Genomic DNA, 144179 nt, shown 5'->3' with positions numbered 1-144179 from the left:
TCCTGCATTACTGCAGCAACAGCAATATTGCATTAGCCTTCCAATAGGTCTCCCCTCTTTCCTTGGCCACTTTATCATTCCGTAATACAGCAACCAAAACAGTCCATGTAAAATTCAAATTCATCAACCTGTTACTTATTTTCCTAAAAAAAAAAAAAAAAAAAAAAAAAAACCCCAAAAAAGCAGACAAGCAAGCAAGCAAGCAAACAAACAAACAAAAACAACCTATAATGGTCTTTCATTTCTATCACAATAACAACTGTATTTTTTTAATCTAATCTGGCCCACCCACCCTCATTTCTGACTTTTCTATTCTTATTGAACTTCAGCCATAGTGGCTTCTTTGCTACTTTTGGTCCCAACAAATGATCAAAGCTTAGAGCCTTTGCACTAGCTGTCATCTAACACTTGCTTTACCTCAGATATCCTCATGATTAACTTCTCTTTTGATCCTCTTTTTATTAGTCATCTTTCTGAGTGAGCTCTACCCTGACCAAGATAATTAGAAGTCCAACTCCAATATACTTTGTCTGTTTTGAAACAGGGTTTCCTGTAGAAGAGATTGGCTTTAGACTTATTAGGTAGTCAAGGATGACCTAGAATTCCTGATCCCCTTGCCTAACTATTGGGTAAGCATGTGTTACTACATCTAGATTTGCCTTGCTGTTTTATTACCTTCTAATTACTATATAGTTCATATATTCTATTTGTATTTACCTACTTTCTCTTAACAGGTATGTCCAACCCATGGTCCATGGGCCACGTGTTCCCTGGGGTAGCTGGGAATACAGCTCAAACACAAAATCATAAACTCACTTAAAAGCTGTACAGATTTCTCATGTACAGATTCTAGCTTCAAATTTTTAGATGTCTGTGTTTAAGTTGGAGTTTTGTAGAGATCAGGATGTAAGAAAGGAGACATGAGACAGAAGTGAAAATGAGGCCATAGGAGGGTGGATAGTAAAACACATGTGTAGCTGGAGATCTTCTCTCCGGGTGCCACCAAGCCCCCGCGGTCCCACAATCCATGTATAAAATAATCACTCAGACATTTATATTACTTAAACTGCTTAGCCATTAGCTCATGCCTACCATTGTCTAGCTCTTACTCTTATATTTAGCCCATTTCTATTAATCTATACTTTGCCACGTGGCTCATGGCTTACCAGTACCTTACATCTTTCTTGTCATGGCGGCTGGCAGTGTCTCCCCCTCTGCCTTCCTGTTCCCCGAATTCTCTTCTTCCTTGTCCCGCCTACCCTATCTTTCCTGCCTGGCTACTGGCCAATCAGCACTTTGTTTATTTTACCCAATCAGAGCAACACATTTGATATATAGAACATCCCATAGCACTTCCCCTTTTCTTTTTTTTAAAGCAAGGTTTTAACTTTAATATAGTAAAATTTTAGATAACAAAACAATTATCAAGCAAGAATTATAGTTACAATATTAAAGAAGATATCCTATCTATCTTATATTTGTGAGTCTAAGGTTTTATATCTAACTTATCTTTTATCATAACTGAGGAAATTATAACTATTTAGTCTTCAACCACATCAAAAACCTCAGAAGGATATAATATTACCTGAGAACCAGGAGAAGGATGCAAGCAACTTTCAGGAGTCTTGCAGGGTAGACAGAGACAGCTGGCAGCCTGGATAGTCACCTAATGTTCCTTTGTAAACTTGGGGCATCTGTCTTTAGCCCCCAGGGCTAGAGTCTCTCAGTTACTTCTCTCAGTGTCCTGTAGAATGTCTGGCAGTTTCCTCTGTGAGGCAGGAACCTGAAGGATCATTTTGCCAAGCAAAGTTCAGTGGTGACCTTTTCATGGGTCCTGCATGTCCAGTTTATCGAGCACTCCAGGCAAGAACAGTTTCCTGCCCAAATGGCTATTTTTGCCAAGGTGAAGATAAACTCCATATGAAGTGTCTTCAGTGCCCATCCTCCTCTCTGAAGTAAATTGGTGCTGCCAGGAGCAGACATGTCTCACTGTCCAGAAAGTCTAAATTTTTAAAAAATATTTTAAATTCCATATTCTGTAGGTCTTTGAAGTGTTTGAAGATTACCTGTGTATCTGAAATATATCTATGTATACCTAGAAAACTTAACATGACTATAAGTTTGACTATCACAGAAGACTAATTGATCTGTATTTCTGTTAGTCTATAAGCTGCCACGTGGCTTGTGGCTTAGCAGTACCTTACATCTTCCTTGTCATGGTGGCAGCTGGCCATATCTCTCTACCCAGCCTTCCATTTCCCACAGTTTTCCTCCTCTTTGTCCCGCCTACCCTATCTTTCCTTCCTGGCTACTGGCCAATTAGCACTTTATTTATTTTAACCAATCAGAGCAACACATTTGACATACAGAACATCCCATTGCACACATATGATACTAAAGTAGAGGAGAGAAAATACTAGGCATGGAAAGGTTTTAATGCTGTGGTTAAAATCAGAGTGTGATGGATGGTTAACTAAAACTAAGGATGAATGGAAAAGTCATAGCAAAAAGCTGACTATAAAGAATAATTTCAAAACAAAGTTGAACAGAAGTACCCTGCATGAGTGGATAATGCTACTCCCGGAAGCCATAGTTATTAATGAAAATTCCAGAGTCAGGTACAAGATGCTCCCTGGTTTGTTATTGGCCAATGGCCCCCAACAACACCCCAAACAATACAGGCTATTGTCCCTCTTGATTACCAACTAGAACTAGATTATTTAAAAAAAAAAACAATGTTGCTGAAGAAACCATACACTTGATTATAGGACATAAATAAATCTGGAACTGAGCTGGATGCTTCCATCCTACTGAGTAGCTTTCATAGTGACAGAAGATGCTATTAGAGCTGCTGAGGGAAATAGTTAACAGTTTTACCCAGATGAGGACACTGCATTTTATAATACAGACCTGCTAGACAATAATTTTCCATTGGTACAATAGTAACATAATGATGATGGGGACAATCAACTGCTTTCTGAGTGGGGTTGAGACCTTCTCCACAGAAGGGAATACATGTCTGGTACTGTAAACTTAGTCAAAATCCTGTTGCTGGGGAAGTCATAAGCCCTAGGGAGAATCTACCACAAATGTTTTACTAATTGAATGTGTTCTGAAACTGCCTTCTGTGTACTTAGATTTATACCCATAGATACGTGTTGCTCTCAGTCTGTGTCAAATCAGCTTATTTTGTTACTGGGTGACAGCTAATGCAGAGACTCATAATCAAAGTGCTGAGAACAATTGATTATCGGATATTCAGCCCTAAACAAGACATTTATATCATCCCCAAACTCCAGAGAACATCATGTAAGAGGAGGCAAAAAGATTGTAAAAGTCAAAGGATGGAAAGAAATGATATGAAACACTGTCTTCTGGATATCATGTTGCCATTGCAATCATAAAAACATAGTAGTCATAGATATTTGAATAAGATATGTACCAAGAAAAGAAAAAGACATGAAAGTAGGATAACTAGTTGAGATGAAAGAATTCAGCAGGAGTGGGCAAGGAAAGAATGATATGGTATGAATTTGATAATAGTACATTGATGAGATCGTTATGAATTATTTTCAATTTTTTGTAATATAATTGCATGGTTCTCAGGAATAAAGTTTATAGATGGCTAAGAAAGCAAGAGTTTATTTCTGTTTTATTCACTGATATATAGCAAGTGTTGGATGGAAACAGTGCTGGATACTATTTATGTACCTAATAAGTTAAATTAATTTTATATATTTATTTTTAAATTAAATTCACTTTCAATTATACATAAAAATACAAAATAGTACATTATTTAGTGGAGTACTATGTGCTATTTAAGTACATATTGATATTGTATAATCAACTTAGTGAAGAATATTTCCTCAAATAATTAGTTAATGAGAGTGTTAGGGAAGGTTTGTCAGTAAATTGATGTTTAATCTGAAACCTGGAGGATATGTAGAAAGAAGGAAGATATGTAGAAAGAAGGAGAGAGCAAGATAAGTACAGTAAAAAATATATATGATAGTCTTGAGATGGGCCGAACTATGTGAACTCTTCAGTGCCATTGAAAAGGGATAAGCCAAACCTTGTGTCCTCTCTCAAGGATCTCACTGAAAATGGCAAGAGAAAATTTTGCGAATTATTGTTGAATAAGTTGAAAGTTCAGTAATAAGTGTATGAACAGAAAGGCCTGTAAAGACACTGAGTGGGCAGTTACTTTTCCTAAGAGAGCTGGGAATATGTTTTAAATACAGTAACATCTAAGCTAGTTCTTAGGCAGGAGAGTGACATGATAGAAGTGTTTTAAGAAGATTAATCTGGGGCTGGAGAGATGGCTCAGTGGTTAAGAGCACCGACTGTTCTTCCAGAGGTTCTGAGTTCAATTCCCAGCAACCACATAGTGGCTCACAACCACTTGTAATGAGATCTGGTGCCCTCTTCTGGCCTTCAGGCAGGGAAACATGCAGGCAGAACACTGTATACATAATAAATTAATAAATCTTTAAATAAAAAAAGCTTAATCTGGCAATTATATAGAAAATGGATTGGAATGTGGATGGACTGGAGGCAGAAAAACTATCTAGTCTATGGCAGTAGTCCAGGTATGAGGTGATGAAGGTATCTATAGAAATGGAAAGAGAAGGGCAAATCTGAAAGACATTTGGAAGAAAAAAATTGACAGGAGTTAAATGGTTTCTTGGCTTCATGCCTTTCAGGAAATAATGGTTCTTCCTTCATAATAACCATGAAAAGATCCAGATTGACCTATTATGTAATTGCCTACTCTGACTAGAATTTCTAGCTATGGCTATTTTCCAAAAACTTCTGTTATTGTGATTGATATTTGTTGGACCTTAATTTACATTAATATGATTTTAGTCCCCCAAAGTTAAGATGCTCTCAAAAATAATTTGGAATATGAAATAGAAAATCATTCCATTAAAATAAAAAAATACAATTATAGGATTGAGTAGGAGGTTTATAATAATCTCATAGTTCCATGTCTGTGTGCATGTGTGCGTGTGTGCGTGTGTGCGTGCGTGCATGTGTGTGTGTGTGTGCATGTGTGTGTGTGTGTGTGTGTGTGTGTGTGTGTGTGTGTGAAAACAAAAGAATGTAAAATAAGGATAAATATAAGTGACATGTACCCAAATGATTAGTATTTGGAAGAATAAAATTCCAAATTACCTCATGACTATAAAAATACAGATTTTAAGACAGCAGGAAATATTCTATGATCTTAGAAAAATTACTAGTATATTTACATGGGTAACTTTTAACTCATATGATGCTATTAAACTACTCCCATTGAGCAAAGGAATTAAGTAAATGAAGAAATGTGCCGCATGGCTGGATTTTTGTAAACATATTACCAAATCTAACAAAAAGTATGAATCTTCAGTTTGCTAACCAAGTGAGCTGAATATCACCTGATTTAAATTTTAGAACATATTTTCAAGTAAAAATTACAAGGGTATTGACAAAGTCATTCAATATAAACCCTATTTTTATTTGTAACAAGTTTACTACAGATTGTTTATGGAAATGTGGATATATATATATACACACATATGTATATATAATGAATAAATAAATAGAATTTCTTTAACATGTCTTTCATGATAACCCTCTAGGCAACAGAATATAGATTATATAATTGATATAATTGTGTGTTAATTAGATTGTGCTAATTAGCAGCCTATAGGCAAAAGAAGAGTTTGTTGATGACCTGTTGGAAACCTTACCTTGGGTTGACCAGTAAGTATTTTTATCACTTTTTAAGGTAAAGATTAGTGCAAACAGCCTATCAGTTTTAAAGAGACCATGAAGCGAGAAGAAGAGTAATTCAGTCCAATTCCCATAAACATATTAATTACTAGGAACCATGTTACGTGTTTGAGTACAGAAATGAATGAGGTGCTGGGTAAATGGATCAGTAAATAAAGTGCTTGCTGTACAAGCATGAGAACCTGAATTCAATCCCCAGTATGTGTGTTAAAGGTTAGGTACAGTGACACATATCTGTAACCCCAGTGCTGTCTATCTGTAATCCCAGTGCCGCATATCTGTAACCCCAATGTTGAGGAGACAGAAACTGGAGGATTTACAAGAACTCACTGGCCAGCCATTCTAGACAGTCAATGAGCTCCAGATTAGTGAGTGGGAGACCTAGTCTCAAAAAATAATGTAGAGAGTGGCTGAGGAATACACCCAGCATCCACACAGGCTTTGATTGTAGCAGGGATTGGGATACTTGGGAGAGGTTAGAGGGAGAAAAGCAGAAAGGAAATGATATAATTATAATTGCAAAAAATTATTTTTAAAAGAAAGGCTATAATGTATCTTGGGATAGGTAAAAAGGTATAATGAGATAATTAGAAAGATGTGAGCCTTATAGATAGCCCTGGCTATGTAGTAGATGGTACTAAAAAATATAAGAACATTGGATCTTATCCTAAAAGGCCTAGGGATCCATTCAGAGGGATCTATTTTATTTTAGTTTACAATTCCTACATGCATCTGTTCAAATATATCTATTTTAGCTTAGTTTATACTTCCTATATACACTATACAAAATAAGAAGGAAAGAGTGGGTGATAGATCAGTTTCAGCCTTTTGGGGTGAGAAATAATGATGATTCTGGACTAGTATTATGACAAGTAGTGATATAAAGCAGTATCAGGCTTGAGAATCATTCAATGGGTAAAAGTTCTCATGATTGGATAATTGGCTTTACAGAAGAAATTTTTAAAAAGAATGTGCCAGGTTTGAAGAATTGATTTCTGACTTATATGGCTGATTGAACTGAATTATAATTTACTTGAGGAAGAATTCTGTGATGATGCTAGTTTATATGTAGAGGAGATCATTAAAAGTTATTTCATTAATATATGTATATTTGTTTTACTAACTGATGTAGTTCCAGTAGCTGTAATGGTTCCTAGCAACCAGTATGTCTAAAGTTCTGATATATTTGTAATAGATGGCTAGAATTGACAGGAGAGAAAATGGTATAGAAACAATTACTTGAAGAGGTAAGTGACTGCATTATCAAGATATTTCCAAGGATTCAAGCATACAGGATTACTCATTACATTAACATTTAAAAATCAGTTCAGTGCACCAATTCATGTGAAAAGGAAACATGTACCTCGTGTTCTGAATTTTATTTCAAGTATTTTATTAATTGCTTTCAGCCTTAATTTCTTTGATTCTGATGAATTCCTACTGTGAATTCTGTACCAAAAAGACTAGAATGTAGGGGATGAAGTCTCCATACAGGCATGAGCTCAACCTCTGTATGTTCAATTATTTGTGTGGATGTTGTCCTTAGTAATAGGGCCCTGAAGTCAGTTCTTGGAGAGTGATGCTCTGTCTTAGCATCAGCCTGGGTTGTTTAGGTATCTCTTTGGGACCCTCTTGGCCAACAGTTCAACCAAATGAAATCCAAGGCTGCCACTGGAAGCCTTGCTTTTCCATAAAAATGGACAGTTCAGATTCTGTATCCTCTATTACTAGGAGTCTTCACTGGGATCACCCTCATAGATTACTAACTTCATATCTAATAGAGGTCCAATATCAAAAATATATAAAGAACTCAAGAAACTAGATATCAAAAAATAATCCAACTTTAAAAATGGGGTACAAATCTAAACAGAGAAGTCTCAATTGAGGAGTCTCAAGTGGCTGAGAAACAAAGAAATGTTCAATACCCCTAGCCATTATGGAAATGAAAATCAATACTACACAGATTCCATCTTAACACCTGTCAGAATGACTAAGATCAATAACACAAGTGACAGCTCAAGCTGATGAAGATGTGGAGTAAGGGTAAGGAGAACACTCCTCCACTGCTGGTGGGAGTACAAACTTGTACCGCTACTTTGGAAATCAATATGGCAGTTTCTTAGAAAATTTGGAATCAATCTACCTCAAGACCCAGCTATACCACTCTTGGGCATATACCCAAAGGATGCTTAATCATACCACAAGGACACTTGCTCGACTATGTTCATTGCAGCTTTATTCATAATAGCCAGAAATGGGAAACAATCTATATGTTCATCTTTCTTCCTTAAAGTAAACTATGCCGTATACATGACCTTATTATGCAAGTGAAATCTTGTATTTACAGTCCATCTCACATTTCAGGGGTAAGTATTATACAACAGTAAGGGTCACTAGAAGTCATCTTTGAATTCTACCTATCATAAATATGAAATCATAAATTCAAAAAATTCTATAACACAAAGCAGAATAAATGTAAAGAAAACTTCATCTGGTTGTATATTAATAAAATTTCTGGAAAATAAAAAAAAATAAAAGCAGTTAGAGTCTCAGAACCATGCACCAACCTTGCTGCAAGGTAGTACCCTTTCCTTTCTATTCCTGGCCTTCCCAAGACCTCATATGCCTCCCTCAAGATCCCAGAACAAACATCATGTATTTCAGAGAAAGGCTAGTAAGAGGGACATTGATTGGGATGGGAAAGAGATTAGAAAGAATAAAGGGAAGAATAATCAAATGCATTATATGCATATATGAAATTGTCAAAGAACAAACAATAAAAAAGCAATTAGAAAAGAAAAGATGGGTTGGGGATTTAGCTCAGTGGTAGAGCCTAGCAAGTGCAAGGACCTGGGTTTGATCCTCAGCTCAAAAAAAAAATACAAAAAAAGAAAGAAAAGATACATTTTTAGAAAGAGTGACAATTAATGGCTTTTTGAGTTCTCAGAATCAATATGAAAGTAATAGAGCAACACTTTTCCGCATATGAAAGTAACTGCAAACCTACAAGTATGCCTGATGAACTTTGTGTAAAGGCTTTAAATACGGATGTAAAATAGATGGTTTTTAGGTAGTCCTTAATCCGTGGAACCTATAACCAAGAACTGAAGAAAATATTAAAGATCCTCAGGCAGAAAAACAAAATAATCCTAAATGAAAACTTAGATATGTAATGGAATGAAATACAGTAGAGAAGTTGCACATTGATATAGACATGAATGCTTAATAATTGTAGAAAGTGTCAGTGTTGGGAACATATGAGGTATATGTATATGTAATTAAAAGAGAGAGATAACATGAAGTTGGGTGAGTAGGGAGTTTGAGAGCATAAAGGAGGAGTCAGGGGAGCTGAAAGAATATGATCAAAATACATTGTATGAAAAAAGCATTTAAATAAAACAAGTCAATAATAGCATTTGAAGAGAGGAGTGTAAATGGAGTTAGTATAAATTTTCTAATTTTCATTACATTTGATTTTTATTAGCACATATAAATATTGTATATAAATGGGATTCACTGTGATATTTCCATATATGCATACAGTTTGAAATGATGAAATCCAACCTTTCCTATTCAACTTCCCCTACATATATACCCTTCTAAACCTTAATTAATCACTATTAGGTATTTAGATCAACTATGTAAGGCCTCCACATATGAGAGAACGTGTGTCTAATTTTACCCATTTTACCCAAAATGACAGAACTTCTTCCTTCTGTTTGGCTAAAAAGGCTAAAAATATTCGTGTGTGTGTGTGTGTGTGTGTGTGTGTGTGTGTGTGTGTAGTAGGAAGGTTTCTCTGGTCCTGCCAGGCTCCCACAGTCCTATGGCCCACTTACAAAATAATCATTTAGAAGCTTATATTTATTATAACTGCTTGGCCATTAGCTCAGGCTTATTGCTGACTAGCTCTTACACTTAAATTAACCCATAATTTTTATCTATGTTTGGGCATGTGGCTTGGTACTATTTCTCAGTTCTGCCTTGACATCTTGCTTCCTCTGTGTCTTTCTGGTGACTCCCAAATCAGCCCTTCCTCTTCACAGAATTCTCCTCATCTGCTTATCCACCTATACTTCCAGCCTGGCTACTGAACAATCAGTGTTTTATTTATCAACTAATCAGAACAACACATATTCACAGCATACAGAATGATACCCAAAGCATGTGTGCATATCTATCTGTCTGTCTGTCTATCTATCTATCTATCTATCTATCTATCTATCTATCTATCATCTATCTGTCTGTCTATCACATTTGCTTTATCTGTTCATCATTTTAGGGCCACACAGTATGATTCAATACCTCAACAGTTTTTAATACTGCAGCAAGGATTGTGGGTATGTAGCTATATATGTATGTTGTGTGCTGACTTTAGTTTGGAGTTTTATTTTTTTTAATCTTCATTTCCATCCATGTTCTCATAAGCAATGTTATATGTAGCTGTGTAGAATTACTTCTGGTCTTTCTATTCTATTCCATTACACTGTCTGTTTTTCCTGTCAGTGCAATGCTGGTTTTTATTACTATGATTCTCTGGTATATACATCTTTGGATGGTATGTAATATTAATATGTTTTTAATTCAGTTTGTATTTTATTGAGTAATTTTCATCTATATTCATCAAGAAAATTGGTTTACAGTTTTCTTTTTGGTTGTATATTTGATTTTTATATCAGGTTAATGATGGGGATGTCCTTTGCTGTACAAAAGCTTCTCAGTTTCAACAGGTCCCATTGATTGATAGTTTCTCTCAGTGTCTGTGCTACTGGTGTTATATTTAGAAAGTGATCTCTGGTGCCAATGCATTCAAGAGTACTTCCTTCTTTCTCTTCTATCAGGTTCAGAGTAACTGGATTTACGTTGAGGTCTTTGATCCACTTGGACTTAAGTTTTGTGCATGGTGATAGATATGGATCTATTTGCAGCCTTCTGCATGTTGACATCCAGTTATGCCAGCACCATTTGTTGAAGATGCTTTCTTTTTTCCATTGTACATTTTTGGCTTCTTTGTCAAAAATTATATGTTCATAGGTGTGCGGGTTAGTGTCAGGGTCTTCAATTCGATTCCATTAGTCCACATGTTGGTTTTAATGCCAGTATCAAGCTGTTTTTATTACTGTAGCTCTATAGTAGAGCTTGAGGTCAGGGATTGTGATGCCTCCAGAGGTTGTTTTATTGTACAGGATTCTTTTGGCTATCCTGGGTTTTTTGTTTTTCCATATGAAGTTGAGTATTATTCTTTCCAGATCTGTGAAGAATTGTGTTGGTAATTTGATGGGGATTGCATTGAATGTGTAGATTGCCTTTGGTAAGATCGCCATTTTTACTATGTTAATCCTGCCTATCCATGAGCATGGGAGGTCTTTCCATTTTCTTACATCTTCAATTTCTTTTTTCAGGGACTTAAAGTTCTTGTCATGTAGGTCCTTCGCATGCTTAGTTAGAGTAACCCCAAGGTATTTTATATCATTCGTGGCTATTGTAAATGGTGATGTATCTCTGATTTCCTTCTCAGCCTGTTTGTCTATTGTATATAGGAGGGCTACTGATTTTTTTGTATCCTGCTATGTTGCTGAAGGTTTTTATTAGCCGTATCAGTTCCTTGGTTGAATTTTTGGGGTCACTCATATATACTATCATGTCATCTGCAAATAGGGAAAGCTTGACTTCTTCCTTTCCAATTTGTATCCCCTTAATCTCCTTATGTTGTCTTATGTCTCTGGTTAGAACTTCAAGTACTATATTGAATAAGTATGGGGAGAGGGGACAGCCTTCCCTTGTTCCTGATTTTAGTGGTATTGCTTTGAGTTTCTCTACATTTAATTTGATGTTGGCTGTTGGCTTGCAGTAAATTGCCTTTATTATGTTTAGGTATGTTCCCTGTATTCCTGATCACTCCAAGACCTTTATCATGAAGGGGTGTTGGATTTTGTCAAATGCCTTTTCTGCATCTAGTGAGATGATCATGTGGTTTTTTTCTTTGAGTTTGTTTATATGGTGTATTACATAGATGGACTTTCGTATGTTGAACCACCCTTGCATCGCTGGGATGAAGCCTACTTGATCATGGTGGATACTTGTTTTGATGTGTTCTTGGAGTCTGTTTGCCAGTATTTTATTGAGTATTTTTGCATCAATGTTCATGAGGGAGATCGGTCTGTAGTTCTCTTTCTTTGTTGCATCTTTGTTTGGTTTAGGAATCAGGGTAATTGTAGTCTCATAGAAGGAGTTTGGTAAGGTTCTTTCTGTTTCCTTTGTGTGGAACAATTTAAAGAGTATTGGTATTAAGTCTTCTTTGAAGATCTGGTAGAATTCTGCACTGAAACCATCTGGTCCAGGGCTTTTTTTGGTTGGGAGACTTTTAATGACTGATTCTATTTCCTTGGGGGTTATTGAACTATTTAAATGCTTTATCTGGTCTTGATTTAACTTAGGTATGTGGTACCTATCCAGAAAATTATCCATTTCTTTTAGATTTTCCGGTTTTGTGGAGTAGAGGTTTTTGAAGTATGCCCTGATGATTCTCTGGATTTCCTCATTGTCTGTTGTTATGTCCCCCTTTTCATTTCTGATTTTGTTAATTTGGATGCTCTCTCTCTGTCTTTTGGTTAGTTTGGATAAGGGCTTGTCTATCTTGTTGATCTTCTCAAAGAACCAAATCTTTTGTTTCATTAATCCTCTGTATTGTTCTCTTTATTTCTATTTTATTGATTTCAGCTCTCAATTTGATAATTTCCTGGCGTCTGTTCTTCCTGGGAGACTTTGCTTCTTCCTGCTCAAGGGCTTTCAGGTTTGCTGTCAAGTCATTAGTATGAGATTTCTCCAGCTTCTTTATGTGGGCATTTAGTGCTATGAATTTCCCTCTTAGCACTGCTTTCATAGTGTCCCATAAGTTTGGGTAAGTGGTGTATTTGTATTCATTGATCTCTAGGAAGTCTTTAATTTCTTTATTTCTTCCTTAGCCCATTGGTGATTCAGTTGAGCATTCTTCAGTTTCCATGAGATTGTAGGATTTCTGTAGCTTTTTTTGTTGTTGTAATTTAACTTTAAACCATGGTTGTCTGATAGAACACAGGAGGTTATTCCAATTGTTTTGTATCTGTTGAGATTTGCTTTGTGGCCAAGTATGTGGTCGATTTTAGAGAAGGTTGCATGGGGTGCTGAGAAGAAGGTATATTCTTTTTTGTTTGGGTGGAATGTTCTGTAGATATCAATTAAGTCCATTTGAGTCATAACATCAGTTAAGTCCATTATGTCTCTGTTAAGTTTCAATTTGGCAGATCTGTCCAGAGGTGAAAGTGGGGTGTTGAAGTCTCCCACTATTAATGTGTGGGGTTTTATATGGGATTTAAGCTTTAGTAATGTTTCTTTTACATATGTGGGTACCCTTTGTTTGGGGCATAAGTGTTCAGAATTGAAACTTCATCTTGGTGGATCTTTCCTGTGATGAGTATGTAATGTCCTTCATCATCTCTTTTGATTGATTTTCGTTTGAAGTGTATTTTGCTGGATATTAGGATAGCTACTCCAGCTTGCTTCTTAAGACCATTTGATTAGAAAGTCTTTTCCCAGCCTTTTATTCTTAGGTAGTGTCTATCTTTGAATTTGAGGTGTGTTTCTTGTATGCAGCAGAAAAATGGGTCCTGTTTTCATATCCATTCTGTTAGTCCGTGTCTTTTTATAGGTGAATTAAGTCCGTTGATATTAAGGGATATTAATGACCAGTGATTGTTCATTCCTGTTATTATTTTTATTTTTTGGTGGTAGTGTGTGTGTACTTCTCTTCATTGGGGTTTACTGCTGTGGTGTTATCTATTGCCTGTGTTTTCATGGGTGTATCTGACTTCCTTAGGTTGGAATTTTCCTTCTAGTGCTTTCTGTAAGGCTGGGTTTGTGAATAAGTATTGTTTAAATCTGGTTTTGTCTTGGAATGTCTTGTTCACTCCATCTATGGTGATTGAAAGTTTTGCTGGGTATATTAGTTTAGGCTGGCATCCATGGTCTCTTAGTGTCTGCATTATATCTCTCCAGGACCTTCTGGCTTTCAAAGTCTCCATTGAGAAATCAGGTGTTATTCTGTTGGGTTTGCCTTTATAAGTCACTTGGCCTTTTTCTTTGCTGTCCTCAATATTCTTTCTTTATTCTGTACGTTTAGTTGTTTAATTATTATGTGGCGAGGGGGCTTTTTTGGGGGGTCTAGTTTGTTTGGTGTTCTATAGGCTTCTTGTATCTTCATAGGCATTTTGTTCTTTAAGGTGGGAAAGTTTTCTATGATCTTGTTAAATATATTTTCTGTGCCTTTGATTTGGTATTCTTCTCCTTCCTCTATCTCTATTATTCATAGGTTTGGTCTTTTCATGGTGTCCCAAATTTCTTGGACATTTTGGGTCATGACTTTGTTGGTTTTAGTGTTTTCTTTGACTGATGAATCTATTTGTACTAACATATCTTCAACACCAGAGATCCTCTCTTCCATCTCTTGCATTCTGTTGGTTATATATATAAAACTGTTGGTTATCTAAAGTTCCTGTTTGTTTACTCAGATTTTCTATTTCCAGCATTCCTTCTGCTAGTGTCTTCATTTTTCTATTTCCCTCTTCAGGTCTTGTATTGTTTCCCTTGCTTTTTCATGATTTTCTTTCAGAGACTTATTGTTTTCTTCTGCTTTAATTGTCCTTTCCTCTAGTTTTATATAACAGTCTTCCCATTTTTTGTTTGTCTGTTCCTCTACTTTATTTTTTATTTCTTCTATATAAGGCTCTAGCCTCTTCATGATGTTACTTATAAGGTCGTCTTCTTCTTCTTCCATTCCATGGTGTTCAGGTCTAGCTGTTGGAGAAGGGCTAGGTTCTGGTGATGCTGTATTGCTCTTTATTTTGTTGTATGTACTTCTGCCTTGGCATCTGCCCATCTCCTTGTGGGTTCGTTCTTTGTCTTATCAGTGTACTTGGTCCAGACAGAGCTGACAGATTTAGGGAGCCTCTGTCTTGTCCAGGTGGAAGCTCTGGGCCGGATGGGAGCTCTGGTCCAGATGATAGTGCTGGCCTGATCGGAGCTGGGGGCTGGACTCTGAGTCTCAAGAAGTCCCTGGGGTCTCCTTATCTTGTCCAGATGGGAGCTCCTCTTTTCCAAATGGGAGTTCCAGGACAGGATGGAAGCTCTGGTGCAGATGGGAGTTCCAGGGCGGATGGGAGCTGGGGGCTTTCTGGTCCAGTTGGGAGACCCAGGGCACGATGGAATGCTGGACACTGGTCTCTAAGTCTCTGGAAGTGGCTGTGTTCTCCAGCAGATGGGTGTGGGGGCAAGGTGTTTAGGTTGTAGTGTCCACCAGAGGGTCTCTCTCTTGTCCAGATGGGAGTTCCTGGGCGGATGAGAGCTGGGGGCTTGTCTCTGAGTCCCAGGAAGTGGCTGGGGTTTCGGGCAAGTGGGTGTGGGGGCAGGGTGTGGAGACTATAGGGTCTGCCTGCAGTCTTGGGAAAGTGCATCCTTCCCACAGGGCCAGCTGATTGGCCGGAAACTGGGGCCAAGTTGGGCAGGTCTTCCCAGGATGGTGCCCCTGGGGTGGGACCCAGGGGCGGTTGCCTCTCTGACTATAACCCCAGGCACTCACCTCTGGTCCAGATGGGAGTTCCAGGGTGGATGGGAGCTGGGGGCTGGTCTCTGAGTCTCAAGAAGTGGCTGCAGTCTCAGGCAAATGGGCAAGTGGGGGCAGGGTGTGGAGACTGCAGTTTCTGCCTGCAGTCTTGGGAAAGGGGAGCCTTCCCACAGGGTCAAGTTGGGCAGGTCCTCCCAGGATGGTGCCCAGGGGTGGGACCCAGGGGAGGTTCCATTTTCCAGATTTTTAATAACAAATACAGGAGAATTCCAAGGGCTGGTTGATTCTTCAATATGCTGAACATTTTAGCACTTTCTGTACCAGCTGTTCTAAGGCCTGTAATTTCTCTGGTGTTAAAGTCCATTATTCTACCCATATAGGTTTGTCCATCAACCATTTTAATGGTAGAGCTATTGGTGCCTTTGAAAGATCAGCAGCTATTGTGTCCTGTTCTTGTACAACCTGAATAGTTGGTGACTGTTCTTTATAATACCTTCTAATAATTTTCTCAGAAACATATGTTAATTTATTATTTGTTTCTGAGATTGGAGAAATGTTAATCTGGTTAATCCATTGCTGTAACAAAACAAGTCCTCATGAGTTCATTGCTATATTAGCAATATAGCCTTTAATTTTCTCCTCTGTCCTTCTGGCCCTATATATTTGACCCATCTCACACTCTGTTTTACATGAGATAACGTTCTAGTCCCTGACAGCTGAATCTATACCTTCTGAAGAGGCCAAGATTCTGGTGTAATTATTGTTACATGCACACCTGTGTCTACAAGACCTTCAGTAACAATATCATTTATTTGTATTTTTAAATTTGCACTTTGTTCACTTTGTAAAAGTTTGCCAAAATACTTGCTTTATGGTTTTGCCTGAACTATTTTTGTTCTCTCTTTTGTAGCTGTGCTAGCATCCAGAGCAGTATGGTTTCTTACATAGGAATTAGGTTCTTTAATAGCTCTGGGAAGGAGTTTCCTCCACCAGGACAGGAAAGGACTGAATGGAATTTGACATGGGGACATGCCAGAGTCTCCCCAAGGCATTTCCTGATTAACAAAGGGTTACCTTGTCTGCCCCTTGTTGATCTACACTCATTAGTTCAATGCCTGCCTTTGCTACACTTTCTGCATAGTCCAGAAGGAAGGGGCATTCTGTTGAGATTATTCTTAGAAAAAAACTTTATTTCCAGGAGTGCCCTGCTTACAATCCTTTCTTAGGTGACCTTGTTTACCATATTGAAACACTTGACATTTCCATTTTTCTTCAAACCTCTGGAAATCACCTCTCCTATTTAAGCATCATCATAATCATGAGATTCAAAATCAATTGTATCTCAGATCCATCCCTCCAAGGGTGCTGATCCTGTCTTTAACAGCCTAATTACTCTTTTGTATAGTTATATTTTATTTGTATATTAATAAAGTTGCCTTGGGGTCAGAGCAAGCCGTAGCAGAAGCTGGGTGGTGGTGGTGCACACCTTTAATCTCAGCACTTGGGAGGCAGAGCTAGGCAGGATCTCTATGTGTTCAAAGATACAGCCAGCATGGCAACACATGCCCTTAATCTCAATACCAACCATAGAAGCCCTGGAGGTCTGTACAGACAGGCAGTGATGAGGAGGTCATGTGGCTGGGTTTACAACCAATGAGAAGGCATAACAGAAAGTCTATATGAAAGACAGGACACAGGAAGTAGCTTTCTTGCAGAGAGGAAAGACAGAGCAGCAGTGAAGGGTAAGGTTTTCAGCTCTCAGCTATTGCTCTGACCTCTTGGCTTTTAACTCTGCAATTGGCTCTGTGTTTCTTATTTAACAAGATGGTTACATCTGCACTTTTGCATTGGATATTTGCATGTTCAAAAGCCACAGATTCAATTATTATTTGTCTAGCTTTTGAATTTGGTATCATTCTGTTTACTACTGAAGTCAATCTTTGTAAGAAATCAGTGAAGGTTTCTTTTGGGCCCTGTATAACTGTAGTAAATGATTCATTTTTCTTCCCTACTTCTTCAATTCCATCCCAAGAATTCAAGGCCTAAAGCCAGGTTATGATCATCATATAGAGACTGCCTTTCTACATTAGCAAAATCTTCCTGTACAGGAAGTTGGTCTTGGGAGATTTCCATACCTCTGTCCCTACTTCATTGTTCATTGATCTTAGCCTCATCTTTCAACCAGGTTCTCCATTGTAATTGAGGACCAGCCTCCAAGACTTCTGTAACCAAATCTCTCTAGTCTTGAGGGATAATTCTATTACAAGTTGACCAGAGTTTAACATTTGCTTCACAAAAGGTAAATGCATGCCCTATGAGACTGTAGCTTCCTTGAATCTCCTCAAATCTACCATTTGCACAGGAATCCATTCAGCTCTTACATAGGCTTGAGGTATGTAAGATTTGGTAGTTCCTATAAGGTTACTGGATAAATTAATGTTGGCTGTTTGAAAGCCTTAGGCTGTTTCTCTGTAACCTTATAATGTAATGCTGAGATTGGTTCTCCTTTAAATTCCTCTGTCTGGGTCTGATATCTCTATGATCTATTTTAACAAGGTTTTCTAAAGCTTTTATCTCAGTACTCATATTAACCTACTTTTTAATGATAAAACAAAAATGATCAAACAGATATTTATAATTGACATTACATAAATTCCATCTAAATTAATTATCCTCTCATTTAATTGCTCCATTTTCAAACTGTATAGTGTATTATCAAACAGAGACCCAACTCTATTGTAATAACGTTTCCCATTTTTTAATGTGGAAAAAATCTCTCTCTTGTCTTTTTTAAACTATTTCCCCCCTTTAAGAAATTCAAATTGACTCACCAAATTGACTCATCTGCTGACAATAATGATTCAGATAATGGTGAAGTGAGACAGCTACCTAGTGTGTCAGCTGCCCTAGAAGGAGGTCCAGTGAAAGCCCACAAGCAACCAGGAAAGGGAACTCACTGTCTGAAAACCACTGGCAGGGTAGTGACTCTGGCAGAGTGTAGCTCTGGCCTGTGCCAATGGCTGCAAAGCCACAGGCAAGCTGCTTTTTCATGAATTCATGCCCCAAAAGTTGGACACCAGATGTAGCATGAATCCTAATTGATCTTAATAAAAACCTGGAGCCAGATATCAGATTAAAAGCTGAAATATCAAGAGACAAAGGAACGAGTCATAGCCATCTTTCACCGCACCAACTCTTCACCTGAAAAGACTGAGCTCCTGTCTCCTCCCACCTTATATTCCTTTTTCTGCCCAGCCATATCACTTCCTGTCTCAACCTCACTAGTTCTAGGATTCAAGATGTGTGTGCCTCCCAAGTACTGGGAGCAAAGGCATGAGATCCCAAGTGCTGAGATTAAAGGTGTGTGCCACTACTGCCTTGCCTCTATAGGTAGCTAATGGCTGGCCTTGCCTTCTGATCTTCAGGAAAGTTTTATTTGTTAGAGCATATACAAAATATCACCAAAGAGTTTGACTTGTTTTTTTTTCTGAAATCTTGAGATGCATCATTAAATTTTTTTTGAGATTCTCTGATTTTTAATGAAATCACTCATAAGCTTTCCTATTAGAAATGCTTTTGTTATATCAACAAGGTTCTGCTAAGTTGTGCTTTCAGTTTTATTTGAATTTAGGAATTTCTTTGAAATTTCCATAGAATATTCAATAGAATATTCCATGTTCTACTGAGAAGAATGTATATTCTGTTTCTTTGGATAGAATACACAGTATACATGTGTTAGGCTCATTTGAACTATGTTGGCTTTTGGTTTGTATGACCTATTTGTAAATAAGAATGGAGTGTAAAATTACTATTATTTTACAGTATCTCTGAGATTTTATATTCATTAATATTTTTATGAAGTTGTAAACCCCAACATTTAGTCCATATACTTATGATTGTTCTATATTCTTGATTGCTTTCTTTATAAATATGGTTTCTTTATCTCGCTGACTAATTTTTGTTTGAAACCTAGTTTTTTCTGATATCATAGTGGCTACAATAGCTTGTTTTCAGCTTCTATTTACTTAACAGATTGATTTCTATCTTTTCATTATCATTCTGTATCTTTCCCAGTGAGGGATATTCTCAGAGACAATAGATAGATGGATCCTGTTTTTTAATCCAGTCAGCTAGTCTTTATCTTTCATTGAGTTAAAATCATTTACATTTTTATTTTGAGTTTTGATAATTTCTATGTTTGAGGGATTGGTTTTCTGGTTGCTTGAATTATTTTTTGTTATTTTCTTTCTCCCCTATTAATATTAAAGGTTTGTTGGATTACTGTTTGTCAAATAATCTTTTTGTACACTGTGAATATGTGTCTTTGCCAAGGCACATTCTGATTGGTATAATAAAGAGCTGAATGACCAATAGCCGGGCAGGAAGAGGTTAGGCTGGACTTCCAGGCAGAAAGAGACAAGAAAAGGAGCTAAATCTAGGCATGGGAGAGACACCAAAGTACCCGAAGAAGAAACAGGTGGTGCAAGATAGAAAAAAGGTAAAAAAGCCATGAGGCAAAATATGTATTAATATAAATGGCTTAATTTAAGTTATAAGAGCTAGTGGGACAAGCCTAAACTATAGACTGAGCTTTCATAATTAATAATAAGTCTCCATGTCATTATTTGGGAGCTGGCAGTACAGAGAAAGACTTGCTACAGTACTGTGTTGGACACTGTGGTAGTTTGAACATAATTGACCCCTCTAATCTCTTAGGGAGTGGAATTATTAGGAGATGTGGTTGTTGGAGTGGGTATGGCCTTGTTGGAGAAAGTGTGTCACTGTGACACAGGCTTTGAGGTTTCCTATGATCAGGATACTTCCCAGTGTTTCAGTCGACTTACTATTGCCTACTCCAGCACCACATCTGCCTGCATGCTGCCATGTTCCTCATCATGATGGTAATGGACTGAACCTCTGATACTGTAAGTGAGCCACCCTAATTAAATGTTTTCTTCATAAGAGTTGCTGTGGTCATGGTGTCTCTTCACAGTAATGAGAACCCTAACTAAGACAGACATAATGGATTCTTAGCTAGTAATTCATCTACTCCCATCATAAAATTTATTATTTTGTGCCCTTGTGATTGGGACTGTCTTTTATGCTTGAGAGTCCTTTACACACTACTGTTTGCTGATCATAAATTGCTTTAGGTTATTCTTGTCTGGAAATACCTGTATTTCTCTATTTTAAAAGTAGATTTATGAAGAGAATCAACACAGAGGGATATGTACTCGATGCTTCCAAGTGAATTCATGGTCCAGTGAGACCTTTGGCTCATTCTAACAGATGAAGCAACTGATTGTTGTTATCTGTTTTAGAGGCTCCTTTCAAGATAAAATGACTCCTAAGGATAACATTCTCAACAGCCTTGATATCCAAAAAGAAAAAATGGTTAATTTTGGCCATTTTCATGGTCTTAAACACCAAACATGAAATTATAATCAAAGATTAAAATGACTTGTATTTTTTTTAGCAGTTCATGAGATCACAAATCTGTATGAGATGATATTTAGGCAATATTTTCTCATTGAGGATTTTCTTTTTGATAAGGAAGATGCTGCTCAGATATAGAACATTATGACCTTGGCTCAGTTCAACATTGCAGCCAAGAGAGACATACCTACTAGTGTTTTAACTTAAAAGTCAAATGATGGCTAAATCTACCCTCTCTCTCCGTCTCTAGAAGCTACCTAAGAAAGATTTCACACAGATACTAGCCGCTCCAACAGCTATCAAAGTGCCTGAAAACTAATCCTGGGTTTGTCACTCAGAAGTCCAGTCTTGGAGACCAAAGAAAAACTCTTGAGAAGAGTCCTATGTGTAGCATGAATTTTAAAAGGTCTTATTAATAAAATCAAGCCTGGAGCCAGGTATTGGATGGACTGCTGGAAGATTAGAGAAGCAGAACAAGCCACAACTACCTCACCTCGCCAGTTCCTCAGCTGATCCTGTTTCTTCAGACTGGAAGCCTCTGAGTCCTCATCCAGAATGGCTCTCAGCTGAACTGTTGCTCAAAAGCATAAAAGCTTATCCAGCCAAATGCTTCTAGTTTCTGGTCTTCACGCCTTATATATCGTTCTGTTTCTGCCATCACTCCCTGGGATTAAAGGCTCACTTCTTGGGATTAAAGGTGTATGTCACCATGCCTGGCTGTTTCCAATGTGGCCTTGAACTCACAGAGATCCAGAAGGATTTCTGCCTCCCAAGTGATAAGATTAAAGGCGTGTGTGCCACCATTTTCTGGCCTCTATGTCTATCTAGTGGCTGTTCTGTCCTCTGACCCCAGATAAGTTTATTATGGTGCACAATATTTTGGGTAACACAATACCACCACACCTGTAAATAGATGTTTTGAGCCCAACAAGAGATGCTAATGGACTTCAATTCTGACATTTTAAAATGTCCTTTCTTTGGGCCTCTCTTGGTTCTCTGCCTAGGATTTGGAATGCTAATAACCCTGTATTTTTCTTATAAAGGAAAACAGTTAATTGAGGCTGGCTTACAGTTTAGAGTTTTAGTCAATTATCATCATGACAGGAAGCATGGCAGCATGCAGGCAGACATGGTCCTGGAGAGGTAGCTGAGAGTTTTACATATGGATCAGCAGGCAGCAGGAAGAGACACTGAGCCACTAGACTGTGGCTCTCCCTTTTCCTTGCATCCTGTTGGCCACCAGTCCACGAGGACAAGGGGCAGAAGCAATGACAGAAAGCCTTGGGCAGCCTGTGAACACAACAGAGACAGCTCTCTGGGAGACAACTTAGATGAATCTGCTCAGCTTTATCCCAGAGTATAGGGAATATATAGGATTGGAACAGTAACTAGGAAATCACCTAATTTGCATTAAACAGCACACTCCTATCATAAAAGCTCCTAGTACAAGTCTTAGTTATCATATGTGGAAGCACAGTCCTATCCTAATGTTCTTAGCATAATGTCTAATTACCATATAGGCAGCAGGGGGAATCTTCTGCAGGGAACTGCATCCAAGATCACACTATAGATAAGTTAGGCATCCAGGCCTAGAGACAGTCTCCAAATAAGGTCAGGTAGACAACAGGGTGCCTTCCCCCAGGGAATTGGGGGAAGTAGTCCATGTTGCTGAGCTCAGAGAGAGCTGCCAGTCCATGATAAACTACCACCTCTGACCAGCAGGGCCTCCCAGCACTAGGCCAGGCTTGAGGTTTTGAAACCTCAATGCACCCACCCCCTATGCCCCAGTGGCACACTACCTTCAACATGGCCATACCTACTCCATCAAGGACACACCTTCTAATAGTGCCTTTTCTCATGGGCCTATAGGGGCCATTTTTATTCAAACCACCATATTCCACTACCTGGCCTCCATAGGCTTGTAGCCATACCATAATGCAAAATGCATTTAGTACAACTTCAAAAGCCCCTATATGTAGTTGGAGAGCTTCTCTCCAGGTTCCACCAAGCCCCTGCGGTCCCACAACCCACGTATAAAATAATCATACAGACACTTATATTATTTAAACTGCTTGGCCATTAGCTCAGGCCTACCATTGTCTAGCTCTTACTCTTATATTTAGCCCATTTCTGTTAGTCTATACTTTGCCACATGGCTTGTGGCTTACCGGTATCTTTACATGTTGCTTCTCGTGGCAGTGGCTGGCAGTGTCTCCTCCCAGCCTTCCTTCCCAGCCTTCTCCTCTTCCTTGTCTCGCCTACCCTATCCTTCCTTCCTGGCTACTAGCCAATCAGCACTTTATTTATACAGAGTGATATCCACAGCACCTATAGTCTATAACAGTCTCAAATTTGTTTAAAATATGAAGTTCAAAGTATCTTCTGAGATTCATGTAATCTCTTAACTGTAACTCCTGTACAATGAAAATGAAATAACAGATCATATACTTCCAACACATAATGGCACAGTATATATATTACTGTTCCAAAATGGAGGAAAGGAAACATAGTGAGGAAATACTGGACCAAAGCAAGACCAAAAACCAGATGGACAGACTCCAAACTCTGCATCTCTATGTCTGATATCAAAATGCTCTTCAGATATCAGACTCCTTTCAGCTTTGTTGACTGCAACACACTTCTCTCTCTCTCTCTCTCTCTCTCTTGAGCTGGTTCCACTTCCTGTTAGCAGTTTTCCTCAACAGGCATCCCATGGCTCTGGCATCTCCCACAATTCGGGGTCTCCAAGGCAATCCAGGCTTCAACTTCATAGGAATGCTAATAACGCTTGTCTTTACTTTCTTGTATCTTTTTACAGGCAGTCTTTACAGGACATCCTTTCTACCCTACATCTGATAGTTATTCAAATAAAACCACTGATGAACATTCAAGGTTCCTTGGAAAGACCCACTGCAGGAGTACCCCCAACGGCTGCACCTGACAATCCTACTCAGCTTTAAAAGGCCATGTAGATCATGACCCCAATTCCCTAATGGCAGCTGAGGTTACTTCTTTAGAGGAGAGAATGATGAGGACAGGAGATTAAAAACAAACAAACAAACAAAAAACAGGACAGATGGTTTAGGTGTTGGGGCTCCAATTCATGCCCTAGGCCATAAACTAAAATTGTCCTTGGTCCCGTACTACTGGAGGCCAGAATTGCCAAAGTATTTGGGGGCTCTGATCCCTTGTCTGACTCCTAATTGATTTCAGGGTTACTTCTTTATATGAGGAGAATGATTAGAAGAGGAGACAGAAACTGGTCTGGTAGGGTAAGGACCTCAAAGCAGCAGTTCCAAAAATGCCCTTACTGGAGAAATGCCAGAAAAGGGTTCTAGTTCTTGTTTTTGTGTTTTTTTTTTTAATCTCCAAAGTGATTACTTTTGCCTAAAGCCTCTAAGTGACAACATGGCTAAAACTGAGAGGAGGCACCTGAACACCTTGCTGGGACAACTGAGCTAATCAGCTCAATACCCCTCCCCATACATCATCCTAGTTTCTGCCATCAGTCCTTTTAAAAAAGATCCCAGCAGCTTGATAGTATCCTCCTCTTATGCAAGAGCCCTGTTCTCTATAAACAATCTTCCTTCCCTTTTTCCCGCCTTCTTTTACTCCTACTTATGAATCTATAATAAACTTTCTATTTATATGAAACTCAAAAAAAATGTTTTTTCAAGATTGCAATCTTGATTGGTAATTGTTTACTTCTAAGGATTGACTATACCATTCCATGCTTTCCTGGTTTTTAGCATTGCTGATGAGAGGTATACTATTCTAATGTGCTTGCCTTGTAGATGAATAAGTGCTTTTCTTTATTTTCTATTATAGCCTTTAATGTTATAGATTTGCTTTGTATTTTTGACATCTTGACTATAATATGTCCTAGAAAGACCTTTCTCTGGTTATGACTATTTAGGATTCTAAATGCCTCTTGTTTTTGGATGTCCCTTTCATTCGTTAGATTTTTTGTTTTTTCGATTATTTCATTGGATGGATTATTGATGCCTTTGGTTTTTTTTGTTTTTTTTTTTTTTGTTTTGTTTTTGGTTTGTTTGTTTGGTGGTGGCACGCTTTTATTTTTTATTTTTCTTTATTATTATGTGTTTTAAAATTTATACATAAGCCATGGGTTCCCCTGTCCTCCCCCCTCCCACCCCCACCCTACCTTCCCCCTCCATTCCCATGTCCTCCAGAATGAAGGCACCCCTGGGGATTCATTTAAACCTGGTGGATTCATTACCTACAGGTTCTGTCACCTCCTTCCAGACTGAGCAATGTGTCCCTGTGTAAGCCCACAGTTTCAAACAGCCAGCTCATGCACTAAGAACAGACCCTGGTCCCACAGACTGGGTGCCTCCCAAACAGATCAAGCTATTCAATGGTCTCACTTATCCAGAGGGCCTGATCCAGCTGGGGGCTCCACAGCCTTTGGTTCATAATTCATGTGCTTCCATTCGTTTGGCTATTTGTCCCTGTGCTTTTTGCAATCTTGGATTCAACAATTCACGCTCTTACAGTCCCTCCTCTTTCTTGACAATTGCATTCCTGGAGCTCCACCTGGGTCCTGGCCGAGGATCTCTGCATCCACTTCCATCAATTATTGGATGAGAGTTCTAGCACGACAGTTAGGGTGTTTGGCCATCTGATCACCAGACTAGGTCAGATCAGGCTTTCTCTCGACCATTGCCAGCAGTCTACAGTGGATGTATCATTGTGGATTTCTGGGGACCTCTCCAGCACTCTGCCTATTCATGTTCTCATGTGGTCATCATTTATCATGGTCTGTTATTCCTTGTTTTCCCTTTCTGTTCTTGATCCAGCTGGGATCTCCTGCTCCCCTAAGCTTTCTTTCCCTCAAAACTTGCCCTTCATTACCCCCACTGTCATCCAAGTTGTTCATGTAGATCTCATCCATTTCTCTGTCATTGGGCAATCCCTGTGTCTTTCCTAGGGTCCTATATTCTAGGTAGCCTCCTTGGAGTTGTGTAGCAGTCTAATCATCTTTGTTTTACATCTAGTATCCTACTATGAGTGAGTACATACCATGTTCGTCATTCTGAGTCTGGGTTACCTCACTCAGGATGATTTTTTCTAGATCCATCCATTTGTCTGCAATCCTCATGATGTCATTGTTTTTCTCTGCTGAGTAGTACTCCATTGTGTATATGTACCATATTTTCTTTATCCATTCTTCAGTTGAAGGGCATCTAGGTTGTTTCCAGGTTCTGGCTATTACAAACAAAGCTGATATGAACTTAGTTGAGCAAATGCCCTTGGGGTATGATTGAGCATTCCTTGGGTATACGCCCAAGAGTGCTACAGCTGGGTCTTGGGGAAGATGGATTCCCAATTTTCTAAGGAAGCACCATATTGATTTCCAAAGTGGCTGTACAAGCTTGAATTCCCACCAGCAGTGGAGGAGAGTTCTCTGTGCTCCACATCCTCTCAAACATAAGCTGTCTTTTGTGCTTTTGATCTTAGCCATTCTGACAGGTGTAAGGTGGTGTCTCAGAGTCATTTTGATTTGCATTTCCCAGATAATTAGGGATGTTGAGCAATTCCTTAAATGTCTTTCAGCCATTTGAACTTCCTCTGTTGAGAATTCTCTGTTTAGTCCTATAGCCCATTTCTTAATTGGACTGTTGGGCATTTTGATGTCTAATTTCTTGAGTTCTTTATATCTTCTGGATATCAGCCCTCTGTCAGATGTGGGGTTGGTGAAGACCTTTTCCCTCTGTAGGCTGTCGCTTTGTCTTGTTGCCTGTGTCCTTTGCTCTACAAAAGCTTCTCAGTTTCAACAGGTCCCATTGATTGTTTCTCTCAGTGTCTGTTCTACTGGTGTTATATTTAGAAAGTGATCTCTGGTGCCAATACGTTCAAGAGTACTTCCTACTTTCTCTTCTATCAGGTTCAGAGTAGCTGGATTTATGTTGAGGTCTTTGATCCACTTGGATTTAAGTTTTGTGCACGGTGACAGACATGGATCTATTTGCAGCCTTCTACACATTGACATCTAGTTATGCCAGCATAATTTGTTGAAGATGCTTTCTTTTTTCCATTGTACATTTTTGGCTTCTTTGTCAAAAATTATATGTTCATAGGTGTGCGGGTTAGTGTCAGGGTCTTCAATTCAATTCCATTGGGCCACATGTCAGTTTTTATGTCAGTACCAAGCTGTTTTTATTACAGTAGCTCTATAGTAGAGCTTGAAGTCAGGGATTGTGATGCCTCCAAAGGTTGTTTTATTGTACAGGATTCTTTTGGCTATCCTGGGTTTTTGTTTTTCCATATGAAGTTGAGTATTATTGTTTCCAGGACTGTGAAGAATTGTGTTGGGATTTTGATGGGGATTGTGTTGAATCTGTAGATTGCTTTTGGTAAGATTGCCATTTTTACTATGTTAATCCTGCCTATCCATGAGCATGGGAGATCTTTCCATTTTATGACATATTCTTCAATTTCTTTATTCAGGGACTGAAAGTTCTTGTCATATATGTCCTTCACATGCTTAGTTAGAGTAACCCCAAGGTATTTTATATCATTCGTGGCTATTGTAAATGGTGATGTATCTCTGATTTCCTTCTCAGCCTGTTTTTCTATTCTATATAGAGGGCTACTGATATTTTGGAGGTGATCTTGTATCCTGCTATATTGCTAAAAGTGTTTATAAGCTGTATCAGTTCCTTGGTTGAATTTTTGGGGTCACTCATGTATACTGTCATGTCATCTGCAAATAGGGAAATCTTGACTTCTTCCTTTCCAATTTGTATCCTCTTAATCTCCTTATGTTGTCTTATAGCTCTGGCTAGAACTTCAAGTACTATATTGAATAAGTAGGGGGAAAGAGGACAGCCTTGCCTTGTTCCTGATTTTAGTGGTATTGCTTTGAGTTTCTCTCGATTTAATTTGATGTTGGCTGTTGGCTTGCTGTAGATTGCCTTTATTATGTTTAGGTATGTTCCCTTTATTCCTGATCGCTCCAAGACCTTTATCATGAAGGGGTGTTGGATTTTGTCAAATGCCTTTTCTGCATCTAGTGAGATGATCATGTGGTTTTTTTCTTTGAGTTTGTTTATATGGTGTATTACATTGACGGACTTTCGTATGTTGAACCACCCTTGCATCCCTGGGATGAAGCCTACTTGATCATGGTGGATAATTGTTTTGATGTGTTCTTGGAGTCTGTTTGCCAGTATTTTATTGAGTATTTTTGCATCAATGTTCATGAGGGAGATCGGTCTGTAGTTCTCTTTCTTTGTTGCATCTTTGTTTGGTTTAGGAACCAGGGTAATTGTAGCCTCATAGAAGGAGTTTGGTAATATACCTTCTGCTTCTCTTGTGTGGAACAATTTAAGAGTATTGGTATTAAGTCTTCTTTGAAGATCTGGTAGAATTCTGCACTGAAACCATGAGGTCCAGGGCTTTTTTTGGTCAGGAGACTTTTAATGACTGATTCTATTTCCTTAAGGATTATTGGACTATTTAAATGGTTTATCTGGTCTTGATTTAACTTAGGTATGTGGTACCTATCCAGAAAATTATCCATTTCTTTTACATTTTCCAGTTTTGTGGAGTAGAGCTTTTTTGAAGTATGCCCTGATGATTCTCTGGATTTCCTCATTGTCTGTTGTTATGTCCCCCTTTTCATTTCTGATTTTGTTAATTTCGATGCTCTCTCTCTGTCTTTTGGTTAGTTTGGATAAGGGCTTGTCTATCTTGTTGATCTTCTCAAAGAACCAACTCTTTTGTTTCATTAATCCTTTGTATTGTTCTCTTTATTTCTATTTTATTGATTTCAGCTCTCAATTTGATAATTTCCTGGCGTCTGTTCCTCCTGGGAGACTTTGCTTCTTCTTGTTCAAGGTCTTTCAGGTGTGCTGTCAAGTCACTAGCATGAGATTTCTCCAGCTTCTTTATGTGGGCATTCAGTGCTATGAATTTCCCTCTTAGCACTGCTTTCCTAGTATCCCATAAGTTTGGGTATGTGGTGTATTCATTTTCATTGATCTCTAGGAAGTCTTTAATTTCTTTCTTTATTTCTTCCTTAGCCCATTGGTGATTCAGTTGAGCATTCTTCAGTTTCCATGAGATTGTAGGAGTTCTGTAGTTTTTGTTGTTGTTGAAATCTAACTTTATACCATGGTGGTCTGATAGAACACAGGAGTTTATTCCAATTGTTTTGTATCTGTTGAGATTCGCTTTGTGGCCAAATTTGTGGTCGATTTTAGAGAAGGTTCCATGGGGTGCTGAGAAGAAGGTATATTCTTTTTGGTTTGGTGGAATGTTCTGTAGATATCAATTAAGTCCATTTGAGTCATAACATAATTATGTCTCTGTTAAGTTTCAATTTGGCAGATCTGTCCAGAGGTGAAAGTGGGGTGTTGAAGTCTCCCACTATTAATGTGTGGGTTTTTATATGAGATTTAAGCTTTAGTAATGTTTCTTTTACATATGTGGGTGCCCTTGTGTTTGGGGCATAAATGTTCAGAATTGAGGCTTCATCTTGGTGGATCTTTCCTGCGATGAGTATGTAATGTCCTTCATCATCTCTTTTGATTGATTTTAGTTTGAATTATATTTTGCTGGATATTAGGATGGCTATACCAGCTTGCTTCTTAAGACCATTTGATTGGAAAGGCTTTTCCCAGCCTTTTATTCTTAGGAAGTGTAGTTAGAGTTTTCCTGCCTGGCCCAGTCAGGACAAATCTCTCTTACCCACCAGTCCCATAGTTGCTCAGACCCCACCAAGAAAGCACACAGAAACTTACATTGTTTAGAAACTGTATGGCCATGGCAGGCTTCTTGTTATCTACTTCTTCTATCTTAAATTAACCCATTTCTGTTCGTCTATACTTTGCCACATGGCTTGTGGCTTACCAGTGTCTTTACATCTTGCTTTTCATGGCAGCGGCTGGCGGTGTCTCTCTCCAGCCTTCTACTTCCCAGAATTCTCTTCTCTCTTGTCCCGCCTATACTTCCTGCCTGGCCACTGGCCAATCAGAACTTTATTTACACAGAGCGATATCCACAGCAAGGAAGTGTCTGTCTTTGAATTTGAGGTGTGTTTCTTATATGCAGCAGAAAGATGGGTCCTGTTTTTGTATCCATTCTGTTATTCTGTGTCTTTTTATAGGTGAATTAAGTCCATTGATATTAAGGGATATTAATGATCAGTGATTGTTCATTCCTATTGTTATTTTTATTTTTTTGGTGGTAGTGTGTGTGTACTTTTCTTCATTGGGGTTTACTGCTGTGGTGTTATCTATTGCCTGTGTTTTTGAGGGTGTATCTGACTTCCTTAGGTTGGAATTTTCCTTCTAGTGCTTTCTGTAAGGCTGGGTTTGTGAATAAGTATTGTTTAATTCTGGTTTTGTCTTGGAAGGTCTTGTTCACTCCATCTATGATGATTGAAAGTTTTGCTGGGTATATTAGTCTAGGCTGGCATCCATGGTCTCTTAGTGTCTGCATTATATCTGCCCAGGTCCTTCTGGCTTTCAAAGTCTCCATTGAGAAATCGGGTGTTATTCTGATGGGTTTGCCTTTATAGGTCACTTGGCCTTTTTCCTTTGCTACCCTTAATATTCTTTCTTTATTCTGTACGTTTAGTTGTTTAATTTTACGTGGCAAGGGGACTTTTTTGGGGGGTCTAGTCTGTTTGGTGTTCTATAGGCTTCTTGTATCTTCATAGGTATTTCCTTCTTTAAGTTGGGAAAGTTTTCTTCTATGATCTTGTTAAATATATTTTCTGTGCCTTTAAGTTGGTATTTTTCTCCTTCCTCTATCTATCCCTATTATTTGTAGGTTTGGTCTTTTCATGGTGTCCCAAATTTCTTGGACATTTTGGGTCATGACTTTGTTGGTTTTAGTGTTTTCTTTTACTGATGAATGTATTTCTTCTACCGTATCTTCAACACCAGAGATCCTTTCTTCCCTCTCTTGCATTCTGTTGGTTGTACTTGTATCTGAAGTTCCTGTTTGTTTACTCAGATTTTCTATTTCCAGCATTCCTTCTGCTAGTATCTTCTTCCTTTTTTCTATTTCCCTCTTCAGGTCTTGGATTGTCTCCCTTGCTTTTTCATGATTTTCATTCAAGGATTTATTGTTTTCTTCAGCTTTAATTGTCCTTTCCTCTAGTTTTTTTTATCGCGTTCTTCCCATTTTTTGTTATTTTTGATTTCTTCTATATAAGGCTCTAGCCTCTTCATGATGTTACTTATAAGGTTGTATTCTTCTTCTCCTTCCATTCCGTGATGTTCAGGTCTAGCTGTTGGAGAAGGGCTAGGTTCTGGTGATGCTGTATTGCTCTTTATTTTGTTGCATGTACTTCTGCCTTGGCATCTGCCCATCTCCTCTTGTGTTCGTTCTTGGTCTTATCAGTGTACTTGGTCCAGAGAGAGTTGACAGATTTCGGGAGCCTCTCTCTTGTCCAGATGGAAGCTCTGGGCCAGATGGGAGCACTGGTCCAGATGAGAGTGCTGGCCGGATAGGTGCTGGGGGCTGGACTCTGAGTCTCCGGAAGTCCCTGGGGTCTCCTTATTTTGTCCAGATGGGAGTTCCTTTGGTCTCTGGTCCAGATGGGAGTTCCAGGGCAGGATGGAAGCTGGGGACTGGTGTCTGAGTCTCAGGAAGTGGCTGGGGTCTCGGGCAAATGGGTGTGGGGGCAGGGTGTGGAGACTGCAGTGTCTGCCTGCAGTCTTGGAAAAGGGGAGCCTTCCCGCAGGGCCCGCTGATTGGCAGGAAACTGGGGCCAAGTTGGTCAGGTCCTCCCGGAGTGGCCTATGTCCATCGGTGGGACCCAGGCGCAGTTGCCTCTCTGACTATAACCCAGGCATTCACCTCTGTCCAGATGGGAGTTCGCCTTTGGTTTTTTTATGCACACACATATACACACATGTAAAGGTCAGAGAACAACTTGCAGTAATCTCCTACTATTGTGTGTGTCCTGAGTATCAAACTCAGGTCTTCAGATTTGGAAATAATAATAATGATGATGCCTATACACACTGCACCATCTAACTGGCCCTGCATTTAATTCTTAAAATTGCATTTTACTTATTTTATGTGTATGTGTACATGTGCATATGATGCAACTTGTATGTGGAGGTCAGAAGATGACTTGAGAAAGTTGGTTCTTTTCTTCCACCATATGGATCATAGAGATCAAACTCAGCTGAGTCATTTTGTCCTCCTGCCTTTAGTTTTTTGTCTAGTAAACTCTGCTAAACATTGAAGGAAGGAATATGGGCGATGAAGAGCTGGCTCAGTGCTTAAGAGCACTGGCTGCCCTTTCACAATACCCAGGTGCAGTTCCCAGAATCCACATGACAACTCACAAACATCTGTAACTCCAATTCTAGAGGATCTGATGTTCCCTTTTCGCTTCTATAGGTACTGCATTCATATGATGCACAGTACAGGCAATACATACCTGCAAAATCCCAATACCTATACAATAAGAATAAATAAAATCTAAAAAAATTAGGAAGAAACATTACCAATATTTTGCAGAAGTTTTTAAATAAAGCTAGAGAGATAACACTTAATTTATTTTGTGAAATCAAAATATTGATAAAATGCCTGATAAACATGCTTCACATATGTGCATACAACATGCACATACATACACGCAGGTAGGAGATTCATGCACATAAAGTAAAATAAATAATTCTAAATTGTAGACAAATTTCTAAACTGTCTTATTAAATAAGATACACAAAGCCATTTCTTTTATCTCTACTGCTTTCACCCCTGTATATGGCTCTGTGTTTCTTATTTAATAAGACTGTTTAGAAATTCATATACACTAAATTTTAAAATAAATTAAAAAATAAAATTTTAATTAAAAATGAAACAGGATAAGCCATGTTTTCCTGTTTAGTATTGTACTTGAATTCCCAACTCTCTCTATATATAATTATTGTACAAGAATACAAGAAGCAGAAATACAAGGTACAAAGTTTAGAAAGCAGGATATAAAACTGTTGTTCATACATGACATCCCTTATGCAGGAAATCCTAAGAAATCTCCAAAAACAGTTACTGGAAAGAAAGTGATTTTATCAAGGTCAAAATACAAAAATCTGTTGTATTTTATATATACTATCAACAGCAAGTACAAATTCCTAAATGCTCTTGTAGTAGCATAAAAAACAACTTATAAATTTATTTAATAAAAGTTCTGAGGGTTCCCAAGTCCACGGTGGAAGGGCCATATCTCATGAAGGTCTTCTTGTTCTATCATCACATGGCAGAAGACATTATATAATTGAAGAAAACAAGAGAAATGGAAATATGGGGCCAAAATTTCCTCTTTCCTAAGTGACCTAGTTGTGTTGGTAACTTTTCTCTTTGCTATGACAAAGTATCTGACAGAACAACTTTTAAAAGGAAGGATTTATTTTGGCTAATGGTTTGAGGTAGCCCATTGTGATAGGGAAAGGAGCAACTAATTGTAGCTTTGGTATCAGGAGCAAGCATGCAGAGGGAGATGAATTCTGGTATATATAATATATAGATGCATTATATATAATTAATATATGTTAATATTTATTGAACAAAATGAATGAATTTACAAATGCTTAAGAGTGGATTTGGAAGGACTTATTTTTATGTTGCAAGGTGTATTTGAGTAAAAACTATTATACTGTGGGCTAGGATTTTTTCTTTGAAGAGACAGAAAATACTTTAGACTTTACAAATCACATATTAACTTAATCTGCATTACTTATGTTTTCAAAATTTTAAAAATAGAAAATCCATCTCTCATTTATAGATGAGAGCCCATCTCATTATAGACAAGGGCCCATCATAGATAATACTTCTTTGGAGGAGGTGAGAAACAAGAAACAGAGAAGAAAATAAATATAAGCCATATGTATATCAATAGAGGCCTTTCATTATTCTCCTATTTGCTCTCATCCACAAAAGCTCAATAAATTTAACTTTAGTTACCAACTTCATAGCCTGTTATTTCAGAATGCTCCCAAGAAATCACTAAATTCTTTTGAGTCTCTAGCTATGTATGGACGTTTTATGTTATTAGTTTTATCCCATAAATAAGCATAAAATTCAGACCCTATTATCAAACCCACATATAAATGTTCACATACATATATACACAAGTACACTCAAAATTAGCATTTTGTTTTTAGTAACTTTACTACTTATTTGTCAGATCATTAAATAGGTTCACATCAAGAGCCACATACTCTTATCTTGGTTACATGGCTTTCTCCCTCTCTTCCCATACAACAAATTAAGATAACTATGCTTTTCAGATATCTGGTTTGTCTAATTGAGATCATTAAACCTGTTGTTTTAAAATACTTATAGCTATAGTTATAATTGTAGCATTATTACCATGGCCTCATAAAATTATGTTATATTGTTACTCTCTCTTGTCTTCTAGGATGTGGTGCCACAAGTTGTTGCTCCTACAAAGCAGGCTCCAGAATTTGATGAAGAGAGGAGACATAGGTCAATCTCTTCATCTGTCCAACTTTAAAAGTTTATTTTCATTATCCATCCATTGGTGCCATACGGCTTCCAAGTCTGTGAATTGTACTTGGCACCAACATGAAGATCATTTGGGTAAGATATGTGTAAGGAAATACTATTAATTTTTAATTGTGGTAAAAATAGATAGCATAAAATATACCATATTAACCATTTAAATACACAACTCAATACTATTAAATGTTTGTTTTGTTATACCACAAAAAATACTTTTTGTGTAGTTTGAACATGCTTCCAGTAGAGTTGGAATGTTATCTGGAGACTTATGTCCAAGAGTATTGTAGAAATCACAAGAAAGACAAAACACCAGGCAACACTAAAATCCCAGCTTAGTTAGGGATAACTCTGCAGTGCTCCAGCTAAATTCCATACCCTGTATCATTCTAGAAAAAAAAAAGAAAGCTTCAATATTCATGGGAAAGTGTTTAAAGCACATAGACTAGGAATATTACAACCACATAAAGTACTACAAGGTAACGGGGTAGAGAGAGCTTTACCCCTTGTATTGATTCCTAAGGCTCCTGAAAGGATTTCAAACTGGATAGTGTCAGAACATAGTCCAAGAATGTAGTTGTGTAAGGGAAATTCTGAGTGCTTGTGAGAAAACTCCAAGAAAAAAAAAGAGTCTTGTGACCTCAGTTTCTTCAAAAGCACAGAATTGTTCTTGGAATGTGCTTTTGTGCCCCTACCAGGTGTAGTGAATAGGTGTGAGTTTATTTCAGCTGCTGTTATTCATGCACCTCTTTAAAAAAAAGTTTTTGCCACAGGTGGCTTGTCCTTGTAATTGTATACTTTGCTCAGGTGAGTCTTCTTAACCCTCAGAGTTTAAATTATCTGATGTTCTGAATAAAGTTGGCTTTTACATAAGACTTTAGAGCACATCATTTTTAGGCCCACTCTCCCAGGTTGACATGGCTAACTAGAGCAGTAAACAGATCGAATGAAATATGGAAATATATTTTCTCACAATTCTAAGGGTCTTTGGAAAATCACAGTATTAGAAAGGCTACACTCCCTTTAAAGGTCTAGGAGATAACTTCCTTTACCTAACCTATTCTGTTTTCTTTTAGTTGCCAGCAATTCTTGGCATTTTGGTTTGCTTGCTTTCTTTCTTGCTTGCTTGCTTATAAAAGCATCACTTCAATCCTTGCTTCCATCTTCATATAGTTCTGTACATTATTTTGAAGTCAGCCTCTTCTTATAAAGATGGCAATCATTATAACTTTTTAAACTTGACTATATCTGCAATGGCTATCTCCAACAATGTATTTATTCTGTCTTCTCAAGTTTCTTGTCAACATTTTATAGTTTTGAATACAGAGATACTACTTTGTTGGTTAAATTTATTCCTAAGTATTTTATTTTGTTTTGGGAGCTAATATGAATGGAATATTATTCTTGACTTTTTTGTAGCTAATCAACATCAAGCAAATTTTCTTGATCTTGGTAATTTGTTTCTTTTCCCTTTTAACTTGATTAACATGGCTAAAGATTTATCAGTTTTATTTCTTTCAAGGAAGTCATTTTTGGAGTCATTGATTTTCTTGTCTCCCATTTTCAATCTGTTTCTTGCCAATTTTTGACTGTTCATTAAGTTTAATTTGCTCTTGTCCTATTTCTTAATGTTATTAATTTAGACTATTAATTTTAGACCTTCTTTTCTACTGTATACATTTATTGCAATATATTTCTTTCTAACCACTACTTTAATGCTTCCTAAAATTTTTTGTAAACTGTATACTCATTTTCATTTAGTTCAGAATGTTTTTTATTTTACTTGAAACTGTTAAATAGTATATTTAAATATTAGCTTAATTTCTAAGTGAATGGAACTTTTATATTTTTCTGCTACTTAATTCTATTATACTGAGAAAAAAATTCTGTCTTTAGATTCCTTTAACCTTTTTAAGCATTGTTTTATGGCTCAGAATGTGGTCTATTTTAGGGGATTTTCATGTGTACTTTAGAACAATGGCTCTCTGTTCCACTTGTCAATTTGTCTATTTTTGTAACAGTTATATATACTGTGTTGATTACTATAGCTTTGTAATGTCTTTTGAAATTAGGTAGTATAATGTCTCTACTTTTGTTCTTTCTGGCCAAAATTGTTTTGGCTATTTGGAGGTCTTAGGTTGAAATATTTCTTCTAAGATCATAAACAAGACAGAAAGGTCACAGTTGTTGTTTCTATTGAATATAGGACTAGAAATCCAAACCAGGGTAATTAGATGAGACAAAGAAATGAAGGTATGATTTTGCATATAGAAAACCATGAGGGTTCCACACAAATACTGCAATAACCAATACATTAATGAAGTGAGGCTGTAGGATATATATTTAATGAACAATTAGAGGGCACAAAACTTTCAGTGTATGTATCATAGTTCTGAGATCGCTAATCCTTGGAATAGCTTATAAGCATCCCACTGTTATTCAAAAGTCATGCTTAAAAACTTTAAACTAGCCAGGCGGTGGTGGCGCATGCCTTTAATCCCAGCACTAGGGTGGCAGAGGCAGACGGATCTCTGTGAGTTTGAGGCCAGCCTGGTCTCCAAAGCAAGTTCCAGGAAGGATGCAAAGCTACAGAGAGAAACCCTGTCTCGAAAAACAACAACAACAACATCAAAAAACCCATAAACTATCAATGTTTATGCCCTTTGCCAATAGATATATGGGTGAATTGAGTCACATTAAGTATTCACATTTACAAGTCTACATGGTCTTTACTTTCTCCTTTTCTCATGTCTTCTTTGTGCCTACACAATGCTTCATTTTCTTCCAGGGACAAGTAGAATACACTTGCAACTTTCCATCTTTTTTTAGTGTGCACACAGACTTGCAGAACTATGCATCTTTCCAAACACAAAATGCATGTTGGAGCTTTTCAAGACCCTTTATAACTACCTCATTCTCTGGTTCACCTTGTTAGATTTCTGGGTATTCTTTTAGTGTGTTTCTTGCCTCCACAAAACCCAGGGCATAGGCTTCTCTGAATTGTAGTCAGACACTTTTCTCTGTCCTTCCCCAGTCCCACAGTCCTGCAGTAGCTTTTAAAATAATAACTCAGAAGCTTAATAATTACAAACTGCTTAGTCTATAGCTCAGGCTAATTGCTACCTAGCTGTTACATCTTAAATAAACCCATTTCTATTCATGTATATTTTGCCACATAGCAATAGCATTACTGGTCTGCTGGCATCTTGTGCCTTGGGCAGCTGGATGGTGTCTGCTCTGACTCCTCTCCCTGGCTCTTTCCTTGGATTTCCTGCTTAGCTATAACCTGTCTTGCCATAGGCCAGAGCAGTTTCTTTATTAACCAATGGTAGCAACACATATTCACAGCATACAGAAAGACCATCTCACAGCATTTCCCCTTTTCTGTCTAATCAAAAAGGATGGTTTTCATTTTAACATAGTAAGATTACATATAACAAAACAGTTATCAAGCAAGAATTACAGTTATAATATTTAGTCTATTTGAATTTAGCAAAATTAAAGAAAATACTCTATCATCTATTCTGTATTTACAAGTCTAAAGTTTCATAAGGAAAACTGTAATTATAACTATCTTGTTTTCAACTCCATCAAAGACCCCAGAAGGATAATATCTGAAGAAAGTAGAAGTGCATTGCAAGCAATTTTCAAAATTCTAGAAATGACAGAGACATCTAGCTGCCTGGACAGTCACCCAAAGTTCCTCTGCAATGTTGGGGCATCCACTTTTGGCTATAGGTGTAGAATATCTGGCAGACCATTTTCTGAAGCAGGATATTTTGAAAGACTGTATTACCCTGTCTTGGCAAGGTTCAGCAGTAACTTTTCCTTGTGTCCTGATAAATAATTAATATCAAGCCTCTTAGTGATTATTATAATAATGGCAGCTGTGGGACTGAGCAGGAGTGGGCAACTTTTAGCTACACTGAACTCTTTTCCAAATCAAGATAGTTCACATTGACAGCATAGTTGCTGGTTTTCTTGGTTTGTCTACTCTTACAGAAATACTGATAATGGAGCTAGAGTAGGAATAAGGAATGTCTAAAACAGACCACATGTTTCTACTTTTACTATCTAAAGTTCAGTAGATATTTTCTTGAATAAGTGTTTTTTTAAATAAATTTATTGTGTATATTTAATGTAAGTAACATGGTATTATGAGATACATGTAGACAATAAAATTATTAGTTATTTATTAAGCAAATTAACATTTATACACTATTATTAACTATACTCACATTGTACATTAAATTTATAGTCTTGATCATCCTACTCCTCTGCTACTGTGTATCTTCTGATCTATAGTTCCTATTTCCTCCCAGTTGTCTTTTTCCCAGTAACTACTTCTTTATCCTCTATCTCTGTATAGTTGAATTTTTTTATTTTCCACATAATATGTGAAATCATACCACATTTTTCATTACATACTTGACTTAGTTCATTAAGCATTATATCCTGCAGAGCCATCTGTTGTGGCAAATGGCAGGATATCCTTAATTGTCTGCCTGTCTATCTATGTATCTATCTATGCATCTATGTATATATGTATGTATGTCTCTATCTATCTATCTATCGATCGATTGATCGATTTTAAGGCATTGTCTCACTTTGTATCAAAGCTAACCTAGCACTCATTATGTAGTCTTTGTTGGCCTCAAACTCAAGATCCTTTTGTCTCAGCTTCCTGAGTGCCAGGATTATAGACCCATGGCTTAGAGAGTTAGCACTGATGAAGAAGAAAAGTGACAGTTGGAGGCAATGAGGACTTAGCTAACTGTGCTGGCTAGTTTGATGTCAACTAGAATCATCAGTGAGAAGGGAAACTCAATTGAGAAAATGTCTCCTTAAGGGCTATAGGCAAGCCTGTAGGGCATTTTCTTAATTAATGATTAATAGTGGGCCCATCCCATTGTGGGTGGTGCCACCTCTGGGCTGGTGGTCCTGGATTCTATAAGTAAGCAGGCAAGCCAGTAAGCATTACTCCTCCATGGCCTCTGCATTAGCTCCTGCCTCCAGGTTCCTGTCCTGTTTGAGATCTTATCCTGATATCCTTTAATGATAAACAGTATATCCTTTAATGATAAACAGTAATGTGAAAGTAAGCCAAATAAACCCTTTCCTCCCTAAGTTGCTTTGGCCACGGTATTTCATCACAGCAGTGATAACCCTAACTAAGAAAGAAACTGGTACCAGGAGTGAAGTGTTGTTATGACAGACCTGACCATGTAGGTTTTGGGAAGATTGTAAAAGTACTTTGGATCTTTGGGCTAGAAAATCCATTGAGTGTTGAGACTTCAGTGGGCTGTTCTATAGGAGTCTTTAAGATAAAGAATGTTGAGTGTAGTCCAAACAATGAAAGCCTGGCTTGTAAAGTTTCAAATGAAAGCAAAGACTCTATCAGGCCATTTGTGTAATGAATCTGTGGTGTTTGGTCAGCTGGAGCTGAAGAATCAGCTGTGATTAACAAGAGTCCAAAACCACTGAAGTAAAACCTTTGCTTTTCTGGGGTACTAGATGATGGTCAGCTGAGGCTGAAGAATCAGCTGTGATCAGGAAGAGACCAGCATCACTGAGGTTAAGACTTCTGGGAAGTGTTATCACAGGGTCTGCACACAGGAGCTGTGTTCCAGAGGAGGACAAGGTTGTACCTTGTGCTGTCAGCCAAACTTAATAGTTTAAGAGCCACCCGGATGGTACTGGTTTTGAAGGCATGAAGGGGTTGTGGAGAGAAGCTGAGGCTTGGCTCTGAGTGGCAGAGCTGCAGTCCCTGATAGAGCCCAGGAGGGGCTATTGGTGAAAATGCAGCCCAGTTGCTGCAAGAGATCCCAGCATTTTGGAGATGCCAATACCATGGGATGACCACCAATAACAACAGCAGTAGTGGAGAGGAGCCAGCCAGAGCCTATAAAACAAGCTGTGTGTGCTACACAGGGTGAAGCTAGAGAAATGACCCAAGGCCTTTGGAGGAGTCTAGAAGATAATGAGTGGATCCTAGATATTGGATGTTGAATTATTTATACTGTTGGAGTTTGAACTTTTAAAGAGAGTTTGGAATTTTCACAGGAACTTTGGATTTTAAAAGAGACTGGATATTTTATAGACAATTTTTAAGTGTTTAATTTTTTAAACATTATAGGACTTTTAAAATTTGGAATATTTATATTAATGTGTAATCTCGGGGATAAACAAGAAAGGAAAGGCCTTGGCTTAACAGTGATGGAGTGTAATATGGATCATACAGTAGACTTATTTTTGGCTTATTTGAGAATTCTCTATACTGATTTCTAGAGCAGCTGCAGTAGTTTGCAATTCTACCAACAGTGAATGAGGGGTTCTCTTTCCCCATGTCCTCACCAGCATTTGTTGTTCATTGTTTTGTTGATCTTTGTCATTCTGACTGGGGTAAGATGAAATACCAAAGCTGTTTTAATTTGCATTGCCATAATTGCTAGGAAGGATGAACACTTTTTGAGATACTGCTTTGCCATTTTTATTTCTTTTGAAAACTCTATTCACCCTTTGATCTACAATGGTGTCCTGCCTGCAAGATATGGTGGCATAAATCTTGTATCTGATATCTGATTTGATTTAAGGCCCACTTTACAAGATAGATCCATAACCAACACTGCTGGGATGACCAAGAAGCTGAGACTAGATAGCCCAGGACCTAGGGCAAAACCAAATATTACTTTTCTACTGAAAGAACATAGCAATAAAATGACTCCTAATGACATTCTGCTATACTCAAAGATAAGTGCCTAGCACAGACACCATCAGAGAAGCTTTAAGAGCCAGAGGGGATAGAGAACACCAAGAAAACAAATCCCTCTAATGATCAAAACACACATGAATGCAAAAAGAGACAGAGGCAGCATGGATCCTGCATGGGTCTGTATCAGGTCCTTTGTGTATATATTATGGCTTCCTTTCAGAAGAGGAGACAGAAAGAGTATAAGGGCCAGAGGATATGGAAGATACCAAGGCAATACTGCCCTCTAAATTAACAGGATTGACACACATACGAACTCACAGAGACTGGGGCATGCATGGGTCCATACTAGATGGGGTCCTACAGCTGAAAGGAGAAGTGGACACATGCCCTCATTCCTAACCCTGAAGCAATCGCCAATTGATAACCATTTGCAAATAAGAAACTAGTTTTCTCTAAAGGTGTCTCACTGGGGAAACAAACTACTCTCAAGGGTAGGCTGCATGCCCAGCAGTAGAGGGTCAACAGAAAATGAACTCAATGGCATCTTTGGAGTTTTTTTTTTTTTGTCTCATAATGTCATGTCAGGGATTAAATTTTTTTTTTTAATCTTTCATTTTACTTATGTTTCTCCTCTATCTTTTTACCCCATGGGTCCTTTGTGTATATATTATGGCTTCCAGTTTGGTGTTTTTCTGGGATTCCTGAGTGTGCCAACAAGTAGGTCTCTGCATCAGTATCCATTTTTTGTGTCTTTTCTTGGGCTCTTTTTCTTCTGTTTGTTTTGTCCTATTCTGATGAGTTAGCTTTTGTTTTATCTTATTTATCTTATCTTAATAATATTTTTTATTATTATTCTTTAGAAGCCTGTTTGTTTTCTAATGAGAGACAGAAAGAGGATGGACCAAGTGGGATTAGTGGTGGGAGGAACTGGGAGGAGTAGGGGGAGGGGAAACCATAATCAGTATATTTTATATGAAAAAAATCTCTTTTCAATAAATGGGGGGAAGGCAAGAAAACAGAAGCTAATAGTATTGAAAAGATGCGAATAGTTTCCATGAAACAGAGGGGGACCAAACTGGCCTGGAGAAAGAGTCAGAGAAAACACAGAAGTATGCCATGCTTGGAGCCCAGCAGCTTCTACACTACAAGGAAAGATTGAGTTCTTGTTCTATCTTTTTTAATTAGTCATTATAAGTTCAAATTAATTGGAGTAGTTTTCTTTTACTTCTTAAACAAAAGCTTTATTACTTTTACTGTTGTTTTTAAAGCTTTTCATCATTTTATTTTTATACATTTTAATTAAAATATAATTACACCACTTTTTCCCTTCTCTTTTATCACTCCAAGTACTCCCAGGTGCCCTCCCTCCAATACCTCTCTCATCCCCCACTCTCAAATTGACGGCTTCTTTTTCTTTGATTATTGTTATTACATGTATACATATATATGTATGTATGTATGAATATATAAATACAACCCTGAAAAAAAAACCCTCTCTGTTCAGATCCATAGCTTATTGTTTTACCTGGGTTCTTTGTTTCCTTGACTTTTTGTAGTTCTTTCCACATTCTGGATATTTACCCACTGTCAGATGTATAGCTGGCAAAAATTCTCCCCCATTTTATGGGATTCCCCTTTATTCAACTAATTATTTCCTTACTTGTACTTTTTTAGTTTTGTGAGGTCCCAGTTGTCAATTGTTGGCCTTAATTCCTGGGCAAATGGAGTCATATTCAGAAAGACCTCCCCTACACCTTTGTCAATTATATTTTCTCATAGCAGTTTCAGTGTTTCAGTTTTCACATTGAGGTTTCTGATCCACTTGGAGTTAGTTTTGGTGGAGAGTGATATATATAGGTCTGATGTCATTCTTTTACAGTATACATCTAATTTTTCCAGGATCATTTTGTTGAAAATGCTGTCTTTACCCTGGTGTATGTTTTTTGTCCCTCTGTCAATATCAGATGGCTGTAGTTACATATACTCATGTTGGAATCTTCTATTTTGTTCCATTGGTCTATATTTCTCTCTCTCTCTCTCTCTCTCTCTCTCTCTCTCTCTCTCTCTCTCTCTCTCTCTCTCTGTGTGTGTGTGTGTGTGTGTGTGTGTGTGTGTGCGCGCGCCAGTACCATGCTGTTTTTATACTCTGCAATATCTCTTGAGATCTGGGATGGCAATCCCTCCAGCATTGTTTTTTGTTTTGTTTTGTGTTTTTGCTCAGGATAGCTTTGACTATCTAGGATCTTTTGTGGTTCCATATGAATTTTAGAATTTTTTTTCTATTTCTATGAAGACTTCTGTGGGATTTTGATTGGAACTGTATTGAATCTACAATAACTTGGTTTTGGTAGAATGGTCATTTTCATAATATTGAGTCTACCAGTTCATGAACATGGAAGGTCTTTCCATTTTATAGTATCTTCTGAAGCTTCTTTCTTCAGAGATTTAAAGTTTTCATTGTATATATTTTAACCTATCAGGTGTTTTTTTAATAATTTGAAGAATTTTCTATTCCCAGATAATTTTTCCATTGTCATTTATAAAGAAGTCAATCTTTCTTGTGCTGTCATAAAATGACACCTTTTTTCATTTGCCATATTTCCATGTATTTATGGGTCTAGTTTGGAATGCCATTTTGTTTTCTTGATCTATTATATACTAATACACTTAAAACTATAATTTTATAATGTGCTTTTATAGCTGGTGTCTCATACCTTCTACAAAATTGTTACTTTCTCATTTTTCAAAATGAGTTTTAGAATTATCTTGTCTAATATATGAAAATCTCTAAGATATAGATTGATATTACATGAAATTTGTCCATTAATTTCTAAGTAAATTTATCTTTTCTAGTTTTGAAATTGCCTATCTGTGAATATGGAACCTTTTGGGTTCCTTCAAGTCTTCTAGAATAGTTTAATAGATTTCTTCATATTACTTCTCTACATTTTATTTCCAGTCATATTATAGTTTCTATTGCTTTTGTAAATTTTACTTTTGCTAAATAGGTAAACTGGTATATAGGAAAGTCATTAACTTTCTGTTGATTCTAATTTTTTTATTACTTCAACATAACAGAAGAATTGCTAAAGTAGTACAAAAATACTTCTTGTGCACCCTCTCCTATTTAGGTATATATCTAAGCCTTTTATACTCTTATGTGTTTTATATACCAAAATCATACCATTTGTATCATAGAAATTGTATGATACTTTTAACTGCCAAGGGGCTGTCCTTTGTTACTCTTGTTTGTTAGTAAAATTCTTTTAGAAAGAATGTTTTTTACTGTTGGTGTTTAGTTTTTCTAAATAAGTATTTCTGTTAAATCTGATCTTTTCCCTAGAACTGCAATATTCTAGCACTGTGATGCGCTTTGATTATGTCTGGCTTCGAGACCACTGCCGCTCAGCATCATGCTATAATTCTAAGACTCACCAGCGGAGCTTGGACACTGCCAGTGTGGATTTATGTATCAAACCAAAGACCATTCGTCTAGATGAAACCACACTCTTTTTTACTTGTAAGTATACAGGGATTTCTTGGATTTTTTTGAGGTATTCTTTTAAAGAATAAAGATTTTACGAAAATAATGGTTTGGCTCTTTCCAAAATAGGGAATTTTTCTGTTAGTTTTCCCCCTTGCTTTGGAAGCAGTATCGATAGCATTTTGATTTTGTTTTGTTTTGTTACAGCTAGCATCATACTTAATTTTCAGATGGGATAATCTCTAAGTTAGGAAACATTGCAAGGGTGTCTGCTTTCATCAGTGTTCTGTCTTGATTTGTTTTGCATTTTGTTTTGAGACAAGGTTTTGTAAAATAGCCCCCAGCTGTCCTTAAATTCACTATGTAGATCAGACTGGCCTCATACTAGTGATTCTCCTTCTGAGTGCTTGGGTTGCATGTATAAGAATTAACATTCTCAGCAGAAAGTAAGAGGACCTTGCTTCCCTTGCTTAAGCCAACCCATACCTCCCTGGGAAACCCCTGGACCAGGAGACCAGCCTGAATAGCCTCCTGAACACCATTTCCCCTGCTGAAGCCCTCCTATGCCTCCTGAAAAAAAAATGCTCCAAGTCTGCCTCCTGTCCAGGCCTGCCTACAGCTCCCAAGAATTTTGTTCTGGGATCCCAGCCTGCATATCCCCTGTAGCAAGAAGACGACCAGGGAGACCTACTTAGGCCTTCTCACATTCTCCAGGAACCTCTTGCACTAGAGAAGAAACCTAGGCCTCCCCTGATTAGGCCTGACTATACATCCAGCCACACTTCAGGCAAGGACCATGGGCTCCTACACCATGATGACCTACAGCTCCTAAGTGTGGTGGTATTGTGTTCCCCAAAATACTGTGCACCCTAATTAATTTATCTGGGGTCAGAGAACAGATAGCCACTAGATATAGAGGCTAGAAAATGGTGGCACTCACGCCTTTAATCCCAGCATTTCAGAGACAGAAATCCCTCTGGATCTCTGTGAGTTCAAGGCCACATTGGAAACAGCCAGGCATTGTGACACACGCCTTTAATCCCAAGAAGTGAGCCTTTAATCCCAGGGAGTGATGGCAAAAATAGAAAGATATATAAGGCGTGAAGACCAGAAACTAGAAGCACTTGGCTGGTTAAGCATTTGGCTGGTTAAGCATTCAGGCTTTCGAGCAGCACAGTTCAGCTGAGGCCCATTTTGGATGAGAACTCAGAGGCTTCCAGTCTGAGGAAACAGAATCAGCTGAGGAACTGGCAAGGTGAGGTAGCTGTGGCTTGTTCTGCTTCTCTGATCTTCCAGCTTTCACCCCAGTAACTGGCCTCAGGTTTGATTTTATTAATAAGACCTGTTAAGATTCCTGCTACACTAAGAATTTTGCTTCAGGAGTACAACCAACACATCCTTCCTCAGAAAGAAGAGAATCTGGCTTAGTCTACTTGGGCCTGCCTACACCACTCCAGATATTTCACAAACCCCACAGAGGAAAATGAGCATCTCAACCTTCTGAACATTGTAAATTTGTCTGCTAAAAGAAGAAAGAGAAGTTTTAGAAGAAAGACATAAGGGAAGAAAGGAAAAACATCAACCAACAAACTATTCAAAATGTGCAAGTCCCAGAAAAAAAAAAAAAAAACAAGACTGTATGTCTCCTCCACAAACTAATCACATAATAATAGCACCTAAATGTAAGTAACCTGGAAAAACTTCCAGACAAAGAACTTAAAAGAATAATTACAACTATGTTCAAACAATTCAAAGACATGAATATACTCCAAAAGAACAAAAACAAAGACATGACTGAAATGCAGAAATAAGCCCAAGTTACAAAAATATAATTTAACAAAAAGAATTGCTTAACAAAAGCCAAGCTGATATGAAGCTGGAAATGAAAAATTCAAAAAATTAAAAACTTCAGTGGAAAGACTCACCAACAGAATAGCTAATGTAGAAAACAAAAGACTCGGGTGGGGGGGGGGAGTAGAGAAATTAGATCACTCAGTAAAAGTAAATGAAAAGTTTTTAGAAAATATATTAACAAGTAAGAGCTAGAGTAACAGGGAGTTTGTTGTGAGATCCTTTCTCCTGGGAATGTCAGAAGCTACACTCCTAAAGTCTCACCAACATGACTGCCTAAACATGAGCTGAACAAGAACAACAACAATCATGATCATATGGATGAGGAAAAGTCCAGGAGATCTCAGCCCTATGCAAAGAACTTCAGGCAACTAAGGAATGCTGAAAGTTGGAGAAGTAATCTTCACCACAGGAAGAGGTACACCAACTGGTCATCCAATACCAAATAGTCAGCCCTGTAAACATACATACAAATAACATTATACAGACTATGCATGTTATGTATTTAGAGAAATATACATATAAAAAAACAATGAAAAAAAGAGAGGCCATAAATATGGGAGGTGCATCATGTATTAAAGGATTTAGAGGTAGGAAAGGGGAGAAGAAATTATGTAATTATAATAAAAAATAAGAAAAATTAAAAAAATATATAAGAACAGGGCCTGGAGAGATAAATCATTAGTTAAGCAGTTGCTGCTCTTGAAGAGCATGTAATTTGGTTCTGAGCACCCACATGCCAGCTTCCTATCATCTGGAACACCATAAAAAAACTAACCTTTGAACTGCTGGCATAGAAGAATACCATAGCAAAAGCATAGAAATAGACGGAAATTTTTCTAAACCTAGAGAATAAGATGCCCATTCAGGTACAAGAGGACTACCAAAGAGCCAGAGCCAGAAAAGAAATTCCTCATTACATGTTGTAGTTAAAACATTAAGAACACAGAATAAAGAAAGAATATTGAAAGATACAAGAGAGAAAAGTAAAGTTACTTATAAAAGCAGGCCTATCAGAATAACATCTGATTATTAGACAAAAACTTATAGAAACAGAAAGGCCTGAAAATATATAGTCCAAGTTCTGAAACCACAAATGTCAAACTAGACAGCCTGGTCTACAGAGCTAGTCCAGGACAGGCTCCAAAGCTACAGAGAAACCCTGTCTTGGGAAAAAACAACAACAACAACAAAAAAGAATAGATTAAAGGAATTTATGACCACTAAACCAGCACTACAAAGGATATTTGAAGGACTACTTTGGTCTGAAGAGAAGAATAAACACACCCAAGAGTCACAGGAAATAAATAATTCCAGAAGAGTTAATTCAAAGAAGTCCAAGAAAACACTACAAAACAACAACATGGCACAAATTAATGCACAATTTTCAATAATACCTCCCTTTTTTTGGTTTTTAGAAACAGGATTTCTCTGTGTAGCTTTGGAGCCTTTCCTGGAACTCACTCTGTAGCCCAAGCTGGCCTTGAACTCACAGATCCACCTGCCTCTGCCTCCTGAGTGCTGGGATTAAAGGCATGTGCCACCACCGCCACCTGCCTAATACCTCTTAATATTAATGGTCCCAGCCACCCAATAAAGAGACACAGGTGAACAGATGTATTAGAAAGCAGGATGCATCTTTTTTTAATTGCCTCAAGCACACACACACACACACACACACACACACACACACACACACACCTTACTTGCAACAATAGGTAACACCTTATGGTAAAGGGATGGAAAAATGTAATTCAAACAAGCAGAGCTAAGAAGCAAGCTATTCTAATATCTGACAAAATATACTGAAATTAGAACTAGTTAGAAGAGATATAGAGGGTCTCTTCATATTTATTGAAGAAACAATCCACCAAGAATGTATTATATTTGTAAATATATATGCACCAAACACAGATACACCTAATTTTATTTAAAAAAAAAAAACCATACTATTAGATCTGCAACCACAGATTAACTCCAACACAGTGATAGTGGATGACTTTAACACCTCACTCTCACAAATAGACAGGTCCCCTACAAAAAACTCAAGAGATAAACTGAAGTTAACTTACATCATAAAATAAACAGAAAATGAGAAGAGTTTAACAGACATCTATAGAACAATCCAACCAAACACTAAAGAATGTGCCTTCTTTTTAGCAGCCCATAGAACTTGCTCTAAAATTGACTACTTACAAGGATTCAAAGCAAATCTCTACTAATACAGGAAATTTGAAATAACATCCTGCATTCTATCTGACCACAGTGGAATAAAGGTAGATATCAAGAGCAATACAAAAATACAGAAAGTACATAAAATCATGGAGACTATACAATGCAACACTACTGAATGATAGTTGGGTGAAGAAAGAAATCAAGCAGGAAATTTTCAAATCCTTAGAATTGAATGAAAGTAAAAACACAACATAATAAAATCTATGGGACACAATGAAGGCAGTTCTAAGAAGAAAGGTTATAGCACTAAATGCCTACATAAAAAATGGAGAGATCTCAATTAATAACTTAATCATGCACTTGAAAACCATGGTAAAACCAAAACAACACCCCAAAACAGTAGATAAGAAGAGATAAGCAAAATCATGGATGAAATAGAAGCAGGAAAAAATAGTTTCAATGAAACAGAGTGTTGGTTCTTTGAAATATTAACAAGTTTGACTAACCTTTAACCAAATTAATTAGAAGGGAGAGGAGACACAAATTAATAGAACTAGAGATGATTAAATGGGAGGTATTATAGCAGAGACAGAAAATTCAGAGAATCATAAGGATATACTATAAAAAGCTTATGTTCCAGAAATGTGGAAAGTCTAAAAGAAATAGATGAATTTCTAGATGCATATGACTTCTAAACTTAAACTTACATGAAGTAAATCATTTAAACATACCTATAACAAGCAATTAAATAGGAACAATCATTAAAAATACCCCCAACTATTAAAAAAGAAACAGTCCAGGATCAGATGGATTTGGGACAGAACTCTATAAGACCTTCAAAGAACACCAATACTCTTCAAATAATCCCATTAAATAGAAATGTAAGGAACATTTTCAAATTGTTTTTTATGAAACCACTAATAACTTGATATCAAAAACCAGATGAAAAATTATAGGCCTATATCTCTGATGAAAATAGACACAAAAATTCTCAATAAATACTTGTAAACTGAATTTAAGAGCATAAGAAAAAGTCATCAATCATAATCAAGTGGCTTTCATCCTAGAGATGCAGGTATGGTTCAGCATATGTAAGTCAGTAAGTGTAATCTGCCACAAAAATTAGACTTAGGGACAGAAACCACATGATCATCTTATTAGATGCAGAAAAGAACTTCAATAAAATGCATCTATTCATGATAAAAGTCCTAGAGAGAATCAGGATGTATCTCAAATTAATACAGGCAATATACAACTAGCCAAAAGCCAACATACTAAACAAATAAAAACTCCAATATTTCTACTAAAATCAGAAATAACTATGCCCATTCTCTTGACTCCTGTTCAATATAATGCTTGAAGTCTTAGCTAGAACAACAAAACAAGAAGAGATAAAGTGGATACAAATAGGAAAAAATTCAGATATTTGCAGATGATATGATTCTATGCAAAAAAGATCCTAAAGACTCCAACAGAAAACTACAGCTAATAAATATATTCAGCAAAGTAACAGAGTGCAAAATTAACATGAAAAAAAGTAGCCATCCTCTATACCAATGGAAAACACTAAGAAAACAGGGAAGCAAACCCATTCATAATAGCTTCAGAAAATAAAATATTTTGAACTAAATCTAACCAAGGAAATGGAATACTTGTACAATGAAAACATTAAGACACTTAAAAAAAAAAAAGTGATGTAGATACCAGAAAATAGAAAGTCATCTCGTGCTTATGGAGTGATATTGTGAAATGGCCATCTGACCAAAAGCAATCTATAGATCCCCTGCAACCCCATCAAAATTCCAATGTAATTCCTTACAGAAATTGAAAAACAATCTCAGAATTCAAATGCAAGCACAAAAGACCCAGAATAACCAAAACAATCCTGAACAATAAAATCACTGTTAGATATAGCCATCCTTGATTTTCAAGTTATACTACAGAGATACAGTAGTAAAAACATCATATTACTTGTGTATAAACAGATATATTGGGGACAGAGAGGTGTTTCAGTGGTTAAGATCATATACTGCTCTTATATAGACTGAAGTTAGATTCCCAGAGTATTCATTTTAAGTGGTTTACAACAGCCTAGAACTCAAGCTTTAGGGGATCAAATGCCTCTGGCTTCTGAGGGCAGGTGCACTCATGTGCAGATACCCACACACAAGCATACACACACAAACTAAAATGAATACTTTAAAAATAAAACACATTGATTAGTGGGAACAGAATTGAGGACCCAGATATAAGCCCATGCTCCTACAGACATCTAACTTTTGACAAACAGGCTTTGTCAAACACATTGGAGAAAAAACCAGCATCTTTGACAAATTGAATAGTCAAATTGAATAGCTACATATAAAACTGGATCCTGTTTCTTACCTTGCGCAAAACACAATTCCAAATGCATCAAGAATCTCAACATAGGACCTAATATCCTGAATCTGATAGAGGAGAAAGTAAGAAATACACTTCAACTCATATGCACAGAATGTAATTTTCTGCTTTGTTTTTTTTTTCTCTCTCTCTCTCTTCAAGACAAGATTTCTCTGTGTAGCTCTGACTGTCCTGGAACTTACTCTGTAGATCATGCTGGCCTGGAGCTGAAAGGTCCATCTGCCTCCATCTCCCAGGTGCTAACACTGCCTGGCTGGAAGTAACTTTCTAAACAGGACCCCAGTAGGGTAGCCATTAAGACAAACAATTAATAATTGGAACTTCATGAAACTTAAAAGCTTATGTATAGTAAAAACACCATTATTTGAGTGAACAGTCAGCCTATAGAAAGAGAAAAAATTACTAGCTCTACATCTGACAGAGGGTTAGTATCTAGAATATATGAGGAACTAAAAAAAAAAAAAAAGCTAAACTAAACACCAAGAAAACAAGCAACCCAATTTAAAAAATAGGAGCATGAATGCAAGCAAAGCTCCCCAAAGAAGAAATAAAAATGGTTGATAAATCATTTTAATACTTTAAAAACATTCAGCATTCTTAATCAGCAGGGAAAGACAAAGTAAAACTACTTTCAGAATTCATCTTATATGACTAATATTTTTTTAAAGAGTACTAGATTGTGTGTGTGTGAAGGGAAGCACTTATTTACTGTTGATGGAGTTCAGACTGGTGTAGCATTATGGAAATGTACAGAGGTCCCAAAAAAAGCTAGAAATAGATCTACAGTATAATTCAGCTATACAAATTTTGGGCGTATATCCAAAAGACTTTCTGCCCTTGTTCATTGCTGCTCTATTCAATATAGCTAGGAGATGGAAACAGTCTAGATATCTATCAGATTATGAATGGTAATGAAAATGTACATATATTCAACAAAATATTATTCAGTTGTAAAAAAATGAAATTCACATATAAATGAATACAGCTGGAAATTATCATTCTAAGTCAGATTACCTAGATGCAGAAATACAAAAGCTGCATGTTCTCATTTGTGTGGATACTAGCTTTGATTTATTTGTATGATACATGTGTTTAAATTGGAGTAACCATAGAAGTCAGAAAACTAGGAAAGGGACATGAGAGGAGAATTTCAAGGGAATGGGTATCAGGTGGTATGAAGGGGGAAAGATAAATAAAGGAACAGGAAGGTTTAGGTGGGATGGGGACTAGAGCAGCTGGGTAGGAAGAGGTAGTTATGAAAAGGGTAACTCACATTTGAAAAAGCCATATGGAAACCTACTACTGTAAAAGCTTCCCAAGTATATAATTAACAAATATAAAAAAGAGTTTAAATAGTGTTACTCTATAGCAGAGGGGAGAATACCTATCACACATAGTATAGGCTCTGAAATTAAAATTTCAATGCCAGGTATAAGTTAATTCTTTTATGATGTAGGATGGTCCTTCTGTACATTATGAATGTGTGTTGCTCTCATTGGTTGATAATAAAGCTGTTTGGGCCTATGGCAAGGCAGGATAAGGTTAGGTGAAGAATGAAACTGAGGACTCAAAAGAAGAGGGATGGAATTGAGGCAGACCTGAGCCAGCCACCCAAGGAACAAGATGTCAGTAAGCCACAGACCACATGGGAATACATAGATTAATAGAAATGGGTTCATTTAAATGTAAGAGCTAATTAGTAATAAACCTAAGCCATTGGCCAAGCATTTATAATGAATATAAGCTTCTGTGTGTTTATTTGGGACTAGATGATCAAGAGAGAAAGGCTCCTCCTCTGGTTACACTTTTATAGTTGTTGGTTAGTGGAAAAGAAGCAATGAACCAGAGGCTTGGTTCTTTGGGTCAGTCTTTTAACTAACTATGTTAGCACATGAAAGGACTTAGCTGAAACCTTAAACCTTTGTCTTATAGTCTAACATGAATAAAGGAGAATTTGCATTCTCCTATAGGACATCTCCAGACACTGTCAGAATCAGTTGGTAGCACAAGCTCGATAATGAGATGGAAATGGCATTCACACATGTTTTATCATCCTGGAAGAGTTGTCTCCATCTAAATCATCTCTCAAGAAATTAAATTAGGAGTCATGACAACTCTTTTGGAATAAAGCCATCATCAGTTTGGTGTTTACAAGAGGAATAATTGCAGACAGATTGCAAAGACTTTTGAGGTCCCATGTAGTTCTTAGACACACACACACACACACACACACACACACACACACACACACCATCTAGAAAGAGGGGATACCTGTACTTTTTGATGAACTTTGTAAGAAAAGCACCTACCAGACATGACAAAGCCATTGCACAAAAACTCACAGTTGTGACTGTTTGCATATGATCAAGCCAGCCAAAATTCCCAGCATGGATGAGGAAGAGACTCATGAAGTAGTGTCAGTGGATTTAAAACACAGCACATAAGGTTTGAGGGGAAAGTGGTAGGCAAGAGGAATTGGAGGGGAGTGAATGGGAGGTGGATTTGATCAAAACATGCATCTATGAAATTCTCAAACAATTAAAAATGTAAAACTAATGTCAGAGAAATAAATGAACATTTTTAAGTAGTAAATTGTCAGTTTTTCAAATTTTTATTTTAATGCTTTTTTTCTCTTAAAAAGGGCCAGATGGTCATGTGACTAGATATGATCTGGATTGGCTGGTGAAAAATAGCTATGAAGGGCAGAAACAAAAAGTTATCCACCCTAGAATATTATGGAATGCTAAAGTCTACCAACAAGCCCAGGTTCCATCTGTTGATTTCCAGAGTTTCTTAGAAACAAATGATGAAGTGAAGAAGTTTCTGCAGAACTTTCTGCTATATGGAATTGCATTTGTAGAAAATGTCCCTCCCACTCAAGAACACACAGAGAAGTTGGCGGAAAGGATCAGTTTAATCAGGTAATTTACTAATTTTCTGAAATCCACAGTAACTAATTTCTAGAGTGTGAGCACCAATTAAAAGATGTAAAAAGATCTAGTTCATGGAGCATCTTCCTCAAATGCATTAGGCCCAGGTTTAGTCTCTAATACTGCCACACACCCCCCAAGAAAGTAATCTCTCTCCTCCTCCCTTCCCTCTCCATCAATACTTCCTCCTTGTACTATATTCTGCTCAAAGGGGGCCTGAAATTGTAAAATTTCTATATTTTAAAAATATAAAAAGAGGGTCTAAAAATTATCCAGTTTTTATCATTGTAAATTCCTATCTCTCAATCATAAATTGGTTGTTAATGCTTCATTGGATACATTGTATTGCATTTAATTAGCATACTCACACCCTATATTTTATTTTGGACATTATAGCAATCTTTAATCATGTTTTATTGTCTGTTCCACTGATAAGCACTTGGTGCTAAGATACAATTAGTGACTTTTCCAAGATCACTATGACAGTAAGCAGTATACCTAGGGTTTCCTTATCCTAAATAAAGTATTCTTTTCTTTACTATTCTCCATTTCACATATAGCTTGATCTTCTGTAGCATTAAATGTGACATAAACTTAGTTCATTACAAATAGTATTTGTTTTTTTTTTATTTAATAAAATTCATGTGTTCATTGTGCTGCCCAAAGTACCCAAGTATGCTGGGTCATTCGAACAGTGCTAGTAAAGCATAATCAATAGCATTTATAAGCCATTCAGTTTGAAACACAATTCCAAAGCTCTAAAATAAAGTAAATTGCTGCTAATCAAACTATTGAGAAGGCTTGGAAACTTATTTCAAAAGTAAAAGTATTTCCTATTTGCTCTTGGATTTAGGTGTTGTGGTGCAGTCCTTTAATCCCAGGTGTATCTCTGAATTCAAGGCCAGCATGGTCTATAGAGTGAGATATAGGACAGCCAGGGCTACACAGAGAAATCCATCTTGAAAAACCGTACAAAAAAAGTATCCTTTCCTCAGATCTGAACCCACTGAGAAAATAAATGCAAAATCTAATTTATTATTCTACAAGAGAAATACAGCAGGTCTCATAATCGTAACAAAAATATCACTTTCTCTTTTTCTTGTTCCTCTGTGTTCAAAAGATTAAATGAAAAAAGCATCTCTATGATATATGAATAATATGGAAACTTCTGTCACCCTTATTAGACTATCTACTATATTAGAAAAGGACTGTTGTTGAAAAATCTAAATATTAATGAAAGACTGTAGTTCTTATATTAAAATTGTACTTACTATAAGCAGCCATATCATTGTTTCTATAAGATGAAAGTAAACAAATGGAATAGCCTTAAATGAGGAGGCTATTAAAATAATCATATAAACAACAGGCAGTGATCTCTGAGCTTTCAGAATGTGCAGTATTTCAGTATTTCAATGGTTTTCAGTTCACATTCCCAGAGTGTCAATCAATGACAGACTGGTATTTTTATCTGTCAATTTCACCTCATAGCAATCTGTAACAACAATAACTATTATATATATGTTAAGAGGAAACAATGATGAATAAAATTATAAATATTACAATTAAATATTACATTGAGTATTACATTAAAAATTAATTATTACAAATAAATATAATTTTTCTTGATTTTACTTGGCAGAGAAACCATCTATGGAAGGATGTGGTATTTCACTTCAGATTTTTCCAGAGGTGACACTGCATACACCAAGCTAGCTCTAGATCGGCACACTGATACTACCTACTTTCAAGAGCCCTGTGGGTAAGTATATTATACTTTTCTGGTGTACTCTTCTTCTAGTTGATGGTCTTAAATAGTTTCTTAATTGTATTCCATTCTATTTCAATGAAGATCATGCTTACTTACTGTGGACTTTGAGTATTTCTTTGTCTTCCTCTGGAAACATAGCCATTTAATAATATTCTAGTTAAGTCTTCATTAAACATTTAGGAATATAATTTGTATTTAAAATACAACACATACACATGTGTGTATGTGGAAAGAAACAGACACTGGCTTACACTGTAGCCCTGGATGCGCTGTCCTAGAACTGGAATTCAATATAGCCTAGTCTTGAACATTTCTCCTGCCTCAGCCTTCCAACCCATTATACAGGTTTACAATATTTTCTCAAAGTAATTACAGCTCACCAAAAAAGTTAATTAACTATAATATAAGCTTTAGAAATTACATTTTTGGCATGGTAACAGAGACCTTTAATTCCAGAACTCAGGAGGCAGAGGTTGGTGGATTTTACTGAGTTCAGAAACAGCCAGGGCTCAACAATAAGAATTTATCTTTTAAAAAAAAATTACATCTCCTTGCATTTACTGTGTTATAGCAAAGAGGTCAGTCCTATAAACACTGCTGTTATTAGTATGCTATTAAGAAGACTCTGAATCTAACAAGAAGTTGAAGAGGAGAAATGGCAGAAAAATAACTTTTTTCATATTAAATCAGTAGCTATACACTAGTATTTGCTACTTAATAGAGGCCTCTATGATTGTTGCTTTGTCATTGTTGATCTTGCTTCTGTATACAGATTATGAGCCTGAGGCAATGATATTAGTTAAATGATTGTACATGTACATGTGGTGTTAAAAATATAGTAGGAAAAGGTGATAGTACCCATCTGATTATTGTTACATTGGTTTATTTGAAGAGTTTGAATCTTAAAAATATTCTGGGCCAGAGAGATGGCTCAGCTGGTTAAGACACTTTTCAACAAACCTGGTGACCTGTGTTTAGTCTCTGGGACACCCACATGGTGGGATGGGAGAACCGATTCCCACAAGTTTTCCTCTGGCCTCCACACATATGCTATGGCGTATACACATGCACACGTTCTACCAACATTAGAGATAAACAACTATTTTTCCCTTTTACCCTTTCTAGTCAATTATAAAGACTGAGTAGATTTGCAGGGTAGTGATACTGGTGAAGAGTTAAGGCTGTGACATCAACTAGACCTTGCCCTACAACCCAAACTGAACATGTATTATAAGCTTTTTGATGTTGAGCATGTAAGTTAAAATCTCCTAGCATCCTTATCTTCATCTTTAAAATGAGATTAGCAGTACAACCTATCCATTAATGTTGATAAGGGATTAAATTTTGTAATAAATTTAAAGCATTTAACATTCTTCAGTAAGGATTAGTTGTAATTACCATTTTAGTTATTGTAATCGCCACTATCATCTTCATTGTTACATGCCTATCTTTTCCAAAGCCAGCTTTGCTCTGGATATCATCATTTCTTCAACTAGAGGTACGGAGCAATTGGACTAACCTGTAGCATTCTATAAGGACAGGGGACCACATTGCTGATATGTAAAATTAAAACACAAATATAATAAAAATTATTGCTTCAGTTAAAAAAATAAAGTTTTACACAAGTTGTAGTGAGCTCCATAAAAAAGAAAAATATTTATTTTAGTAGTAAAGATGGGGTTTTTGGTGGTGGTGGTGGTGTGTTTTTCCATTTGTTTTATTTTGTTTAGACATGGTCCCATGTATACCAACTTGGCCTCAAATTCAACATGGAGCTGATAAGGATGGCCCTCTAAAATTCTGGGATTACAGGCATATGTTACCACACATCAATCATGCTGGTGCTGGGAACTGAACCCTGGGCTTTGTGTATGGTAGGTAGGTATTCTACCAACCGAGCAAAATCTTAAAACAAAACAAAACAAAACAAAATTTTGTTTTAGTTTTGCTTCTTTCTGTAATGGGGGGGGGTATTTGATTTTGTGTGCCAATGCACACAAGGGTAGGTAAAAAGATAACCTCTGAGAGGCACTTGTCTCCTTCCACTGTGTCTTAAATAGGGTTACTATTGCTGTGAAGGGACTCCATGAACACAGCAACTCTTATTATTATTATTTTTTTGGTTTTTCTTTATGTAGCTTTGCACATTTCCTGGAACTCACTCTGTAGCCCAGGTGGGCCTCAAACTCACAGAGATTCACCTGTCTCTGCCTCCAAGTGCTGGGATTAAAGGCGTGTGCCACCACTGCCCGGCCACAGCAACTCTTAGAAAGAAAACATTTAATTGGGGTGTGTAGTTGAAGCTAGATATAACATCTTAAATTAACCTATTACTTTTTTATTACATTTGTATTTTAATTTTACACATCAGCCATGGGTTCCCCTGTCCTTCCCCCCTCCTGCACCCACCCCCACCTGGCCCTCATCCCCTCCCCTCCATTCTCATCTCCTCCAGGGCCAAGACTCCCCTGGGAATTCTTTTAAACTTGGTGGATTCAATACAGGCAGGTCCAGTCCCCTCCTTCCAGGCTGCACAAAGTGTCCCTGTGTAAGCCCCAGGTTCCAAACAGCCAGCTCATGCACTAAGGACAGGTCCAGGTCCCACAGCCTGAATGCCTCCCAAACAGTCCAAGCCACTCAACTGTCTCACTTATCCAGAGGGCCTGATCCCGCTGGGAACTCCACAGCCTTTGGTTCACAATTCATGTGCTTCCATTTGTTTGGCCTTTCGTCCTCATGATTTTTCCAATCCTGGGCTCAACAATTCACGCTCCCACTCTCCCTCCTCCTTCTCAACAACTGAACACATGGAGCTCCACCTGGGGCCTGGCTGAGGATCTTTGCATTCACTTCCATCAGTCACTGGATGAGAGTTCCAGCATGACCGTCAGTCAGGGTGTTTGGCCATCTGATCACCAGACTAGGTCAGATCAGGCTTTCTCTCAACCACTGCCAACAGTCTCCAGAGGATGCATCACTGTGGACTTCAGGGGATCTCTCTAGCACTCTGCCCACTCCTGTTCTCATGTGGTCCTCATCCATCATGGTCTACCATTCCTTGTTCTCCCTTTCTGTTCGTGATCCAGCTGGGATCTCTTACTCCCCTAAGCCTCCCTTCCCTCAAACCTTGCCCTTCATTTCTTCCACTCTCGTCCAGGTTTTTCATGTAGATCTCATCCATTTCTCTGTCATTGGGTGATCCTTGGGTCTTTCCTAGGGTCCCGTTTTCTAGGTAGCCCCCCTGGAGTTGTGTAGCAGTCTAGTCATCTTTGTTTTACATCTAGTATCCTCCTATGAGTGAGTACATACAATGTTTGTCCTTCTGAGTCTGGGTTTCCTCACTCAGGATGATTTTTTTCTAGATCCATCCATTTGCATGCTAACTTCATGATGTCATTGTTTTTCTCTGTGCAGTAGTACTCCATTGTGTATATGTACCATATTTTCTTTATCCATTCTTCAGTTGAAGGGCATCTAGGTTGTTTGCAGGTTCTGGCTATTATAAACAAAGCTGATATGAACATAGCTGAGCAAATGCCCTTGTGGTACAGTTGACCATTCCTTAGGTATATGCCCAAGAGTGCTACAGCTGGGTCTTGGGGAAGATGGATTCCCAATTTTCTAAGGAAGCACCATATTGATTTCCAAAGTGGCTGTACAAGCTGGCATTCCCAGCAGCAGTAGAGGAGAGTTCCCCTTGCTCCACATCCTCTCCAGCATAAGCTGTCTTCTGTGTTTTTGATCTTAGCCATTCTGACAGGTGTAAGGTGGTATCTCAGAGTCATTTTGATTTGCATTTCCCAGATAATTAGGGATGATGAGCAATTCCTTAAAAGTCTTTCAGCCATTTGAACTTCCTCTGTTGAGAATTCTCTGTTTAGTCCTATAGCCCATTTCTTAATTGGACTGTTGGGCATTTGATGTCTAATTTCTTGAGTTCTTTATATCTTCTGGATATCAGCCCTCTGTCAGATGTGGGGTTGGTGAAGACCTTTTCCCATTCTGTAAGCTGTCGCTTTGTCTTGTTGCCCATGTCCTTTGCTCTACAAAAGCTTCTCAGTTTCAACAGGTCCCATTGATTGATTGTTTCTCTCAGTGTCTGTGCTACTGGTGTTATATTTAGAAAGTGATCTCCGGTGCCAATGCGTTCAAGAGTACTTCCTACTTTCTCTTCTATCAGGTTCAGAGTAGCTGGATTTATGTTGAGGTCTTTGATCCACTTGGACTTAAGTTTTGTGCATGGTGACAGATATGGAACTACTTGCAGCCTTCTACACATTGACATCCAGTTATGCCAGCACTATTTGTTGAAGATGCTTTCTTTTTTCCATTGTACATTTTTGGCTTCTTTGTCAAAAATTATATGTTCATAGGTGTGCGGGTTAGTGTCAGGGTCTTCAATTCGATTCCATTGGGCCACATGTCAGTTTTTATGCCAGTACCAAGCTGTTTTTATTACTGTAGCTCTATAGTAGAGCTTGAGGTCGGGGATTGTGATGCCTCCAGAGGTTGTTTTATTGTACAGGATTCTTTTGGCTATCCTGGGTTTTTTGTTTTTCCATATGAAGTTGAGTATTATTCTTTCCAGATCTGTGAAGAATTGTGTTGGTAATTTGATGGGGATTGTGTTGAATGTGTAGATTGCTTTTGGTAACATCGCCATTTTTACTATGTTAATTCTGCCTATCCATGAGCATGGGAGGTCTTTCCATTTTCTTACATCTTCAATTTCTTTTTTCAGGGACTTAAAGTTCTTGTCATGTAGGTCCTTCGCATGCTTAGTTAGAGTAACCCCAAGGTATTTTATATCATTCGTGGCTATTGTAAATGGTGATGTAACTCTGATTTCCTTCTCAGCCTGTTTGTCTATTGTATATAGGAGGGCTGCTGATTTTTTTGTATCCTGCTATGTTGCTGAAGGTTTTTATTAGCCGTATCAGTTCCTTGGTTGAATTTTTGGGGTCACTCATATATACTATCATGTCATCTGCAAATAGGGAAAGCTTGACTTCTTCCTTTCCAATTTGTATCCCCTTAATCTCTTTATGTTTTCTTATGTCTCTGGCTAGAACTTCAAGTACTATATTGAATAACTACGGGGAGAGGGGACAGCCTTGCCTTGTTCCTGATTTTAGTGGTATTGCTTTGAGTTTCTCTCCATTTAATTTGATATTGGCTGTTGGCTTGCTGTAGATTGCCTTTATTATGTTTAGGTATGTTCCCTGTATTCCTGATCACTCCAAGACCTTTATCATGAAGGGGTGTTGGATTTTGTCAAATGCCTTTTCTGCATCTAGTGAGATGATCATGTGGTTTTTTTCTTTGAGTTTGTTTATATGGTGTATTACATTGACGGACTTTCGTATGTTGAACCACCCTTGCATCCCTGGGATGAAGCCTACTTGATCATGGTGGATAATTGTTTTGATGTGTTCTTGGAGTCTGTTTGCCAGTATTTTATTGAGTATTTTTGCATCAATATTCATGAGGGAGATTGGTCTGTAGTTCTCTTTCTTTGTTGCATCTTTGTTTGGTTTAGGAATCAGGGTAATTTTAGCCTCATAGAAGGAGTTTGGTAAGGTTCTTTCTGTTTCTATTGTATGGAACAATTTAAAGAGTATTGGTATCAAGTCTTCTTTGAAGATCTGGTAGAATTCTTCACTGAAACCATCTGGTCCTGGCCTCTTTTTTGGTTGGGAGACTTTTAATGACTGATTCTATTTCCTTAGGAGTTATTGGACTATTTAAATGGTTTATCTGGTCTTGATTTAACTTAGGTATGTGGTACCTATCCAGAAAATTACCCATTTCTTTTAGATTTTCCAGTTTTGTGGAGTAGAGCTTTTTTGAATTATGCCCTGATGATTCTCTGGATTTCCTCATTGTCTGTTGTTATGTCCCCCTTTTCATTTCTGATTTTGTTAATTTGGATGCCTCTCTCTGTCTTTTGGTTACTTTGGATAAGAGCTTCTCTATCTTGTTGATCTTCTCAAAGAACCAACTCTTTGTTTCATTAATCCTTTGTATTGTTCTCTTTATTTCTATTTTATTGATTTCAGCTCTCAATTTGATAATTTCCTGGCATCTGTTCCTCCTGGGAGACTTTGCTTCTTCCTGTTCAAAGGCTTTCAGGTGTACTGTCAAGTCATTAGCGAGAGATTTCTCCAGCTTCTTTATGTGGGCATTTAATGCTATAAATTTCCCACTTAGCACTGCTTTCCTAGTATCCCATAAGTTTGGGTATGTGGTGTATTTATTTTCATTAATCTCTAGGAAGTCTTTAATTTCTTTCTTTATTTCTTCATTAACCCATTGGTGATTCAGTTGAGCATTATTCAGATTCCATGAGATTGTAGGATTTCTGTAGTTTTTTCTGTTATTGAAATCTAACTTTAAACCATGGTGGTCCGACAGAACACAGGAGTTTATTCCAATTGTTTTGTATCTTTTGAGATTTGCTTTGTGGCCAAGTATGTGGTCGATTTTAGAGAAGGTTCCATGGGTTGCTGAGAAGAAGGTATATTCTTTTTTGTTTGGGTGGAATGTTCTATAGATATCGATTAAGTCCATTTGAGTCATAATATCAGTTAAGTCCATTATGTCTCTGTTAAGTTTCAATTTGGCCGATCTGTCCAGAGGTGAAAGTGGGGTGTTGAAGTCTCCCACTATTAATGTGTGGGGTTTTATATGTGATTTAAGCTTTAGTAATGTTTCTGTTACATATGTGGGTGCCCTTGTGTTTGATGCATAAATGTTCAGAATTGAGACTTCATCTTGGTGGATCTTTCCTTTGATGAATGTGTAATGTCCTTCATCATCTCTTTTGACTGATTTTAGTTTGAAGTCTATTTTGCTGCATATTAGGATGGCTACACCAGCTTGCTTCTTAAGTCCATTTGATTGGAAAGTCTTTTCCCAGCCTTTTATTCTTAGGAAGTGTCTGTCTTTGAATCTGAGGTGTGTTTCTTGTATGCAGCTGAAAGATGTTTCCTGTTTTTGTATCCATTCTGTTATTCTATGTCTTTTTATAGGTGAATTAAGTCCATTGATATTAAGGGATATTAATGGCCAATGATTGTTCATTCCTGTTATTATTTTTATTTTTTGGTGGTAGTGTGTGTGTACTTCTTTTCTTTGGGGTTTACTGCTGTGGTGTTATCTATTGCCTGTGTTTTTGAGGGTGTATCTGCCTTCCTTAGGTTGGAATTTTCCTTCTAGTGCTTTCTGTAGGGCTGGGTTTGTGAGTGAGTATTGTTTAAATCTGGTTTTGTCTTGGAATGTCTTGTTCATTCCATGTATGATGATTGAAAGTTTTGCTGGGTATATTAGTGTAGGCTGGCATCCATGGTCTCTTAGTGTCTACCTTACATCTGTCCTGGTCCTTCTGGCTTTCAAAGTCTCCATTGAGAAATCGAGTGTTATTCTGATGGGTTTGCCTTTATAGGTCACTTGGCCTTTTTCCTTTGCTGCTCTTAATATTCTTTCTTTATTCTGTACGTTTAGTTGTTTAATTATTCTGTGGCGAGGGAACTTTGGGGGGGGGTCTAGTCTGTTTCGTGTTCTATAGGCTTCTTGTATCTTCATAGGCATTTCCTTCTTTAAGTTGGGAACGTTTTCTTCTATGATCTTGTTAAATATATTTTCTGTGCCTTTGAGTTGGTATTCTTCTCCTTCCTCTATCCCTATTATTTGTAGGTTTGATCTTTTCATGGTGTCCCAAATTTCTTGGACATTTTGGGTCATGATTTTGTTTGCTTTAGTGTTTTCTTTGACTGATGAATCTATTTCTTCTACCATATCTTCAGCACCAGAGATCCTCTCTTCCATCTCTTGCATTCCCTTGGTTATACTTGCATCTGAATTTCCTGTTCATTTACTCAGATTTTCTATTTCCAGCATTCCTTCTGCTAGTGTCTTCTTCATTTTATCTGTTTCCCTTTTCAGGTCTTGGACTATTTCCCTCATCTGTTTCTTTTTTTTTTTCATGATTTTCTTTCATGTTTTTTTCTGCTTTTTTTGTCCTTTCCTCTAGTTTTTTATAGTGTTCTTCCCATATTTTGTTTGTCTGTTCCTCCACTTTATTTTTTATTCCTTCTATATAAGGCTTTAGCCTCTTCATGATGTTACTTATAAGGTTGTTTTCTTCTTCTTCTTCCATTCTGTGATGTTCAGGTCTAGCTTTTGGAGGAGGGCTAGGTTCTGGTGATGCTCTATTGCTCTTTATTTTGTTGTATGTACTTCTGCTTTGACATCTGCCCATTTCCTTGTAGATTCATTCTTGGTCTTATCAGTGCACTTGGTTCAGACAGAGCTGACAGATTTAGGGAGCCTCTCTCTGGCCCAGATGGGAGTTCTGTTCCAGATGGGAGTGCTGGCTGGATGGGAGCTGGGGGCTGGTCTCTGAGTCTCAGGAAGTGGCTGGGGTCTAGAACAGATGGGTATGGGGGCAGTGTGTGGAGATTGCAGCATCTGCCTGCCGTCTTGGAAAAGGGTAACCTTCCGGCAGGGCCTGCCAAATGGCCAGAAACTGGGGCCAAGTTGGGCAGGTCTTGCTGGGATGGCTGGTGCCCAGGAGTGGGACCTAGAGGCGGGGGCCTCTCTGACTATAACCTCAGGCACTCACCTCTAGTCCAAATGGGAGTTCCTGGTCAGGATGGAAACTGGGGGCTGGTTTCTAAGTCTCTGGAAGTGGCTGGAGTCTCGGCAAGATGGGTGTGGGGGCAGGGTTTGGAGTTTGCAAGGTCCACTGGAGGGTCTTGGAGAAGGGGAACCTTCCCATTGGGGTTGGGGGGTCCTGCCCTATGGCCAGAACCTGGAGCCAAGTTGGGCAGGTCTTCCCAGGAAAGGCTGGTACCCAGGGCTGGGACCTAGGTGCGGGCCTCTCTGGGTGTGAGTCCAGGCACTCACCTCTGGTCCAGATGGGAGTTCCCAAAACTTTATTTTTTATTCAAATGTTATTCACACTAGCTTCATCTCTTCTTACTAGATTATGAGCTTCTTCAAAACAGATACTGTATCTTGTTCATGTCTATATTCCCATGTCTTTCCTGGCATATATATACCCTAATACATATTATACATCTTTGAAATAAATATGTAGTAATATTAATTAAGGGTTAAAAAAAGGTACAACTTTCTATAAGGGAAGAACAATTAGGAAATAGATCTTTTTCTTCATTAAAATTACCAAACTAGATTCAGTCATTTCTGATATAATGTACTATAATTTCAATATGTTTTCTTTTATCCACTGAAAAAAAGAATTTACTTTGCTTTCTTTAGCATTCAAGTATTTCATTGTCTTAAACATGAAGGAACAGGTGGCAGGACACTGTTAGTAGATGGATTCTATGCAGCACAACAAGTACTTCAAAAAGCACCTAAGGAATTCGAACTCCTCAGCAAAGTGCCATTGAAGCATGAGTATATTGAAAATGTTGGAGAATGTCACAACCACATGATTGGGGTTGGGCCAGTCTTAAATATCTACCCATGGAATAAAGAGCTCTATTTGATCAGGTGAGTACCAAACAACTATTCTCCCATTTGATAAATTTATTATATGTCAACCTCTTGACTAATGTATCCACCTATCTCCTGGAATCATCATTTGGCTGTCTTATAGAACATACAGTGTATCATATTCAAAGTCTAGTTCAGAGGCTCCACTCACCTTAAGCTCACCTGTTTACATATTTGCTCATGTTTCATTGAATGATATATCCACTAAGTTGCCCAAAGGAAAAACTAAATGCCACCTTCAACCAGTCTATCTCCCTCACACTATGCAACCAATCTAACTAGATTTACCTAATAATTTTCCTCTAAGTACCCAGTGCCTCCTATTCACAATACTACCTTTTGTGTGAGACCACCATCACCTCTACACAGTACCAATGATTTCACCCTTACCCACCTTCTATACATTTTGTGTGTTGTAGCTAGAGAAATCTTTTAAATTTTATTATTGTGTGTTTATGTGTGAGAATATGTAAGTGTATATATGCCATTGTACATGTGTGAAGGTCACAAGAACACTTTTCAGGGGTTGGTTCTCTCAGCATTGGATCAAGAAATTGAAGTCAGGCGTGTGTGTGTGTGTGTGTGTGTGTGTGTGTGTGTGTGTGTGTGTAAATACTTGTACAGCAAGTGACTTTCCCTGCTGAGCCATCTCACAGGCCCTGAAGTAATTTTTTTGAAATACAAATATTACTTTATCATTCTCCTGTGAAAATCCTAGATCCACTCAGTATCTTCCAAAGAACCAAGGTATTCTCTTAACTTACACAGTTTTTGCATGGCCTGCCCCCTTCTATTGTTGTAGCTTCAACTAATACAACTCATGTTTCCTACAAAAATTCTGCCCAGGACATACTACATTGCTTCATATTTTAAGTTGTTTTCCATGTTGCAGCCAAGATTTTTTTATGTTATTTTACTTCCATTTAAGCTAACTTCTACAGGACATCATTATTCCACAAACACTTCTTGAGTATGTACAAAGATACAGGCACTGCTTTTGATGCCACAGTTAATAATTGTGAGAAAAACATGAGAAAATTTATGGTTGTCATATAAATCTCATTCTAATAGAAGAAGCTATTTTATTTTTTAAAAGCAAATATAATATATGTTATATCAAATGTTAATGAAGTAAGGAAGGAGATGTGGAGTACAAAGGCAGCTTGATAAGAACTGGAAAAGGTAACAATGTAGCACAGGAAAGGTCAATGCTTTGCAGCCTTAACCAAGTCACTTAACCTATTTGTCATGAGTTTTTGAGTTTCAATAATACCAACCATACCCATTGTTAAAAATAAGTTGTCATCTCTATCCTTTACCCTGGGAGGCAGAAGGAATTATGTCAATAGTAACTCGTTTTTCTTGGATTTCCCAGAAATACTCCCTCAGTCATCTCTTGTATACCCACTATATAAAATAAGAAGTATCTCCAATGTTTTATTATGAACACCTTAACAAATTGAAATTAAAATCATTTAATGTGGAAAAGCTCAGCCTTCCACCAGCTTCCTACCATTAAGATATTACTATTCTTATTTTATCATGCAACCCTCCATTTCTCTGTCCATCTGTCATGGTTAGTTTTGATGTCAACTCAACACAAGCTAGAAGTCCCCTGAGAGGAGGGAATCTCAATTGAGATAATGCTTCCATAAGATTGGCTTGTAGACAAACCTATAAGGCATTTTCTTAATTAATGATTAATGTGGGAAGTTCCAGTCTATTGTGGGTGGTGCCATCCCTGGGCTGGTGGTCCTAGGTACTATAAGAAAGCAGGCTGAGCAAGTCAGAAGAAGCAAGCCAGTAGAAAACAGCACTCCTTCATGGCCTTTACATCAGCTCCTGCCTCCAGGTTCCTGCCTTGTTTGAGTTCCTGTCCTGATTTCCTTCATTGGTAAACAGAAATGTGGATGTGTAAGCTGAATAAGCCCTTTCCTCCCCAAGTTGTTTTGGTAATAGAGTTTCTCCACAGCAAAAGAAACCCTAAGACACCATCTATCCACACATTAGTTGGTCATGTTTTTTAAAGCATTTTAAAGTATATTGCAGATACGAGTATATCTCACACTAAAATACTTCAATATTTATATAAAATAGAGTTCAGTATGGTTTTATACCTTTTTGTTTTCAAGTGAAAAGTATATATACTAATGTTTTAAAATGTTAAATACAAACTTATGGTGATTTGAGAAATGAATATACTTCTGTGTCATGAATCTATATCAATATTTAAAATATTATCCTCAATAGAGGAAGTACTTTTCTATTTTCCAGTCATACCCTGCATATATAGCCCCAAAGGAAGCCACTGTTTGTTTTGTTGGTTTAAATGATAAGATATAAATAAAATATAAAAATTATATCTAAGTTGTTTCTAGTTTAGTTTCATTATGATTGAAATTGAAATAAATTTTTCCATAAAAGTACTTTTGTGAATATATATTTTCATTTCAACCACATAAATACATATGGATGTGTATTAGTTACTTTTCTCATTGCTGTGACAAAATACCTAACAAAAGCAATTCAGGGAAGGAAGGTTTTATTCTGGCTCATAGTTGGAGAGTGAGGTAACAGGTTACAAACCATAGTCAGGGAGCAGAGAGAGATGAATGCTGGTGCTCAGCCCACTTTCTCCTTTATATTTAATTCAGGGCTCTGGCCCATGGAATGGTGCCACTCACACTCAGGGTGGGGCCTCCTTACTCAGTTACACCTCTCTGGAAACACCCTCAGAGATTTGCCCAAAAGTTTGTCTCTCAGGCGACTTTAGATTATGTCAACTTGATAATCAGTGTTAGTCATCACAGAATAGCACAGATATGTCATAGAATCGAGGAATGTTTAGTTTCAGTAAATAATGTTTGCCAAACTAGTTGTACCATTTTATACCCTCATAAAGAAAGAATGAAAGTTGCATCTGCTTCAAGTACTTACCAGTACTTGGTTCTGTCAGTTGCATTCATTTTAGCTACTGTTATAGATACTTTTTTAGGATAGCCTTATGAGCAAGTGTTCACAGGAATTGGATAATTCTATCTGCATGGCGCTATCAACAATGAGTAAAATATTAGAGAGATCCAATTACTTAAAATAATAAGCTGTGACATATTTATTCTTTCCAAGTTTCAGTTGCCTTATGTATAAAAGATGGCTAATAACAGTTTACCTTCTGGGATAGAGAAATAAGCCAATAAAATAGTATTTATACAGCTACCAAATATGTAGGACTGAAGCCTCTTAGAAAGAGTATTGAGTGTCAACACCATGTTAAAGACTGTTTCCTCACTGTCTTCCTCATATGGACATGGCTCTTAAAAGCCTGAGAGGAAGCACTATTCATTATGGCCTTTCATTTGATTCACTGATAGTGGTCCTGTGAGGTCTGCTAAGCAGGTATTTATTTAACATATGAGGAAAAAAGAATATTGGTTCTAATTATGCTATGTACTAAAACCAACAAATGCCATCTGAAACCATTATTTATCTTTGAAAGGAAGACCTTTAGCAGAGTCTACTAAAATCTGACAATATACATACCTGCAGTAAAATGTAGTTTTGTTTTTTTTAACTCTGTGAGGGCCCTCCACCCAGCTCCCAAATAAATACACAGAGACTTATTCTTACTTATGAATATCCTGCTTTAGCTTGGCTTGTTCCTAGTGAGCTTTTCTTAAAGTAGCTCATCTATCTTTTGCCTTTGGACTTTTAACTTTCTTTTTTCCTTCTTACTCTGTGGCTGTTTGTGTGGCTGGGTGGCTGGTTGCTGGCATCCTCCTCTCCTCCTTTTCTTGTTCCTCGCTCTCTCTCATTCTTCTTTCTCCTCCTATTTATTCTCTCTGCCTGGCATCCCTGCCTATCACTTTCCTGCCTGGCTATTGGCTGTTCAGCTTTTTATTAGACCAATCAGGTGTTTTGGGCAGGCAAAGTAATACACCTTCACAGAGTTAAACAAATGCAACATGAAAGAATACAATGTATTTGTATAATTAAACAAATATCCCACAGCATAAACAAATGTAACACATCTTAAACCAATTTTCCACAACATTTCCCCCTTTTTGTCTAAATAAAAATGAAAGGTTTTAACTTTAACATAATAAAATCACATACAACAAAAACAGTTATCAAGTAAGAATTACATTTACAACATTCAGTCCATATGTATTTAGCAAAGTCAGAGAAAATACTCCATTACCTATCTTATATTAGTGATTCCAAAGTTTTACACCTAATTTACTTTCTATCATAACTAAGGAAAACTATAACTCTAAATATTTAGTCTTTAGCTCCACCAACAACCCCAGAAGGATGTAATATTACCTAACAACAGAGACATCTAGCTTCCTAGACAGTCACCCAAAGTTCCTCTGCAACATTGGGACATTCATCTTCAGCCTACATGACTAGAATATCTGGCAGACTTTTCAGTGAAGCAGAAATTTGAAGGATTAGCCTGCCTTGTATTGGTAAAGCTCATCAGTTGCTTTCCTCTGTGTCCTGCAGAATATCTGGCAAATTTTTCTGTGAAGGAGAAATCTCAAAAAACTGTCCTTCCTTGTCTTGGCAGAATTCAACAGTCCCTTTCCTGTGTCTCGCTTGTCCAGTCTGTACAACATACTGTCAGCAGTCAAGGCAAGAACAGTTTCTTGCCAAAATGGCTAGCCTTGTGACATTGAAAGCAAACTCCATATGGAGTTTCTTCAATGCCCATCATCCTTTTATGAAGTAAATTGCTGATGCCAGGATCAGATATGTCTCATTGTCATGAAAAACTTTAGGTTATTGAACATTAACATCTTAATTGCCATATTATTAAATATCCTAAATGCCATATTCTGTAGGTCTTTGAAGTGTTTGAAAAATCATCTATCTAAAATATATGTGTTTGACCTTGAAAACATACCTAATGTGACTACAAGTTTGATTATTATAGATTAACTACTAACTGTAGATGTAACCGTCTTGTTAAATAAGAAACACAGAGCCAATTGCAGAGTTAAAAGGCAAGAGTTCAGAGCAATAGCTGAGAGCTGAAAACCTTACCCTTCACTGCTTCTGCTGTCTTTCCTCTCAGCAAGAGAGCTACTTCCTGTGTCCTGTCTTTTATATAGACTTTCTGTTCTGCCTTCTCATTGGTTGTAAACCCAGCCACATGACCTCCTCCTCCTCACTGCCTGTCTGTACAGACCTCCAGGTCTTCTATGGTTGGTATTGAGATTAAAGGCATGTGTCTCCATGCTGGCTGTATCTTTGAACACACAGAGATCCTGTCTAGCTCTGCCTCCCAAGTGCTGGGATTAAAGGTAAGCACCACCACCACCCAGCTTCTGCTATGGCTTGCTCTGACCCCAAGGCAACTTTATTAATATACAAATAAAATCACATTTCAGTACAAATAAAATATCAATATATTTCCCCTTTTCTATTTTAATAAAAGGAAAAAAGTTATAACTAATATAAGAAAAACTATATACAAAAGTATAATAACTATATACCATATATACAAGCAATAAATATCTAAAAAATGCCTCATCCATTCATATTTGACAAATTCAGAGAAAATAATTCCATTATCTATTCTATTTTGGTAAGTCCAAAATGTACCTGATTCATTTTCTATCCTAACTTATATTACTAACAGAACTGTCTTATAACATCTTTCAAATTTATACACTTACTTACACCTCTTAGTGAGTTTCTTTTCTGAAATTCATAACAAGGAAAACTATAACTAGCTGATCTTCAACTCCCTCAGAGACCCAAGAAGGAAATACTACTACCTAATAAAAAATAAAAACAGGAAGTGCATGCAAGCAGCTTCCAAAAAAAAATGTGAGTTGACAGAAACAGCCAGCTGCCTGGACAATCACCTGAGGTTTCTCCACAGTGTTGGGGCATCATCTTTGGCCTATAGGCTAGGCGTATCTGACAGACTCATTTGTGACTAGGATGTATATAAGATCAACAGTTCAACCTCACATTTGGTGAGAGCAGTCCATGTACCAGAAACACCTGAATTCCATTAATGTCATGTCATGATTCAGGATTTTAATTTCTGGAAATTATTGATGTTTTTTTTAATTCAGCTGTCCATTCTTCTTGGCTGTGTGTGTGTTTGGCTTCATCTTGGCATCCCATTCTTCTCCACATCCCTCTATTAAATGCCAGTCTACTGTTGAGAAGGGTGAGCTTAGTTATTATTCAAGAATAACTGTTTCATCTGCTGTTCCACTGCACCTCAGAAGCCATTGGCCCACTGCCTGTTCAGCTGCCTTCAAAGAAAAGGTCATGGTACCTTTTCCAGATTGCAAAGGCTACTCACTTCAGGGATGGTGCCACATTGTCCTGGCTTCATAAGATGCCTTTTGTTAAAGCCACAACCACACTTGTTTTTGGCAAGAATTGGTAGTTCTTTATTTCATGTCCTATCTGTCAGCAGTTGATTCAAGGATACTTTGTTGTCCAGTGGCTAACTTTTGCCACAATGAAAGTTAACGTCATATGCAGTTTCTTCAATCCCCATATTTTCTCTGAAGTAGATTGGTACTGCCAGGAGCCAACATGTCTCATAGTCATAACAAAAAAGAAAAAATTCCTAAGTTATTAAAACATTTTAAATGCCATATTCTGTAGATCTCTGAAGGGTTTGAAGACGACCTGTCTATCTAAAATATATGTTTGATCTTGAAAACACACTTAATATGACTACAAGTTTGATTGTAATGTCTAACTACTAACTTTCATTTCTATATATCCTAATAGTTGGTAATAATAACATTCAAGGATCAGCAAATTGCATTACATTGTTAAATGAATGGTATAAGTACAATATCAATATCTTGAGCAAGATTAAAAATATGTGTATGACATATTCTAACTATATATATATAGATAGATATATAGATATATATATATAGAGAGAGAGAGAGACAGAGACAGAGACAGAGACAGAGACACAGAAACACAGAGACACACAGAGAGAGTAATTGTCATTTTCTTTTTTTTAAACAAGCACCTTAAATCTAATCTCCTTTGCCTAGCCCTTTTCCTAACCCTAACAACTTGTAACCAACCCTCCTAAACAATGAAAACTATCCCAGACCCAAAACCCATTAAAAGACCAAAAAAACCACCTGCCCCACACCACCTCTTTGGGAATGTGGGCATTGTATTCTTAAAATTGCTTCCTGCTGGGTATGGGTGAAGGTATCCTTATTCTGAAAAGAAAAATCTTGGGTTAATTGTCAAATTCTAGGAAAGGTACCTATATCCTTTGTTGTCCAGTTTGAGCAAAATGCCAAAGTTTAGTTAGGGTTTATCTCAAGTCCTTATTCAAGTAGTCTGTGAAACTGGATCGTTTCAGCTAGCCATCTCAGAATTGCTCTGAGCACTTTGTAGTCCAAAGCTGATCTGTAGATGATGTTTGTCAGCTTAGTAATATTATTATTTTCCACGTGGAATTGTCGTTGTGGGGCCCCGTCTTCTTCCTGGAGATTTCAGATGATGTTAGGCCTGGCCGTGATTTCCTACAGAAAACTGATAAGAGACTCGAACACAAAGACATGTATAGGTAGCTAATTGAAGCCTTTTCTCTAGAGTTAATTAGTACTCCATATGACCATTATTATCTTAAGGAAGTTTAAAAGGTATATATATTATATTAAAAGGTATAATATATATTAATCTTGTAAATTTTGATATAAAATTCATACTACTAGAAAAGTTTAAAGAATCAGAATAGAATCAAAGAATTGAGATTAGTAATAGAATAGTCCCTTAATTAATTTGGTTTTTCTCCTGTCCCATGTCAGAAGATGGCTCTTTCTTCTGGTATGATACAGGGAGTTTGCATTTTCCTTTTAACAACGTGCTTGAGTTTAAAGAAGGAGAGAGCCATTTTCCAACACCAAAGTCAGCTTTAAATTTTAATTGAACTGGGACTACAAGAAGACCAATATTATTATTATTATTATTATTATTATTATTATTATTATTATTATTTTAGAGAAGAGCAGAAACAACCATTTAGGAAGACTTATGAAATTTTGTAGATGATATACCAATAGGCCATTTTACTCTGTTTCCTGGGATAGATGATTTTGTCATTTTTCTTCAGTTGTCTAATTTTCCAGTGTTCTTCAGATTCCTTAGCCTTCATTCTCCTAAAAGACAAAAACAAAAACCTTTCCCCAAGACTAATTTTGGGGAGGTTCCCTTTTGGCAAGTTATATCTGATTAAATGAAAAGGCATGTATTAATGGTATAAATTAGTTTAAATTGGATGGTCATGTTGGTTGATGAACTATCACTCCTCTAATTAAGAGGTCTCTCTTGTTCAAATTGAACCTTTATCAATATTGATGGTACTCACAGCTTATCTTCTCCTGCAGAAACAAAAGCAAAACCTTGTCCCCGATGTAATACATATCCTGGTTTCCATTCTGAGGTCAGCACATCCTTGAAGTATATAGGCTGATTTAATTCTGTAGTTTTTTCTGTTATCCAATGTCTCTCTGCAACTGTTGTTCCTTTCTCATTAGCACTGAGAAAATATAAAGTTAATAGAGCATTGTGAAGTCTATTTCTGGCGGGGGGTTGTTACCCCTTTCTGTTTATTTATCATTTCCTTTAGAATTCTGTTTGATCTTTCTATAATTGCTTGACCTGTAGGATTATGTGGTATACCTGTAATATGCTTTATATTATAATAAGCAAAAAACTGTTTCATTTTAATAGAGACATATGCTGGAGCATTGTCAGTTTTAATTTGTGCAGGTATACCCATGATGGCCATAACTTCTAGCAAATGAGTGAATACAGAATCAGCTTTTTCAGAACTCAAAGCAGTCACCCATTGAAATCCTGAATAAGTATCAATGGTATGGTGTATATATTTTAATTTTCCAAATTCCGCAAAGTGAAACACATCCATCTGCCAGATTTCATTCCTCTGAGTACCCTTTGGGTAATGGTGTCTGATTGTAGAAGGAACAAGTAGGATATTTCTTTACAATTTCCTTGGCTTGTTGCCAGGTTATGGAAAAATCCTTTTTTAAACCTTTACTATTGTTGTTGGTTGGTTGTTGTTTTTTTGTGGGTTTTTTTTTGGTTTTGTTTTTCATTTTTTGGTTTTTTTGAGACAGGGTTTCTCTGTGTAGCTTTATTAATATACAAATAAAACTTTATTAATATACAACTTTATTAATATACAACTTTTTAAATGTGCAACTTTATTAATATACAAATAAAATCATATTTCAGTACAAATAAAATATCACTATAACTAACCTTATTTCTTAATTATACATTTGCATTTTTAAGTAAGCTATATAAGCACAATACCCTGAACAAGAGTAGAAACATATGTACAGTATAACAAAAATAACTTTAAATTTGTAACAATATACCAAAATCCATGCCAATGTATAATATCTGAGATTAATAGTTGTCTTTTTATCCTATATTCCTATATTTTCCTAAATGATAACAAACATTCATAATCCACCAATTAACAACAACCATCCATCCCATCTCTTGGGAATGTGGGCATCATGTTCTACAGATTGCTTCCTGTTGTGTGGGTGAAGGCATTTTTAGACGTCCCTGAAAAAATTTGAGATAATGGTCAAGTCCTAAGAAGACCAGACTTTGTTGACAGATATCACCTGTCAAGATCCGATCCATGTCAACCCTGAAGGAATCCACAGCCTCTCATTTCCTGTGGAAATAAAAAGCAAAACCTCTTCTCCAAAGCAATGCATTTTTTGAGTTCCATTTTAAAGTTAAGGCATTCTTAAAATATCCAGGCTGGTTAATTTCCTCAGTCCCTCTTTCAATCCTATGTCTCTTAGCAGCTGTTGTTTGCTTATCAGCAATCAAAAAATTCAAAGTCAACACAATACTATATAGGATCCAGACTCCCTGTGTATTTCCCACTATTATGTGGCTTTTTTCTTTTATATTACTTTTACTCTTTCTTTAAAGACTTTATTATTTTTAAACTCTTCCTTTCTATGACTGTCTATGCTCTTTCTCTTTTCTTTTTTTTAATATTTTTTTCTTTATTATTATGTGTTTTAAATTTTATACATCAGCCATGGGTTCCCCTGTCCTCCCCCCTCCTGCTCCCACCACCACCTTCTCCCCAACCCCTCCCCTCCGTTCCTATGTCCTCCAGGATCAAGGCACCCCTGGGGATTCATTTAAACCTGGTGGATTCAGTACAGACAGGTCCTGTCACCTCCTTCCAGACTGAGCAAAGTGTCCCTGTGTAAGCCCAAGGTTTCAAACAGCCAGCTCATGCACTAAGGACAAATCCTGGTCCCACAGACTGGGTGCCTCCCAAACAGATCAAGCTATTCAATGGTCTCACTTATCCAGAGGGCCTGATCCAGCTCAGGCCCTCTCTTTTCTTTCTTAAGCCTATGCACATTTTTAAACACAGTGGAACCTGCTAAGAGTTTTTTTTTCCCATCTGAATCTACCTTTACTACATATCTCTATCCTTTTCTGCCCATGTGAGCCTTTAAACAGCTAAGTGGTGCAGCTAGGTCCTCCACCAGGGTTTTGGTGGCTGGCTCCACCTGCTTCTGGGGCCCATGAAAGCCAAGCCTAAAGGGCCCAGTCAGAGGTGTGTGACCTGTAACTTCCTTCAGTACCCCAGTTCTGGAATGCCAGTGCTCTGAACTATAGAAGGTCTTTTGGTTTTTTTTTTTTTTTTTTTTTTTTACTTAGATTTTTGTTCCTACTTAATATACTGGCTGCTCAAGGGCTCACTGTACAGCAGAAACTCTTAAAGGAGCCATGTCATTTTTTAAGCTTTCTCAGGCCCTATAGAAATTCAAGCCTCACATTGGAATGACAAAATGTAGTTGGTTGGTTTTTACTCTTTTTTGGACCTGCCACCCAGCTGCCAAATAAATGTACAGAGATTTATTCTTACTTATGAATGTCCAGCTTTAGTTAAGCTTTTCTAACACAAATTAACCCATTTATCATCTATGTTTTGGCTCTGGGCTTTTTACCTTTCTTTATTCTATGTGTCTTTCTTTCCTTCTGACTCCATGGCTCATTGTGTGGCTGGATGACTGGCCCCTGGCATCCTCCTCTCCTCCTTTTCTCCCTCCTCCCTCATCTCTCTTCTCTTCTTATTCTTTCTGCCAGCCCCCATCTATTTATCTCTCCTGCCTAGCTATTGGCCATTCAGCTCTGTATTAGACCAGTCATGTGTTTTAAGCAAGCAAAGTAACACAGTTTTGCAGAGTTAAACAAGTGCAACATAAAAGAATGCAACATATCTTTGTATCATTAAACAAATGTTCCACAGCATAAACAAATGTAACACATCTTAAACTAATATTCTACAGCATAAACAATGTAACACATCTTAAACTAATATTCCACAACACATACCTTACAACCCAGAAATTCCATCCTTAAGTTTATACCAAACAAAGTGAATACATACATTTACCAAGATAAGTAATAGAATGTTCATGGAAGCACTACTTATAATAGTTCCAAAGTGGAAACTACTCAAATGTCCATTAACAGTAGAATGAATACATTATGTTATGCAATTAAATTACATACATCACCAATAATGAATACTACTAAATAAATTTCATAATGTAATATTAAATGAAAGATGCCAGACACAAAAGAGGAAATACCAAATGATTCCCTTTTTATAAACAACGTTTAGTAATAGAAATCAGAATGGTAGTTACCCTTGGGTAGGAGAAAGAGTGTAACTGGAAAGAGGCTCAAGAAAATGTTAGTGTCTGGCAGTAATTGATGTATCTCATTAGTAGTGAATTGAATGTCACCCCATCATGAAAATTCATTAAGATTTATTTGTGTGTTTTTCTATATGTAGTATACTTCAATAAAAAATTAATTTCCCTTATCCAATGTAGAAATACATTACCTTTTCTTTTAGACAGGATACAACTATATAGCCTCGGCTGGCCTCAAACTGAAAGAGATCCACCTGTTTGTGCCTCCTTAGTGCTATGATTAGAGGTTTGTGTACCACTGAACAGAAAAACATCTTACTTAAGAATTTTCAGTGGTCCTCATAGTAAGCAGATAAAGTCTAAGGCCTTACAACACCCTTCATGACTACATATATGATCTTTCCCCTGGCTACTTCCTCTATTTAATTTCTTCAATCATAATTATCTTTGCTTACTTAATACAAGCCACATGGCCTGCTTGGTGGTCTGTAAATATAATAAAATGCCTTTGTATCCCAAGACTGTATTTGCTATTCTCTCTGCCTACTACACTTCCTTCAGCTTGTCATATACTTAATTTCTATTCATACAGAAACCAGCTCCAATGTCACTTCTCCAAAAATTCCTTCAGCACCCAAAAACAAATTTTCCAGTTACCCTTAAACTCATATCACAGTATTTTCACACAGCATCTGTAGCTAGCTGAAATTATCTTATTTATATTTGTTGCATTTATAAATTTGCATCTTTAATAGAATATAAACTTCCCAAAATCTAGGTTCATGTATCCTGTGTTCATCATTACATATTTATTTCCTAATAAACAACTTGGCAATGGCAGGTGCTCATGTAAGTGCTAGTGTTGAATGAATAATAGGCTGAATGAAGATCTCTGGGTAAAACTGTCTACTGCTCTATAGCTAGTATTTTTTCCATAAAAGGAAATACTTGTGGAATTATCTTATTCTGTTTTTTTAAGATAGCTTTATTTATACAGCTTATGTTGTCCTCCTTAGTTTAATGTAAAAAGTTCAAATCTACTATTGATTTCGTACCCTTTGACCAATAAGTACTTCCTCCATGAAACACACTTCAGACAAAACACCATATTGTGAGATGGGAGAAATCAGCTGAAATTTAACTTTTACTCCCTGCTCCCAGAGTCTCCAAAACCAAAATATGACCAGCCAATAGTGGAATTCCCATCTCTGATGCTGTATTCCTAAGAGTGTATTGATTTGCTGTTGTTTCAAGTATGGAATAAACAGAGACAACATTATCTAAATCAGTTCAGTAAACAATAAATGTCTTTATCATGTGTTGGAGATCTTTATTTCTCATGATTCCATATAAGGTACAACAACTATGACCGGGCTGTCATCAACACCGTGCCTTATGATGTTGTCCATCGTTGGTATATAGCACACAGAACCCTAACAACTGAGTTGAGAAGGCCTGAGAATGAGCTCTGGGTCAAACTGAAGCCTGGAAAGGTAGGCCCTAAACTCTATAAAGATATCAAGTAAACTTGCCATAAAAAAAATCAATGAAGAATAATACTTGTTTAATACATGTCACCATATTACAAAGGAAAAATATTTTTTCTTAAGTCCTAGGTATTGTTCCTGATCCTGCCATTCATTCACCATGCCATCTCTAGACATCAGAAACTTATTTTAATGATGAAGGGATCTAACTAGGATCCTGCCAATTTAATAATTCCATTTTTAAACCTTGATATGTCCTCTAACTAAATAATATCTTCAGCTTTAAACAAAATATAATTGAGAAAGAATAAATGGAGGATTATAAAGAAAGAAATCTTATTTACTTTGAAGAAAAGATAGTTGCTCGAAGAATATAAGCTCCCCAGGTGCAGAACATATAAATCATTTTCTTTTTAAATGCTATTTAGCCTACTATGGGGTTAGACACATCTTATTTTCCCTTTAATTTGCTTAACTTCAAAAGAAAACTATTTCATCAAATGTAACCCATAGAACAATCTTTCAGTGATCTCTTCTGATTTAGATTCCCTATTATTTGCCCTAGTTCTGATTGTTTTCTCTTTTTATACATTCACAGGTACTATTTATAGACAATTGGCGAGTCCTTCATGGCAGGGAATCATTCACTGGGTACCGCCAACTCTGTGGCTGCTATTTAACAAGAGATGATGTATTGAACACTGCTCGTTTCTTGGGGCTTCATGCTTAAAATTAAAAGCACTGGGATTATGAGTACACTCGGCACCCTGCTACCAGAATTTTGTATCAATAACACAATATTGTATCAAAATTGGTTTCATTTTCTTACTTTACTAGGAGAAACCTGTTAAAGAAAGGGGACTTCTGATTTATCTAATGTCAGCCATCTAGTAGGGTAGCTATCTTCCCAAGTTATAATATGATCCTACTCTTTTCCTAAACTTTTTGATGTAATTATAAACACTGTACTTATGAAATGTAATCTCCATACTAAAAGGAAACCAATAACATTATGTAATTTGTCTTCAGCTAAATCAGAATTCAATGCATTCTAGAAATGACAAAGTATTGATAAAGCAACATGTGTAAAAATTTTTCTTTTATAATTCATTTGACTAATAATATGTGCTTACTTGTATTTTGAATATATCCTGTGATATTTTCCAGTTCCTTCCAATTTCAGCAGATAATGGGTTATTGATTTTCTTTTTAATGACTGAATAGTATTCCATTCTGCCACATTTTTGTTACTTGTTAATGGAAAACAAGGTTGATTCCTTATTTTAGCTACTATGGATAATATTGACAAATATGGGTATGCAGAAATGCTGATACACAGGTTTAATTTTACTTTGGTATGTAATATACCCAGAAAGGGCATGTGGATAATAATAAGTAGTTTTATATTTTAACATTTTTTAAAGCTATGTACTGTTTCCCATAAACACTATACTAATTTATATTCTCACTGTTAGTACAATAGCGTTATTTTCAGCATATAGCCTCAATAACTTTTGTGCTTTTTGGTGCTGATTATTGCAATTCTAGTTAGATCAAAATGATATCTCATTGTGGTTTGAATTGGCTTCTTCCTGAAGACTGGTGATGTATAGCGACTTTTCAGATACCTCTTGACCATTTTATGTGTTCTTTTGAGAAATGTCAATCAAGAATTTTTGCCAATTTTAGTTGTTTCTACTTTAGCTATTAAAATTTTGAAGTCCCCTATATATTCAAACAGCCTTACCATTTCAGAAATATACTTAATAAACCATTTATCTCATTCTATAGGTTTTCCTTTACTCTGCTATACTTCTGTATCTTTTGCTATGCAAAAGCACCTTAACATCTTTTAGTTATCAAGGACTTTTGAGGACCCCAAAGAATATGGATGACATCTAATACTAACTATATTAGATAATGAGAGCGAGAAATGTTTAAAAATTAAAAAGAAAAAAGTACCAGTCTGTTAGTTATCAGATACATGCTATTATAACATGTCATACCACTGAACTGGCAAGACAATGGGAATGAAAAAAAGTAACACCTTAGTATTGTGTAGTTAGAGTTTTCCTGCCTGGCCAAGGCTGGGATGGCTACCCACTACAGTATTGCTATAAAAATAGTTTTTAATCTCAAAAGCCCAGTAAAAAGGGTACCCGGAAACACCATTGCATGTATCTGTAGACAGTACAAGCAATGAACCAGAGGCTTTGTTCTTTGGGTCAATCTTTTAACTATGTTAGCACATTAAAGGGCTTAGCTGAAACCTTAAACCTTTGTCTTGTAGTCTAACATGAATAAAGGGGAGTTTGCATTCTCCTATAGGACATCTCCAGACACTGTCAGAATCAGTTGGTAGCACAAGCTCGATAATGAGATGGAAATGGCATTCACACATGTTTTATCCTCCTGGAAGAGTTGTCTCCATCTAAATCATCTCTCAAGAAATTAAATTAGGAGTCATGACAACTCTTTTGGAATAAAGCCATCATCAGTTTGGTGTTTACAAGAGGAATAATTGCAGACAGATTGCAGAGACTTTTGAGGTCCCATGTAGTTCTTAGACACACACACACACACACACACACACACACACATACACACATACTCACACTCACACTCACACTCACACATACACCACTGAGAGTCCAAAGGGTTACTGGGTTTGAGTATTCAGGGAACTCATCATGATAGATGGTGTGCCTCCAGAGTACTTGATATTACTAAGAAAACTTGTATTTTGGCAATTGGATAGCATTTACAAATATAAACTCTCTTCCTCCATTTCTGCTGATCCTTTCATATTCCTTCTCTCAAATACTATACAAGTTCATTGCAAAACTTTGACAGACACAATTTAATGTTTTGTTTCCTTTATGCTTTCAGTGATGGGGGGCATAGGCATATGATGATTTTTTTTAAATATTTTATTCTTTCATCATTTGAGAAATGTATATAATGTATTTTGATCATATTTTCCTCCCCATACCCATTACCCTCACTTATCTCCCTCCCACTTCAGCCAAACCCCTTCTCCTTGCCAACAAGTCCTCCTCTTCCTCTCATGTCATCATTGTGACCCATTGAGTTTAAGGTTAAGTGGAGTGGGGATCAGGTAGCAAGGTAGAAGAGAGAATATTGGGTGGGATAACTAACACTAAAGACCTTTGGAAAAGCCATATGGAAACCCCCTACTGTAGAAGCAGTGTGTGTGTGTGTGTGTGTGTGTGTGTGTGTGTGTGTGTGTGTGTGTTTAAATTGAGTTACCTATGATAAGGGAGACAGTGTCTCTTCCAGGTACTAGATGCCATGAAATAAAAACCTCAGTCCCAGGTATGGTTAACACTTTTAAAGTTGTTGGTCAGTGGAGTCCCTTAGATAACCTCCCCCCAAAACATTATTTGCTATTGCCATTGCTCCTGGTTCTCCTGGTTACCCTCAAAAACTAGATTATAACCCTATTGCTGAAGACACCACATACTTGAGTTGTAGAACATACAGAAGTCAAGCTTTTACTAAATGTAAAGCTTCAACCCTACTGGCTAGCTTTTATAGTGCTGGATAGTACTATGCACACCTCCAGGAGACAAAAAGAATCAACAGTCTTCCCCATATGTTAACTCTACAAGCTACAATAATGACTGACCTGGCAAGATAATCCTACTGTTTTAAGTGGCACAAATGCTATGGAAGTAGTCAGTCACGTTCTGCTTGGATTTAATACCCACTCTACAAGATGGAACTCATGTCTGGTATCATTATTGATCAAAAAAAAAAAACAGTGACTTGCTAGATCTTTGACCCTTGGAGAGAGCCTAATACTACTGTTTTACAAATAGATATAGTAATAAACTGTCCCATAATTTTTTGTCTTTATACTCATAAATTAGTGTATCTTTCAATCCTCATCAGAGAAATTTCTTTTTGCAGTAGGTGGTGATTAATACACAGAGACCCACAACTGGTCAGCATACAAAGCAAAATCGCATGTGGAAGTCTCAGCTCCAAATAGGACACCTATATCATACACACGCACACGCACACGCACAGGCACACGCACACACACACACACACACACACACACACACACACACACACACACACACACTCAGGAACCATCTAGGAAGAGGGGGTTCTTGTACTCTTCAACGAACTTTGTAAGAAAAGTACTTGTCAGACATAACAAAGCCATTGCACACAGAACTCACAGTTGTTGTGACTGTTTGCCAATAACCAAACCAGCCAAAATTCCCAGCATGGATGAGGTAGAGACTCATGAATTCCAACCCATACCTGAAAAGTTATTAGCAATTGATAGCTGCTTGGAGAGGAAGAGAGAGTTTTCTTTTGCTGCCTGGGGGACCAGCCTCCATCAACACAGTATTGAAGGGAATCCATGGAGTTGGCTTACTAAGATGTTTTTTAATATGAGGGGTAAAGGGAAAGACACTCACACACTCTCTTGATGGTTTCCTGCTTTATTCTTCTTCTATATTCTCTATTTTTTATTTTCCTGGTGATTTCCTTCCCTCGTTCTTGATGTTTTCCTTCTAACTCTATCTTTACTCTTTATTTTTTTTCTAACTCATTTTAAGTCTATCTTTATACTTTCCCTTACAGCTTATATACCCCAGCAAAATCTTTCAGGCAATATAAAAACTACAATGTGGTTATATTCTATTTTTCAAGTAAATGAATACAAGTAAAAAATAGCATGTTTTCCATATTTCTTAACATGATTAAACACTTTAAGTATTACAGGTGAAAAGCAAATTATCCCAAGAACCCATGTACATCCATAGCCAAGCAACTTGTTTTGTATTAGCAGTTTAATCAAGCAAAGTATTCATCTCAGTCAGTTCTTTTACTGGCAGGCTGGTTTTTGTGATTACAAAGAAAGTACCAATCACTTTATTACTTATCTTGAAAGGTAATCGTATAAGGAATCTTAAAGGAATCACAAACCTAAACTTTTGTGCATGAAAGACAATGAGTAAGCTCTACTTTAAATCTTTAGGATAAATAAATGTGAAGACACAGCAGAAGCAAAAGACATTCTGGAGTCTGTGGTTTGGGGGCCTTTTCTATCTGAAATTCACCCATCAGGGTTTCACCTCCTGGTGGGCTGATACCTTGAACTTCAATTACCACCTGCTGTTCCTCTGACATGGCCACTGGCAATTTTCTTCAGGAATATGATCCCTGAGCGGCTACCCACGCCCCATTAGATGGGTCCTTTGCCCATGTACATACAAATATTACTAAGTAGACTCTGGATTTAAAGACAGAATACATCAAGGTTTGAGGGGAAAGTGGTGGGCAAGAGGAATTGGATGGGAGAGAATGGGAGGTGTATTTAATCAAAACATTTACATCTATGAAATTCTCAAACAACTAAAATGTAAAACTAATGTTGGAAAAAGAAAATAAGAAAAAGCTAGTTAACTCATAATCTGTTAGTACACTTAATAAAATTTATCAGTTTTTTGAAACTCGGAAATCCCTCACAATTTGGGAATACTGGCCATTTATCTCACCTTTTTTTTTTTTTGTTGTTGTTGTTTTGTTTTGTTTTTGAGACAGGATTTCTCTGTAGCTTTGGAGCCTGTTCTGTACTAGCTCTGTAGACCAGGCTGGCTTCGAATTCACAGAGGTCCACGTGCCTCTGCCTCCCGAGTGCTGGGATTACAGGGGTGCGCCACAACTGCCCGGCCATTATCTCACCTTCTTAATGCTATATATTTTTCTTTACTTTTCTTTATCTGTTACCCTTTTATGTGTGGACGTCTACAGATTGCAAACTCTGTACTCCATGGTGAAAAGAAAGGAATGATTAATGAACTCTGGTATTCTGTGAGGGATCCTCAGGCTAGCTATATCATCATTTGAGGATGTAGGCAAATGTGCCACTCCTACCTCTCTTTTTTCTTTGTAATTTATTTTTCTCTCATGCAATATATCCTGACCGCAGCCTCACCCCTCTCTACTCCTCCAAGTTCCCCCAACTCTCTAAGAATGGACACCAGCAAAACCCTCCAGGGAATTCTGATACACTCCAGGTTGTTTGAGAATCACTCAAGCACAGAGCCCTATGCTGAATCCTTACTCCCTCCCTTCTCTACTAAATGACCTGAGGCATGCCCCAGTCCTATGCTGAGCTTCAGTTTGTTCTGTGAATTTAGATTTGACAGCCTGCAAGGATTCTGCCACTCACTTAGGAAACAGAAAAATAACAGAAATTAGGGGTTAGTTATAAATCCTCAAAGCCCACCACCAGTGACATACTTCCTCCAGCAATGCTTTACCTCCTAAAGGTCCCACAACATTCCCAAATAGTGCAACCAACTGAGAATCAAGTTTTCAGATTCATAAACCTATAGAGCACATTTCATATTCAAACAACAACACTGCTCAAAATGCGTTTAATGGGAACAACTTTCCATTCCTATTCTGTAAATGGAAAACATACAGGTAAAGAGAGATTAAGCACCTCAGCTAAGGTCACAGAACTTCCCTCCTCCTACCCCAGCCCTCTTTCCCAAGCCACCTCACATCCCCACATCCCCCAAATCAAGGTCTCCCATGGGGAATCAGCAGAGCCCAGCACACTGAGCCTAGGCAGGTCCAAGGCCCCTCCCACTGCACCAAGGCTGAGCAAGGTGTCACACCACAGGCACCAGATTCCAGAAGCCTGCCCATAGACCAGGGACAGATCCCAATCCCCCTGCCTGGGTTCCCCCCAGATAGTTCAAGCCAAACAACTGTCTTCCGTATCCAGAGGGCCTAGTCCAGTCCCATGGGGGCTCCACAGCCACCAGTCCACAGTTCATGGGATTCCACTAGTGTGACTGGTCATCTCTGCACATCCTCCCATCATGATCTTGAAGTCCCTCGCCTGCAGTGTCTCTCCTCTCTCTCATCAATTGGATTCCCGGAACTCAGCCTGGTGCCCAGCCGTGGATCTCTGTATCTGCCTCCATCAGTCATTGGACAAAGGCTCCATGATGACAGCCAGGTTATTTGCTAGGCTGGTCACCAGAGTAGACTGGTCCAGGAACCCTCTGGACCACTGCCAGCAGACCATAGTGAGGTCAACCTTGTGAATTCCTGAGAGCCTCCCCAGCACCCTGCCTTTTCCTATTCCCACGATGTCCTCATCTACCATGAGTACCTTCACTTTAAACAATGAACCTGGCCTATGACCAGCATTTTACAGAGTATTTTTGGAACATTCTGCATTTCAGGAGATTAACTGCTATCTACCACAGTTTGCTTCTAGAGCAGTAAGCCTGACACTTCAACATGGAGATAATTATATGGTCTTTTTGTTAACTTTTTTATCATTGTTAGCCCTTTTCAGCTTACATTTTATATTTTACCCATCATTACCATGTGTCTGGAACTGTGGGCTTTCCATATCATGAATTCGCTGTATCTTCTTGAGTGAGAAATCCATACATTTCTATGTGGATTTTACTCTTCCATCATTCCTTGTATTGGACATACAAAGTATGACTGTATGCTTCCTTGATCTGGACTTATCTTTATAACTGCTTTTGCTCCAGGCTATAAAGCAATATAAAAGTCTTAGATTGAATAATAGATTCCAAACTTCCTTTCTGAAGAGATGAAAGAGGCAGGCATCTTTTACAACTCTGATAAACCATCTTAATTCATTTTGACATGTAGCATGCAGATTAACAGTGGTATTCTAACTTACTTTCTCTGTCAGCAGATAACCATTCCAGTTTAACTGAAGATATGGTCTGGTTAGTTTTTTTGCCAACTTGACATAAGCTAGTGTCATCTGAGGAGAGGGAAATTCAACTGAGGAATTCCAGGCAAGTCTGTGGGACATTTCTTGATTAATGATCCATGTGGAAGGGCCCAGCTCACTATAGGCAGTGCCACCCCTGGGCAGTGGCCCTGTGTTGTATAAGAAAGTAAACTGGGAAAAGCACAAGGAACAAGCTAGTAGGCTGCATTCCTTCATGACTTCTGCTTCAGTTCCTGCCTCCAGGTTCTTCCTGGAATTCCTGCCCTGGCTTCTTTTCTTGGTGGAGGGTACAATGTAAGCTGAGATAAACCTTTTCTTCCTAAAGTTGATTTTGGTCAGTTTTAACACAGCAAAGAGAAACCTAACTAGGACAGAAATTGATACCAGGAATGTGGAGTATTGCTGTGAATAACTTAACTGTGTTTGGGGGAGGATTGTGAAAATGTTTATAACTTTGGGCTGGGAAAGCCATTGAGTGGTCAAAATTTAGTGGGCTGTTATGTAGAATATTGGAAAATATCAGTGTTGAAAAAAATGCAGACATGGAAGTCTGGCTTGTGAACTTTCAGAGGGAAGCAAAGACTCCATTGGTGTGATATTTGAATTAAGAATCTCTGGGTTTGGGTCAATTGGCTCTGAAGGATTAGCTGTGATTAACAAGAGAACAGCACAGATCACAAGGGTTAATGTTGTACAAATGTATGAAGTCAGTGAAAGTTTTTTTCTCCATTAACCCATTCTTCACAGTGTACCCTTTGAAGGTAGCCACTCACTGCTTTCAATTCTAGTAATTGGTATCCTCTCTTCATCTGCTTTAGCTTTTCTAATGCTTTCATTGTAGTAGGATAGTTTCATGGAAAGAACAAAACTTGGACTGACCAAGGCTTGAATTCCATCTCTGTCTCTTATTACCTTTTGAGATGCTCTTTTCCTCCCATTAGCCTGTGTCTTCATGTTCAAGGGGGAGCTAATGAATGCATTTCACTCAACATCTATGATAAAGAACAAAACATTAATATGTATAAATTACATACTACAGTGAGCAGAACAGAATGAATAGTACATAGTAATTGTTTACTATTGTTGCCAATATTATTAGAAAGGGTATAATAAAATGCCATATATACCTCAGAGATGATAAATAGGTGATGAAGCACAAATATGATGACCTGGCATCTGAACTTCTAGGCAAGAGGATGTAGGGATAGGAAGTTGTTTGGAGGTTTTGGTTACCTTAGGGTTGAAAGCTTAAAGAACAGAAGAGTAAGAGAGGCTAGTGAGTGAAGCAAACTCTGGAGAGTAATGGGGAGAGTGGCCTGTAAGCAATAGCTTATAGGATGAATGTGACAAACAAGAAGATGTACATGATTATGATTAATGTATACTGCACAGGGGGGCTGTAAATTCACATGTAACTTCATGTCCTCGAGAAAACTTTCTTAATTAAGCTCTTATTGCTCTATTTAAACAGATGGGAAGAACAGGACTTGAAGGAAAAGATTAGAACAGGAGAGGATGCAGCAACTAAGATTTATATATTAAAAAGCAGATGAATGAGTCAAACTGACTTAGCAGATCTGTGCAGGGCACAAATGAGGAATTGTGATTCCTCAGTGAAAAAATGAAAAAAAAAAAACCACCAACAACAAACAAACAAAAACACCAGCCTCATTTACAGGCTAGTGCTGTGGATATCACACTGTATGTGTTTACTTGGTTGGTTCTGAGCGTCTATGGGCCTGGCGGGTGACAGAGATTTGTCCTGACTGTGGGCCAGGCAGGAAAGCTCTAACTACAAATGGCGCCCAACGTGTTGGCAAGAGTTTCCACCTAAAACCTAAGAAAAAAGATTCTAAAACGGAGCTGAAAACAGCTTCCTAGTTGTCTCTCTCAAGTTAGCAGCAGCCTGCCAGTTTGAGCTACTATGGCGGGTTCCTGGTGTGTGCGTCTGACCTGCATTGCGGCGGGAATGAGGAGTCTACAAGCGGCACTTTACTCTGCTGCGTGGTAGATTTAGCCTTTGCTAGTTAAAAAAAAAAGTTTCTGGTCTATGCGCTGCTTTGATAGAACTGCTTCTGATAGTTGATGGTACACATGGCTCCAGACCCAGAGCTGGCGGTAAACAGTACCACCACATTGGGAAGCTGAGGTGGGTGGAGCCAGCAGCCACAGTGGCGTTTCAGTCTTACAAAGATGGATATTACACAGAGAATCTGGTTTGTCTTGTCTTTGGGATTTTTAACTGCAGAAAAAGATTTGATCGTAAAAGCTGTTGAGTTAAACAAATATGTAAATTTTAAAGGTACCTTGACTTCAAAATTTGGATATAAGGATTTGTTGCTTTGGAAAAGAGTCTCTGCTATTGTTTCCACAGAAAGCCAGTGGCTATGGATTTGTTCCAGATTAAGATACATTAGGTTTGATCAGCCAACACCACCTGAAAGGTCTCCGATGACACCATGGCCCAGATGATCTAACATCCAGAATGGTTTCAAGGCAACTGGCTCAGAGGTTCAACCTAATGGACTACTCCATAATCCTAAAATTTTCTTTATGTCCCCATAAGATACAGTGCCCCCCTCCAGCAGGAAGTAGTAAGAAAAACTACGCCCAAATTCCCAAAATTATCAAGCTGGCTTTGGAGATGGAATTGGCTCACTCCTTCTCTAAACCCAAACATATTGTTAAAAGAAAAGGTTCTTGTGTCCCAAATCAGAAGAGCCCTCTGGTGTGGGAAGGGAAAAACCAATATTTTTCTTTAAAGCAGGTTGATTATAAATGTGATCTCTTTCTAAAGAAGAAAAGGGGATATGATATAGATATAATAGGATGAAAGGGTAGATTAAGGAACTTGCTTCTAAAGAGCAACAACTTGTTTAAAATGTTTTACATTGGTATAGACTTTAGTCTATTGATACAAACTTAGAGTTAATTTTGTTATACTGTGTGCATATTTCTACTCATGTTTAAGGTATTATGTTTGTACAGCTCATTTAAAATTATAATGGATAATTAAAAATAGATTAATAATTAGTCATCTATGATAATCATACTTGTAGCCATGTTAGTTAAGTCTTCTAGGTATACACAGAGATATTTCAGATAGATAGGTAATCTTCAAATACTTCAAAGACCTACAGAATATGGCATTTAAAATATTTTTAAAATTTAGACTTTCTGGACAGTGAGACATGTCTGCTCCTGGCAGCACCGATTTACTTCAGAGAGGAGGATGGGCATTGAAGACACTTCATATGGAGTTTATCTTCACCTTGACAAAAAATAGCCATTTGGGCAAGAAACTTTTCTTGCCTGGACTGCTCGATAAACTGGACATTCAGGACCCATAGAAAGGTGACAACTGAACTTTGCTTGACAAAATGGTCCTTCAGGTTCCTGCTTCGCAGAGGAAACTGCCAGACATTCTACAGGACACTGAAAAAAGTGACCAAGAGACTCTAGCCCTGTGGGCTGAAGACAAATGCCCCAACTTTACAAAGGAACATTAGGTGACTGTCCAGGCTGCCAGCTATCTCTGTCTACCCTACAAGACTCCCGAAAGTTGCTTGCATCCTTCTCCCGGTTCTCAGGTAATATATCCTTCTGAGGTCTTTGATGTGGTTGAAGACAAGATAGTTATATTTTCCTCAGTTATGATAAAAGATAGGTTAGATATAAAACCTTAAACTCACAAATATAAGATAGATAGGATATCTTCTTTAATATTGTAACTGTAATTCTTGCTTGATAATTGTTTTGATATCTGTAATTTTATTATGTGAAAGTTAACCTTCCTTTTTTAACAACAAAGAAAAGGGGAAGTGCTGTGGATGTCACACTGTATAAATAAAATGCTGATTGGCCAGTAGCCAGGCAGGAAGTAAAGGCGGGACAAGCAGAGAAGAGGATTGTGGGAGGTAGAAGGCTGAGGAAGGGACACCGCCAGCCACCGCCATGAAAAGCAACATGTAAAGACACTGGTAAGCCACAAGCCATGTGGCAAAATATAGACTAACAGAAGTGGGTTAATTTAAGATAGAAGAAGTAGATAACAAGAAGCCTGCCACGGCCATACAGTTTCTAAACAATGTAAGTTTCTGTGTTTTTACTTGGTTGGTTCTGAGCGTCTATGGGCCTGGCGGGTGACAGAGATTTGTCCTGACTGTGGGCCAGGCAGGAAAACTCTAACTACAGGCTAGCTTTAAGGATCCATCAAGAATGCAAAAGTAACTCTGGGAGTAAGCATGAAGGTGATTGGACAGCAAAATAATGAAGGCTGTTTGAAAAATGTTTCAGAAGTATATTCATCCCAGATCCCTCTGGTAAGCAATACTAGTATATTGGTGGCCACTGCCTTCTCTGACCATAAGTCAAGAGGTTTAGTCCATGACAGAAAATAAGTGTTGTGGAATAGATGTCCTGTGTCCAGCCTAGGGTTGGACTTCCATACTGAAAATGCATTCTTCAAGCTGTGGATGTCCACCCTTCTTCCCTGATTCTACCTGTATTCTGGCAGCTGAAAGACTCTTCTGTGAGTTACCTAATTAATCAAGATGAAAAGGATATAATGATGGTACTGACATTGAATATTAACCCAGTAAAGAGTCTATATACATTATGATCAGATAAATAATTTTCATATTGTGAGGGAGAAAAGGACCATGACACCCAAATAGTTAAGAGTATTTAACACCTGGATGCCAGTGACCATGTCACAGGAGCAGCAGATGGCAGTTGACTTTGGGGTGTTAGCCCACCAGGAAGAAAATCCCTGATGGGTAAATCTTAGGCAAGACCCCAAAAACAGAGACTCCAGAATGTCTTTCACTGTAGCATAAATTCTAATTACTCTTAATAATAAAAACCAAAAGTCAGATATAGGGGTAAATGCTGAAAGATCAGAGAGACAAAAAAAAAAAAAAAAAACAGCCACTACCTCTACTTTGCCAATTTCACAATTTCTCAGCTTGAAAGACTGAGCTTCGGTCTTCTCCCGCCTTATATTCCCCTCTCCACTTAGCCATGTCACTTTCTGTCTCCACCTCCCCAATTCTGGGATTAAAGGTGTGAGCCACAAATGCATAGTCTCTATGGCTAATGATTGGCTTAGCTCCCCACTCTGATCTTAAGGCAAGGTTTATTTGTTAGATCACAAACAAAATATCACATTTTGCTTCTGCAGTGTCTTCACATTTTTGCCACTGCCATCTTCCTCTGGTATCTGGCATGAGGTAATGGGTGTGGGGAGATCTCCACTGCCAGTAATGTAGTGTGTTTATCTCATGGAAACATCCCGTTCTACTGGGCATTTTTACCTGTGGATTAGTATGAAGATGATTTCTTCCTAAGTTGTACTGTCTAACTGATAATAACAATAATGTTAGTTTTATTATTGTTTTGATGATTAAAAATCAGACAAGGAAGTGTCACACAGCTAGAACACATGAGTTTCTATTGAGAAGCTGTATAGACTGTGGCTTAGGTTAATGATTAAGAAAAACAATTGAGTCCCTGTGGCCCAGCTAGTTTAAATTCTTCTAATCTTAATGTTGGGAGATGTGTTCACAGGTTTCAGAGTGCATCATAGCTGAAACAAGGCTTTGAAAATAACTTAAGATTAGACTAGATGCATTTGTCAAATAGCTTTGAGGTGAAAAACCCAAGAAGACAAAGTTTTAGAAAGGCACATAGTTGAATGAGGAACTCATTAAGGTCAGGGAGAAAATACAAAGCAGCCCAATTGTTACTAGCTGATGTGCTTTCCATGCTAGAGTTGGTTGGTGATCAAAGGTGATGATTAACTCCTTCTACCCATTTCTGCCCTCAATCTCCTGAAATAAGAAACTGTTGATGAGTGGATATGTATCCTAAAGATTTAAAGTAGAGCTGACTGATTGTTTCTTCATGCATAAAAGTTTAGGTTTGTGATTCCTTATAAGATTACCTTTCAAGATAAGTAATAAAGTGGTTGGTCCTTTCTTTGTAAGCACAGAATGCAGCCTGCCAGTAAAAGAATACCTTGCTTGCTTACACTTTTAATCTATAACAAGTTGCTTGGGTATGAATGAATGTACATGGGTTCTTGGGGTAATTTGTTTTTCACCTGTAATAATGTAAAATGTTTAATCATGTTAAGGGATATGGAAAACAGGCTTTTTTAAAATTTGTATTCATTGTTATCATTCACTTGAAAAACAGAATGTAGCCATGTAGTGGTATTTGCTCCACCCATGACCTTGGGCTATACAGCCCAAAGGAGGCAGTGCTTCCTGCCATTGTACATGACCTCTTATAAGGAGCTGGAGAAGGGTCACATGCCCTTTTCTCCCTGCTCCTGCCTGCGAGGTGGATTTGCTCCCGGTCAGATCAGAGGATGACTTCTGCTGTCTACTCCATTCTGTAGTCGTGAGTGTATTTCCTCATTTTATATCTTAATAAGTTCTGTTACCCATTTAATAGACTCACATGGATTGACTGTAATATAGCCACATTGTACTTTTTATATTGCCTGAAAGATTTTGCTGGGGTATATGAGCTGTAAGGGAAAGAATAAAGATAGAGTTAAAATGAGTTAGAAGGAAAACATCAAGAATGAGAGAGTTAAAAGGAATTAGAAGGAAAACATCAAGAATAAAGATAGAGTTAGAAGGAAAACAACAAGAATGAGAGAAGGAAATCACCAGGAAAGTAAAGAATAAGAGAATATAAAGAAGAATAAAGAAAAGGGTCCGTCTGAAGGAAACAGTCAAGAGAGTATGTGAGTATCCTTGTCCCTAACCCCCTCAGATAGAAAGGTCTTAGTACTCACAGACACCTTGGATTCCCTTTGAGCCCTGCACTGCTGGAGGCTGGCCCTATAGGCAGCAAAACCTGGACTAATGTTAAATCATTGTATCTGTTATTGCTGTCAGCCTCCCCTCTTAATAGTAGTGGGGAACACAAACTGAAGGGAATACAACTCACCACACACTCACATAAAATAAAACAAACAGAAGGAGTGGGGGGAGGGGGGATTAAAAACCAGAAGGACACATCCTTCCCAACAGATGTGCAAGTACAGTCAGAAACACACAAGACAGTGAGGGCAGGGGGAGGGGAGGGGGTGAGAAAATAAGCCAGTGGGACCCCTCCACAAAGTTACTACCCTCAATATAGGAAACGATATACTGAGATAGCTGAAATGCCAGAAAACTAGCTCAGATTCCCAATTTTTAGAAAGGCTCAAAAAACCACATAGAGGGCATGAAACAACAGGTGAATAAAGTAAGGACACCAATTCAGAGACAACCCAAAACAGAGACAAGCAATAGTTAGCTAAGTGGATGAAATTCAGCAATTTGGAGTACAAATTCAAAGATGTGGAGGTATCGGGGACTATGAGGGTCCAGCCCCTCAATAGTCCCCTCCCAGGGTCTCGGAAGAATATACAACCAGCTGATAACTCCTAGACCATACACTTTATTATTCTGTGTCAGTTCTCTCTCTCTCCAAGCTTCTATTCTGCTCTCATGCCTAGCTCCTTTCTTGCCCGATTTCTCTCTACATTTATCTGCTGTTCCCTCTAAGTTCTATCTTAATTCTCTCATCTTAATTCTGTCCCATCTAGGTTCTCATCCATCTAGTTCCTTCCCATCTTAGCTCCTCTCTCATCTCCTTCTCTCTCACATTGTTCTTCCCCATCTGGCTCTTCCTCATCTTCCCTCGTGTTCCTCTAGTACTCTCTTCTAGCCCTTCAATCCAGTTCTTCCCCATCTCAGTACATTCCTCTCCAGTTCTTACCCATCTAGTTCTTCCATTCTCTTTTTTCCTCTCTCTCCCCTCCTCTCAGTCTCCTTATTCTCTCAGTTCTCCCCAAGTCTCTCAGGAATCCGGTTATAAACTCAAGCAATAGCAACCCTCTGGCAGAGCAAGGTCACCAGGCTTGAATTCTTACAGGGTCATAAAGGCAGATAAGAGTTTTCCTCAGGCAGTGACCACCAGGCTTTCTTTTATAACCCAAAAGGGGAGTGGTAAAGGAGGAGGTCAACTGAGAACTAATGATTGGTTAGTATATGGAAAAGGGAATTTATGCGCTCAATCTACATTCCTAGAAGTGGTTAGGTAAGAAGTTAGGAGTCTATAGTGTTAGTAAAACTGTATAAGAAAGGAGAGTCTCAGCTTGAATTGCACAAGAAATAAAACTATCTACCTGACCTAAGAGACAGGCCTTGTTTCCATAAGGAGATCATTTGGCCTTGGATGCTTGATAGGTATTTTAGATAAATACACTGTTAGGAGTTCTTGGAAGCACACAAGAAAATCATTTTAGGAACCAGCTAATATATATACAAAAGCTAAAATATCACCAAGACTTCTTAAGGCATGGCTTGACTTTCGGAAAAGTCCTTGACTTTTCCAAGTAGTAGCTGTTGTGATAGTAGCTGAATTCCATTACATTTTTCTGCGGCTTGCAGCATGGAGGGAAAAAAAAAATCAACAAGGAAATTGAGACTCTGAGGGAAAATAGAAAAAAGAACAGGAGTGTTGGAAATAAATCAATCAAATGAAAAACACAGTGTAAATAAATGGGCATCCAAACACAAGAGGCATTTAGAACTCCAAATACTCATGATCAGAGACAAACCTCTCCACAGCATATCATATACAAGATGTCAAAAATACAAAGCAAAAACAAACAAATAACAACAACAGCAACAAACATTAAAAGTTGTAAGGGCTGGGCATGGTGGTGCATGCCAGTAATCCTAGCACTCAGGGCAGAGGGTGGGAAAGATTGCTGTACGTTGGAGGTTTGGCCTGGTCTACACAGCGAGTTCCAAGCCATCCAGGGGTACATAGTGAGATTCTGACTCAAGCAAACCTGTAAGGGAGAAAAACAAAAACACAAACAAAACAACAACAACAACAACAAAAAACCTCAGCAACAAAAGCAAACACGACACTAAAGAATAGCATCAGATCTCTTGGTCAGCAACCCTTGGAAACTGAGCAATACACTGCTGGGGGAACAATGAGTCAGTGAAGAAATCAAGGAATAAATTTTAAATTGCCACTGCCGGGGCTGAGGATATGGCTCAGTGAATAAAGTGGTGGCTGTGCAAGCACAAGGACCTGGGTTCGAATCCCCAGCACCCAAGTAAAAGCTGAGCACGGCAACTTCACCTGTAACCCCAGCAGTGGCAGAGGTGTGCAGGGACAGGTGGATACCTGGGGCCTGTTGGCCACCCAGTTTATCTGAAATACTGAAATAACGGGCTCCGTGTTCAGTGAGAGACCCTGTCTCAAAAAAATGAGATGGAGAGCAACCGAAGACACCCGGCCAAAGTGTTGAGGTGACCACAGCAACCCTAGCGAGGGCTGGCCAGGAGCCATCCATCACAGGTCATCACTGGGAGCGGGAGAGTGGACTTCGACCAAAGAGGGGTCGCTAGGATACGAGGCCAGACGCAGAGGGGGCCCCTGGGATCAGCCTGGAGGCCCAGAGAGCCCAGCAGCAGGCCAGCAGAGAGCAGCCAGGTGGAGCGGAACCAGCCTGTGGGGGCGCACTCCGAGGCCAGCATGCCCAGGACCAGACAGGGCAGCCGTCGAGGGTCGTCGTCGTCGTCCTCCTCGTCGTCTCGCCGCTCCCGCACCTCCAGAGCCGAGCTGACCTTCTCTGTGAGCCTGGTGGAACACCATCTTCGGGAGAGCGGCCATGCCCGGCGGCTGAGCGAAACGGTGCCCATCTTGCTGACTGCCATCCTGGAGTTCCTGACCCGCAGGCTGCTGGAGCTGGCAGGCAATGAGGCCCAACGCCGAGGCGCACAGAGGCTCATCACTCCGGAGCTGCTGGACGTGACTGTCTACAACAACACGCTGCTCAGCGAACTGTTCCAATTCGTCACCATCTCCCAGGTGGCCCCGGCTGGTCGCCCTCCTCGTGGGCATGGCCGTCAACGCTAGCTCCTACCTGCTGCTCGTGCTGCCGCTGGCTGGCTCTGGGTTGCTGACCCGCCCATCCGCCCCATCTATCCGTCGGGCATCAGTTCATCCCACCCAAACGTTCCCACAGACAGCCCTGCGCGGCTGCTCAGCCTCGTCCCTTCCTTCTCTCCCTGTTGTGCTCTTATTAAAAAGCTTGAGTTCGAGAACCCCATAGGTTTGCTTCCCTGGCTTTTCCTTTGGCGTGGGATGGGGGTGGCGGTGGGGGTGAGGGTGCGGTGGGCCTAGTTGGAGGAACACAGCGGGTGGGAGCCGTGCTGGGGTGCGGGTGACCTACAGGCTGGTTTCCCTAGTCTTTCCTTTGGGCATGAGGTGCGACTGGAAGGTGGGGGAAGAAGGCCAGGGTGGCCTAGTGCAGCAACACGGTGGTGTTTGGGGTGCAGGTGTGGACCACAGGCAGGGATGGCGGAGGAGCAGCCGCTCTGGAGGGAGCCAAGAACGGGGACCTGGACGGGGGTACCCACGATGCGCCTCTTGGCCCTGAACCAGTCTGGGCCAGCCTGGCCAGCTGCATCAGAAAGATGGCCTTCTCATAGGAGACCACAGAGCAGAGAGGACCCACTGTGCCACGTGCAAAGGCGGCCTTTTGGCTGGGGATGCAGACATGAACAGAACAGAACAGCGGCATGTCAGGAATAGGGTCATGGAGGACCACGATGCTAGTTTTTGTTATGACTGACCCTAGGATGGTACGCAAGATCTGCCAGGAGGCTGCCTTGGCAATAGCTGTAAAAGATGTGAAAGCTAGCAATGGCTCCCGCCAGGCCAGGGCCAGTTCCAGCCTGCACAGGCTGGTCTCGGGTTTGTGGAGGCCGCAAAGGTCCTCTGCTAGGCCGGGCACCACACACAGTCATTTGCATACTTGGCGGGCACTGGGCCCCGCCCGCCCCTCAATCAGCGTCACTCAGGCCCCGCCACCACAGGCTGTTATTTACATACGGGTCTTGTGGCCAGATACCATCTGACCTCCCTGACTAGGTTACTGCAGTGGCCGGGGCCGTCTCATCAGCTCTCTTTGCATATCGCCGTGGCAACCGGTGAGCGCTGGGGCGCCTGCTGCAGCCACAGCGGAAAGGGAAGTGACGACGCAAGCGCCATCCCAGACTGGGTGGTGGCTGTGCCCGCCTGCGCGACCAACCGGAAGTTAGGAGGCGCCGCCAACACGGACATTAGGAGGCCCCTCTGATCCCTGGTCCTGCTTTGATTCTTGTGATTTCTTAGACCGCTTATGGCAGGTGTCCAACAATCTCAAGAAGAGCTTCCAATATGATGCTGTGGCCCTGCCCAGAGTCTGTTCATCCCAAACATGGTGGGAGAAAGACCGCGAGCCCAAATATTCTTGGCCAAGTTAATTAAAACAAGCCTTTTATTTCTGTAGACACTCTCACTCCCCCAAAGCTGGGTTGCATAAGGTCAGCATTGGGTTTGAAGAAGAGAGAAAATGCATTTGTTGCTCACGGGGAGGGAGGTTTAAATTGTGGATTTGGCGAATAAAATAGGTGGGAATACAGAATATAAACCTAACAACTTAGTCCTAACGACTCACAGATACAAAGACATGGCTGCCAGGTATTTCAAGAAGTCCAAGGCATCTAAGACAAGCCACTACAATTTTGAACTCAGCAGTGTTGGCCGACAGGCACTAGGCGCGCCTCCTAACTTCCGGTTGGTCGCGCAGGCGGGCACAGCCACCACCCAGTCTGGGATGGCGCTTGCGTCGTCACTTCCCTTTCCGCTGTGGCTGCAGCAGGCGCCCCAGCGCTCACCGGTTGCCACGGCGATATGCAAAGAGAGCTGATGAGACGGCCCCGGCCACTGCAGTAACCTAGTCAGGGAGGTCAGATGGTATCTGGCCACAAGACCCGTATGTAAATAACAGCCTGTGGTGGCGGGGCCTGAGTGACGCTGATTGAGGGGCGGGCGGGGCCCAGTGCCCGCCAAGTATGCAAATGACTGTGTGTGGTGCCCGGCCTAGCAGAGGACCTTTGCGGCCTCCACAAACCCGAGACCAGCCTGTGCAGGCTGGAACTGGCCCTGGCCTGGCGGGAGCCATTGCTAGCTTTCACATCTTTTACAGCTATTGCCAAGGCAGCCTCCTGGCAGATCTTGCGTACCATCCTAGGGTCAGTCATAACAAAAACTAGCATCGTGGTCCTCCATGACCCTATTCCTGACATGCCGCTGTTCTGTTCTGTTCATGTCTGCATCCCCAGCCAAAAGGCCGCCTTTGCACGTGGCACAGTGGGTCCTCTCTGCTCTGTGGTCTCCTATGAGAAGGCCATCTTTCTGATGCAGCTGGCCAGGCTGGCCCAGACTGGTTCAGGGCCAAGAGGCGCATCGTGGGTACCCCCGTCCAGGTCCCCGTTCTTGGCTCCCTCCAGAGCGGCTGCTCCTCCGCCATCCCTGCCTGTGGTCCACACCTGCACCCCAAACACCACCGTGTTGCTGCACTAGGCCACCCTGGCCTTCTTCCCCCACCTTCCAGTCGCACCTCATGCCCAAAGGAAAGACTAGGGAAACCAGCCTGTAGGTCACCCGCACCCCAGCACGGCTCCCACCCGCTGTGTTCCTCCAACTAGGCCCACCGCACCCTCACCCCCACCGCCACCCCCATCCCACGCCAAAGGAAAAGCCAGGGAAGCAAACCTATGGGGTTCTCGAACTCAAGCTTTTTAATAAGAGCACAACAGGGAGAGAAGGAAGGGACGAGGCTGAGCAGCCGCGCAGGGCTGTCTGTGGGAACGTTTGGGTGGGATGAACTGATGCCCGACGGATAGATGGGGCGGATGGGCGGGTCAGCAACCCAGAGCCAGCCAGCGGCAGCACGAGCAGCAGGTAGGAGCTAGCGTTGACGGCCATGCCCACGAGGAGGGCGACCAGCCGGGGCCACCTGGGAGATGGTGACGAATTGGAACAGTTCGCTGAGCAGCGTGTTGTTGTAGACAGTCACGTCCAGCAGCTCCGGAGTGATGAGCCTCTGTGCGCCTCGGCGTTGGGCCTCATTGCCTGCCAGCTCCAGCAGCCTGCGGGTCAGGAACTCCAGGATGGCAGTCAGCAAGATGGGCACCGTTTCGCTCAGCCGCCGGGCATGGCCGCTCTCCCGAAGATGGTGTTCCACCAGGCTCACAGAGAAGGTCAGCTCGGCTCTGGAGGTGCGGGAGCGGCGAGACGACGAGGAGGACGACGACGACGACCCTCGACGGCTGCCCTGTCTGGTCCTGGGCATGCTGGCCTCGGAGTGCGCCCCCACAGGCTGGTTCCGCTCCACCTGGCTGCTCTCTGCTGGCCTGCTGCTGGGCTCTCTGGGCCTCCAGGCTGATCCCAGGGGCCCCCTCTGCGTCTGGCCTCGTATCCTAGCGACCCCTCTTTGGTCGAAGTCCACTCTCCCGCTCCCAGTGATGACCTGTGATGGATGGCTCCTGGCCAGCCCTCGCTAGGGTTGCTGTGGTCACCTCAACACTTTGGCCGGGTGTCTTCGGTTGCTCTCCATCTCATTTTTTGAGACAGGGTCTCTCACTGAACACGGAGCCCGTTATTTCAGTATTTCAGATAAACTGGGTGGCCAACAGGCCCCAGGTATCCACCTGTCCCTGCACACCTCTGCCACTGCTGGGGTTACAGGTGAAGTTGCCGTGCTCAGCTTTTACTTGGGTGCTGGGGATTCGAACCCAGGTCCTTGTGCTTGCACAGCCACCACTTTATTCACTGAGCCATATCCTCAGCCCCGGCAGTGGCAATTTAAAATTTATTCCTTGATTTCTTCACTGACTCATTGTTCCCCCAGCAGTGTATTGCTCAGTTTCCAAGGGTTGCTGACCAAGAGATCTGATGCTATTCTTTAGTGTCGTGTTTGCTTTTGTTGCTGAGGTTTTTTGTTGTTGTTGTTGTTGTTTTGTTTGTGTTTTTGTTTTTCTCCCTTACAGGTTTGCTTGAGTCAGAATCTCACTATGTACCCCTGGATGGCTTGGAACTCGCTGTGTAGACCAGGCCAAACCTCCAACGTACAGCAATCTTTCCCACCCTCTGCCCTGAGTGCTAGGATTACTGGCATGCACCACCATGCCCAGCCCTTACAACTTTTAATGTTTGTTGCTGTTGTTGTTATTTGTTTGTTTTTGCTTTGTATTTTTGACATCTTGTATATGATATGCTGTGGAGAGGTTTGTCTCTGATCATGAGTATTTGGAGTTCTAAATGCCTCTTGTGTTTGGATGCCCATTTATTTACACTGTGTTTTTCATTTGATTGATTTATTTCCAACACTCCTGTTCTTTTTTCTATTTTCCCTCAGAGTCTCAATTTCCTTGTTGATTTTTTTTTTCCCTCCATGCTGCAAGCCGCAGAAAAATGTAATGGAATTCAGCTACTATCACAACAGCTACTACTTGGAAAAGTCAAGGACTTTTCCGAAAGTCAAGCCATGCCTTAAGAAGTCTTGGTGATATTTTAGCTTTTGTATATATATTAGCTGGTTCCTAAAATGATTTTCTTGTGTGCTTCCAAGAACTCCTAACAGTGTATTTATCTAAAATACCTATCAAGCATCCAAGGCCAAATGATCTCCTTATGGAAACAAGGCCTGTCTCTTAGGTCAGGTAGATAGTTTTATTTCTTGTGCAATTCAAGCTGAGACTCTCCTTTCTTATACAGTTTTACTAACACTATAGACTCCTAACTTCTTACCTAACCACTTCTAGGAATGTAGATTGAGCGCATAAATTCCCTTTTCCATATACTAACCAATCATTAGTTCTCAGTTGACCTCCTCCTTTACCACTCCCCTTTTGGGTTATAAAAGAAAGCCTGGTGGTCACTGCCTGAGGAAAACTCTTATCTGCCTTTATGACCCTGTAAGAATTCAAGCCTGGTGACCTTGCTCTGCCAGAGGGTTGCTATTGCTTGAGTTTATAACCGGATTCCTGAGAGACTTGGGGAGAACTGAGAGAATAAGGAGACTGAGAGGAGGGGAGAGAGAGGAAAAAAGAGAATGGAAGAACTAGATGGGTAAGAACTGGAGAGGAATGTACTGAGATGGGGAAGAACTGGATTGAAGGGCTAGAAGAGAGTACTAGAGGAACACGAGGGAAGATGAGGAAGAGCCAGATGGGGAAGAACAATGTGAGAGAGAAGGAGATGAGAGAGGAGCTAAGATGGGAAGGAACTAGATGGATGAGAACCTAGATGGGACAGAATTAAGATGAGAGAATTAAGATAGAACTTAGAGGGAACAGCAGATAAATGTAGAGAGAAATCGGGCAAGAAAGGAGCTAGGCATGAGAGCAGAATAGAAGCTTGGAGAGAGAGAGAACTGACACAGAATAATAAAGTGTATGGTCTAGGAGTTATCAGCTGGTTGTATATTCTTCCGAGACCCTGGGAGGGGACTATTGAGGGGCTGGACCCTCATAGTCCCCGATACCTCCACATCTTTGAATTTGTACTCCAAATTGCTGAATTTCATCCACTTAGCTAACTATTGCTTGTCTCTGTTTTGGGTTGTCTCTGAATTGGTGTCCTTACTTTATTCACCTGTTGTTTCATGCCCTCTATGTGGTTTTTTGAGCCTTTCTAAAAATTGGGAATCTGAGCTAGTTTTCTGGCATTTCAGCTATCTCAGTATATCGTTTCCTATATTGAGGGTAGTAACTTTGTGGAGGGGTCCCACTGGCTTATTTTCTCACCCCCTCCCCTCCCCCTGCCCTCACTGTCTTGTGTGTTTCTGACTGTACTTGCACATCTGTTGGGAAGGATGTGTCCTTCTGGTTTTTAATCCCCCCTCCCCCCACTCCTTCTGTTTGTTTTATTTTATGTGAGTGTGTGGTGAGTTGTATTCCCTTCAGTTTGTGTTCCCCACTACTATTAAGAGGGGAGGCTGACAGCAATAACAGATACAATGATTTAACATTAGTCCAGGTTTTGCTGCCTATAGGGCCAGCCTCCAGCAGTGCAGGGCTCAAAGGGAATCCAAGGTGTCTGTGAGTACTAAGACCTTTCTATCTGAGGGGGTTAGGGACAAGGATACTCACATACTCTCTTGACTGTTTCCTTCAGACGGACCCTTTTCTTTATTCTTCTTTATATTCTCTTATTCTTTACTTTCCTGGTGATTTCCTTCTCTCATTCTTGTTGTTTTCCTTCTAACTCTATCTTTATTCTTGATGTTTTCCTTCTAATTCCTTTTAACTCTCTCATTCTTGATGTTTTCCTTCTAACTCATTTTAACTCTATCTTTATTCTTTCCCTTACAGCTCATATACCCCAGCAAAATCTTTCAGGCAATATAAAAAGTACAATGTGGCTATATTACAGTCAATCCATGTGAGTCTATTAAATGGGTAACAGAACTTATTAAGATATAAAATGAGGAAATACACTCACGACTACAGAATGGAGTAGACAGCAGAAGTCATCCTCTGATCTGACCGGGAGCAAATCCACCTCGCAGGCAGGAGCAGGGAGAAAAGGGCATGTGACCCTTCTCCAGCTCCTTATAAGAGGTCATGTACAATGGCAGGAAGCACTGCCTCCTTTGGGCTGTATAGCCCAAGGTCATGGGTGGAGCAAATACCACTACATGGCTACATTCTGTTTTTCAAGTGAATGATAACAATGAATACAAATTTTAAAAAAGCCTGTTTTCCATATCCCTTAACATGATTAAACATTTTACATTATTACAGGTGAAAAACAAATTACCCCAAGAACCCATGTACATTCATTCATACCCAAGCAACTTGTTATAGATTAAAAGTGTAAGCAAGCAAGGTATTCTTTTACTGGCAGGCTGCATTCTGTGCTTACAAAGAAAGGACCAACCACTTTATTACTTATCTTGAAAGGTAATCTTATAAGGAATCACAAACCTAAACTTTTATGCATGAAGAAACAATCAGTCAGCTCTACTTTAAATCTTTAGGATACATATCCACTCATCAACAGTTTCTTATTTCAGGAGATTGAGGGCAGAAATGGGTAGAAGGAGTTAATCATCACCTTTGATCACCAACCAACTCTAGCATGGAAAGCACATCAGCTAGTAACAATTGGGCTGCTTTGTATTTTCTCCCTGACCTTAATGAGTTCCTCATTCAACTATGTGCCTTTCTAAAACTTTGTCTTCTTGGGTTTTTCACCTCAAAGCTATTTGACAAATGCATCTAGTCTAATCTTAAGTTATTTTCAAAGCCTTGTTTCAGCTATGATGCACTCTGAAACCTGTGAACACATCTCCCAACATTAAGATTAGAAGAATTTAAACTAGCTGGGCCACAGGGACTCAATTGTTTTTCTTAATCATTAACCTAAGCCACAGTCTATACAGCTTCTCAATAGAAACTCATGTGTTCTAGCTGTGTGACACTTCCTTGTCTGATTTTTAATCATCAAAACAATAATAAAACTAACATTATTGTTATTATCAGTTAGACAGTACAACTTAGGAAGAAATCATCTTCATACTAATCCACAGGTAAAAATGCCCAGTAGAACGGGATGTTTCCATGAGATAAACACACTACATTACTGGCAGTGGAGATCTCCCCACACCCATTACCTCATGCCAGATACCAGAGGAAGATGGCAGTGGCAAAAATGTGAAGACACAGCAGAAGCAAAAGACATTCTGGAGTCTGTGGTTTGGGGGCCTTTTCTATCTGAAATTCACCCATCAGAGTTTCACCTCCTGATGGGCTGACACCTCGAACTTCAATCATGCCACTCCTCTGATTTGACCATTAGCAATTTTCTTCAGGAATATGATCCCTGAATGGCTACCCATGCCCCATTAGATGGGTCCTTTGCCCATGCACATACAAATATTACTAAGTAGACTCTGGATTTAAAGACAGAACAGATCAAGTTTTGAGGGGAATTTGGTGGGTAAGAGGAATTGGATGGGAGAGAATGGGAGATGAATTACTCAAAACATATATATCTATGAAATTCTCAAACAATTAAAAATGTAAAACTAATGTTGTAAAAAAGAAAGTAAGAAAAAAGCTAGTAACTATTAGTAAAGGTACTTAATAAAATTTAGCAATTTTTGAAAAAAATAATCTTTTTTTTAATTGGGAAATCCCCCCCCCAACTTGAGAATACTGGCCATTTACATCACCTTCTTAATGCTATATATTTTTCTTTACTTTGTTTCTTCCATTTGGTGTGCTGTTTCTTCACTTGATTGAGAGTTTTTTTGCTGTATAGAAACTTTAAGTTCCTACTTGTTGATTGTGAATCTTATATCACCACAGGAGTCTTATTCAGAAAGTTTATAGTTGTGCCTAAAAGTTGAAGACTACTTCTTGCATTAACCTCTAGCAGTCTCTGGGTATCAGATCTTATGTTCAGGTAAAAGTAATTAATTTCATTTTTCTGCATATTGAAATCCAGGTTTCCCTGCACCATTTGTTGAAGAAGATGTCTTTTCTCCAATATATATTTTGGTTATCTTTGTAAAATAAAATCATGTAGCTATATTTTTGGTGTTGCATGATATTTGTTTATACTGTGTGGTGGTGGTATTGTGTTCCCCAAAATATTGTGCACCCTAATAAATTTATCTGGGGTCAGAGAACAGACAGCCACTAGATACAGAGCCACAAATGGTGGCTAGAAAATGGGTCTGAGCAAGCCATAGCAGAAGCTGGGCGGTGGTGGTGCACGCCTTTAATCCCAGCACTTGGGAGGCAGAGCCAGGCTACCTCTGTGAGTTCAAGGCCTCATTGGAAACAGCCAGGCATGGTGACACACACCTTTAATTCCAGGGAGTGGGGGCAGAAAGAGAAAGAATATATAAGGCGTGAAGACCAGAAACTAGAAGCATTTGATTGGTTCAGCATTTTGCCTGGTTAAGCATTTAGGCTTTGAGCAGCACAGTTCAGCTGAGACCCATCTGGATGAGGACTCAGAAGCTTCCAGTCTGAGGAAACAAGACCAGCTGAGGAACTGGTAAGGTGAGGTAGCTGTGGCTTGTTCTGTCTCTCTGATCTTCTAGCATTCACCCCAATAACTGGCCTCAGGTTTGATTTTATTAATAAGACCATTTAAGATTCATACTACAGTGTGAAGATGTGTTGTAGATGAATTTCTAAACAGTCTTATTAATAAAAAGAACTGAGAGCCAAAAATTGCGGTTAAAGGTTGAGAGAGATCCGAGGAATAGGAAAAGCCAAAGCTAACATCACCTCACCATCTCTGGAGCTTCCAAAGCAAGAATACTTCCTGTCTTCCCACACCTATATGCCTTTCTGTTCTGTTCTCTCATTTTCTCTCTCAGCCCAGCTACAACACTTACTCTTCCTGTCCAGCTCTGTCACTTCCTATCTGTCTGTACAGACCTACAGACCTCTATGGTTAGTGCTGTGATTAAAAGCATGTGTCACCCACTTGCCTCTCTTCCCCAGTGTGGCCTTGAACATACAGAGATCCAGACAGATCCCTGTCTCTCAAGTGATAGGATTAAAGTTGTGTGCTACCATTGCCTGACTTCTATGTTTACTAGGCTGGCTTTTCCTCTGATCCTTAGGTAAATTTTATTGGGGGACATAGTATATTGAGGGGACACAATACATCATTACAATGTGTTGTTGTGATTGGTTTGATAAAGAACTGAATGGCCAATAGCTGGGCAGGAAAGAATAGGCAGGACTTCAGGGTAAAGAGAGGAACTTGGGAAGAATCTAGGCACTCAAGAGACACCAGCAAGACACTGAGGAAGCCAGACATATGGAATGAAGGAGCAGTAAAAAGCCATAGGCAGAACATAGATTAATAGAAACAGGTTAATTTAAGTTACAAGAGCTAGTTAGAAACAAGCCTAAGCTCAAGGCCAAGCTTTCACAATTAATAATAAGTCCTAGTGTCATTATTTGGGGTTTGGCAGTTCAAGAAAGTCTGAAGAGAAAGACCCACTACAGTGTGGACTAATATTTGGGCCTCTATTCTATTACAATGACTTTTGCATGTATTTTTGTGCCAGTACTATGATGCTTTTAATATTATTGTTCTGTAGTATGATTAGAATCAAATAGGGTGATACCTCCTCCAGTGTTATTTTTATTCAAGATTGCACTGGCTGTCCTTGGTTAGTGTGTGCATTGCTGTGTTGCTGTATAATTTTTGGAGGATTTTTTTTGTCTGTAGATAAAAGCCCTAGATTTACTATGATTGCACTGAATCCATAGCTTTTATTTTTTTAGGGTGGTCATTTTTGTAATAAGAATTATTACAATCTGTGAGTGTATTATATATTTCCATCTTCTAGTTTCTTCATCAATTTCTTTCTTTAGTATCTTCACATTTTCATGGTAGAGATCTTTCATTTTCTTGGTTAGATTTACTCCTAAGTATTTTATTTTATTGTGGCTATTGTGAATGGGATTGTTTCCTTGATTATTTTTCAATGTGTTTGTCATTGGCACAATGAAATGTTGCAGAACCCAATCTCTGGAGTCCCCACATTCAATAATGATGCAAATAAATCAGGAAAGGCAGGATATAAATCAGGAGATTTAAGTAAAGTGGTTCAAAGCCCTTACAATTCTGTACAAAAGTAAGAACTGTATGCCATTCTTATGATACTAATGGACTTCACAGAACCTCTTAATATAGTTACTGACTCTCAATATGCAGAGAGTTATTTTACATATTGAAACTGCTGAATTTATTCCTGATAATACAGAATTAACTTCACTATTTATACAATTACAGGAAATCAACAGAAATAGGGAATATCATATATATATAAACATACTTTGTGTGTGTGTGTGTGTGTGTGTGTGTGTGTGCACACGCGTGCACTGGAGGCCTCAGAATTTCATAAGAAACACCATGTAAATGGCAAAAGATTTGAAAAAGGACTTTTCCATCATTTGGCCAGAAGCCAGAGAAATCATAAAAAAAAAAAAATGTCCTACTTGTTCCTTCTATAACCAAACTCTATTACCAGCAGGAAATAATCCAAAAGGAATACAAAGAAATGAAATTTGGCAGATGGATGTGTTTCATTTTGCAGAATTTAGAAAATTAAAATACATACACTACACCATTGACACCTATTTAGGATTTCAATAGGCAACTCCTATGAGTTCTGAAAAGGCTGATTCCGTAATTACACACCTATTAGAAGTTATGACCATCATGGGAATACCTGTACAAATTAAGACTGATAATGCTCCATCATGTCTCAAGTAAAATGAATCACTGTTTTGCTTATTACAATATAAAGCACATTATAGATATACTACACAATCCCACAGGACAAGCAGTCAAAGAAAGATCTAATCAAACTTTAAAGTATATGCTAAATAAACAAAAAGAGATAACAATGACCCCTAGAAATAGATTACATAATGCTTTATTAACCTTGAATTTTCTCAATGCTGATGAGAAAGGGACAACAGCTGTGGGGAGACATTGGATAACAGAAAAAACTCCTTAGCTAAACCAACCTGTTTACTTCAAAGATGTGATGACCTTGGAATGGAAAACAGGATACATCGTATGTTGGGGAAGGGGTTTTGCTTTTGTTTCTGCAGGAGAAGAAAAGCTATGGATACCAACAAAATTAATAAAAATTCTATTTGAACAGGAGAAACCTCTTGATGAGAAGTAATAGCTCATCCACCAATGTGACAATTCTACAAGTTGTAAGGAAAAGTCAACAAAAAAGGCAATGTCAGGGCATGGTTCTGTTTTTTGTCTATACAGGATAATATAAATACACATCTTCAAGAAATCAAAAGGCCTTGATCACCCAGACATCTACAGCAGAAGGGAAGGACCTATTGGTACCAATATACTCTACAGGGTAGTATCTCACTGCCTAATATCAATATCTCTTTAACTCAAGAATAGTTTTGGTCCTGATTCAATTATAAATCAAGCTGGCTTTGGAGTTGGAATGTGGCTCTCTCCTTCTCTAAACCCAAGCATGTTGCTAAAGAAAAAAATTAGGAAATTCTGTTTCATATCAGAAGAGCCAACTGTGTGGGACAGAAAAAAAACCCAATAATCTATGTAGTTAGAGTTTTCCTGCCTGGTCCACAGTCAGGACAAATCTCTCTCACCTACCAGGCCCATAGATGCTCAGAACCAACCAAGTAAACACACAGAAACTTACATTGTACATACATACAAACTGTATAGCCATGGAAGGCTTCTTGTTATATACTTCTTCTATCTTAAATTAACCCATTTCTATTAATCTATACTTTGCCACATGGCTCCTGACTTACCATTACCTTACATCTTCCTTGTCATTGTGGCGGCTTGCAGTATCTCTCTGCCCCAGCCTCCACTTCCCAGAATTCTCTTCCTCCTTGTTCCGCCTACCCTATCCTTCCTGCCTAGCTACTGGCCAATCAGCACTTTATTTTAACCAATCAGATCAACACATTTGACATACAGAACATCCCACAGCAAATCTAGGGATCATTGTTGTCAAGATTCTATTTCTCTCCATGCTTATTCTTGGGTCCTGGGAATCCTTCCTCACATGTCATGTCAGCCTAAAATTCAAACTTTCATTTCCATATTAATAATGTTCAAGTTTTCCACCCTGAAAAACAAATCTTTCCATAGCAATCTCTGAAGTCTCCAGAAGGAAGATAGGGCCCCACAACAATGATTCTACCCTGTCCATAATGATGCCATTGAACCAAAAAGCACTACTCAGTGATCAGCGTTGGAGTGCAAACTCTTCAGGACGATTCCAACATGAGATAGTCCATCGTATTACACTTCTACCCAGAACTTCAGATAAACTTTATCCCTTACTCTGAGATTAGCTACAAACATTACAGATAGTCCTCTTAAGACTTAACCATTTAACTTTCTTACAGGATCCCACAGAGATACCATCATCCATTAGACAGCAGAAAGCAATTTTAAGAAAACAGTGCCTCCTCTCCCAAAAGGTTTTTATTTTCTCAGGGTTATGGATAAGTTGTAATAAGATTAATGGTGGAACAATAAAATTTAGACTCAGGATTCTCTTTTGGAAAAGAAAAAAGTGGAATAGATAGGACAGGATATTAATGTAGATTATTGTATCTACTGGTAAACTAATTTATCAAACTATCAACCTTAGATAATTTGATATGAATTCTTGCATATGTAATATAAGTATTGTAATGCAAATGTAAACTATTTTCTATTACCATTTAAGATAATTTGTATAGTGATACAAAATCAAAACTGTAATTGTCACATTGTACACATGTTCCTACTTCTATTTGAAATATTTTATAAATTGATACAAATGTAAAATTATATTTGTCATACTGTCTATATGTTCTACCTCTGTTTAGGATATTTTGTATATTGATACATATTAAGGATATTGTTGTCATATTGCACTATACATTACTACCTCCATCTAAGTTACTTTGTATATTGTAACATGAATCTTAAAAGGTCTTACAATAAAAAACCCAGAGCCAGATATTGGGGTGAAAGCTGAAAGATCAGAGAAGCAGAACAGCCATCCACTAGCTTACCTCTATGAAATTCTCAGCCTCAAGAGAGTGAGTTCCTCTACAAAATCCTCAGACTCAAGAGAGTGAGTTCCTGTTTCCTCATGCCTTATATACCTTTCTGTGTCCTGTCATATTGCTTCCTGGGATTAAAGGCATGTTTCACCATTGCCTAGTTCTGTTTCTCTCAAGTAGCCCAGTGTGGCCTTGAAATCACAGAGATCCAGATGGATCCAGTGATAGGATTAAGGGTGTTGTACCACTACTGTCTGACCTCTATGACTAATTTAGTGGCTGTCTCTGTCCTCTTATCCCCAGGTAAGCTTTATTGGGGTACACAATATATCACCACAGCATATTGTCACAATTTTGAGGCCATATTCCTTATACTGCATATCTGTTTACATACTGTTTACCTTGTTAATGTGAAGCCTTAGTCCTTAGGTTAGCTAGGTAGATAAGACTTACAGATTAATAGTTACCCATGCTTGTCATATCTATAGTTATGCTGGTTAGGTTTTCCAGATTTACAGGAACATATGTCAGATGGATAGGTAATCTTCAAACACTTCATTGACCTAGAAAATGTAGCATTTAAATGTTTTTATAACTTAGAATTATTTTTTCTTTTTTATTAAGAAATTTTTTATTCATTTTACATACCAATCACAGATTCTCCTCTTCCCTCCTCCCACCCCTCCAGCCTTCACCCTCAGTCCACTCTCTATTCCCTCCTACAAGAAGGTCTCCCATGGGGAGTCAGCATAGCCTGGTACATTCAGTAGAGGCAGGTCAGAGCCCCTCCTCCTGCCTCAAGGCTATGGGAGGTAGGCTCCAAAAAGCCAGCTCATGCACCAGGGATGGATCCTGATCCTACTGCCAGGGGGCCCCTTAAGCAGATCAAACTACACAACTGTCTCTTTCATGTAGAGGGCCTACTCCAGTCCCATGGAGGCTCCACAGGTGTTGGTCTAAATTTCATGAGTTCTAACTAGTTTGGTTTGGTTTTCTCTATAGGTTTCCCCATCATGATCTTGATGCCCCTTGCTCATAGAATCCCTCTTCTCTCTCTTTGACTAGACTCCTACAGGTTGGCCTGGTATGTGGCTGTGGATCTCTGCATCTGCTTCCATCAGTTACTGGAGAAAGGCTCTAGGAAGACAATTAGAGTAGTCACTGATCTGATTACTGGGGTAAGCCAGTTCAGGCACCCTCTCCACTATTTCTTAATAGTCTAAGCTGGCGTCATCCTTGTGGATTCCTGGGAACTTCACTAGCACCTGGTTTCTCCCTGTCCCCATGATGTGTCCCTCTATCATGGTATCTGTTTCATTGCTCTCCCACTCTATCCTTGTTCCAGGTCAACCACCCCATTCCCTTAAGTAGGGGATGGGGGAATGAAAACATAAGATAACTTAGAATTCTGTTGACATGAGACACGATTGCTCCTGGCCGCACCAATCTATTCCTGAGATAATGTTAGGCTTCTAAGACACTCTGTATGAAAGTTTGTCTTCTTCTTGGCACAAAATGGCCTACTGGGCAAAGAACTGCCCTTGCCTTAACTGCTGACACTATGCATCCTGTCCTTTCTGGCCAAGCAGGACACAAGGAAAAGTGACTGATGAACCTTGCCAAGACAGGGTAAGACAGTCTTTCAAAATTGCTGCTTCTAATAATGCTCTGTCAGATATTCTAAGCCTGTAGCCAAAATGGATGTCCCAATGGTGCTGAGAAACATTAGGTAACTGTCCAGACTGCCAGCTATCTTTGTCTATTCTTACAATTTTCCAGAAATTGCTTGCTTGCACTTCCTGTTTGCTCAGGTAATATTATTTTTCTTCTCAAGTCTTTGATGGGGTTGAAGACTAGATAGTTACAGTTATAGTCCTCTCATATATTAGCTAAGAACACTTTAGTTACTAAAGTTAGATTCTTCAGGACAGGACAGCTATTGGAGTAATCTCTATAACTTGCCATTTACCTATGGTCTGGATGTTTAGTAAGTATGTGTCTCTTGTTTGATGTTGTTCATGCTGGTTGTATATCTATTTTGTTTATCTTATTACTTTTCCCATCTCCTGGACAATACTTAATGATCATTCCTATTGTATATAGTTTTGTATTAGGTTTGAACTTTCTCATTTAGACAAAAGGGGGAGATGTAGTGAATACCTTTCTACCTATGACCTTGAAGTACCTGCCCCTGGGGCATGGCCTCAAGGCTACCCTTAAGACCTGAGAGGTGGTGTGCCTCTCTCTTCTCTCTCTCATGGGCTTGAATGGTGTGGACTGACTCAAGCAACAGAACAGCATGCAACAGGACCTCAGCCTTCCAGGACCCTGTGATGATTGGTCTGTTCTGTTTAGTGAGTTGGCTTTTCCCATTTATGTCCTAATAAACTCATTATACCCCTTAAGCAGACTCCCTTGGATTTCTCGCTATACTTTTTTTCCTGGTCTGCATTGGAAGTGTTTTTTAAAGTTTCTTAATTTTTCAGAAAAGCACTTTGGAAAACTCCTAAAGTAGGAGAAAGAAATAAGTATTTCCAAATTAGATAATAATGAAAATATTCTGTGTTATTTCAAGTAAAAATTAAAGTTTCCTAAACCCTTATATTAATTCTTTAGTTTTTCCATTTATTTTAATTCACTAATGGAAATATTCATGACAATATTATTATTAATAATAACAAAATTAAACTCATATGGTACCAGAATTCTTTATAAATACTCTTAAACACTTTATGTGCATTGCTTCATTTACTAATGTCAACTTAGGGCACTAACATCAACAACTTAGTAGCAACATCAATAATGGTGATAATTACTATTTTATTCAACAGTTTTAACTTACATATGTACCACCTAGAGATAAGGGTAGTTTTGATCAAAACACATTGTGTGCATGTATGAAATTCTTAAACAATAAAAATATAAGTTATTACAATATTATAGTATAATTTTACTAATAATTTCTAGGTAAGTATAGTGAAATAATGAAATTTCAGTGACATTTCTAAAACTACATAACCTCTTAATGGCTTACAGAGTCATAAAATATACTTGTTAAACATTTATTGGCAAAAGTAATACTCTTAACAACTATTTCAGATTAATAACATCACATATATTCACTAAAGACTTTATCACTCTGTGTTTTCAAAATTATAACAAAGAAACTCTTGAATTCCTGAACAGCAAGACAATCCAAATCAATTTTGATTAACTACTTCTCTTATCTCTGGATTATAGAAAAACATATTGACTGTTCAGTTAGTTTATAGATGTCCTTAATTTTTAACTTACCATTTACATCTACCAATTCCAACAAGTCATAATGCTTCTCCATAGGGAAACTAAGGTGTTCTTTTTATCTAAACTGTTTCCTCAATTCAACCATATTTCTCAAGTCAGTTGTTGGCACTTGCTTATGTGTTTATCTTCATAGATTTCCTTACCACATTTGGATAGTAATATGAAAACATTGAATAAGCAAATGTTGAATGAAAAAAACCTTTAGCTTACTAACCTACTGAGTACTCAGAAAATGTACTGAGAGGTTTATTATTAACCCTGTTTTATGGATATAGAAACTAAAGTAAGGAGTACCTAGGTAGGTTTGCCTAAAGTCCTACAACTAATGAATCAAAGAGTTAGAATCTTGATTCATTGAAAGATCTACATCTAATTTTATTCAATTGTTTTCAACTGGGTGAACTTTTTAGTAAAAACTTGCAGAATTTCATCAAATAGAATGCTTTAGATATGATCTTTTCTAATGGTAGTTGTAGCAGGAATCTTAAATGGTCTTATTAATAAGATCAAACCTGAGGCCAGTTATTGGGGTGAATGCTGGAAGATCAGAGAAACAGAACAAGCCACAGCTACCTCACCTCACCAGTTCTTCAGCTGGCCTGTTTCCTCACACTGGAAGCTTCTGTGTCCTCATCCCAATGGCTCTCAGCTGAACTCCTGCATGAAAGCCTAAATGCTTAACCATACAAATGCTGAACCAGCCAAATGCTGCTAGTTTCTGGTCTTCATGCCTTATATATCTTTCTCTTTCTGCCATCACTCCCTGGGATTAAAGGCTCACTTTCTGGGATTAAAGGCATGTGTCTCCATGCTGGCTGTATCCTTGAACACACAGAGATCCGCCTAGCTCTGCCTCTCAAGTGCTAGGATTAAAGGCATGTACCACCACCGCCCAGCTTCTGCAATGGCTTGCTCTGACCCATTTTCTAGACACCATTTTTGGCTCTATATCTAGTGGCTGTCTGTTCTCTGACCCCAGATAAATGTATTAGGGTACACAATATTTTGGGGAACACAATACCACCACAGGTAGTGGTACAAATTACAAATTTTCTGGAACAACCTTGAGTTTATACATGGCCCAAGATTCTTGTTTTGCTTTGCTCAGACATATATTCCACAGATCTCTAGGAATTACACAGAAAATAAAAGAGGAGGACATAAATGGTAAAAACAGTAAAAAGTTAATGATTAAGTTTAAAGATGAAATGAATCTATTGGTTGTAGTTTAAAAACTCTTCCACAACTTTTTGCCACATATTAATAGGAGTCTAGAAAAGATTAAGTACTTTCTTACCACAATTAAAAAGCCATATCATGTCTATTATATGTTCCACATAAACAGTGAAAATTTTCATTTTACCTAAATACACGTCTCATCTAATGATTTTTGTGTTCATTGCTAAATTTAATATTTGATTTCTCTACCAAGAACTGTAAAATTATATTGTAGTATATTTATAAAAAATTTGTGGAATCAAACATTTAGGTCAAAATTTTGAATTCAATATTTTTGTTGAAAATTTTTAATATATATAAGAGAGAAGAGATTCCACTCCTTCCTGAATGGTCACACCATTTTCAAACCCCAATCTTGGGATTATTACAATGACTACTTAAAATAAAAACCCAATGTAAGTATTTGGTGAGTATTGAAGAATACGAATAGATAAGACATTCCTAGATTTGCTAAGTAAGAAGAGTGTATTTGTTATTACTTCTTCAATAGCTAAGTGTTTTTGAGAAAGCCAGTCTGTTTGTGCAACACTTCCTGAACTTAAAGCAAGAGCAAAACAAAGTCTATCTCCCAGGATCATCTTCATTGTCAGGATTAAAGGAAGCAAGTTGTAAGTCACAATGGTTGACAACATAATAAACATTATTAAATACTGGCTATTATTTTCCATGTTTAGAAATGTGGATCACAAAAAGAAAAGGTTGGTTTCATAAATGACTGCCTTTTTCATCTAAAGATATGAAAGAAATAATTTGTCACTTAGTGTTAGGAGTTTATATCCTAAAATTTCATGTGATAACACTTTAAGTCAGCATAACTAAAGAGAAAACAACTTTGAACTTTCCTGTGAAACTTCACTGCATTTCCCCCACTCATCAGTGTTTTGATTCTCCTCTTGCAAAAGGTGATCTACCCTTCCTGCTATATCTACTTTCAGACTTCATTCTTCTTCCTGTCTCTCAATCTTCATCATATTTTCCTTCACTAAGCTCATATTTGATTTGATTCTCGGTCTGTTACACAGGAAATACAAGAATTATTGCCTCTTTCTGTGATGATATATTGTGTACCCTAATAAACTTTGCCTAAAGATCAGAGAACAAAATAAGCAACTAGATTAAACATAGAGGCCAGGCAGTGGTGGTAGCACACACCTTTAATCTTATCACTTGGGAGGCAGAGATCCATCTGGATCTCAGTGAGTTCAAAGCCACCCTAGACTATATGAGATTGACTCAGACTAGGAGAGAAAACAGACCCAGGCTGTGGTGACACACACCTTTAATCCAAGTGCTGGGAAGCACACAGGCCTTTAACCCCAGGAAGTGATGACTGGGTGAAGAAAGCCATATAAGGCCTAAGGAGACAGGAACTAAAGGCTTTTCAGCAGAAGCATCCCTTTCAGCTAGAGTCTTTTTCAACTGAAGTCTTTTTGGCTGAGGAAGCTCATTTGGCTAAAGGCCTATCACCTGAGGCTTTTTTTTCAGGCTGAGGAGTTGGTGAGGTAAGAGGTGGTGGCTGTGGCTTGTCCTTTTGTCTCTCTGATGTTTCAGCATTTACCACAATATCTAGCTGTGGGTTTTTTGGTTGTTTTTTTTTTAATTTTTTATTATTTTTTAACTAAAAGACCTTTTAGATTTTGAGTTACATCTTTCAATTCCTATTGACTCTGACTTCAGGAAAATGTAGCAAAAAATATAATTTCCTTCATTGAATGCACTGTTAGGAAAGGAAATTTTTCCAAACAACTGAGGTTATACTCAGGTTTTCTATGACCTTAATATTGCTACAAACAGCAGGGCATAGCAGCTTTAAGGCAAGTGACATTCATTTCCTTCTTCATGCTACAGACTAGGATAAGAGACTTGAGGCCAGAGAGAAAAAATTAGTTTGCAAGAGATAAGACATGCTGATAGCTTAGACTTCAGTACCTGACACCCAACTCTCTGACAGATACCAAGTATCAAATAAACATTGAATGGATGAATGAATTAATGAATAAATGGCAAAGGAGAGAATGAAACTTATCTGGAAGATATAGAACAGATAAAATTGGCAAAAATTAAGGTGGGAATCAATGTTGGGATTAAGCAGAATGAGGTTCCCCAGTTTTCTAGATTAGGCAAATAAATTGATAGCGACACTGACTAAGTAGCTTAATCAACAGTTCTGGAGGCCAGAAGTCCCCTCTTGCTAACACAAGAATCCTAGAATTTCTCCCTGTATGAGATTTGGTGGTGGAGGTGGGGTTCCAATTTCTTGGGATCTATTGTTTCAATAGTCTGATAGTCAAAAGGAGGGGGACAAGTGTCTCTTTAGAATATACTCATCCCTCCTGAGATAGCTACAGGACCACTCACAGAATTAGGAGCTCTAAAGAATGAATAAGTCTATGGGTGAAGTAAAGAAAAAGAATTAAGGGCTGGGGAGATGGCTCAGTGGGTAAGAATACTAACTTCACAAGCACAAGGACCTGAGTTCAGATTCCTAGAACCCACAGCAAAAGCTAGGGATGGCTGTGCATCTATAATCTCAGTGCTGGGGTTGTAGATGAAGACAGGAGGATTTGTGGTGCTTGCTGGCCACCAGCTAAGTTCCAGGTTCAATGGGACACCCTGTCTCAAGAGAATAAGGCAGAGAGAGAGAGAGAGAGAGAGAGAGAGAGAGAGAGAGAGAGAGAGATTGATAGAGGATACCTAACATCCTTCTTTAGCTTTGGCACATGCACACCTAAAGACAAGTGCACATATACCATCTAAACACAAAAGTGAGTTGGTAATCATTTTGGTGAAACTGAAATTAAAGTCTTTGAAACTTAAATTTTGTAGAGGAATTTCTAAATGGTCTTATTAAATAAAAAACATGGAGCCAAACATAGGGGTGAAAGCCTTAGAGAGATCAGGGAAATAGGGAAAGCTACCAGCCAACCTTACCTCACCAACCACCAGCTTACAAATGCAAGATACTTCCTGTCTAGCGAAGCACATATATTTTGCTGTTCTGCCATCTGATTTGTTCTCTGTCCAGCAACATTACTTCTACACAGCTCTGTCACTTTCTGTCTGTCTGTACAAACCTCCAGACCTCCACGGTTAACTAGTATTGGAATTAAGGTGTGTGCCACCACACCTGGCAATCTTTCCAGTGTGACCTTGAATACACAAAGATCCTACATGCTAAATGATAGGATTAAGGGTGTATGATACTGTTGCCTAACTTCTTTGTTTACTTATAATGGCTGGCCTTTTTCCTCTGATCTCCAGGCAAGCTTTATTTATTAAAGCACAAATTAAATATCACCACATTTCAGCACAAATAAAACATCACCACAAGATTTCCCATAAAGACACTATATAACTTATAGCACCCTAATTCCTGTTATCACTGAGCCTGGATATGGGGTAGATGTTTCTTAAAGAAATTTACTACTCATTGTTATTTTTAGACCATTCCACCTACTTTGTCTGGGAAAATACCCATGCTGAACCTTACAGTAATACAATTAGCCATCCAATAACGTCCTATTACTGTAGTCTTCTAAAACCCTAGAACACTCTCTCTTCTCTTTTTTTCTATTTTTTCTCTCCTTTTTAAAAATTTATTATATTTGTGTTTTAATTTTACACATCAGACATGGGTTACCCTGTCCTCCCCCATCCCGCCCCCGCTCCCACCTTCCCCCAAGCCCCTCCCCTCCATTCCCATCTCCTCCAGAGCCAAGACTCCCCTGGGGATTAATTTAAACCTGGTAGATTCAGTACAGGCAGGTCCAGTCCCCTCCTTCCAGGCTGAGCATGTGTCCCTGTGTAAGCCCAAGGTTCCAAACAGCCAGCTCATGCACTAAGGACAAGTCCCGGTCCCACAGCCTGGATGCCTCCCAAACAGTTAAAAGCTATTCAATTGTCTCACTTATCCAGAGGACCTGCTCCAGCTGGGGGCTCCACAGCCTTTGGTTCATAATTCATGTGCTTCCATTTGTGTGGCTATTTGTCCCTGTGTTTTTCCAATCTTGGTCTCAACAATTCACACTCTTACAGTCCCTCCTCTTTCTTGACAATTGCATTCCTGGAGCTCCACCTGGGTCCTGGCCGAGGATCTCTGCATCCACTTCCATCAATTATTGGATGAGAGTTCTAGCACGACAGTTAGGGTGTTTGGCCATCTGATCACCAGACTAGGTCAGATCAGGCTTTCTCTCGACCATTGCCAGCAGTCTACAGTGGATGTATCATTGTGGATTTCTGGGGACCTCTCCAGCACTCTGCCTATTCATGTTCTCATGTGGTCATCATTTATCATGGTCTGTTATTCCTTGTTTTCCCTTTCGGTTCTTGATCCAGCTGGGATCTCCTGCTCCCCTAAGTTTCTTTCCCTCAAAACTTGCCCTTCATTACCCCCACTGTCATCCAAGTTGTTCATGTAGATCTCATCCATTTCTCTGTTATTGGGCAATCCCTGTGTCTTTCCTAGGGTCCTGTATTCTAGGTAGCCTCCTTGGAGTTGTGTAGCAGTCTAATCATCTTTGTTTTACATCTAGTATCCTACTATGAGTGAGTACATACCATGTTCGTCATTCTGAGCCTGGGTTACCTCACTAAGGATGATTTTTTCTAGATCCATCCATTTGACTGCAAACCTCATGATGTCATTGTTTTTCTCTGCTGAGTAGTACTCCATTGTGTATATGTACCATATTTTCTTTATCCATTCTTCAGTTGAAGGGCATCTAGGTTGTTTGCAGGTTCTGGCTATTACAAACAATGCAGATATGAACATAGCTAAGCAAATGCCCTTGTAGTATGATTGAGCATTCCTTGGGTATTTGCCCAAGAGTGCTACAGCTGGGGCTTGGGGGAGATGGATTCCCAATTTTCTAAGGAAGCGCCATATTGATTTCCAAAGTGCCTGTATAAGCTTGCATTCCCACCAGCAGTGGAGGAGAGTTCCCTTTGCTCCACATCCTCTCCAGCATAAGCTGTCTTCAGTGTTTTTGATCTTAGCCATTCTGACAGGTGTAAGGTGGTATCTCAGAGTCATTTTGATTTGCATTTCCCAGATAATTAGGGATGTTGAGCAATTCCTTAAATGTCTTTCAGCCATTTGAACTTCCTCTGTTGAGAATTCTCTGTTTAGTCCTATAGCCCATTTCTTAATTGGACTGTTGGGCATTTTGATGTCTAATTTCTTGAGTTCTTTATATCTTCTGGATATCAGCCCTCTGTCAGATGTGGGGTTGGTGAAGACCTTTCCCCATTCTGTAGGCTGTCGCTTTGTCTTGTTGACCATGGCCTTTGCTCTACAAAAGCTTCTCAGATACCATTGATTGATTGTTTCTCTCAGTGTCTGTGCTACTGGTGTTATATTTAGAAAGTGATCTCCAAGGCCAATGTGTTCAAGACTACTTCCTACTTCCTCTTCAATCAGGTTCAGAGTAACTGGATTTAAGTTGAGGTCTTTGATCCACTTGGACTTAAGTTTTGTGCATGGTGACAGATATGGATCTATTTGCAGCCTTCTACACATTGACATCCAGGTATGCCAGCACCATTTGTTGAAGATGCTTTCTTTTTTCCATTGAACATTTTTGGTTTCTTTGTAAAAAATTATATGTTCATAAGTGTGCAGGTTAATGTCAAGGTCTTCAATTCGATTCCATTGGTCCACATGTCAGTTTGCATGCCAGTACCAAGCTGTTTTTATTACTGTACCTCTATAGTATAGCTTGAGATCAGGGATCGTGATGCCTCCAGAGGTTGTTTTATTGTACAGGATTCTTTTGGCTATCCTGGGTTTTTTGTTTTTCCATATGAAGTTGAGTATTATTCTTTCCAGATCTGTGAAGAATTGTGTTGGTAATTGGATGGGGATTGCATTGAATCTGTAGATTGCTTTTGGTAAGATCGCCATTTTTACTGTGTTAATCCTGCCTATCCATGAGCCTGGGAGATCTTTCCATTTTATGACATATTCTTCAATTTCTTTTTTCAGGGACTTAAAGTTCTTGTCATATATGTCCTTCACATGCTTAGTTAGAGTATCCCCAAGGTATTTTATATCATTCATGGCTAAAGGGTGATGTATCTCTGATTTCCTTCTCAGCCTGTTTGTCTATTGTATGTAGGAGGGCTGCTGATTTTTTGGAGTTGATCTTGTATCCCGCTATATTGCTAAAAGTGTTTATAAGCTGTATCAGTTCCTTGGTTGAATTTTTGGGGTCACTCATGTATACTATCATGTCATCTGCAAATAGGGAAAGCTTGACTTCTTCCTTTCCAATTTGTATCCCCTTAATCTCCTTTTGTTGTCTTATGTCTCTGGCTAGAACTTCAAGTACTATATTGAATAAGTATGGGGAGAGGGGATAGCCTTGCCTTGTTCCTGATTTTAGTGGTATTGCTTTGAGCTTCTCTCCATTTAAGTTGATGTTGGCTGTTGGCTTGCAGTAAATTGCCTTTATTATGTTTAGGTAAGTTCCCTGTATTCCTGATCGCTCTAAGACCTTTATCATGAAGGGGTGTTGGATTTTGTCAAATGCCTTTTCTGCATCTAGTGAGATGATCATGTGGTTTTTTTCTTTGAGTTTGTTTATAAGGTATATTACACTGATGGACTTTCATATGTTGAACCACCCTTGCATCCCTGGCATGAAGCCTACTTAATCATGGTGGATAATTGTTTTGATGTGTTCTTGGAGTCTGTTTGCCAGTATTTTATTGAGTATTTTTGCATCAATGTTCATGAGGGAGATCGGTCTGTAGTTCTCTTTCTTTGTTGCATCTATGTTTGGTTTAGGAATCAGGGTAATTTTAGCCTCATAGAAGGAGTTTGGTAATATTCCTTCTGCTTCTCTCGTGTGGAATAATTTAAAGAGTATTGGTATTAAATCTTCTTTGAAGATCTGGTAGAATTCTACACTGAAACCATCTGGTCCTGGCCTTTTTTTGGTTGGGAGACTTTTAATGACTGATTCTATTTCCTTAGGAGTTATTGGACTATTTAAATGGTTTATCTGGTCTTGATTTAACTTAGGTATGTGGTACCTATCCAGAAAATTATCCATTTCTTTTAGATTTTCCAGTTTTGTGGAGTAGAGGGCTTTTGAAGTATGCCCTGATGATTCTCTGGATTTCCTCATTGTCTGTTGTTATGTCCCCCTTTTCATTTCTGATTTTGTTAAGGTGGATGCTCTCTCTCTGTCTTTTGGTCAGTTTGGATAAGGGCTTGTCTATCTTGTTGATCTTCTCAAAGAACCAACTCTTTGTTTCATTAATCCTTTGTATTGTTCTCTTTGTTTCTATTTTATTCATTTCAGCTCTCAATTTGATAATTTCCTGGCGTTTGTTACTCCTGGGAGACTTTGCTTCTTCCTGTTCAAGAGCTTTCAGGTGTGCTATTAAGTCACTAGTGTGAGATTTCTCCAACTTCTTTATGTGGGCATTTAGTGCTATGAATTTCCCTCTTAGCACTGCTTTCATAGTATCCCATAAGTTTGGGTATGTGGTGTATTTATTTTCATTGATCTCTAGGAAGTCTTTAATTTCTTTCTTTATTTCTTCCTTAATCCATTGGTGATTCAGTTGAGCATTATTCAGTTTTCATGAGATTGTAGGATTTCTGTAGTTTTTTCTGTTATTGAAATCTAACTTTAAACCATGGTGGTCCGACAGAACACAGGAGTTTATTCCAATTGTTTTGTATCTGTTGAGATTTGCTTTGTGGCCAAGTATGTGGTCGATTTTAGAGAAGGTTCCATGGGGTGCTGAGAAGAAGGTATATTCTTTTTTGTTTGGGTGGAATGTTCTGTAGATATTGATTAAGTCCATTTGAGTCATAACATCAGTTAAGACCATTATGTCTCTGTTAAGTTTCAATTTGGCCGATCTGTCCAGAGGTGAAAGTGGGGTGTTGAAGTCTCCCACTATTAATGTGTGGGGTTTTATATGTGATTTAAGCTTTAGTAATGTTTCTTTTACATATGTGGGTGCCCTTGTGTTTGAGGCATAAATGTTCAGAATTGAGACTTCATCTTGGTGGATCTTTCCTTTGATGAATGTGTAATGTCCTTCATCATCTCTTTTGACTGATTTTAGTTTGAAGTCTATTTTGCTGCATATTAGGATGGCTACACCAGCTTGCTTCTTAAGTCCATTTGATTGGAAAGTCTTTCCCCAGCCTTTTATTCTTAGGAGGTGTCTGTCTTTGAATTTGAGGTGTGTTTCTTGTATGCAGCAGAAAGATGTTTCCTGTTTTTGTATCCATTCTGTTATTCTGTGTCTTTTTATAGGTGAATTAAGTCCATTGATATTAAGGGATATTAATGGCCAATGATTGTTCATTCCTGTTATTATTTTTATTTTTTGGTGGTAGTGTGTGTGTACTTCTTTTCTTTGGGGTTTACTGCTGTGGTGTTATCTATTGCCTGTGTTTTTGAGGGTGTATCTGACTTCCTTAGGTTGGAATTTTCCTTCTAGTGTTTTCTGTAGGGCTGGGTTTGTGAATAAGTATTGTTTAAATCTGGTTTTGTCTTGGAATGTCTTGTTCACTCCATGTATGATGATTGAAAGTTTTGCTGGGTATATTAGTGTAGGCTGGCATCCATGGTCTCTTAGTGTCTGCATTACATCTGTCCTGTTCCTTCTGGCTTTCAAAGTCTCCATTGAGAAATCGGGTGTTATTCTGATGGGTTTGCCTTTATAGGTCACTTGGCCTTTTTCCTTTGCTGCTCTTAATATTCTTTCTTTGTTCTGTACGTTCAGTTGTTTAATTATTATGTGGCAAGGGAACTTTTTTGGGGGGGTCTAGTCTGTTTCGTGTTCTACAGCGCTCTTGTATCTTCATAGGCATTTCCTTCTTTAAGTTGGGAACGTTTTCTTCTATGATCTTGTTAAATATATTTTCTGTGCCTTTGAGTTGGTATTCTTCTCCTTCCTCTATCCCTATTATTTGTAGGTTTGATCTTTTCATGGTGTCCCAAATTTCTTGGACATTTTGGGTCATGATTTTGTTTGCTTTAGTGTTTTCTTTGACTGATGAATGTATTTCTTCTACCATATCTTCAACACCAGAGATCCTCTCTTCCATCTCTTGCATTCTGTTGGTTATACTTATATCTGAATTTCCTGTTCATTTACTCAGATTTTCTATTTCCAGCATTCCTTCTGCTAGTGTCTTCTTCATTTTTTCTGTTTCCCTTTTCAGGTCTTGGACTATTTCCCTCATCTGTTTCATTGCTTTTTCATGATTTTCTTTCATGTTTTTTTCTGCTTTTTTTGTCCTTTCCTCTAGTTTTTTATAGTGTTCTTCCCATATTTTGTTTGTCTGTTCCTCCACTTTATTTTTTATTTCTTCTATATAAGGCTCTAGCCTCTTCATGATGTTACTTATAAGGTTGTTTTCTTCTGCTTCTTCCATTCCGTGATGTTCAGGTCTAGGTTCTGGTGATGCTCTATTGCTCTTTATTTTGTTGTATGTACTTCTGCTTTGACATCTGCCAATTTCCTTGTGGATTCGTTTTTGGTCTTATCAGTGCACTTGCTCCAGACAGAGCTTACACAGATTTAGGGAGCCACTCTCTGTTCCAGATGGAGCCTCTGGTCCAGATGGGAACTCTGGTCCAGATGAGAGTGCTGGCCAGATGGGAGCTGGGGACTGGACTCGGAGTCTCAGGAAGTCCCTGGGGTCTCCCTACCTTATTCAGACGGGAGCTCCTCTTTTCCAGATGGGAGTTCCAGGGCTGGATGGAAGCTTGGGGCTGGTTTCTAAGTCTCAGGAAATGGCTGGGGTCTCAGACAGATGGCTGTGGTGGCAGGGTTTGGAGATTGCAGGGCCTGCCTGCAGTCTTGGAAAAGGGGAGCCTTCCCACAAGGCCTGCTGAAAGGCTGGAAAGTGGGGCCAAGTTGAGCAGGTCTTCCCAGGATGGCTTGTGCCCAGGGGTGGGACCTAGATGCGGGTCCACTTTCTCTTCTTTGTGTGTAGGTGTGTGCATGGGTGTGTGTTTGCTTATGTAAGCCAGAGATTGATGTTGGGTATGTTTCTCAATCACTCTCAACCTTATTTTCTGTGATAGGGTCTCTCACTGAAATGAGATGTCTCTGATTTGGCCAGTGAGCTGTAAGGATCTGCCCGTCTCTATTCCCTCAGTATGATTAGAGATGCATATTGTCAAGCTTGGGTTTTTTGTTTTTGCTTTTGTTTTTTTGTTTGTTTGTTTTTTGTTTTTTATAAAATGCCAAGGATCCAGACACAGGTTCTTAGGTTTGTGGTGCAAACACTTTACTGACTGAACCATTTCCTCAGTCTTTATTGTTCCTTATTTATTAAAGATCATTGTTAATCTTCCAGTAATATATATTCTATTTTAGTTCTTACAGATTTTAATATTTGGACAGGTCACTTTTCCAACATAGCTCATCCCATTGGCTTCCCCTCCTCCATATCTTATTCTCCACCTCTCATGTAACCTTCTTTTCATAGTCACACACTTACCATTATCTCTAACCCCCACATTATATTTACTTGAGTGTTGGAAGGATTCTGCTTTTTGAGATTTTATTCTTTAATATCCTTTATTATGGTAAAATTTACAGTGTAAATAAAATTAAATGCAGAGTTCAATGAGGTTTGACATATAAACACTATTCCAACCAAAATGTAATCTTTTTCCATTACCTCAGAATGTTCCCATATATCAATTTTCAGCCAATAGTCTCCATCCTTCTCCACAGCCCCTGACCCTCTAGGCATCCACGAATCTGCTTCCTGTACAGATAGTTTGACTTTCATTTTCTGTGCATGGAAACATATAGTATGTACTCTTTTTCACACGGCTTATTTTAGTTAGCATAATTATTTTTGAGATTCTTACATGTTATCTTCTGTATCAATAGTTTTTTGCTGAAACATTATATTTTGTGGTTTTGTCATAATTTAATCAAGCATTCACCCCCTACATGCACATGATATTTTTCAGTTTTAAGATACTATAATTAAAGTTTCTCGAAGTATTCATATATGTGTCTTTCTGTATCATATGCTTTTCATTTTCTTCAGTTAATACCTAATATTAGAATTGCTGAGCCATGTAATAGGTACAGGTATGTGTTTAAATTTGATAAGCTTTTATATTTATGTTGGGCGTGATGGCACACACCTTTAATCCCAGTGCTAGAAAGGCAGAGGCAGGAAGATCTCTATTAGTTTGAGAACAACCTGGTCCACATAGAGTTCCAGGCCAGCCAGGGATACACAATGAGACCCTGTCTTAAACAAAGAAACAAAAAGTTTTATTTTTATTAAGCTGGTGTACTACTTTACACTCAAATATTTTTATTTTAATACATATATACATATATTCATGATAGCTGCTACTGAATTAAATGGGTAGATTATAAAATAAAGATGGTCAAATTTTAAATATAATTTGTTCAGTGGGTATATGTTAAGTGAATGAATGAAAAACAGAAGGTTCATAGATTAACTCAGTATATGTTAAAAATAAATCAGAGTAGAAAAACATTGCTGTTCTTAATCAGTATGAAAAAGATGTATTGTATTGTTTAGTGCTATAAGACCATTATTAACAATTTTTCACAGTAAAATTTTAAAATGCTACAACAAGCTCAATTCTATCCCCTTGGGACTCAGCCTCATGGTGTGGACCCAGATTCTCCTAGTTCTTACTCACCACCCTCTTCAGCCATTCCTCCTAGCCTATCTCTATTACTTTGTGATCCCCTCAAAAAATCCAGAAAACTGCCCTCTATCAGGGACCTTGCAAACAACACTTTCAGCTGGTACTCAGGTAGACTACTTGCCTCCTTTTCCCTCCTTGATTCTGTTCACAGCTGCATTCCTTAGCCCCTCTCCCAACCTATCTCCGTTCCCTTTGGACTCTACACCATCTGTGGCTGGACCCAGAGTGCTCCTAGTTCTGTGGAGCTGTGTCCAAGTCCCACTTAAGGAAACTTCAGAGTCATCTAGCCTATCACTGATCACACTAATTGCATGGATCAACTGCTTGAGTCTGAACCCAGAATTCTAAGCAAAACTTTATATCTGAATTTGAGCCCGAAAAGCCACAGTAGCCCCAAGACTGAAAACCAAGCATCATTCTTCTGGTCCAAAACCTGTCATTGGGGTAACAGCAACCATAGTGCTGAAAACCCACTTAATGAAGGCAAGAATAGATAGCCACACCAAGAAACATCAAAAACATCATAACTCCAGATACCTACATCCTATCACAAAATTACAAACATGAACAATCAGGACAATATGCCTCCTCCAGAAACTAGAAAAGCAATTTATCTAAAGCATAAGAAAAGGACTTCAAAAATAACAATTATTAATATGTTCAAGGACCTTAGAGAGGGAATGAATAAATTCCTCATTGAAGAACATGAACACAAAGCCTAACAGTTGTATGAAATAAGGAAAACAATTTAAGATCTGAAAATAGAACTTAACAAAGAAATAGAATCACTAAAGAAAAGTCAAACTGAAATAAAACTGGAAGTGAAACATTCAGGAAGTCAAACAAAAAAGGTCAGAGGTAAGCATCACAAACAAATTAAAAGAAGTAGAAGAGAGAGAATTTCTTGTCATAAAGAAAGGGAAGAAATGTATAGTTCAGTCAAAGGAAATGTTAAATCTAAAAAAATTCCAGGCACAAAACATCCAGGAAATCTGAGATACTAAGGAAAGAACAAACATATGAATAATAGGTATAGAGGAGGTAGAAGAAACTCAGGTCAAAGGCACAGAAAATATTTCTTAAAGCATAGAAGAAAAATTCCCCAATCTAAAGAAAGAACTGCCTATCAGGGTACAAGAGGCATACAGAACACCAAATAGACAGGACCAGAAAAAAAATTCTCCACAACAAACAATAATCAAAATACTAAATACTAAATATAAGGAACAAAGAAAGGATGTTAAAAGCTGCAAGAGGATTGTGGCTAGGCATGGTGGCACACATCTTTAATCCCAGCACTCAGGAGGCAGGGGCAGGTGGATCTCTGAGTTCAAGGCCAACCTGGTCTACAGTGTGAGATGCAGGATGGCCAGGGCTATTACACAGGGAAACCCTGGCTCAAAAAAGGAGTGAAGGAAGGAAGGAAGGAAGGAAGGAAGGAAGGAAGGAAGGAAAGAAAGGGAAGGAAATAAGGAAGGAAGAAAACTGCAAGAGGAAAAAAGGCCAAGTCACATATAAAGGCAGGCCCATTAGAATAACACTTGAATTTTCAATGGAGACTGATAGCCAGAAGAGCAGGGACAGATGTTCTACAGGCTCTGAAAGACCACAGATGCCAGCCCAGAGTACTATACATAGCAAAATTATCAATTGCAATTGACAGAGAAAGTAAAACATTTCATAATAAAAATAAATATATATAATCAACTTATGTCTACCAATCCATCTCTACAGAAGACACTAGAATGAAAACTTTAGTCTGAAGAGAAGGGTAACTACACCCAAGAGAACACAAGAATTAAATAGTCCCAGAACAGTTAAGAAAAACAGACAAAGACAAGAACAGCAACAAAATAACAGGAATTAATAAACACTGTTCATTGATAACTCTCAACAATAATGGTCTCAATTCCCCAATAAAAAGATACAGACTAACAGATTGGATTAGAAAATGGGATTCATCTTTTGGCTCACCCAAGAAATATATATCACCATCAAGATAAGACAACAACTTACAGAAAAAAAAATGGAAAACGATATCCCAAGCAAATGGAACCAAGAGGCAAGCAGGAATAACTATTTTAATATCTGAAAAAATAAAGTTCAAACTAAAACTAACCAACACATCAAAGGAAGGACATTACATACTCATTAAAGAAAAAACTCTGTCAATTGGATATTATAATTCTATATATCTGTCAATAAGATAATATAATTCTATGTATTTATGCACCAAGTACAATAATACTCAAGTTCATTTTAAAAAAACACTACTACTGTTTAATTACATATTGATCCTAACACAATGATAGTGGATGATTTCAATACCCCATAAATAGCAATAGGTCAATTGTGGTAGCTTGAATGTAATTGGCCCCATAATTTCATAGGGAGTGGCACTATTAGGAGGTGTGGCTTTTCTAGAGTGGGTATAGCCTTGTTGGAGGAAGTGTGTCACCATGGGGGAAGGCATTGAGGTTTCCTATGCTCAGGATACTGCCCAGTGTGTCAGTTCCCTTCTGTTCCCTACAAGATGTAGGACTCTCAGCTGCTCCTTCAGCAACATGTCTGCCTCTATACCACCATGCTCCCCACCATGATGATAATGGACTGAACCTCAGAAAATGTAATTGAGGTTCAGTTAAATGTTTTCCTTGGGTCCTATAGGCAGGCCAGTCTACCACTACTGCCACCCATTGGACTCTGTAACCTACAAGACCCACTCCACCACTTAAACCCACAGAACTCATCATACTCCCCCTGGCCAAACATCCCCTTCAACATCAGTAGCCCCAAGAGTCACAAGCACTACCCATAACAATTTGAAGAATAGGCACAGGAAAAACCTATACCAGTTGGAAGAACAGTCTCCATAGACATAGGCACAACCCACACCAGCTAGAAGAACAGGATGATATTCTGGATCTAGGGACCCAAACCCCCACAAACCACATCTGAAACAACCCTACTCAACCTGACACCAACCAATCACCAGAACCCTTGGCTATTCAGGCCAAAAGACAATAAAGAAAACAGACAAAATTCAACACCACTTCATGATAAAGGTCATGGAGAGATCAGAGATATAAGGAGCATACCTAAACATAGTAAAGACAATTTATAGCAAGCCGACAGCCAACATCAAATTAAATGGAAAGAAATTAAAAGTGATTCCATTAAAATCAGGAACAAGACAAGGCTGTCCACTCTCTCCATATCTATTCAATATAGTACTCAAAGTTCTAGTTAGAACAATAAGATAACCAAAGAAGATCAGGGGGATACAAATTGGAAGTCAAACTCTTACTATTTGCAGATGATATGATAGTATGGATAAGTGACCCCCAAATGCTACCAGGGAAGTCCTACAGCTGGCAGACTAATGATAACAAAGTTTTCCCAAGTTCCAGCCCTAAGAAAATTCCTCCCAGAGTCCTGGGGAAGATGCTACATCAGGTGTGTTGTATCTGAGGGAAAGGAATCTATAACACACTATGCTCTGTTGTCTGTTTACTCTATTCCTCCATGACAAAATTATATCTATACAGCTTCAGCTCTATCCTCACATTCAGCTCCTCTCTGTGCACAGTTTTCCTGTCCTCATAGTTTCAGTAACTTCCTGTGCTTTTGACCTAATCTTTGTCCTCTGTTCCTTCACCCTCCATCTATCCTTCCTAGCTCCTTATCCCTGCCCTGATAAACTCTACAAGAGATCTGCTTTATCCTCTACAGAATCTCTCTTCCTCTCCTCTCTGGCCATGAGGTTCGGTGTCTCCTAAGGAATTCTGCTCCAGTCCTTATTGTCCCTGATTATGCAAAAAGCCCTATTGTCCTTAGTCAATCTCTCTGCCATGCCCCTAGGCCTGAAGTAATGGTCTGAGATTCATTTGCACAAGAAGCAAAGCTATGCATCTACAGCCTGCTTGTCTCCTAGGTTCAATAGGGGAGTTAGTTACCTAGAGGTTCAGCAGGTCTGAGAAGCTGAACTGTTTGGCAGATGGGCTCACAAGAAATTCATAGCAAAGCATAGCTGAATATTAAGGCTGTATAACACCAAACATTCCATGATAAATGGCTTCCCATTTGACAGACCCTTGGTCAGTGAAAGTATAGCTTTAATACACAACTGAATATCTATAACATATTCTTGTGGCCTGCAAGAATAAACACCTTCAGTAATGTAGCAGGATATAAGATTAACTCAAAAAAATTAGTAGCCTTCCTATATACAAATGATAGGCAACACATCAGGTGTCAGAGAAACACCCTTTATAATAGCCACAAATAATATAAAATATCTTGGGGTAACTCTAACAAACAAGTGAAAGACCTGTATGACAAGAACTTTAAGACTTTGAAAAAAGAAATTCAAGAAGATAGCAGAAAATTGAAAATTCTTCATGCTCTTGGATAGGTAGGAATAACATAGTAAATATTGCAACCTTACCAAAAGCAATCTACAGATTCAATGCAATCCCCATCAAAATTCCAACACAATTGTTCACAGACCTCAAAAGAACAATACTCATCTTCATATGGAAAAACAAAAAAACAGGATAGCTAAAACAATCCTGTACAGTAAAGGAACTTCTGGAGGCATCACCATTCCTGACTTCAAGCTCTACTATAGAGCTGTAGTAATAAGAACAACTGGGTATTGGCATGCAAACAGACACATGGATCAATGGAATAGAATTGAAGACCCTGATGTAAATCCACACACCTATGAACATGTGATTTTTTGTTGTTGTTGTTTGAGACTGGGTTTCTCTGTAGTTTTGGAGCCTGTCCTAGACTAGCTCTGTAGACCAGGCTGGCCTCGAACTCACAGAGATCTGCCTGCCTCTGCCTCCCAAGTGCTGGGATTACAGGCTTGTGCCACCACCACCCGGCTTGAACACCTGATTTTTAACAAAGAAACCAAAATTGTACAGTGGAAAAAAGAAAGCATTTTCAACCAATGGTGTTGGCATAACTGGATTCCACAGGTAGAAGAATGCAAATAGATCCATATCTATTGCCCTGCCCAAAACTCAAGCCCAAATGGATCAGAGACGATAAATCCAGTCACACTGAACTTGATAGAAGAGAAAGTAGGAAGTAGCCTAGAATGCATTGGCACAGGAGCATTTTCTCTTCTATCAGGTTCATTGGCACAGGAGACTACTTCCTGAATATAACATCAGTAGCACAGACACTGAGATTGACAATTAATAAATGGGACCTCCTGAAACTGAAAACTTCTATAAGGCAAAGGACACAGTCAGTAAGACAAAATGGCAGCCTACAGAATGGGAAAATATTTTCACCAAACCCACATCTGACAGAGGGCTGATCTCCAAAATATATAAAGAACTCAAGAAACTAGACAGCAAAATACCAAATAATCCAATTGGGATACAGGTTTAAACAGAATTCTCAACAGAAGAATCTCAAATGGCTGAAAGACATTTAAGGAATTGTTCAACATCCTTAGTCATCAGAGAAATGCAAATCAAAATGACTCTGAAATACCATCTCATACCTGTCAGAATGGCTAAGATAAAAAACACTGATGATAGCTTATGTTGGGAAGGATGTGGAGTAAGTGGAACACTCATCCACTGCTGGTGGGAGTGCAAATTTATACAGCTACTTTGGAAATCAGTATGGCAGTTTCTCAGAAAATTGGGAATCAATCTACCTCAAGACCACTCTTGAGATGCTCAATCATACCACAAGGACATTTGCTCAACTATGTTCATAGTAGCATTATTCACAGTAGCCAAAACCTGGAAACAACCTAGATGCCCCTCACAGAAGAATAGATAATGAAAATGTAGTATAATTGTACAGTGGAGTATTACTCAGCACTAAAAAAACAATGACATCATGAAATCTGTAGTCAAATGGACAGAGCTAGAAAAAAAATCATTCTGAGTGAAGTAACCCAGACCCAGAAAGACAAACATGGTATGCACTCAATCATAAGTGGGTATTAGATGTAAAGCAAATGACAACCAGGCTACAATCCACAGCCCCAGAGAAGCTAGGTAATAAGAAGGACCCTAAGAGGAACAAATGGATCACCCTGGGAAGGGGAAATAGATAAGATCCCCTGAGTAAACTGGGGATGGGGGTAGAGTGGTGGGGATGGGGGATGGGAACATGAGGGATCAGGATGGCTGAGTTGGGAGAGGGACAGAGAGGGAGAGCAATGATAGAGGGGGCCATTATGGGGTTAGGATGAAACCCAGTGCCAGGGAAACTCCTATGAATCCACAAGGATAACCGCAAGTAAAAATTCCTAGCAATAGTAGAGAGGGTGTCTGAACTGGCCTTCTCCTGTAATCAGATTGGTGATTACCCTAATTGTCATCATAGAACCTTCATCCAGTAATTGATGGAAGCAGATGCAGAGATCTACAACAAAGCACTGGGCTGAGCTCCAGAAGTCAAGTTGAAGAGAAATAGGAGGGGTCATAAGAGCAAGGGGGGTCAAGATCATGAAGGGGAAACCCACAAAGACAGCTGAACTGGATCATGGGAGCTCAGGGACTCTAGACTGACAGCTAGGGAGCCTGCATGGGACCAACCTAAGCTCTCTGCATGTGGGTGATAGTTGTGTAGCTTGGTCTGTTTGTGGCCCCTAGCAGTGGGACCAAGATCTGTCCCTTGTACATGAGCTGGCTTTTTGGAACCCATTCCCTATGGTGGGATACATTTCTCAGCCTTGATGCAGGGGGGGAAAGTTTGGTCCTGACCTTACTTGGTATGCCATGCTTTGTTGACTTTCATGGGAGGCCTTACCCCTTCTGAGGAGTGAATGGAAGGTGGGGGTAGAAAGGAGATGAGGGATAGTGGGATGAAAGGAAGGAGGGAAAACTGTGATTAGTATGTAAAATAAATTAAAATTTTTAATTGAAAAATGTTTTCCTTGCAAGAGTTGGCCTGACCATGGTGGCACACACCTTTAATCCCAGCACTTGGGAGGCAGAGGCAGGAGGATCTCAGTGAGTTTGAGACTGACCTACAGAGTTAGTTCTAGGACAGCCAGGACTGTTACACAGAGAAACCTTGTCTCAAAACAAACAAACAAAATTTAAAAAAATAGTTGCTGTGCTCATGGTGTCTTTTCACATCAATTAAAAAACATTAACTAAGACAGTCATCCAGACAAAGACTAAACAGAGAAACTCTGGAGTTAAATAACATTGTAAATTCAATGGACCTAATAGACGTGTACAGAACATTCTATCCAAAATACTACAGAACACACTTTCAGCAGACCATGGTAATTTCTCCAAAACATACCACATATTAGAACACAAAGCAAATCTCAACAGATATATAAAAATTGAAATAACATCCTGTATCCTATCTGACTACTATGGGTTAAAACTTGGTATCAACAATAGAAACAGAAAGTACACAAATTCTTGGAAGCTAAACATCCTACTATTGAATGAAAATTGGGTCAAGACAGAAATCACAAAGGAAATTTAAAATTTTTTATCTTTATTTTTATTTTATATGAAGCTAAGGATTGAACCCAGGGCCTGGCGCTTGCTAGGCAAGCACTCTCCCATTGAGCTAAATCCCCAACTAAAAATTTTTTAAATTGAATGAAAATGTAAACACAACATACCCAAATCTATGGGAAACAATGAAGGCAAGACAGTTTTCAGAGGCAAGTTCATAGCACTAAGTGCCTACATAAAAAAGTGGATAACCAATTGGTGTGCTCTTCCTTGGGGAAGACTATTTCTCCTGCTCTCAGCATTCTGTAGTTACCTGTAGTTCTTTATGTAGGGTTGAGGCTTCATGGATTTTTCTGCATCCACTTTATTTTTTTTTTTTGAATGCTGAATGCCATTTATTGAAGAAGGGAGGAGGTATTAAATACAGGCTTATAGCACAATGGGAGAACCCCTAGAGGGCAGAAGTTTGTTACCTATGTTTTATAATCTTGCATCTAAGCTGTTAATGCCCAATATGCAGGATAGAAGGAACTTCACTTAAGCATTCAGGAGAATGGAACCCAGCAGGGAATTAGCATACGGAGGATATCAAGGTTACTGTCAGAAAGCAAGGCAACAGTTACCCAAAATGGGGGGACCAGGGACCTACAGGTCCCCCCTTTTACTAAAAAATGAGCTTCTGACTTAAGTTGTGTGGGACATCAGCAGGTCACCTTACCTGTCATGGAGACACTTGCCCAAGCCACACAGGCGCTCTGTCTTAGGTTGGTGAGCACCCCCCAGGTATTACTTGTCTCTGAATACTAATTATCATACAGGCTCAATTGTGTGTGAGCTGCAGAGCCAATTGCTGCCAAAGATCTCAAAGTGGTGCTGGGCTTGCAATTTGTGTGTTCGAAACAGAAAAGACCAACAGAAGTCCCAACCCACCCATAGACAGTAGGCTAAAGGCAACTGAGCCATTCCCTTCCTTAATGAGCCTTACTGCAAATTGGAGTCCTTGTAAGATAGTATCCCAAAAGCAAATGTAACTTGAATTTATAAATTTATAACTTTCAAAGCCAATCAAAATGTATATAACTATTGATTTAAAATTATCATGCCCAATAGAATGAAAGATTGACTAGCTGTGGTAGCTACTTTTATTGCCAGGGTCTCCACTGTGCTAGCTGTAGTAACCAATTATGAAATGGCAATCCCAGAAACAGTAGCAGCAGTGGCTGCCACTGCTAAAACAGCAACAATGGCAGCAGCGATGTCAAATTCTCTTCTGGAGCATGTGGGCATCCACTGGCATGGACACACCTCCAGGAACACGAACCAAAAAGGCCCATTTTTCTTGATCCCAGAACAACTTAAGCTGGCAGCTCTGCAAAACAACAACTAAGAACCATAAAGAAAAAACAGGCAGCTCACAAGGAGCAGAACTAATGGTCTCATAATGGCTACATTCAGGCTCACAAATTTTAAGGTATCTTCAAAGGGGGCTAAATGATTTTCAGGGGATCAATAAATGTTGCACAGAGCCACTCCTGAAAAGTAGGTACTACACCAGCTTGAAGCAGATTGTGAACATGAAAAGGTTTAGCTGGAATGCTACTGTTAACAAATGGAGGTCAGTGACCTTCAGGGTTATCCTTAATCTCCAAGGTGTTTGGGTGACATTCCCAAACATACTTGAAAAAGCAGTTACCATATATTACCTTCTGGAGAATCCAACTGCATGGCTACAGTTCCTAGGCTTAGGTTAATGCTTGCCAAAGATTGCCATATTGGGCTCTCAATCCCCATTGGCATCAGAAGGAGAGAGTTTTTCACAAAGGCCCAATAGGTCTCTGCCATGTTGGGCTTCAGCAGGAGCCACTGGGCACACACAGCACTCAGGAACCCAAAGAGGAACCTCATTGTCCTGAGGAAAGACATAAACAGAACCCTGGGCCCACACCAACACCAGATTGGGTCCCCTCCAAGTGCCAGTAGAAAGTTCCTTCCATTGCTCCAGAGGGTGATTTGCAACAGGAGCACTCCAGTGCTTATCCCTGCATCCACTTTAGCATATATATTGTTGTTGTCAAATAGTCAGTCCTGAAAATATGCATATAAGTATCATTATACAGATTAAGCAGGTTATATTTAGGAGTGTGTGTGTGTGTGTGTGTGTGTGTGTGTGTGTGTGTACGTGCACATGTGTGACAACAATTAATAAAAAGAGGCCACAAATTTGAAAGAGAGCAAGGAGTGCTGTGGATATCGCTCTATGTAAATAAAGTTCTGATTGGCCAGTGGCCAGGCAGGAAGTATAGGCGGGACAAGAGAAAAGAGAATTCTGGGAAGTAGAAGGCTGGAGGGAGACACTGCCAGCCGCCACAGGAGAAGCAACATGTAAAGACACTGGTAAGCCACACGCCATGTGGCAAAGTATAGATTAACAGAAATGGGTTAATTTAAGATAAAAAAGGTAGATAACAAGCAGCCTGCCATGGCCATACAGTTTATAAACAATATAAGTTTCTATGTGCTTTCTTGGTTGGGTCTGAGCGACTGTGGGACTGGCGGGTAAGAGAGATTTGTCCTGACTGTGGACCAGACAGGAAAACTCTAACTACAAATGGTGCCCAACGTGTTGGCAAGAGTTTCCACCTAAAACCTGAGAAAAAAGATTCTAAGACGGAGCTAAAAACAGCTTCCTAGTTGTCTTTCTTAAGTTAGCGGCAGCCTGCCGGTTTGAGCTACTGTGGCGGGTTCCTGGCGTGTTCGTCTGACCTGCAGTGCGGCGGGAATGAGGAGTCTACAAGCGGCACTTTACTCTGCTACATGGTAGATTTAGCCTTTGCTAGTTTAAAAAAAAAAAAAAGGTTTCTGGGCTATGCACTGCTTTGATAGAACTGCTTCTGATAGTTGATGGTACACATGACTCCAGACCCAGAGCTGGCGGTAACCTGTACCACCGCCATGTTGGGAAGCTGAGGTGGGCGGAGCCAGCAGCCACAGCGGTGTTTCAGTCTTACAAAGATGGATATTACACAGAGAATCTGGTTTATGTTGTCTTTGGAATTTTTAACTACAAAAAAAGATTTGATCGTAAAAGCTGTTGAGTTAAACAAATATGTAAATTTTAAAGGTACCTTGACTTCAAAATTTGGACATAAGGATATGTTGCTTTGGAAAGGAGGCTCTGCTTTTGTTTCCACAGAAAGCCAGAGGCTATGGATTTGTTCCAGATTAAGATATATCAGGTTTGATCAGCCAAGACCACCTGAAAGGTCTCCGATGACACCATGGCCCAGATGATCTGACATCCAGAATGATTTCAAGGCATCTGGCTCAGAGGTTCACCCTAATGGACTACTCCATAATCCTAAAATTTTCTTTGTGTCCCCATAAGATACAGCGCCCCACTCCAGCAGGAAGTAGTAAAAAAAACTACGCCCACATTCCCAAAATTATCAAGTTGGCTTTAGAGATGGAATTGGCTCACTCCTTCTCTAAACCCAGACATATTGCTAAAAAAAAGGGTTAAGAGATTCTTGTGTCCCAAATCAGAAGAGCCCTCTGGTGTGGGACAGAGAAAAACCAATATTTTTACTTAAAACAGTTTGATTATGAATAAAATCTCTTTCTAAAGAAGAAAAGGGGATAGGATACAGATATAATAGGATGAAAGGGTAGATTAAGGAACTTACTTCTAAAGAGCAACAACTTGTTTAAAATGTTTTACATTGGTTTAGATTTTAGTCTATTGATACCAACTTAGTTAATTTTGTTATATTATGTGTATATTTCTACTCTTGTTTAAGGTATTATGTTTATATAGCTCATTTAAAATTGTAATGGCTAATTAAAAATAGATTAATAATTAGTCATCTATGATAATCATACTCGTAGCCACGTTAGTTAAGTCTTCTAGGTATACACAGAGATATTTCAGATAGATAGGTAATCTTCAAATACTTCAAAGACCTACAGAATATGGCATTTAAAATATTTTTTAAATTTAGACTTTCTGGACAGTGAGACATGTCTGCTCCTGGCAGCACCGATTTGCTTCAAAGAGGAAGATGGGCATTGAAAACACTTCATATCTTATCTTCACCTTGGCAAAAATAGCCATTTGGGCTAGAAACTGTTCTTGCCTGGACTGCTTGATCGACTGGACATGCAGGACCCATAGAAAGGTGACCACTAAACTTTGCTTGACAAAATGGTCCTTCAGGTTCCTGCTTCACAGAGGAAACTGCCAGACATTCTACAGAACACTGAGAGAAGTGACCAAGAGACTCTAGCCCTTGTGGGCTGAAGACAGATGCCCCAACTTTACAAAGGAACATTAGGTGACTGTCCAGGCTGCCGGCTGTCTCTGTCTACTCTTGCAAGACTCCTAAAAAATGCTTACATCCTTCTCCCGGTTTTCATGTAATATTATATCCTTCTGAGGTCTTTGATGTGGTTGAAGACTAGATAGTTATAATTTCCTCAGTTATGATACAAGATAAGTTAGATATAAAACCTTAGACTCACAAATATAAGATAGATAGGATATCTTCTTTAATATTGTAACTGTAATTCTTGCTTGATAATTGTTTGTTATATGTAATTGTACTATATAAAAGTTAAAACCTTCCTTTAAAAAAAAAAAGAAAAGGGGAAGTGCTGTGGATATCGCTCTATGTAAATAAAGTTCTGATTGGCCAGTGGCCAGGCAGGAAGTATAGGCAGGACAAGAGAAAAGAGAATTCTGGGAAGTAGAAGGCTGGAGGGAGACACCGCCAGCCGCCACCAGGAGAAGCAACATGTAAAGACACTGGTAAGCCACACGCCATGTGGCAAAGTATAGATTAACAGAAATGGGTTAATTTAAGATAAAAAAGGTAGATAACAAGCAGCCTGCCATGGCCATACAGTTTATAAACAATATAAGTTTCTATGTGCTTTCTTGGTTGGGTCTGAGCGACTGTGGGACTGGCGGGTAAGAGAGATTTGTCCTGACTGTGGGCCAGGCAGGAAAACTCTAACTACAAAGGAGAGGTATATTTCTTTTAGTTTTTGATGTGTTACTATAATTACATCATTTCTACCTTCCCATTTCCCCCACAAATCCTCCCATATACCTCTCTTTGCTCTCTTTCAAATTTGTGGCCTCTTTTTATTAATTGTTGTCACATTTATGTTTCTATGAGTGATGATGTTTCTATGAAAGATGAAAGCTCAGTTACAGCAAGAACATTTTCTTAAATGTGCAAAATGTTGCTAAATATGCAAATAACAACACAAAGAGACCCTATTTGTCTTAGTTATTTTTCCAGACCTCTTTTTAGCCTATTGGCTCTCATTATTTTCAGACCGCTTCCACAGAATGGCCTTTCTTGATTCTTCAGTCATTCATTTCTCTAACCTTGTTAACTTTCCTGATTTGATGCTATGTCTTATCTTCTATTGGAGAGATAACAGGTTCCCTGTACAAGAGACAACAAAGAAGCTTAATGTGGGGAAAAATAGCTATTTTTCTAAAAAAAGTGTTTAAAAAAAAACACCTAGTGCCATGGGATTTTTTTAATTCTGCAAATATGTGTTGCTCTGATTTGTTGAGAAATAAAGCTGCATTGGCCTATGGCAGGGCAGGATGAAGCCAGGCAGAAAAATCCAAGAGATAGTGAAAGGAGAAAGGAGAGTAATGGGAGATACCAAACCATCATCCAAGGAGCAACATGTAATGGGATGCAGGTAAAGCCATGGAACATGTGGCAATACACAGATTAATAGAAATGGGTTAATTTGAGATGGAAGAGATAGCTAGAAAGAAGTCTGCCATAGGCCATATAGTTGATAATTAATATAAGCTTCTGAGTGATTATTCTATAAGCAGCTATGGAACCTCAGGGCTGGACAGAACACAGGAAAACTTCCAGCTACATTTCAAAAAATAAAAGAAATATTTTTTCAAAAAAATAGTTAAAAAACCCTGGTGAGACCTCCTATTAATAATTTAGTGGTACACTTAAAATATTTAGAAACAGGGTTGGGGATTTAGCTCAGTGATAGAGCAGTTGCTTAGCAAGTGCAAGGCTCTGGGTTCAATCCACAGCTCCAAAAAAAAAAAAAAGAAAGAAAAAAGAAAAAGAAATATTTAGAAACATCAGAAGAAAAAAGACCCCAAAAGAATAAAAGGGAAGAAATTATCTAACTCTGGCTGAACTCAATGAAACAGAAACAAGAAAGAACACAAAAAAATTAATAAAACAAAGATCTTTGAAAAGATCAACACAATTGACAAACTGACTATTATCCAAACTAAGCAAAGGACCACACACAAACACACACACAGAGGGTATCCAAATTAACAAAATTAAAGATGAAAAAGAAGATATTAGAATGGACACCTAGGAAATTCAAAGAATAATAATGACATACTCTAAAAATCTGCATTCCACCAAACTGGAAAAATTAAAAGAAATTAATTTATTCAGCTGCAAATGTTAAGTCAAGATGAAATAAACAATTTAAACAAACTAATAACCCCAGGAAGAAATAAATAATTAAAACATATTCATAACCCCTAGTGATAGAGAAGCAATAATGAAAAATCTCCAACTAAGTAAAACCCAGGACCAGATGGATTCAAGCACAGATTTATACTAGAACTTCAGAGAAGAACTAACATCAATGTGCTTCAAATTATTCTATAAAATAGAAATGAAAGGAACATTTTCTAATTCTCTTTACAAAGCCACTATTACCCTGAAAGCAATAGCCATAACATATAATCAGAGACCTGGTACAGACCCATGCAGGCCCCATGCTTGCTATTTCTGTCTCTGTGAGCCCCTATGAGTTCTACTTTAGTTGATTCAGAAAACCACATTTTCCTGGTGTCCTCCATTGCCTCTGACTCCTACAGTCATTTCTTCCCCTCTTCAGTGGTGTTCCCTAAGCTCCAAGGGGAGGGGCCCAATGGAGACTCCCAATTTGGACTCTTTCTCCATATAATGGATGGCTGTGAGGCACTGTACCCACTCCTTTCTGCTGCCTGAGGAAGCCTCTCTGACAACAACTAGACAAGGCACTGGTCTATGAGTATAACAGAATATCATTAGGAAATTTTTTTTTTTTTGCCATTTGTGTTTAGTTCTATCTTAGGTCTGTGGGCTATCCGTTATCTGGTTCTTGGCCATCCATGAAGTGTAAGGCATGGGCTCCCTTTGTGGGGTTGCCCTAAAGTAAAACCAAATATTAGTTGGCTACTCCCACAAGTTCTGTACCACCATCGCCCCAGCATATCTTTCAGGCAGGACAGGTTATAGGTTGAGGGTTTTGTGGCTGGATTGGTGTCCAGGTTTCTCTTTCTGTAGACTATAGAGTACCTTCTCTCACCAAACAGACTAGAAATTAGGGGTGAAGGCTCCATGAAAGCACCAGCTTGATTTCTCTATGTTCAATGAGCTGTGTAGATGTTGTCCTCAGCAATGGTGCTCTGCCATCAGTTTTGGGGAATGACCTATTCTAGCATCAGCCTTGGTTGTGTAGGTAACTCTATGGGACCCCCTGAGCCAACAACTCAAACAAATGCAACCCACTCCCACCATTGGAAGCCTTGCTGGGCTACAGAAAATGGCCAATTCAGACTCCTTATGCTCTACTACTAGGAATCCTCACTAGGGTCACCCTCTTAGATTCCAGGAAGTTTCCATGGCACTGGGTTTCCACACTGCCCTCCAAATGACCCCTCATCCTAGCTATTTCACCCCACACCCTCTCCCTCCATCCCTCCTGCCACCTGATCCCTCCCACTAGTGTCCTCACCTGCCTCCAGTCCATCTGCAAAATCTTTTCTATTTCCCCTACCCAGGGATATCCATGCACACCCACTAGAGCCCTCCTCTTTACCTACACTCTCTGGGTCTGTAGATTGTAGCTTAATTATCATTTACTTAACAACTAATATTCATCTATAAGTGTATACATACTATATTTGTTTTTCTGGGTTTGGGTTACCTCACTCAGGATGACCTTTTCTAGTTCCATCCAATTGCCTGCAAATTTCATGATGTCATTATTTTCAACAGCTGAGTGATACTCCATTGTGTAAATGTACCACATGTTCTTTATCCATTCTTCAGGTGAGGGACATCTAGGTTGTTTCTAGTTTCTGGCTATTATGAATAAAGCCACAATGAACATAGTTGAACAACTGTCCTTGTGTTAGAATGGAACATCCTTTAGGTATATACCTGAGTGATATAGTTGGGTCTTAAGGTTGATCAGTTCCCAATTATCTAAGGAACTGCCATATTGATTTCTATAGTGGCTGCACAACTTTGCACTCCCACCAATAATGAGTATTCCCCTTGCTCCACATACTCACCAGCATGAGCTATCATTAGTGTTTTTGATCATAGTCACTTTGACAGGTGTAAGATGGAATCTCAAAGTAATTTTGATTTGCATTTACCTGATGGCTAAGGATGTTGAACATTTCTTTGAGTGATTTGAATTTCCTCTTTTGAGAATTCTCTGTTTAGATATGTACCCTATTTTTGATTGGGTTATTTGGGGTTTTGATACCTAGTTTCTTGAATTCTTTATATATTTTTTGTATTAGACCTCTATGGGATGTGGAGTCGGTAAAAAATCTTTTCCCATTCTGTAGGCTACTGCTTTGTCCAATTGATGGTGTCTTTTGCCTTACAGGAGCATTTCAGTTTCATGAGGTCCCACTTATTAATTTGTTGATCTTAGTATCTGTGTTATCAATGTTCTGTTGAGAAAGTTGTCTCTTGTGTCAATGTGATCATGGTGGATGGTCTTTTTTAGTGTGTTCTTGGGTTCAGTTTGCAAGTATTCTATTGAGTATTTTTGCATCTAGGTTCATGAGTGTAACTGGTCTGTACTTCTCTTTCTTTGTTGAGTCTTTATATGGTTTATGTATCAGGGTAACTGTGGCCTCATAAAATGAATTAGGCAATGTTTTTTTTTCTGTTTCTATTTTGTGGAATAATTTGGGGAGTATTGGCAGTAACTTCATTGAAAGTCTGGTGGAATTCTGTAATAAAACTGTCTGGGCTTTTCTTGCTTGGGAGACTTAATGACTGCTTCTATTTCCTTAGGGGTTATAGGTGTATTTAAATTGTTTATCTGATTTTGATTTAACTTTGGTAAATGGTGTCTATCAAGAAAATTATTCATTTCTTTTAGATTTTTTCCATTTGGTAGAGTACATGTTTTTTAAAGTATGTCATTATAATTCTCTGGATTTCTTTTTTTAAAGATTTATTTATTATGTATACAGAAGAGGGCACCAGATCTCATTACAGATGGTTGTGAGCCACCATGTGGTTACTAGGAATTGAACTCAGGACCTCTGGAAGAGTAGTCAGTGCTCTTAACCTCTGAGCCATCTCTCCAGCCCCTCTCTGGATTTCTTAAGTGTTTATTGTTATGCCCCCTTTTGTTTCTGATTTTGTTAATTTGAATATTTTCTGTGTCTTCTAGTTAGTTTGGATAATGGTTTGTCTATCTTGTTCATTTTCTCTTTGTTCAATTGATTCTTTGTATTATTTTCTTTTGTTTCTATTTTATTGATTTTTTGGCTTCAGTTTAATAATTTCTTGCTGTTTACTCCTCTTGGGTATGCTTCTTTTTGTTCTATAGCCTTCATGTGTACTGTTAAGTTGCTAGTATGAGATCTTTCCAACTATTTAAATGTAGACACTTAGCACTATGAACTTTACTCTTAGCACCACTTTCATTGTATCCCATAAGTTTGGGTAAGTTGTATATTAATTTTCATTGAATTCTAGATAGTCTTTAATTTCTTTCTTTATTTTTGTCTTGACCCAGTTTTAATTCAGTAGAGAGTTGTTCAGTTTCCATGAGTTTGTAAGCTTTCTGTTGTTTCTGTTGTTGATATCCAGCTTTAACCCATGGTAGTCTGATAGGATGCTGGGAGTTATTTCAATTTTCTTGTATCTATTGATACTTGCTTTGTGGCTGGGTGTGTGGTCAATTTTGGAGAATGTTCTGTGAGGTGTTGAGAAGAAGGTAAATTCTTTTGTGTGTGGGTGGAATGTTCTGTAAATATCTCTTAGGTTCATTTGATTTATAATGTCAGTTAGTTCCAGCATTTCTCTGTTTAGTTTTTGTGTGCATGAATGCCTGCTGTGGATATCGCTCTGTGTAAATAAAATTCTGATTGGCCAGTAGCCAGGCAGGAAGTATAGGCAGGACAAGCAAAGAAGAAAATTTGGGGAATAGGAAGGTGGAGGGAGAGACACTGCCAGCCGCCACCATGACAAAAAAGATGTAAGGTACAGATAAGCCACGAGCCACATGGCAACTTATAGACTAACAGAAATGAGTTAATTTAAAATATAAGAACTAAATAACAAGAATCCTGCCATGGCTATACAGTTTATAAGTAATATAAGTGTCTGAGTGATTATTTTATACATGGGTTGTGGGACTGCGGGGCCTTGGTGGCACCTGGAGAGAAGATCTCCAACTACAAATGCCCATTGGTGAGAGTGGGGTATTTAAGTCTCCCACTACCAGTGTGTGAGGGTCAATATGTGATTTAAGCTGTAGTAGTATTTCTTTTACAAAATTGGGTACCCATGTGTGTGGGGCTTAGATGTTAAGAAATGAAATGTGTAGATGAATTTCTAAGCAGTCTTATAAAAGAAAAAAACATGGAGCCAAATATAGGGGTGAAAGCCTTAGAGATACCTCACCAGCTCTGCATCTACCAAAAAGTGAATTACTTCCTGTCTACTTGTGCCTTTATTGCATTACTGTTCTGCCCTCTCATTGGCTCTTAGCCTAGTTACCTCACTTCCTTGTCACTGCCTATCTATACAG

At 38.7% G+C, this 144179-nt stretch overlaps 3 protein-coding genes across 3 annotated transcripts; 2 read left to right on the top strand and 1 right to left on the bottom strand.

Annotated features, from left to right (window-relative positions):
* Positions 1-34217: 34217 nt before the first annotated feature.
* Tmlhe (trimethyllysine hydroxylase, epsilon) lies at positions 34218-80176 on the top strand. Its single transcript, XM_036175389.1, has 7 exons — positions 34218-34399; positions 44374-44550; positions 53582-53861; positions 55510-55629; positions 64921-65157; positions 78256-78394; positions 78987-80176. The coding sequence occupies exons 1-7, from the start codon at positions 34219-34221 to the stop codon at positions 79116-79118; spliced, it is 1266 nt and encodes a 421-aa protein (XP_036031282.1). The 5' UTR covers position 34218; the 3' UTR covers positions 79119-80176.
* A 15123-nt stretch (positions 80177-95299) lies between these two features.
* Positions 95300-96321, top strand: LOC118574196 (histone H2A-Bbd type 2/3-like). The gene has a single exon (XM_036174948.1). It carries the CDS (start codon positions 95727-95729, stop codon positions 96108-96110), a length of 384 nt encoding a protein of 127 aa, XP_036030841.1. The 5' UTR covers positions 95300-95726; the 3' UTR covers positions 96111-96321.
* A 2485-nt stretch (positions 96322-98806) lies between these two features.
* Positions 98807-99803, bottom strand: LOC118574184 (histone H2A-Bbd type 2/3-like). Its single transcript, XM_036174935.1, has one exon. The coding sequence runs from the start codon at positions 99373-99375 to the stop codon at positions 98992-98994; it is 384 nt and encodes a 127-aa protein (XP_036030828.1). The 5' UTR covers positions 99376-99803; the 3' UTR covers positions 98807-98991.
* Between the last annotated feature and the right edge of the window lie 44376 nt (positions 99804-144179).

This window comes from Onychomys torridus, chromosome X (assembly GCF_903995425.1).
Source record: "Onychomys torridus chromosome X, mOncTor1.1, whole genome shotgun sequence".
Taxonomy (NCBI): Eukaryota; Metazoa; Chordata; class Mammalia; order Rodentia; family Cricetidae; genus Onychomys; species Onychomys torridus.
Note: the sequence above shows the minus strand (reverse complement) of the source record. Positions and strands in the feature narration are given on the sequence as shown.

What these genes read in the sequence shown, in the direction of transcription:
- Tmlhe (XM_036175389.1), top strand. Translation starts at nt 34,219, where the DNA reads ATGTGGTGCCACAAGTTGTTGCTCCTACAAAGCAGGCTCCAGAATTTG. An exon ending in AACCACACTCTTTTTTACTT is followed by an intron (nt 44,551 to 53,581) that starts GTAAGTATACAG and finishes TCTCTTAAAAAG; the next exon opens with GGCCAGATGGTCATGTGACT. An exon ending in AAAGAGCTCTATTTGATCAG is followed by an intron (nt 65,158 to 78,255) that starts GTGAGTACCAAA and finishes ATTCCATATAAG; the next exon opens with GTACAACAACTATGACCGGG.
- LOC118574196 (XM_036174948.1), top strand. Translation starts at nt 95,727, where the DNA reads ATGCCCAGGACCAGACAGGGCAGCCGTCGAGGGTCGTCGTCGTCGTCC.
- LOC118574184 (XM_036174935.1), bottom strand. Translation starts at nt 99,375, where the DNA reads ATGCCCAGGACCAGACAGGGCAGCCGTCGAGGGTCGTCGTCGTCGTCC.